This window comes from Plutella xylostella, chromosome 12 (assembly GCF_932276165.1).
Source record: "Plutella xylostella chromosome 12, ilPluXylo3.1, whole genome shotgun sequence".
Classification (NCBI taxonomy): domain Eukaryota; kingdom Metazoa; phylum Arthropoda; class Insecta; order Lepidoptera; family Plutellidae; genus Plutella; species Plutella xylostella.
The window spans coordinates 4,659,239-4,803,417 of NC_063992.1; the positions used below are offsets into that span (position 1 = coordinate 4,659,239).

At 37.4% G+C, this 144,179-nt stretch overlaps 2 protein-coding genes and 1 long non-coding RNA gene across 3 annotated transcripts; 1 reads left to right on the forward strand and 2 right to left on the reverse strand.

The window, feature by feature from the left end:
• The first annotated feature begins 24,731 nt into the window (after positions 1 to 24,731).
• On the forward strand, positions 24,732 to 26,199 carry LOC125489305. The gene is made up of 2 exons (XR_007266872.1): positions 24,732 to 25,326; positions 26,169 to 26,199. It is a non-coding gene; the product is annotated as an uncharacterized LOC125489305 (long non-coding RNA).
• Positions 26,200 to 31,921: 5,722 nt separating this feature from the next.
• Positions 31,922 to 85,184, reverse strand: LOC119693963 (cadherin-86C). The gene is made up of 15 exons (XM_038119035.2): positions 84,903 to 85,184; positions 67,025 to 67,136; positions 43,282 to 43,472; positions 42,435 to 42,679; positions 42,106 to 42,189; positions 41,258 to 41,383; positions 40,909 to 41,173; positions 38,302 to 38,494; positions 37,482 to 37,725; positions 36,807 to 37,392; positions 36,274 to 36,628; positions 36,024 to 36,177; positions 35,794 to 35,924; positions 34,969 to 35,280; positions 31,922 to 34,765 (listed from the first exon to the last, which is right to left on the reverse strand). Exons 3-15 carry the CDS (start codon positions 43,469 to 43,471, stop codon positions 32,338 to 32,340), a joined length of 5,313 nt encoding a protein of 1,770 aa, XP_037974963.2. The 5' UTR covers position 43,472; positions 67,025 to 67,136; positions 84,903 to 85,184; the 3' UTR covers positions 31,922 to 32,337.
• A 53,794-nt stretch (positions 85,185 to 138,978) lies between these two features.
• On the reverse strand, positions 138,979 to 141,710 carry LOC125489240. Its single transcript, XM_048624447.1, has 2 exons — positions 141,622 to 141,710; positions 138,979 to 140,279 (listed from the first exon to the last, which is right to left on the reverse strand). Exon 2 carries the CDS (start codon positions 140,062 to 140,064, stop codon positions 138,979 to 138,981), a length of 1,086 nt encoding a protein of 361 aa, XP_048480404.1. The 5' UTR covers positions 140,065 to 140,279; positions 141,622 to 141,710.
• Positions 141,711 to 144,179: the final 2,469 nt, after the last annotated feature.

Sequence of the window (144,179 nt, forward strand, 5' to 3'; positions counted from 1 at the left end):
AAAACCGTTCACTTTAAGAAAAATGTTTTTTAGAAAACTTTATATGATTTTAAAAGACCTTTCCATTGATACCCCACACGGGTATGTACATCGAAAAAAAAAATTTCATCCCTCAGTTACATGTATGGGGGGCCCCACCCCCAATTCTTTTTTTTACTATTTAGTGTCATATTTTTGTAGCGGTTCATACAACACATATTCCCATCAAATTTCATCACTATAGTACTTATAGTTTCCGAGTAAATCGGCTGTGACAGACGGACAGACGGACAGACGGACAGACGGACAGACGGACATGACGAAACTATAAGGGTTCCGTTTTTGCCATTTTGGCTACGGAACCCTAAAAAGGTAGATTAGCAAAGCCGTCAGCGTCATGGATAGATAGATAGTTTTGTTTAACGAGGGGATTCACACATCTTTTTTAAAACAGAATTAAGACTGCCAATAAAACTCTAGAAAATAAGTATAATTAGAATGAACGCTGAAATCATAGCCATTACAAATAATACACCTACTCTGCAACCAAAGCCGCCAAAAAACGAAAACACTCCATTTCAACCCTCTATTAGAAACAAAGTAACAAACGTATCACTATTCGGCTCTCTTTACATAATCAAATATTCGGTGCCTCGCTTCGACGGTTTCGCCACTCAATGAAGATTCATGCTTGCGTTTTCACGTCTAGACGCCACGTATAGTTCTAATATTTCATCTACAGTAGCCCTTGTTACAATAGATTAAAGACGGAATTCGGCAGGCTGTTTTAATATGTAACGGCAGTCTGTGTTGACTTTACATATTTAAAAGGTCTGTCGTCATTATAGCTGTTTTGACGGTTTCATTTTGAATCTGCCTATTTTAGGAGTAGGTATATGAACGATATACTGTACCGAATATCTCAGAAATATTTTACCGGATTAAAGCTGCAGTATTAAACATTCTTGTAAGATAGGTATAGTATAACATTTTATGACCAGCCATCCGGACAAACCCCAGTATGAGCTCATTAATTTGTTTACGATATGCATCATTATACAAAATACCTTCAGGCAGACTACACGATATTGGGTTCGCTGAGGCATAAATATCTATTACACGACGGGAGATTAATATTTTTCATTGAAACATTTATAAAACACTTGAGGGATTGTCTGCGAACAAATATGCAGGATCTTGGCAAACAAGGGTTGAGGGTTGAGGAGCTAGTTAATGGCTGTAGACTGTGTTTAGTGTGTAAGTCTTAATAAGAAACATTTACGAGTAAGTAGGTATTTTAATTTACACTACTCGCGTGAAAAAATTCGGTGCATGTAGGGTTCAAGTTAACGAAAGAATCTTATCTGATTAGGTAAACATTACATGAGGTATAGTTCTTGTCTACGCACTTATAGAAAAAAGTTACCAACTTCAAATAAAAAGGAAGCAGATGAACCATGAACCACTAAACTTCTCAATCAACAAGACCACTCCAAAATCAAAGCCTTTTTAATTCCAAGGAATTAACTATGCAGAGGGGCTTTCTATGACGCCTTTTTAAATTTCATAGCGCGTATCGGTATATTTTACACTTTTTCCGTAGCCACCGCGCCTCGCCTAAAAGCCGGAGGAAGGAAAATGATATAGCTTCAGAGGTCCAATGTCAGACAATAGGTAGAATTCATACGACCTGCGAGCCCTGAATATAAACAACCTAATTATTGAATTCGCAAGATGGCGACGATCACTGAAATGGAAATGGGAAATGGGATACACCTTGTGATGTGCATGATATTAAAAAAGTGTTTTATTGAATATGAGGATATTGTTTCCCGACAATCAGGAATTGTTAACATTAAAACGCATACCGTTAATAAATCCTACAATCTTCAGAGACCAATTAAACTTTCTTATCTCCCTTAAACGGCGATCAATAAATTGGAAAGTACAATTTAAACATCTCTATCTGAAAGTTAAGAAGGTAAATACGCATTTCCTGGAGTTGGTAAGTTAACGGCGTTTCATTACATCTTGAGATATGCTTACACGGCCGGCTCCCTTGAATTATGGTTATTTGAATTGTGCGAAACAAAATAAATTTACTTTACGTGCTCTATGCTGTTCTGCTCTTTGCATTTTTGAGTGCTTATTTGAGAGTGGGATAAAAGTTCTCGTTATTTATGGGCTCCCGGTAAGATTTAATGTGAAGTCAAACGGCGATAATGTGAGTCGCAACTGAATATTTTAAGTTGCTGCCAACTGCGGGGAGAGATTTGTGTTGTTTCCAACTTTGGTAGGTAGTGGTTTATCATGATTCATGGTCATTTATAATGAAATTTATCTATTTATTTTATTATTTTATATAGAAAAAACTTCCGGAAAACTTTTGTCGCACGGAAAATGTACCTAAGTAAATCTCAAAGTACGTAATAATCAATTATTATTATAAATACTTAGCTAGCATTCCTTTTAATTCATAATCTATGATTATCATCCTACTGATGCCGATGCAACACATTCAAAATATTAGTATAAAGGAAATTGATGTTCAGCACATAACAAGACCCATTTCCTTGGCCCGAATGTTCCAGAAACATTGCTTTATCGCTTGCATATCCTTTCACATGAGGCTACTTGCTGGATTACCAACATTTCGAATACCTAGAGTGGTGGCGCTTTTGTCGATTTTTTAAAACTTTTGTCAAAAACCGCTACTTTTCCGGAAAATCGGACAGTACTGAATAATTAAATATTGTGACTTGGAAGTTGGAAGGATACACGCAGGTAGATTTTTTTTAACTTCACTTCACCGGTACGTATGATCAATCGATCCTATGTACACACGGCCAAAAAAACTAATTTTCCGTTTAACTAAACAGACTTATTTAATAGTTACAAAATTTTCCGCAGAAATAGTTTCCCACGTTTCACATTCCAGAGGCCACTATCCCGCCACTCGCTCCCTCACCAGCCGGTTAGCTCGCGCATTACCCGACCCATTTACGTTAATACGCGGTTAAAATCCGAATTGACGTAGCCGAGCTAACTATCCCACTACTAATGGCACCCGGGATGGATTCAACTGATTGACGGGGATCGGGGAATCCGTGATTGCATTTTGAATGCGTGGAGTCAACGTCACGGTTAAAGATATTAGTCTCACAAAGGACAAGATTACATTTTCTAGTAATATTTGTACAATAAAGAGTTAAATAAATAAATAATATCTTCTATGTAAATACCTTAAATAAACCTTAATTTTTATAATCCAAAATAATATCTCTTCATTATTTATTTGAGTCAAGCCAGACGCATTAATAAGCAGCAAATCTATTAATTAATTTGTAAGTTCCGGCAAAGCCCCGCTAAGCTACCCCGTAAACCTACATTTATTTTCGGATAATAACCTCATAACTGGTAACTGAGAACAAGACATGTTAGGGGCTACCAGGGGGCCATGTAGCGAAAAGGGCGGATTAACTTAGCAGTAAAATTTGTTAAAGAGGAGCATATACATACGGGTGCCTTGCGGGTACGAAGTGGCCAGCTTATTGTGAGCCTTCGTTTGGCTTTGGCTCTTCTGTTTCAACTGAAAGTACTAGGAACGCAGGGATGGTGAGAGAGCTGCTTATAGCGGAATAGTAAGATGTATTTAAAACAGACCGCGGATGGGCCAGCAACTATCTCCTGTTCGCAGACACGAACACTATAATCCCCGATAAAGCCCGCACATTTACATTCAATTCTAATTCCGCCCGCTTCTGATTGCCACCTCTTTGACAAGTAGCTTGATTAAAATGCTTTTCTAATCTTATGTTAAATTGGCATAGGCGTAGTTAGTTCATTTTCATTATTGTAAGTAGAGACAGACTGATACATTTAAATAATTGACTCGCAGTGAGGATTTACGGACTCACAGACGTACGGAAAATTTACTACAAATTCTTGGTAAGTTAATCTGTGAAACAACCCTAAAACTTTGTAAGAGAAAAACTTGCATCTGTTGTTTTCTCTAAAGAAGGAGAAGTGCAAACATAAAATTAAATATTTCACCTGCAAACGGCACTTAATTGAGTTTGTTCAGGACAAAACAAAGAGTGGAAACTTTTTAAATTGAGTGTCCGAAAAGTGTTGCCAGTATGTTGATCTTTTGCAACTGCTGTTTGGGCTCCAAGCACTTTTGTACCTGCCGACCTCCCGTATGTTTTCTTTGCCCGAAAATGCCGTAGAGTGTTTCTTTTGTATGTAGTTAGTGTTCCGAGCTGCAAAGTGAGTTTTCTTTGACACCCTTTATTTTTGTTGGAGATAATGCTTATGTTGGGACCGTTATATTAAGGATAATTTTGTTTTTGTTGAATAGTCACTATGTGTGGTGAGTTAAAATAATACTTACTATGTTTCTAGAGTCTAAAATACCTATATAAATCTATTGCAATAATATGGATCGATATTGTAATACGTGAACAACAAATAGCAACGCAAAAATAAGTTTTGACATCACGTCAAACTTTTCTTTATAGCCCTTTGATATTTCTATTACACCTATGATAAAATGTTACGATCACCACGTACAGTATGGCGAGGCACAAAGTGAGTGGCAGAAAATAGAACTACAACTTTTATATTTTAGTTTCTATTTGAATTGGGTATTTTATTATAAATTTCTACCGGCCATTAAGGTAAATGTCCCAGTAGTTGATAGCGTCCCAGTAATTGATAGTTTCAACTTTATGGTTGAATAATAATAAAACTAATTAAGTTTTTAAACGCACTCCTGTAAATATTTCAACTTTGAAGTCTCTCAAATTGAATACCAAAGTGTCAGTATTCTGCATCGATTCAATTTGACGTTTAATTTTTTTTCGCGCGTAGCCGTTTGCATCAACGAGTTTACTTGTGTTTTGTAAATTGAATAACTAAGGTCGGAGTGTTCGCCGGTACGATATTGCAGTTGATTTATGGCGTTTTACGGGTAAGTATTATTTTTATTACGTTTGAATGTAAAGTTACTTCGCTTGCTCATGCTTCTTTTACCAATTTTTATTATATTTACCTGTTTGTGTCGAGTATCATTTACTAGGACAAGAAAAAATAAAAAACCTAGTAATTGATACCCCCTATCAAATAACGTTAATGCGTAAAAAATGTTGCTCAGACATGAAAAATATTTAATGTTTTTATGTTTGAAAATTACTTTAATTTTGCTATGACAGATTTTTAATACTTTGTATTATTTTTTGTTGATGACTTCATATCAATTACTGGAACACAGAATGTAAAACTACTTTGTCAATTACTGGGCGAAGTGAAAAATTTCCTATCAATTATAGGTACATTTTGAGACTGTTTGAATTTTCTCGGAAAATAGTAAAAAACGTTTAATTAGATACATGATTGTAAGGAAATAATTTAGATAGAAGACTGATTTACCAAAATTTGTTACTTAGTTACCGCCTGATTTCGTAATAAAAGTTTTTCCCTAACAACGTTTTTATTATTGTCACTATTGTGTCAACTACTGGGACATTTACCTTAAATTAGGGGAATATTTTTTCGATGGGTAGAGGTTAGTAAGGATTATAGTAGTATTATGGATTAAACTATTATGTATATACATCTAACTTTCTATTTTTTTTTTCAGTCTTGTAAAATCATTTATTAAATAAAATACAAAATTTATCAAAATACACTTTCTATTAAATCCAAAATAGATCGCTATTGAGTAAATCCAAAATAGATGGATTCAATTTGCTTTTGTGTACATAGATTTAATTTTTTTTATTATTTAACTTTTTTTAACTTTGGCTTGATACCCTAAATCATTTTATGAGAAAATTCACATAGCGCCACCTTTGAAAGACAAAATTGCGGACCATTTATTTTTTCGATATGAAACTCACCGGAGAAAAAAATATTTTGCTTCTATTTTATTTACAAAGTTTGGTTATGCTCATAGTACATTACTATCCGAAAAGCAATCTTATTCCCCACCCCTACCAATTTATCGGTTATCGGCGATATAGTATTGATACTATTGTAGTTTATTGATAATTCTAACAATTCTGAATAACAAAGATATTCCAAAAAACAAGGGTAATCGTGTAAAGAGAAGCTGAAAAAGTTTAGAAACAGCAATCCATTTTGTTGAATTCCTACCGAAGTTTCTTTATCTACCTATACTTTATTTCAAATATTTTCGCATTTAAGCAAAGTATCAACACTTTAATTAATTGATTGCCAGAACTCTTTCATCGAAAACAAGCCGAAACAAACTTAAAGTAGCGGAGATTTATTTAACTTTCGCTAGCAATTAGTGTTGCCAGTGAAAAATCTTTCAAAACTTCCCTAGAAGCGGGGTCGGCATCGCTTAGTCCTTTTCTTTAAATTGGCACAATTTTTCTTCAACAAACTTTTTGATTCACCCCTTTCTTCTGCAATCAAGCCAGTCTCGGACGGTCACACTCTTGTCGGCACAGAGTAAGTAGATATGACTTGCGGCGTGAAATGTGATGGAAAAAGTTACAACTTTGTTAATTTAAAGTTTGACTCTAGCTCGACGAATGTTAACTTTTTTTAATATATAGTCGGGAGACGCTTTTTTAAGTATGATTCATACTTTGATTAGACCTAGAAGGTTGACTCATGTCAGACAGCGGTAACGTAGTTTGTATGTATTTTATAAATCTGTTTCAGTGTGAAGCATTGAGTAAACCGCGGACTCGCGGTGTAAGTCAAGTGACAAAGTGATCTCCTATTTTATAAAGAATCGTGGCGGAAATTCATACGAGAAAAGTGATTAAATACTAACATTCGGCCCCAGTCCGCAATAGAGTCGGATAATGTCACATCTGCGTATTTGCTTATTCTGTGACACATTTTCATAGTCTGTGGCGAAATCTTAAGAACGCAATAGCATTAGCCTATCCTTGTACCGCGGCAAATACAATTAGGTTAATTAATGAATTAAGACCCGCAGAGTTTCTTTATCTTGTTATTAATTTGTCTAAGGCACAGCCACTGGGAGCGCAGACGACTAATAAATGAGGCTTTGGCAAATGTTTGTTTGGAACGGGTTTAGATCACTTCGTGATATTGGATAAGTAACAATTTTTGTAAACTTATTCTGTAACTTCTTGAAAAATATTATTGTCTGAGCTAAGCACTTGGGTATTATATTTTTTTTTCCAAAAATATATTTTTACTTGTTCGTGAAGCAATATAATGTTTGCATTTTCTTCACACTAACACTCATCGTAATCCTTCAAAGACGGGAACAAATGGTTATAAAGAAAATGGCATTAATCAGCACCCGGACGCTATATGATTTGAATATAAAATGGCTGAAACGCCTGTAAAATACATGCCACTTCATGATGTCATGTGACGCGCCATGTGAGCCCGTCATTAGTCATAAAGAGCTTGAGAGGTGAAACGCGACTGTTTTACATTTGGACCCCAAGTTTGCACCCAGTTTGAAAAATAGTACTACCTAGGTAGCTAGTTGCCACGTCACAAGGAATTTTAGTGTGGTGATAACTGCATGTGAGCTTTACAAGTGTGAAGAGAAAATCTTTGAACTATGTAGTTTATGCGTGTTCTTTACTTGCGTTTATATTTGAATAAATTACTATTACGAAGTGCTTATTGAAATTTATGAATGGTAATAAAATATTGTTTGTGAAATTATTACCATGGAAAACCAAAACATCAACTTACATTACTAAAATATTTTTTTATATTGTATAAAAATTACTCTAGAACAAAAATATTGAAAGGTCCAAACCCCAAGTAGGTTTAAACACACTCCAAGAGGCAGCAGGCAGGGCAAGTACAGCGAAGGCCCCGCTAAGAACGTGATCGGCATGCGAGACGCGGCCAGCCTCTTATCGCAAACGATAACGGCCGAACACCTCCGCGACGCGAGGGCGGGCGGCGGCGGCACGGGCGGGCGGCGCGTTTGAATATGGAATTTTATTTTTGAAGTTTGGGTCGGAGACGTTGGTCTAATGAGACTGCAGTGTTTAAATACGTTATGTGTAAGAAGGCCGTGTAGATTCTAAAGTTTTTTTTGTAAAAGCGAGAAGTTTGGGTAGATATAATGGTGTTTGCCTTTGTTAACAAATTATATTATTTTGTTTAATCTCACTTTCACACTTTTGTTTAGCTCAAACAAATAGCTCAAATCTACATATATGGAGATGCATAATAAAGGTTGAACGATGGAAAAAACGTAACCGCAGGCATGACACAGGCTAGATATGGAATTATGGACACAATTTTAAACATTACTGTAATATATTTGTGCAATAAAGGATTAAATAAATAAATATAAAACTTTGGTCACTTTCACTACTACTTTGAAAACATAAAAATTCATAACCAAACGCACCCTAATCTAATAAGGGATTAGGAAGGGAAGAAGGCATTGACAATTGAAACATCAAATCGTACTGGACAGGATCAAATTTAAAATATACGGCACTTCCACACGAGTGGACGGGATTGCGGGTGTTATTTAGATGAGCATCAAATTTGTCGGGATTTGGTCCAAAAGTCCAATACTTTTTATGGACACGCGTGAAAAGGGAAAGAGTGGACGCTCGCAAAGTATGGAATAGCCTGGATCATTCATAATTTCATGAATTTGATAGCAGACGACCGAATGGCGTAGCGGTTAGTGACCTGACTACGGTCCCGGGTTCGATTCCCGGCTGGGGCAGATATTTGTTTAAACACAGATATTTGTTCTCGGGTCTTAGATGTGCCCGTAAAATGACAATAGGCCCGCCCCCTATTACATTGGGACTAACATAACACTCTGGCGAAAAGTGGGTGCAGCAATGCACCTCTGCCTACCCCGCAAGGGAGTACATTAGTGCAAGGCGTGAGTGCGTGTTTTTTTTTTGATAGCAACAGTATTTATCTATTGTTTTATGCTTTCTCTTAATTTTTGACAAAATTCCATTAAGATGACTCTGGAATGTGGGCATTGAAAAAAAACCTAAAAACAATAGCAACAACAATGACCGAAACCCATTCTCAATTCCACACAGTGTTTCAAATCTATATTTCAATAATCGAAAACCAAGTGGTACTGCCACATTTACGAAATGAAATATGGCCGGCTCATTGCCATTCCTTCCATGCGTTTAGCATTCCTCAGTTGAATCAGTGCGGTGGTAAAAATCAAATGGAGTGCCCGATAAACAGACCCGGCGTGGGGGACCCGGCAAATTTTGATTACAACGAAAAGTGTTACTTATTCTCGAATAAAAAATGCCTGAGGAAAAATTCGCTGATGTCGATATTGTTATGGCGGGTTTATGTCGGAAATTGGGGGTACGGTTATTGCATGTCATTAGGAATTATGGGCTCCTAGCAGAAATTCCACGGGCGGTAAGGTGTCGCTGCGAACTCGCTCGAAATTTTTCATCGGCTAATGTAATTATTGGAAATTTATTCCGCGTCGCTGTGACAAGAGCTTTATACATCTTTATTGGAAACATTAGTCGACAGTTTTTGGAGTTTTCCTTATTTATTACTGTCATCGAACTTGCGTTAGGAACAAATTCTCAGCAAACAACTCAAAAATTATGCTGCGTACGTGCCCTCATGTCCCATAAAATGGCACCGGTCCTTATTTCATATAGTTACGGGGCCATAAAGCATAAAGCGCATTCAAATGTGATGTTATTTTGCCGCCAACACGGGGTAATTTATTTTCGTGCTATTCATAATTTTCTTTTATTCACTTTATGTTGATTTTCCTTGGAGAGTAAGTACTTGGTAACGATAATATTATTTCTCCGGGCGCATGTATCAGCGTGCGTAGGGCCGCTTATTCTGTTTTATTTCTTTGTTATTATTTCAAGTACCGCTTTGTCTCGTGGCCCTTTTCATAATTTCGTTTAGAAATATAAATAATGATGTTGGATTAGGCTAATACGGTATGTTTGCTTTTTATATTTGGAATGTACACAATTAGTATGAACGGAGCTTTTCAGCTTATGTATGAAATCCAGACTATTTTCATCAATGTAACTTGACTTATTTAGATTTGTACCTTTACTTAACTAATTTCTGTATACCTATCAAAAATACCAAATAAATCAGCGCCTCATCTTCAGCACCAAAATGTACCAACATTTAAACCAAATACATAATGCTCTACTTCCCATCACGATCCGAAGTCAGCAATCAACACGGCGCATGCAAAGTGGAAGAGGTTCAATAAACGGGCGGCTAAGCCGAATATTATGAGCGCCGCGGCACAGGTGCGACCCATCGCGGCCTCGAAGCGTAAATGCGAATTCGATGCCGACATCGATGTGTCGATCACGAGATCGGTTTACATGAGTTTCGGTCAAAATTTTGGGTTTGAAGCTAAAATAGGACTTTCGTAATGTGGTTCATAGTTGGAAAATATCGTTTAGACTTTGAAATAAGGTTTTTCATGAAGGTACTGTCCGGGAGTAGGTGTTTAGGTAAATATTTTTTTTAAAGAAATCTAGCGCTTGAAGAATTTTTTTTTACTCACAGCAAGGAATACAATATATTTATGAAAACTAATGTAGAGGCCAGGTTAGAACTAAAATTTACCAATACAGGTACAGGGAAAATTATCAATTTATTCAAAATATCTCAAGAATTAACAATAAGATTACATTGTCAAACAGTCCTGTACAAAGATGATTATCTTGAATGGGAAATGTTTGTTTATCTGATTACGTCACAGTTCCGTCTGTCCCGCCCGGTGTTCAGTTGACCGTCATAATTCGCCCGTGCCCGGCCGTGCATCGGCGCATAAAATATAAACCATTGAGCACTCAATCATATTTCTAGACAACGTACAATGATATTTATATAGGGGAGTGAGAGCTGAAAATCCAGAAAAGTTACCTGAGGTGTGCAATGTTCCCAAAGTCATCCGGTCGATTGTGAATCATAAAGCCTGAAAACAGAGATGATTTTTCAAAACGTTTCCAACGCATAACTGTTGTAACAGCATTCTAAATCCGTCCGTGATTTCAGTGCTAGAAAAACGGTTTTAGCGTATCAATCAACGACCGTCCGTTGAAAAGAGCAAACGAGAAAAATTGCGAGTCATTACTTTCTTCACCTGACGCCGACTGCGACGGGTCGAGAAAAACAAAAATCTGATTTGCAAATATTTCACCTTTCGTCAAAATATTTGCGTTCGATGTTCATTCATTTGTTACAACAAAGAGAGGAGAAAACCTCAAAGATTGTAAACAGACATTTATTTGGATAGAGCAAGAACTTTGGAATCCTTTAAGACAACAACTGTATATAAGTATAACCAAACCCTCTGTTTATTCACAGAGAAACCAATAACACCTATTCCGATATCCAGCTTTGTCTGCTGATAGTTATCCCATAAATAGCCACCTCGGACATAGTAATAAAATCCCCTACGAACCAAGTTTTCCGATACACTGGCTACTGCGGACGTAGCCAACAATTATCTAAATAGCCATCTACATTTCTTACCCCTTACATTTTATTATTACCGGTCAATTTATCCGATAGCCACAGCTATGTTCGCAAATCTCTGCGGATTCATGTTTGCCTAGTAGATCGGCTGATAAAGAAATACTCCTTGCAACTGGGGAATAAAATAAGAAAACAGATCTTTTTATTTTTGGACCGACGAAATAGTTTACTGCTTAGTTTTTCCAGTAAGTAGGATGATTTTTTTTAGTAGGTCCCTGAACATTTTAATGGATTGCTCTCTGTTACAATACCAATAATATTAGCTGATTAGTTGAAATAATTATACTTACTAGCAAAATTGGCAAACATTATGGAAATATATTTCCTAATTTTCCAGTGTACGCTTGAATGAAGGGACCCACTATTTCCCAATGAATAGATTAAATTAATAGGTATCGCCAGCCGGTGACCACAAATCTCACGGGATTCAATACGATACGGTCACAAGGAACTGTTGGCGATGATTTTAAATAAAGGGACGGACTTGACAAACTGCGTCCCTCCTTCTGTACTTAATGTGCTGGACATTTGGACTTGGGACAGTTCGGTGGTAGAGCTGATGAAAAGGATAGAAATGCCAATAAAATATACAAACTTTACATAGTTATTGGTTTATTCGGTCCCGTTGTAAATGACTGAGTACTAAATAATCGCACTCTTAAAACTTAAAAGTAATAGCTATTGCTGAAACTTTTTCATTGCTCGCGAGTGTTTATCGTCGATTAGCGAGAATATCGCATGGCGCTGAAACTTTTGTTAAGTGCAGATGAAAGCAAATCAAATCAAATTTTCTATAAGTACCTACTTAAATTCACTATATTTATCATTACTCATAACGTCATCATTAAGTTCTCCTTTTATGCACTTATAGTTTTATTCGTGGAATAAAGTATTCAATAAGTAAAAAAACGTTGGAGACAAAATGGTCAATCATAAAGATTCCTAACTCTGCGCGACCGATATCATCGTTACCGTGGATTGCTGACGTGCGAGATCGGACGTCGTCCCCGCCGGCGAGACAAAGACGCCGATCACTCTTATTGACCAGCATTGTGCGATACGCTATTTATCTTGCGGATTAACTTGTGTAGCAATGACTGCTGGGGGTTTCGATAAAAAACTCTAAGTAGTAACTCGGACTAGGCTGTTGTTTGAAAAAAAGTATTGTCTTTTTTATTTGAGCATGTTTTTTGAGCAGATAGCACCAATGTCCACCTTGAATTTATGGATCTTGTTCTGGTATTAATAAAAAAATAATAAATCATTTTGATATTATTTCGTCTTTAATTTACACTCTTTCTTTTGGAGGTAATTTCTTTGTCTAAATAATAATATAAAGAAAATTATTTATGAACTTAAACTCTAAAACATATGGCACAAACAATAGTCGATTAAGAGGTCCAATTATGCTGACGACAGGCCTGGGGTGGTTCTCTAATGTCCCTCTTAGCACTTTAATAGGGGCCCTGGGCACTGGACGGTTTGGAGGCGGGGACTCACTATTAAACGCTACCAGGGGACCAGAAATGTAAAGATCCTCCTCTTGAATGTACCCGCAAATTGAACTACTTCTTTGGAGTTTAGTTTATGAATTCTTACTGTGAGGACTGTAATGAGATTGATACTTGGTACATATTCAGTAGTACAAGTTGAATTGAAATGTATACGAGATTCGTAAATCGTGAATTATTAAAACACTCAGCTCCGTTTAAAGCAGTTACATAAAGAGAACATTAAAGTTAAATCACTTTCTCGTTCCACCTGCTTTATTAAACCAATCGGGCCAACTTGACACTCGGTACTCAGAACAATGTCTCCAACCAAAATATTAATATTGGCTACAGCGCGCAGGGGGTGAATTCTAAATTAACATACCGCTACCTTTCGCAAACATTGCCAAGACACCGTAATACAATGTTTGCTTCTATGTAAGGGCCTTTCGATGAATCTTAATCTTCCTGACTCAGGTTTACCCTCTAACCCGCATGTGTATAACTTAATCGGCACCCCCGTCCCTTGGAACTTAACATGCCTCTAATTGTTTGCCTCCGATATTGTCGACGTCCTCTTGTTACGGCAAATATTGTATTCATAGTGTGTTTGATGTTCAAATGTTATCGCAATGAGGTCGGTTATCAGACTTATCAGACAGTGTGCGCTGCAAAGCCAGAAGCTTTGTAGCTGTCTATGCACGTTTCTTTAATTTTTCAACTGATGGCAATACCTTGCACAATCAACATCTTATATTACCTCTACATAAAAGCAAAGGGGACGCGTTCAGTCATCAAGGTAAGGTTTTCTCACCCTTTCTCAGACCTTTCTCATTAGACGGTAGATCCCAGCCCACGTGCTCAATTGTCGTGACGAATCGTACTCATAAAGTGGAATACACTCGTTTACCTTATAAACTTCTCTTCTTAACGCGCTCTGGTATTTGACTTGGAACTTCCCAAATTAAACATGTTACTTTTAAGCGTGCAAGCGTGTGCGACTATTAAGAAACATTGAAGCGACTGATGTTTTGCTAAAGTTGGTAGATACTGAATACAGGTAAATAAATACGGAACAATGATCGAAAAAGTCATTGCTATAATATTGATGTCGATATATAGGTGCTGATATGGCTACAAAACCGCAGGTGGAAACGGAATTCAGAATACAGAACAAACAGTCCAATGTAAAGGGCTTTAGAAAATGAAAATTGAGAGTCTAGAAATTGGAATTGTGGGAAATTTTCTATTCGCGGTGCAATTAAAAAGTAAACGGCGCTTCCTCGCCGGAGTTCGTCGTCGACCGAAAATAAACAGGAAACCTGCCCCGTATGTTTTCCTTTAATTAGCATATCACTGTTGTCTTGTACGCTCCACTCGCTACATTATTTCCATATGGAAAAATTATATCTCCGCCCTCCTTCTGGTACCCTAGTACATTGCAATATGTCGGTCGGGCCGCGCAAGAAGCACACCCTCGCCCGTACGTGAAAATTATACGGTTACAAAACGCATTAATTTGCCATATTAATTTGGCTGTAAAACTCTGCTAGCGACAAGCCAGTGGGGAATTTTCGAAGTTTGTCGTCCCAAGCGGCCGATTGTGCGAACAATTGCTTGTAACACACAAGGTTTTATGGCCCTGCAAGTATTGTACGGAATACCGTGACGAAAATCGTGACGTACGTGTAATTGTATGTTATAAAGGAGATGTTGGCTGTTTTAATTTATAGTACCTCCGTTAAACGTGTAGGCTTTCATAAACAATTTAGTTTTAGTACATAAATTACTTGGTTCTTTCATATCTTACTCCCGACGCTATAGTAACATTTCGTACCTCCGTCTATCACAAATCTCGCCAACTCAGCAAAGATCTATCTATTAGCAAAGTGCGATAAAGCGATACATTGGAGCTGACAGTGGGATTCGGACCTCATTTTTAACGCCATTGTTGTACTGTCCATCTCGACCGCATTCCCGCCAACCCCTGCGCGGTCCGGTTAATCGAACTATAATTTATGATCTCAAATATCTTTTGCTCAGCGGTTCGATTGACTGATTTATAGTAATTTTTAAAAGGCTAATGTTTAGGAAATAAATATTACATCTGCTGAAATAAATGTTTAGCTAGAGAGAAAATAAACACTGAAAGACTTTCCAACTTTTCTGTATGGATACAAAATCGCAAGGCAGGGAAAAATCGGAACGTATTCATGCAAAAAGGTTACTGTTATCGAAACTGCAATTTCCTTTTGCGACGTTTTTCATCTATCCATATAGCAACGTTAGTCCTTTTCCCTTTATTTTATATTAAAGCGATAAACATGTCGATTGGCATACATACGCGCGAGTGGGCTCCCTTCTTATTCTTTACATGTGAATATATTCAGATATTATTATCGCAGTATGAAATTTCCATCTATGAGTTTGTAAACTTTTTAAGTGTCAACTTTTAAACTGTAGGATTTATGTGTAAAGGTCTGTCAGTATAGATTAACTGCCAGTTTCTATAACTCTATCTATCCATAACTGGTAGTTACTTTCATACGATTTTGACAGATTGTTACTTTTGATTACGTCAAAATCGTATGAAAGTAACTACCAGTGGTTCCCCTCATCTCGCCTAATCTTTATTGCCCAAAACTCGTTTCGCATAACTCGTAAGGTCTAAACTTTTTTGGTCGAATCATCACTTTGCCAAGTCTTACGTGGCATAAGACTCGTTTCGCCTAAAACTCTTTTGGCATAATCTTGAAACACGTAAGTCTCGTTTGCTCAAATTGTTCGTATATAGTTAGAATCTTGTTTCTCCTAATATTATCTTAATAAATAATATATTAAGTATGTTGTAAATGTACAAATTGTGGTATTTTTCTCCTACATCCCAAAAGATCGAAATTTAATGACCATTATAAATTAAAACGCCATTAAACCCATGGGATCAAAACCTAAAGATAGGTGCGACGACGAGCAAAGCGAGGAGGATCGTGTTAGGTGCACATTTTCGTCTAAAGCAAAGCGGAGCGAAGCGGAGCGGAGCGTTTCCTACATACAAGGAAACAATACAAGGCGCCAGTTGCGCTAAGACCAAGTTACAGCCCGAATATTATTACATACTTTATATAACCTATGTCATAGCATTATTAGACTATTCAAGATTTGGCCATACCATTATTAGGCTAACTAATCAATACTATGCGAAATAACTTTTTACTAAACGAGATTTATGCCATACGATTTTCGGCGAAACGAGACTTTGACCAAACGTTACTATGCAATACGAGATTAGGCAAATAAATCTTATGGCAAAAAAGGTAGAACCAACTACCAGTTATGGATAGATAGAGTTATAGAAACTGGCAGTAAATAGTATAGTAATAAAATTATTACTGACTTTTAAACTATTATTATAATCCTATCGTTGAGCAATTTTTACTAATTTAGGGAATATTATTATACCTACCGATTTTATTTCCATAGATGAATTTACTAGAAAAACCGCGTCGGAAAAACATGCAAGTCACGAGAAAACGCTTATCGCGAGGGCTGCGATATTAATACGATATCAGAAGATGGGTATTGAGTTATGTGGTAACGTAATATTGGGGATTAGATCACCATTAATTGTGTCTAATTGTATAGTATAACATTCGGTACTAAATCTCTAAGTGTTAAGTGCTACGCAGTGCCGTAGCAACAGTTTTATTTGCTACGAGAGGTATGACAAGTAACCGATAATTTAATTTGCCGATATAATAGCAACAATTTATCGCCGAAAAAATATATATTGATTCTTATTAACTATTTAGGTATCAAACTACACAAGATTATGCAAAAATAATTATATTCTTTGATCTTCTAAGTTCTAAGTCATTGAAAATCTACCTAACCCAGACATACATTGCTAAAATTATAACAATCACTCTCTTTCAAAATCTCTAAGTTATTACCATTCACATACATATATTCACACAATAGCTACATTCGCAATAAACGGAGCTTCTCTGGTATAATTTTATTTGTTTATAATTTTAATAACTCCCCAACGTAGCTCCCTCGTACTTGGAGGGTGTGAAGGGTGTGCATACATTTTTCACCGCGAGTGTACAATAAGGAATATTGTCACTTCCGAATTTAGAATACGGCCCGAAATGTCAAGGGCTATATTTATAGATTACCCTGGATTTTCTTCTTGATGTATTTTCATGTAAGCTCTGCTCGGGCACATTTTTTGCAGCATCAGACAGTTTTTGTCACTTTTGATGGAGTTGTTATATTGTTACTGGATTTCAGGATAAGTAATATTTATAGGTTAAGTATAAAAATAAGTACAAGTAAGAATAAAAAAAACTAAAATAGTTACATTATTGTTATGACTGCCAAATTATCACCTTTTTCTATAAATATATTCAATCAATACTTTGTTCAGGAGTAGCTGCGTGTTTATCTACCCCCACTTGTTTGGCTTCGTATTTTTCATTGCGGTTCGGTGCGAGATTTGAATCCCAAATTTCCAGTCACGATTGTTTTCGATTTCCACCTTTCTGTTTTTCTTCATATTGTTTATCTTCTTTCTTTTGTTTTCTTATGTCAAGTAGCGGTACCAAGATTTAGGAAACTGCAAAACTTAGAAAGTAGAATCTCAATATACAAAACTGGTAAACGGGTAAAACTGAATACACTACGAGTGTACCAGGGTTTCATGAGAAGAGAGCGGTCACCCCTGTGTTGTCTTAGTAAGCACTAAGGTCAAGCAAACAATGCCTCTAATGGATTCTGCCGAGACGGTGAATTATCATCTGCGGATATTGAATATATTAGGTACGTTATTGCTCTTCGCTCTGTCAAAGATGCAAAGCGGGTCCTGATATATTCCTGTAATTGCTGGCCTGTGAATCCTAGGAGGGCGAATGTTTTGCTTATGGAAATCCGAGTTGATTTAGCGATGCCATTTAGTTATGATATTGGCTGGGACGGTGAAGTAATCAGCTGGAGGGGGATAATTAGTTTGTTGAAATCAAAGAGGAAGACAAGGCAAGGAGGGGGGGGGTCCAAGCAATAATGGCGTAGGAGATGAACCAGACCGGCCGAGTCGTGAATATTAATCGTCTTCGGGAAATGGATTAAAAATTCCGTGTCTGAACATCGGTCCCATCGCGATCTCTTGTGTTTTCAAGATTTTTTTAAACATTCCTCGGTAACTCATTTGCATATTTTTTCGGTCCCCTATGAATAATTTAATGAGTTTTAAGAAACACAGTTTTGATTGCAGCGGTCTTGGTGGTTTTATTCGAAAAGAATTTAATTGATGTTGTTTGAATTATAAAGTAACCTATTCTATATTAATGCTATTGTAAATTTCCAGAAATTAATTTTCGTCTTACGCAAAAAAATACCATGCAAACATTTTATCCCATAACAATCTTAAAACCTGAATTACACAACGGCGACGTAGCGAAATTTAACGGATATTAAAAAGTTTAACTCGATGTCGCGGAGTTAATATTGACGGGCGTAGCAGATGGGAGGAAGAAAGAAAGGGTTTCAAAGAATTCAAACGGTGACAAAAAGGCGTGAAGAAAGAAGGGTGAACTAACTTATGCGGCGAAGAAAGAGGTCGAGGAATTAACAAAAATGGAGGTTGACGGCCTCCTCGGTGTTTACGGGCGGGTCGCCCTTTAATTAAAAGGCTTTTCTTGGACTTTTCGCGATGCAATTTGCTTAAAAGACAAGAATTATTTTTATTGAAGTCATCACTAATTTTGAATGAAAAAGGGCGGCGGTCCCTTTGTTGTGGACAAATGGCGTTGTAATTGCGCGGTTTTGAATCGAATCCTGTGACAATAGCCGCGGCCTCACTCATTAGAAGGCCGTGCTACATTTTAAAAGTTGAATATTCTTCTTATTATATTTATAGTGAATTTTAACCATTTTACTGTATGAAAATCCATGAAGCAGAAGTTGTACATGTACATGTGACTTACATTACAATAATAGTTTGGGATATACAAGTTTCGTAATAAATCTGTAATTTAAATTTCAAAGTGTAGTAGCCAGTGCAAGCATATAAAATATTGGATATGATAAGTTATGAGACCGGCATTCATTAATCATAATTTTTAAGTCTTTGCGATTGCATGCCTTGCAAAAAAAAGTCAGCTTTCCTAATAAGAAGAAATATTTTTCTAATTTCCACCAGCAAATCCCTAAACAGAATTTAAGTAGTATTAATTATCTTCCTTACTTATTAATAAAAGTCCAAAGTAAAAGTTAAAAATCCAAACTGGAGACAGTTGGTCGAAGGGTCCCGGATAAAATTAAAATCATAAGAATAAGAAAATAATTAAAATCCGTAAGGGATTTATTGGACAGACACAAGTCGATGTGATTTATTACTTTTTAGAAATAACTTCGCTTTAGCAAAAGCAATAAGTGTCAATTTTAGCCGCCCAAATTTGTTAGAAATATTAATGAAGAAAAAATAATTGATGATGAATGGACGCTTGCTTTTTAATTGGTGTTCATTTTGCATGAAGTTGCTGAAGTACCTACACTTAGAGAGGCTGCAATTATTTCATAGTCTCTTAATCTTAATCAAGTGTTCAGATCTCAAGTTTATGATAAAATAAGTTGACGTACTGTACTGTATGTGCGTACATACGTAGTAGGTACATATCACTCCCAATACTGTACCCGTGTACAGTATTGGGAGTGATATGAAAATAATAAAAATACCTAGTCTATAAATAACTAACCCATCCAGTAATCACCTGTGTATCATGTACTTACATGAGAGCCACCCCTAAATTTAGATGATGAGCCCTAAATTTAAAAAAAAACTATTAAGTTATTTTAGAATCAGCATAGAAAATAGAATAAATATTATAAATATACAATCGGCATTAAATACATTTTCACGGAAGCAATTAGAGTGTACTACTCCGAGAAACAATTGTAATGTTTGGGGTGTTATGCATAAATGTATATGTTTTGTTTGAAAATGAATAAACGATTATTTTTTTTACCATATACCTAAATATTATTTTTCCCACTTACTCTCCAGAAACAGAGCCTACAGCTTGCAAATAATGTCCCTAATAAATAGCCGTCTCTTGCAACGGGTTAAAATTTCATCTTCGCTCAACTTGACCATTAATAAATGGCAATGATACTTGAAAGTTAACCCTCTCGGTGGCAGCTTGGAAACGCCTGAATAATGAGCGAAATCGAGTAACACTTGTGAGACGTGAGCAGCGCCAGTTGAAGGGTTAACCCAGATTTTGAACAGAATAAAATGAAATTAAACAAATTGGATTGACCTTTTATTATTTCGTTTCGGACAGTTACTGTAGGTACCTAAATATTTGTCCTTAATAGGACTAAAAAAACCAAAAAGACGGTAGGTCTTTTTACATAAAAATAACTACCGACATTGAGGACCTCCTCCATCTTTTTAAGTTGGTTGAAGTTTTTTTTTCATACCTGCAATTGATGATGGGGGGAGAATTAAAAACCTCGAGAGCACAAAATGTCAATAAATTAAAGTGGTTCATTGTCTCTGCGCCCCACTTTAACTTTTTATCTTCTTAAAGACTCTAGCCAAGAGCTTTCGACCTTAGTGGCCTGAGTTTTTTAAATATTCATAATGGAATTCGTTTATTTTATTCCCTGTTTATTGTGCTTGGTGGAGGAAAAAGTACTTGTCTTAGCTAACTATTACTAATTAACAAATAATAATAAATGATGTATGAGTACCTAGTACTTAGGTGTTGTAACGAATCTAAACGATAATAACGAATGTTAATGAATATCATTAATTTACTTAGTAACATCATGGAAATGCTATGAATAGCTTTAAAGTTTAGTCCTCTCTTCCGTATGTATGTAACTAATCAAGTAACTAACTGTAAGTACTTTTTTGCTATTTTTTCCATCTGTAATCTTAATAGCAAGTCCGTCTGTACATATTTTAAATAAATTTGTCACAAAAATAAACTAGTTGCCTGTATTCATAATCTAGGTATTTAGCAATAAAAACTGACATTACAGCAGTTACACACTTAAAATCACATAAAATATCCGCCCTAACCTTTTTAATGGCTGCTACCCTCCCTCAGGGAAAACAAAGAAACGGTAAAAGTCCATGCAGAAGTGTAGTGTGAAAGATACTAAATATTTTTAAGAATTTCTCAGTAGGTACTTAGGTACTAGGGAAACGGAATCTTAGACGATGGCATCTAACTTTGTACCAGCAGTTGCATATTTTAAGTATTGCTTGCTTAGATTCTAGATGGTGAAACAGGTGGAAATTTTCATTTCAGGTTATATACGTCCCGGTATGTATGTATCGGTACATAAGTTATGCCTATTCCACTATTGCTGGATATAATAATATTATAATAAAAAGGTTTTTCTAAATAAAAGAGACTTAAAACTTTACGATTAATACAAAAAAAACTTGTACAAAAGAAAAAAAAAACTTACTTTTACTAAATGATTAGGCGCAGCTACCAGGTCACCATAGAACAAAGCCAGTGGCGAGCGGCAGGCTATTACAGCAGGCCCGCGAATTTATGGTCAAACTTCGGTAAGAAGCGAGGCGGCGGCGGCGGGCGCGAGTTTTTATTATGATCAGCCCAGTGGACCGTGAAAGCAAGTCGGCGCGGGGAAATGTAATTTCCATACCTCATGTCTCTCTGTTGCCCTGGTAGTTTGTGAGCAGTGATGTAACCTTACTATGTAATGGAAGAACGAAAATAAGTAACAGTTGTTTCACAGGGGCATTATCTGTTTACTTGGTTTTTAACCCCCGACGCCATAAGTTGACACATAATTATTTGAAGCTAGTTCCCGTGGTAATTTTTATTGTAAAATAAGTAGGTAGAAGTATAACAATAGGTATACAGAAATACCAACCTACCATTGACACGTCATCGATGACAATGCCCTTCGTTGGACCACCTCCATAAAAATTCGGCTGTCTTGCCCTTTGTATTGATTTGTGTCTTTTTGAAGTCTCAAGAATCAAGAAGAATCAAGGCTAGCCTTGAGCACTAAGTTATCATCACTTCACTGTCACATCTCCATCAATATCACTAATAACTGTGCAACTTTTGCATTGCCCGTGAGTGTATTATGTTCACTTGTGTGATAATTTGAGTGGTCATGGCCCTTTATTAAGGTTAATTTATTGACTGCTTTATTATTATCCCGTATAAAAAGAACACCTTAAACTTCGACCGTCTCGTCTACCAGCCGAAGGAAGAAAAATAAATAGACGAGATGCAACAAACTCCGTCTGAACAAAACTTTAAATAAGACGCGAAAAAATGGGAATATAAAGAAGAAATAATTTTTCGCTCGAGTACCTGTGCAAATGAGCTGAATAAGACCAGCTCAGGCGAATGATTGAGTGCTGCCATGGCTTATCAAAATAATAGAATATGGTTTTTAAAATATTGTTCTGTTTTAGATTAAGTATCAATTGGGTACACTACAGAATTCCGAATTACTTTTTTACGAATATGAAAATAACGATTTTCTTAATTACGAATTTCATAGTTCCGAATAATTCACAAACCCGAATTTTAAGTTTCCGAATAATTAGCGAAAATCACGAATAGTATAATAAACGAAATTTCAAATATCAGATTTATTAAAATGACGAAAGACAATTTTCCGAATATTATTATTTCGATGCTTCAAAAGTACGATTTTTTATTATATCGAATTGTTTGTTTGTTTGTTCATTGCTGCACCCACTTTTCGCCAGAGTGTTATGTTAGTCCCAATGTAATAGGGGGCGGGCCTATTGCCATTTTACGGGCACATCCAAGACCCGAGAACAAATATCTGTGTTTAAACAAATATCTGCCCCAGCCGGGAATCGAACCCGGGACCATCGGCTCAGTAGTCAGGGTCACTAACCACTACGCCATTCGGTCGTCGAATTGTTAAAATTACGAATTCCGAAGTTTTAATATTCACATACAAATTCCCGAACGTTTCTTAGTGAACAAGAAATGGTCATCTATTAGGAATAGTGTGTTTATTATCATCATCATCATCATGTCCTCCACACCGTATCCGGCGACGGCGACTCCTGTATGTTCAATCCGGGTTGTTGTTTTGGTGGGCTCTGATGTGACTTGCAAAGCCAAACTTCGTCTTGAAAACACGACTACAAGGCGTACAGTACAGTTGGCCAGACGAGTTGTACGTGTAGTTGTAGGAGGGCTTCGGTCTGGTTTTCCGTGCCTGGCGTTTTGCATCAAGGTCTTCCAGACGCTTCTGTTCGAAACGGTCCACATTTGTGTGGACGGTATGACGCCATTCTGGTCTACTACGCGCACGCTCCTCCCAACTCTTTGTCGGAATGTTGCAAGCCACAAGATTACGTTTAAGTACGTCTTTGTAGCGCAGATATTGTCCACCCTGCTTGCGCTTCCCGCACGAGAGTTCGGAGTAGTAAACTGCCTTTGGCAATCTACTATCGTCCATGCGTAAGACGTGTCCGCTCCATCTTAATTGTTGCTTTGCAATGAGAGACTCAACTCCAGACAGTTTGGATCGACGTAGGACTTCAGTGTTCGGTATACGATCCTGCCATTTAATTCGCAGAATGGATCTTAAACACTTAAGGTGGAAGGTGTCAAGCTGCTTGATGTCTGCTTTGTAACAGCACCACGTCTCGGCGGCGTACAATAAGATAGGCAGTATTATGGCCTTGTATACTACTAACTTAGTCTGAAGTTTCAGGTCACGTGAGTTCCAGACGCGTGATTTTAGTTTTCCGAAGGCATTTGCAGCACCTGCTATTCGGGCTGGTATCTCAGATGCAAGGGTGTTATCATTCCTTAACCGACTGCCTAAGTATTTAAATACTGAAACTTCTTCTAGTGCTGTGCTGTCCAAGGTGATATCAGAATGATCCTTGCCATTGCCACATCCTCTGGCGGGCTGCTTTAGCACTTGAAGAATACCTTCGGTACGGCGTCTACTGGCGTCTGGTCTGGCGTCGGGATGTGACGACCCCATCGCCCACTGGTAGTTACTATACTAGTGCAGAGAGTCTAAGGGTGATCCTCCTTTTAGCGCAAAAGTCCTTACTCGGTTGCGATACGTGTTCTTCATAAACGATTGCATACAGCGATAAGGCAAGGCACGTGGGGTGGTGCCTTAAAGGGCACATGTCGGGATCCTTCTAGCGATATGTGGCCATTCTCCTGCAACCCTACCTCCTGCTGGTCGTATCGGCCATCCGATCCACCGGCACAGGGAGGTCGAGGTCGAGGGAGTGGACTTGCACCCGCGCAACTGCTTGTCCACTATAATATATTCACGCGCAGATGACTCCTGCATGTTTTGAGGATAATGTGCAAGCCCTGCGGCGATGGAGAGCCGGCGGTGGGGGGAGGATAGGTGATTCTGAACCTTAGTTGGCATCTGCACGTAGGCGGTCTTCTGGTGATGGTCGCTTTGTGTTCCGATTGAGACAGGGAACCAGTTCGGCAGCTCAGTTGACGACAAAGCAGCCCTATTTAGGGAGCGCTCTGCTTTCCCCAATCCGGGGAGGGGCCTAGAAAAGGTGGCCTAAACATAGCCTGTCTCTTCTTTAAAATGGGTGTCAAACCGCGGTCACCTATTCACCATCTTAATGCGGTCGCAAAAAGAAGCAGTTTACCCAAAACATAATCGCAGCAACATGGAATGTTCGCACACTCTTGGACAGTGATTCGAGCTTGTGTCCTGTACCCTTAGCACGAACATTTCATCGTTTCCGTATTTCATTACTACACGTTAACTTTGAACGTATTGAAATGGCAGCATAAGCCTTCGTCGTGTGCCGGTCGTTACAACGTTACCAGAGTTAAAATAAGGTTGTACCACACTGAGATTGTTAAGTTCAAAACCTTCATAATAATTTCAAAGTAAGCAGCGATTCCTTATAAACGCACTTTAACAATTGTCTATGGATGATAACTATGATTTGAACGCACATCCTAACTTTTTTTTTTTGACATTTGTCATCCGTCATCTGTCAAATTATCAATCTATTGACACTGACAGGTCGGCTTTCATAATTATTTGTTAAATTTATTTATTGTTTTATTGAATTCAACGCAGTGATATTTGCCTACGGATACCAACGCCAAGGCCCACGGATGGAGAGGTCGCCAGTGGTGCCTTAATAAGTGGAAGGAACTAGCCAAGCTCAATAGCGAAGGGACGGGACAAGGAGTGATAAGCAAAGGAGAAAATTAAACATGAAACATAACATTAAACATAAAAGGTTGTCATGACAGATTATCCCCTCGTCTCTCAATGATTTCCTAATACCTAGGTACTCTTTAAAAAGCATTACCTTGAGATAAAGCATCGGCAGTACTCATGTTTCTTTGAAATAGTTAGTAGTTATATTCTTATTCTTAATGATGCAATGGACAACATTTCAAAAAACTAAAGCGGCTATAAATCGAAAACCATTTCGAGATTTAGCTCTAAAGGCCACAAAAAAAATGTTTTTGTATTTTTTGGATGTATCGTTTTCGAGAAAATCATAAAATAGTAAAAAAGTGCTGATGACGTCATGCATCAGGTGCGATGCATTTTGATGATCAAAGCATATAGATTTAAAAACAAAGTAACTGTCACTTTCATTTTTGATTGACGTTGACGTTTTATCGTGACGTTGTTGTTTATTTGGGTCATTTTCACAAATTCTGTTCTGACACTTTCTGACTATTTTTTAAATTTATTATTAAGAGATGACCTCTATATAATATGTCCCAGAGCATGCCACCGCCTACACAGCTGAAAAAATGCTTCTGCTTATTTTTTTACATCATAAGTACCTACTTTCCATCATCAGAAATATCAAGGTCATTTGAAAATGACCCATTTGTTGGTTGGCATGTAAACAAAGTTTAAATGTCACTTGTCAGTGTCATTTATGTTTTTTTTCGAGACTCAGGCAATAGACAAAAATAAAAATTGAGTCTAATATGTGATGTCACTTCCGGCTTTAAAATAATTAACTTTAAAGTTAAAAATAACATGCAAAAATTTATGTATATACAAAATAAAAAAATACGGGTCCACTAATTTTCTATAAACTTTCCGAATAACTAATAAAAATATAGGGTAAAGAAAATGAAATGTTGTCCATTATCATTTGTTTTGCAGGTATGGAGTGATTATAAGAATAATACAAAGAGAAAATGCTCCAAAATTGCCTAAGGGGGCACAGTGAATGGTTGATAGTTCAGCCCTAAAATGGATATGTCAGATTGAAAGCTGCCGGTGATTGCTATATAATTGATGTGATGAGATATAGAATAAGCATGGAACATGTGCCTGGTACGAGGAGCCAGCCCAATCCAGCTATACCAGCGTATCCTGTACCCAGCATCACGGACCAGGCCACCGCCTGCAAGTGCACCCCCGTGAAGGCATAAATTATAAGTGTGCATTTTGATTGCCCGGTGAAGAATACATTTAGGAGAAAAGATAAATCATACATTTTGTTATACTATGCTGATGTTTGCAAATGTTACATGATACTACCTACTAAGTTAAATATGTTTTTTTTGTAAAATAAAGAATAAAAAACTGTTAAACAGAATGTAGATATTTTATTTATTTTGTGGTAATTTCATTTATCCAGAACTTTATACCCATTAGTAAGTGGGCCCAGAAAGATGATGATTTATCATTAATTAAGTCTATTAATCCTGCCTACCAAGAGACTTATTACCTTTAGTTAGGTTAAGTGCCAATTTCTCCGTAGTCGCTTTGAGCATAACCAGGGAGTAGTGGTTGATTTTTGACACATCTTTCGTGAATTTTATATGGATATGACTTATAATTAATAAATCAATCCCTGTCAGTTAGATAACCGACTATGGAGAAATTGGCACTAAAGTTTATAGTCAATAACTAACTGTCCTTAACTATTCTAGAGAGGGTACAGTTCAAACACATCTAGACAGTAGCAATAATGGTATTTATTAATACAATTACACATAACTACAGTTAGGTACATTAGAATTTTACGAATTATAGCTTACAAAGCAAAACGTGAGTAAGTATAGGTGTTTGTGTACTGTGTTGCTACTTCTTACTGCTATTGGTGCCATGGATGCCATGGATCTCATCCGTCACGATGGATTCTCGGCAATTCCAGTCTAGTAGGTATTCATCACGAGCTTCAATCACCACGTCATCACGGTCAGACACGCCAAAATCGAGGGCCACGTAATGCAATATACGGCACGCTGTACTTAATAGATTTTGCACACTGAACAGTTGTATAATGGTCTTGCTCCAAACAGCGCCATCGATTTTCAATCACACACATCACAACCCTACATTTCCCATGAATTTTTGTAAATTTTGCCTCTGGGCTACCCTCCTCATCTACGTCTCTTGCTGCGTGTAATAAATACTAGTTTAGTTTAGTAGGGTATCTACGTGGTCGTAGCATATTGGTAATGAATAAAAAATACGAAAACCAAAAGAAATAAATGCTCTAACTTCCATTTTAAATAGTTGTCACTGAATAATTTGCAGTGAGAAAATCTTCGAGTAAACTCACGATACGATATGTCAAAATCAAATTCATGCTACCATTTCCTATACAAACCGCAAAATACTTCACGTTACCATACACGTTACTACACGACGAAAAGTTCCTGCTGCCGATTTTAGTTCTGCTACTGCCCGCCAGGGGCGCTGTTCATATTTCCCTACAAAATTCATCGTGTCAGATTTACTTCACGTCCTCGACGAAAGTTCGTGCTAAGGGCTCTGAAAGAAAGACGGCCTTAATTGCGATGGAGCTGGCCAGATACAATGTAGACATTGCGGCAATTAGTGAGACCCACCTTAGTGACTCAGGAGAGCTTTGCGAGCAGCGTGGAGGGTACACTTACTACTGGCGCGGAAAATCAAGGTCTGAGAGGGCAGCTAGTGGAGTTGGTTTCGCTGTGCGAAACCGGTTGGCGCAAAAACTCCAAGAATTACCAAAAGGCATTAATGACAGAATAATTACGCTTAGACTTCCTTTGTCATCTAACAAGTATATCCACCTGATTAGCGTATATGCCCCTACACTGCCTTCTCCAGACGAAGAAAAAACCAAGTTCTATTATGAACTAAATCAAGTCCTCAGCAAAATACCTGCTGCTGATAAGATCCTATTGCTGGGTGATTTCAACGCTCGCGTTGGCAGGGATCATGGTGCTTGGAACGGCGTACTTGGGCGTCATGGAGTCGGAAAATGTAATTCCAATGGTCTTGACCTCCTTACAGTCTGTGCCGAACATGATCTCACTATTACAAACACCAACTTTCGTCTGCCTGAAAAGTTTAAAACCACGTGGATGCATCCGAGATCTAAGCATTGGCACCTCTTAGACTATGTGATTGTTCGCAAGAGAGATCTCGGTGAAGTACAATCACCCGTGTGATGAGGGGAGCCCAGGGCTGGACCGACCATCGAATGGTTCGATCAAAGTTGCGATTACAACTGAAAAATCCACGTCGAGCTTCACACAAGAACCCAGCAAAGATAGACTGTGAAAAATTAATCAGCAACCGTTCACTAGCAGATGACCTGGATGTTGCCTTTGTTGCCAATATGCCAGAGACTGGGGAAGGTGCATCTGTTGATGATATATGGCGTTCTTATGCCGAAAATCTCCATAACTGTGCCACCGAAGTATTAGGAAAACCAGAGCGGAAAAACCAAGACTGGTTCGATGAATCCGAAGTGGAAATCCGAAAGTTGGTAGTGGACTACAGACGCTCTCTTCTTTCTAAAGATGTCTCTGAGCGGAGAAAGGCACATTACAGTCTTAAACTGAAAGTGCGTGCCCTCAAGGACAAATGGTGGTTGGAAAAAGCCACTGAAATCCAGCGCTACGCTGACACGAATCAGTCCGGTAGATTTTTTGAAAGCTTGTTGACTGTCTTTGGCCCTAAACCTAAAAAGGTAGCACCAATTCTCAGCAAGGACAAGACGCAACGGCTAACTGAGCAGAAAGATGTTTTAGCTCGGTGGGCTGAACATTTTCAGGATGTTCTGAATCCAAATGCCCAGACGACTGACCTGCTGTACATAGACGCTCTTCAAAGTTTACCGACTGTGGAAGATCTGGCGGAACCCCCATCTTTTGAAGAATATATGGCTGCGCTAAAGAGAATGAAGAATGCTAAGACACCTGGAACAGACAGTTTACCGTCCGAAATATACAAATATGGCGGCCCACACATAAATAACTGGTTATTTGAACTGATCCTGAAAATATGGGAATGTGAAGTCGTCCCGCAAGATTGGAGAGATGCTTCCATCTGTAAATTGTACAAAGGCAAAGGTGATATAGCTGATTGCGGATCGTACAGAGGCATCTCTCTTCTCTCAGCAGCTGGGAAGATCTTGGCCCACATCATTAACACCCGTCTATCCCAACACGCCGAAAGTATGCTCCCAGAAACACAATGTGGTTTTCGTCCAGGAAGAGGTACAGTTGACGCCATATTTGTCGTTAGACAAATCCAAGAAAAATGCCTCGAACAATACCGTCCTCTTTACATGTGTTTTGTTGACTTGGAAAAGGCATTCGACAGAGTGCCGCGTGAAGCCTTGTGGATCGTGTTAAAGAAAGCTGGTTGTCCTGAAAAGTTGTTAAACATAATCCGTCAGTTCCACGAAAATATGATGGTGAGAGTTCGACACGAAAATAACTTTTCAGACCATTTCCCAGTAACCAGTGGCGTAAAGCAGGGCTGTGTCTTAGCCCCCACTTTATTCAGTATATACTTTGCTTCGGTAATGCGTGATGCGGCTAGGACTTGTAATGGTTTTATCCAGATCAGCTCGAGAACTGACAGGAGTATTTTTGACCTGTCACGGTTTAGAGCTAAACAGAAGGTTACCCAAACAGCTATAATGGACATTTTATACGCCGACGACGTGTGCCTAATGGCTGATGCTGCTGAGTCTCTTCAGACGTATGTGGACAATTTACACTCATCGTGCCGCAAATTTGGTCTGGTTATAAGTACCAGTGTTTATTAACAGCATAATCCGTATACAAACATTTTTTTTAAGCTATATTATATGAAACGCTCCGCTCCGCTTCGCTCCGCTTCGCTGCGCTCCGCTTTGTTTTCGATATCTATGTGCACCTAACACGCTCCTCCTCGCTTTGCTCGTCGTCGCACCTATCTTTAGGTTTAGGTCCTAAGGTTTTTAAGGTTAGTAAAAATCCGAGCAATTGTTTTGCTTTGTTCTGTGACTTAACAACAAATACTACAAATAGTTTACTATTTAACAAAAAATTTACTCTATATTTGAAACGCTCCGCTCCGCTACGCTGCGCTCCGCTTTGTTTTTCGATATCTATGTGCACCTACCATGCTCCTCCTCGCTTTGCTCGTCGTCGCACCTATTTTTAGGTTTAGGTTCCAGGGTTTTTAAAGCGTATGCTTTGATTTGTTGTGTAACTTAACAATAAATAGTTTTCTATTTAACAAAATGTATTTTAAGCCGTATGTTAAACGCTCCGGTCCGCTCCGCTTTGTTTTTAGACATCTATGTACACCTAACACGCTCCTCCTCGCTTTGCTCGTCGTCGCACCTATCTTTTGGTTTTGGTTCTAAAGTTTTAAAGACGTTTATTTTTTTTTTGTCAAAATCACGAATCATCATATTTCCGATTGGGATTTTAATTTTTCGTGATTATAATAAATCGGCATTTTATTTTTCGTATATTAAAGTAATCGGATTTTTTAACGTTCGTATATTTAACAATCGGAATTTTTCGGAATATTTGGGTGTTCCCGTATCAATTATATATTTTATTTATGTCTACTTTGAGGTAGTGTGCATAGGTATTTCTAAATTTAATACTTAAATTAATTAAATACTAACATTTAATTTTGTCGGCAGAATCAGCCACAAACTATTTTCAATGAAAATATACTTACTTATTATTTTATCAGTGACTACCAAATTCTCTTTATTCTTATAACTATACAATCTCTAAAAATACAGTAGTGCCATCTATTGGCGAGTAGTTTTACTAGCGTACATGAAGTTGTATTTACAAACTTTAGCGCCATCTAGTAGTGAGTAGCAAGAAGACTGCGTTACTCTGTTCTTTTCGTCACACACTTCACTTTTTACGTAAAAATTACATTACTTCGTAATACTTCATGTTCATTGTAGTAGGTACCTACTAAAAAAAAAAAACACGCACTCACGCCTTGTACTAATGTACTCCCTTGCGGGGTAGGCAGAGGTGCATTGCTGCACTCACTTTTCGCCAGAGTGTTATGTTAGTCCCAATGTAATAGGGGGCGGGCCTATTGCCATTTTACGGGCACATCCAAGACCCGAGAATAAATATCTGTATTTAAACAAATATCTGCCCCAGCCGGGAATCGAACCCGGGACCATCGGCTCAGTATTCAGGGTCACTAACTACTGTAATTCATCATCATCATCAGCCTTCTATCGCCCATTGTTGGGTATAGGCCTCCTTATTTGTACGCCAATTCTTCCGGTCCTGTGCCGCTCTGTTCCACTGCTTCCCTGCAACCTTGCAGATGTCAACTACTGTAATTATTAAACCTAATTACTATAAAAGTGCTAAGTGTAAAAAATGGCCTGTGTTATTATTAAATACTAGCTTATGGATTAATTTCAGTTTTTTTTATTTATAAACCTAAGATACATTTTATTCAATGAACACAGCATTTATTTATGTATTAGTTACGTACTATGTTTAATATTACGTGGTATTGGTCTCGCAAAGTCGTACCTAACTACAAAAGAAAAAAGGTATTTATCCTTATTTTACTATAGTTATTATATATTTTACTATACCTACTTAGCTTAATCCTAAAATTTAAATAAAATAAAACAGCATGTAGTTATTTAACTTTGTATTTTATCTTTGTAACAAATATAATTATGACAGAAGTCAGAATATGAATACAATATCTTAAAAACAAAACTATTTACAATGGAATACTTTTTCTTACGTGCCTAATTATTTAAATACTTATTAAACTTCAGTAACTATTTATGTATGAGGCATATTTACAAATCTTAATTTAAATAACTAGTTTACAGAGTTTCCTTTAATCTTATTACGTAAGAAACGGCAGTTTAGAAAATACTTAATATAATTTATCGCAGCTAATAAAATTTACACGATTTAGGTATATTGATCACTGATTAGGACGGCACATTGCTCAAGGAAGTCTTTTATAATACTGGTGTCTATATATAAATTTTAACTGCAATCATAACGGACATAAGGCACATTTTTGCTTGAACTATCATTTAGTAGGACGTAGAACTGCTATCAGGTCTTAGTCTTTTAGTTTGGACATCATCGTAGGCAATTGTGAAAACACTTTTCTTTTCAGTTATCGGCAATCGCTTAATGTTACCAGTCTGGTGTATAAGCGAGTTCATAGCAATTCCGGAATCGTTATCGTCGATTTTGGTCGGTCTATGAGGAATATCAGGCACTGGGTCACCTCCAATATTAATTTTTGAGACGTGAACCTCAGTCGGCTTATGGTCCTCTTCGTAATTAGCAGAAATAGAAATGCTATGCGTTAATGCACTCTCAGATAGTTCGTGCTCTTTCTTTTTAGCTTCATCTTGATTCACATAGATAGGTTGTTGCTGTCGACGTGGTAAAGGCACATTTGCTTGGCCCAAGTACTTCGGGATATGAGTTGGTTGGATGTAACATAAGGGATTTTGGTTTTCGTACTGATGTTCATATCGATGTTCGGAATGCTGTAGCAAAGGATGCACTTCTGGCAGAGTCATATCGGGCACAGGTGTCACTTTACCCTCTTTCAGTATTCGTGGGTGAATAAATTCACTTTCGTTGGTTTTGGAGTTTTTTTTTACCTCCATATCATCACTTTTGTTATTTTTACTAACTATTTTACCGTAGCGGGACATTTCCTTGGCTCTATCCACTGCTTCAGTTTTGGTTTTAGAAGGTCTTTTTGGCTTGCTAGGGACGGTTTTTTCTGGAGCTGGTGGTTTTGCTGCACTTGGAGCTCCTTTCTTACCATACCATTGCATGTATCGTGGAACACTTTTTTGAGTCTTTGCATTATCTCCAGATTTTGACCCAGTTTCTGTATCAGATTTCTTATTACTCGGTTCAGGTATTTCACTGGCCTTCTTTGTTAGAGACTGATCTATATCTGGTGTGTGTTGTCGAGAGATATGCTCTTCAGCTATTTCTCTAGCTTCTGTTGATGATCCTTGGCGAGAAAATACTAAGTTTCGGTTATCGGCTGAACTGCCTCTGCTTTTACTTTCTTTGCTACTTTCATGTTCTATGGCAAGTGGCTCTTTAGTAGCTTCTAATATTTCTTCTTCATCTTCAATTGAAGATTGTTTTTGTAAACGCATTCTTCGTTCTTGGCTAGAGTCTACTTTTTCATCTAAAGAATCGGATATTTCCATGAGAACTTCCCTTCGTAGCCCAGATTTTCTATCATCATCGGTCAGTTTAATTTTAGTTGATGATACGGTTTCATTTTTTGATGTAGTGATTGTACTCTTTGTAACATCCCCATATTTTCGTATTAACTCTTCCCTTTCATTAGTTTTGCTTACTTTTACGTGCTTTTCACTTTCTAGTGTGGGTGACATTTCTCCTTCTTCTATTATTGGTGTTTTAATTTTTCTTTTTAATTCATACACTCTGATACTTCTTCTTGGGTCTTTGTATTTAATTTTCTTTTTAGATTTTTTTCTTTTTACCCATGCAACTTTGTTTGGTTCATTTTCCGTTGTCATTTGAGTCTCATCTTCGCTATATGAATCATTATCACTCCTAGCTTTCCTTCTTGTTGGCTTTAGTTCTTGTGGTTCGGGCTCAGTTTGAGTTCCTATATGACATTCTGTTTGTGTAGCCATTGCAGATTGTCCAGGCAAGCTTTGAGTTTCAAGCTTACTTTCAACTTGAGAAGCGGTTTCATGATTATGCATAATTCGTTCTCGCTCTAAAAGTATCTGATGTAGAAGCTCATTTTGTTTTCTTAGAGACGATTCTAAAAGTTCCTGATGTATTGTTGACTTATTTTGCATTTCAAGTAAAGCTGTTTGCAAATATTCCGATTTCAACGGAACTGTTCCAGGCACTTCAGGGTGTAAATTTATATACTCATGGAGCTTATTGACGGCGTCACTACCCACATTCGATCTTTGTTCCAAGTTTTTCATGTCCTTCTCATCGTCTAAATTTGTTACTATTTCCATTTTATCTCTCATATTCTTTGCCTCCTCACCCTGTTCTCTTATAAACCTTTCCATCAAAAGATTTTTGCCACTGTCAACAACTACGTATTGCGTGCGAGGAATGAGGGTTACTGGTCGTTGTTGCTGGTTTGTTGGTAAATTAACATACCTCTCTTCTTCATTATTACCTCTAGTTACTAGACGTAAAATTTCAGTATTCCCTTCTTTTATAAAATATTGATCTCTTCCCAAGGAAGACCGGGCCCGATGTTCTTTGTCTTCTACAATTTTATCATGTTCTGATTTGATAAAGATCTCAGAGCCCCTGTCTATTTCATGTCTACGGATAGAATCATTATCTTGATCTCGTCGATGATAGTGTAAAGTTGCAATCCTATCATACCCATTTTCTAAGTCGTCAATATATTCTTTATTTTTGTTGTTAAATGACTCGTTGAGCTGCATTTCTTTAGTATATATTATGTTTGGACCATCCCTGTAAAAAAATGTGGATTAGTAAAATGTAAATGATATTAAAAAATCATTCATTAATAATAAAATACATTATAAAATAAATTATCATCATCAGCCAAATAAAGCCATTTCTCTACTTTTATGCAGGCCACTTTTACTTTCCACAGCTTGTCCTTGGCTTTCCATGTTAAGCAACTACCTTATTTAGCATTCAAATAAAATTACCTTAGTCTAAAAGACTGTCTAGCATCATTGTAATCATTAGCAGCAGCAGCAGGAACGTGGTCTTGTCTTAGATCTCCAGGAGTAGAGGCAGCTTCTTTAGGTCTGTAATTTCTTTTATTAAACTTCCATTGAGTGGGTTTCGTTCTTAAATCAGCTTGTTCAGCACTCCACGCTTCCCTTCTCCTCCATTCAGTAGCTTGAATAGACTTATTTTGTGAATTTTGCGTTGATTTGTTTTCCCTCCCAAGGCCCTTGTCTCGAACTACTAAATGCACGTCGTCTTCTGTGGAGTTGACACGTATGACTCTTTTCCTAGAATTTATTAATGGTTTTCTATACCTAGCTGTTCTGTTATAGGTACAATTAATTTTAACAAAAGCAGCCAAAGTATCAATAGTTTGCGGAGTTTGTATGTAAATTGATGTTTGGATCTTTGGATCATGTTTAAAATACTTATTGTGTATGTTCTTTACAGTTTCCACAAAACAGTGATACTTGACTTAAAATAAAACGAGCAAAACCAAAACAATATTTACCTACAAAACGCAGTAAAACTGAAGAGAAAAGGCATGCACTAGTTAATGTGTGCACTTAAATCTGTTAATAGAAAGAAAATAAACAATATTAGTAGGTAGGTGAGTAGACAAACGTTACAAAAATATTTAAAATGTGAGTAGACCAAAAACTGTTTGTTACATAAACCATATTACATGAAAAAAGCGTGCCGATGATACCGAGTGATTATTATTTCATGATTTTATATGATAGAAGCGAATCAATGAGCGTCGAAAATATAACATTATGAATTAATATGACATAAATTACCTCGGTGGCATGTAAAGAGGACATCCTTCACATATACAGCAACAAATTAAAAGTAATAAAACTAAAGCTACTATTATTGCTAATAGTATTAGAAGCCAGAACAGTAATCGGCTCTCCGCTTTGTAAAGTGTCTGAAAAAAGAATAAAGTTTATGTTAGGTAGGTACTTTTAAGTTTAAACTGCACATGATTTTCAGAGCAGAGAATAGCAATAAATAAATAGGTCCTTACATTATCCGAGGAATCATGATGATGAATTGTGTTGTCCACATGGCCCGAATCTGTGTTGTATATTATTGTTTTATTTTTGGCCAGTTGTTCTTGTAATTTTGCTACATTAATGGCAGTATTTCCTGTCATTCTTACCACTGCTATAACTTCACTCCTGAAAAATACACATAATTTTATACTATGATAAATGCTAATTATACCTACATATAAATAATGGTGTCTGCAGTGACTTTGAACAAAATTAACTTACTTTTCTTGACTAGTCTCTTGTCCACTTAAGTCGGTAGCGCTGCCATCATTACCTTTATAAGGTTTTATTTCAACAATAGTGACTTTGCCACCAGAAAGAGTACTTAAAACTTCCTCCAACTTTTTCCTATCCGGATTAGCACCAGGAACTATGAAAGACATAGTTTTTGTCTTACTTTCTGGAGGATATATCTTGACCATCGCAGATGAGTAAAGTCGTGGAACACCCATATCATACGCTTTTACGGTCAATACGTAGACTTCACTTTCTTGCTCGTTGCCATCAAATTGCCTTTTTTGTCGGTGTACGTTTTGCTTCTTTGACCTTTTCAATGTTTCTAAAAGGTACAGTTCTCCTGGAAAATAACAATTACAACCTAGTTAATTCGAAAATGCTTATCTAAATAAAGAAAGTTATATAATTATTATTAAAATAGGGACATGCGGGAACATGTAATTGGCTAGTAGCTTTTAAGTTAGATTTTCAATACTTATAAGTTGTTCAAATATTATACAAAGATAGATGATATTCACCTGTTTCCTCGTTTATTGAAAATTTCCCTTCCTTATTTCCTTCAGTTATTTCATATCTTACAACATTGTTTGGGGCTTCCGCATCTTTATCAATGGCTTTTACAAAAGCTGACGATGTGAAGTTGTTCAAACTTGGTGAGAGAACAAACTCATACAGTGATCTCTCAAACTCTGGTGGGTTATCATTTACATCTAGCAACTTAATAATTAATGGCACTGTTACTCTTAAACCTACTCCTTCATTATCTCTAGCTTCAACTAAAAAATGCAGGTCTGGCATCGCTTCACGGTCAAATCCGTGATTATTGGTAGCGACGGTTATCATTCCTGATATAGGGTCTAAATGTAAAGAAGTATTTAAATATCCTAATATGGCAGTGAATTGTATTTTGCCAAAGGCCCCGGTGTCTACGTCATCGGCGGCGACTTGGACTACTCTAGCACCAGCAGTTATGTTTTCTAGAAGTTCAGCTTCGTACGACTGATCCAAGAATATTGGAGGGTTGTCGTTTACATCGTTGAGGTAAACTGTGACGTTTGCTGTTGCCGTCAAATTTGTTGCTGGACCTAGCTCTTGCGCTACAATCTGTAAAATAGGAACACCGTTAACCCAATCACATTAGTTTAATAAATTACTAAATATATATTCAGATTTCAATATCATATAATAAATACCTGAAATATTACAGACTTCCGAGCTTCATAATCCAGCATGACGTTATCCCTTACTTTTATCATGAACTGCGCATGTCTCTCAGCAACTGTTGGGGTTATTTCGAAGGTTCCATTGTTCCCGAGCAAGGATAACGAGAACACTCCATTCTTTCCCGAATCATTGTCGTTGACTTGAGGGATGTATGGGTCGTTGAAGGTGAGCGCTGTGCCTTGAGGAGCATTCTCATCCAGGTAGGTTATGTAACTGAAATTTTATAAAAAATATGTGTTAATGTTATGTGCAATGCACGTGCTGCAGGGCTGACTCAATTCCTGTTGCAATATTAAGTATAGTCTAAGTATACCTATCTAGTCCTGCATTGCATGACAATTGGTAACAAATTCAAAGTTACCAACATTGTTGTATACATTACCACTAAACAGAGGCAGCGGTCACTGATTAACATTTAAAGCGTTTCTCATAACGTTATATTTGAATAAAACGCTATTGATAGTTGATTTAGCATCTAGCGTAGTTCATAATACGGTTTAAGACTGGGTGTGTTGTTCTTTGTTAAGACAATGCTGACAGTATGGAGGTAAGTTTATTAGTTACTTAGGTAATAGTTAAGTACCTAGCTACATATTATAACTTGCAAATTACTTAAGACCGCATTATACCTACAGTTCAATATGATTCACAAAGTCTACCTTAGACCGAGGAAAAATAGATAGTAAAATTGTGTGCTTTAAGAAAATAAAGTTTGATTATCCTTTTTATTCATCCGTATCGCCTTAGTCTACTACACTCTACGATACTATAAACAAAAAAAATACTCACAACTGGTTCTCAAAGTACGGGGGCGAGTTGTCCCTCTCCGGCAGTATGAAGGCGAGTTGTACCGTGGACGACATGGCCTCCGGCTCCTCCCTGGACACCCGCACCTCTTCCGCCACCACGGTAAGCAGAATCGGCGCCCCGGCGTGCGATATCGCCGCGATCTCTTCTACCGGCCGCTCAAGCGTCACCTCGCCTGGGACACAAGGGGGTTATTACGTTAGCTGCTATCGTTATCTAGTTACAGTGTACAAAAATAAAGTCTAATGGTTATTTTTGATCGTATTCAGGGCGCATGGGGTTGGGCCTGCGCACTGCGTTTTTTTGTAGGGTGACTTTTTAAGTTAAGACCCGCTATGTCGATTACGATGAAAACAAAACGTATATACAAAACTAAACTCAATGGTTTTTCTTATCTTTTCCTATAAATAAATAAATAAATAAATAACAAGTACCTATGTAAAACTACTGTTTTCGTATAATTATGCTGGTAAGAGTTAACAAAGAAAAGTAAATGGAAACTCTGGTTAGTGTTATCTGTAGCAAGGTGGTAGAACTAAATCATAAATGACTAAGCTTTTGACGCCGCGACCCTTTACGTGGAAGCGAATCCCCTTTTAGGAGTCCTGTTGAAATGATTCCACAATAGAATCACAGAGGGCGCCACATGTTACAATAGAATAAAAAAAACCTTTATAAAGGCTGACCTTCCGAAAGCATGCATTTTATGCAAAGTATTTTTTTTAGTAACCATATCTTACATTGTCTAGTTTATTGCCTACTTCCTGAACACTTGTTACATTTTTCTTTTTCAAATGCTCTAAGAAGGTCAGCCGTGCATCTAATTATATTAAAGACCACAAACGCTATTTCTGTAAAAGTACTAGGCACTTAGTATTCTTATGAATGCCGACCCACGATGGACTTACGACAAAATTCAAATCAGCTTATTGTGGTGTAGCTGCTGCATAAATAGGTGGCGTCAAAGGCGGGCGGGCGGCTCACGGGCACCGCCTACGTATAAATATCACAATGTTTATTACAAAGCTCATAACTTTCATTATTTCAACTATGTGTCAACGGGACGAATAAATGCGGCCCTCACTTAGCATACGAAAATGGAGCTCTCTCTTTATACGACTGGCGAAGATACCTCCGGTATTCATTTGTACCGACGACGGGCTGAAAAGGACTGTCTCATTACGAATTTCTAACAAGATTTTGTACACCCACCACCGTATAGTTCCCTAGTCCTTTAGAATCTTAATAGAATTAAACCATGAATCAAAAGCCGTCGTCGGGAACTGAAATCGAATCAGAACTTCCTCGTACGAATCCAAATAAGGTGTCTGGTGATTCAAAGCTATAAATTTCGAACTATTCTCGCTCTTCCAATAACGTGGGGTAAGTTTGAACGGTTCTTTCTTAGTGTAGCCTCAGTTTGTTCTAGCGGAGCATATAGTTAGGGAAGCGAGCTAATGTCGGAACAAGGGAATAGTTGGTGTCGCAATGTCAGCGTATCGGGAGAGGAACGACAGCGGACGCACAGCTCCTTAGCCCTTTATTATGAAGTAAAGCAACTTAACAAACAATGGCCCGGGCCGCGACGTCGACTATGGTCTAATGAGCCATTATGCGGCCTTAACTCAGCACAAGACCGCATGAAACGGTCCTGTTAGTGCCTTAACATGCGTTTGTTGCTATGTAAATTGACATTATTTAACTGTTTATTATGACGCCTTCATTTACTCAATTAACAACGCAAAGCTTAGACATGTTAAATAAGGGTAAACGCGGGGAACACGTAATTTACACGGGCCGTTTCGTAAATTACTTAGAAAATAGTTCTATTCGAGGCTGTTATTTTAACTGGCGAATTTTAATTATGAAAGTTTGTTTTAATGCGAAGTTTTGGTGGAATGTTGAGGGGTAAACGTGTTGATGTTTAATGAAGAAAGTAGGTGGGTCACGCGAGGCCGGGTTGGTCAGTGGGGCCGCCACAGATAAGCGCCGAGGATATCCTACGGAAGTCCTCGCGTCGCAAGACGAATGCTGCGATGCTATCGGGAAAAAAACATCAGCGTTGTCCGTCCATCCTTCCGCTTCTACTGACCTTCTAGGCTCACCGACCAGCAACATTTTTACCGGCCTGACCCACAAACTTGGTACTTAACTACCTTTTATAGACCACTTCTTTGTTATTTAAAGCCAGTAAAGTTTAGCTCTACTCGAATCACATTTGTGAGGCATAACCTGTGTGGTCGTTAAAAAGCCACTGACCTCAACTCGCACGTAAGGTAAATTAATAATTTTTGCGGAAAATTGCCTTCGGTCGAGGGGGAAATGCACTAAGCACTTGCTTTCCACTTGAACTCGAGTCACCTCGCGCTGCGGTAACCTCCTCACTGACCAGTGAGAGTTCATTGCTATGTATTATTGTTCAAATTTATTTTCAAGCTTCAATGAATCTAAATGTCACCGTCTGTAGGTACGTAAATATCTACTATTCATACTTTCACACACACAACAGCGTTCGCTATCGTATAAAAATAATGTCTTGTTATGATAATTACATACACACATAACCATAATATGTAAATGTAATCTTACCTGTTGTCTCATTAATATTGAAGAAAGGCGTAAACGGATTTCCCTCTGACACGAGTCCATATCGGATGTGTCTGGGCGCGCCCTTGTCGCCGTCTTCAGCGCGCACCTTCACGATGACGTCACCGGGCACCACTTGCTTCGGAAGGTGCGTGATTGGAGGAGCGAAGGTGAACACCGGAGGCATGTCCTGCACATCCTGCACCACAACCACCACCTCCAACGCAGCTATGTTCCTGGTATCTTTTCCTATCTCAACATACGGATCCTGAAACACGAACACCCTTTTAGAACACTTCTCATTCATTATGAATGTAAATAGCCTATTATTCTTTCGAAACGGGTAACTCACCACAGCTAAGAGGGTTAAGTGATACATGGACTGCGCCTCAAAGTCTAATGGACCCACGAGGAAAATGGTGCCCTCAGTGTTTTCCGTTGAGACCCGCCGCTGACGAATCGCGAACAAAGGCGAACCCTGCAAAAAAGGTTTAAATTGCGTAAAAAAATATACCTACTTACAAACTTTTAACGTGTATCGCCGATACGAAATTACAGAGCGTGTAAGGACATGCTCTTCATTATTATAGCGTTTAAGTGGACTGAGTTACGGTACGGGTGCCTAGCCATTCTCCGCAGACTGTGAGAAATTTAACACGCCTCAAGACTCCTTAATGCCTGGTAATTGTGGAACATCATCGGGTAGTCTCCCGCGAATTATCTTGTCCTGCTAATTCCATTTTACAACGCTCGAGATTTGGAAGGCGCTTCAGGAATGTAGAGTTAAATATTAACACTAAAGTGACGTGACTGAACCGGAGGAATTAAGTTGTTGCATAATAAAATTTCTGCAATATGATCCGCGATGAGATCTACCCATATTTGCAAGTAATCTCTAAAAGGGCATCGGATACGTGTTTAAAATGCATACTGTTGCATGAATTTCCCCTTTCTGCACATTGCGAAGGCCGGCCACATAAATTACAAAATGAATTTCACATGAGGCGGAGGGCAGGATACGTATACGTCAACGATATCTCGGTGAAAATGAGGTCTATTAGTGGAGTTGGCGAAACTTCATTATGCGGTTACCACAAAATGCGTGTCGATCACGACGCGCGCTTAGCGAGCTAACGTCATTACATTACACCCGTATTTTTATCACCCTCCACTCGTTTAACATGTAAATGAAGTTATTACCCAAAGTTCCAGTTCCAAAGGCTTCGGCGACACGGGGTTCTTCCTGGCAATTACAATCTCCAGATCGGTGCCTCTCTTAGCGTCCTGCGAAAGAATTTTAAAAAGCTCAATTATTAAGCGATTTAGTATTAGGTATGAGGCACTTAATAGAGTGAGTTAATTTTGGTATTTCATGTTCGTTGGGAAGTGTAACGGGTGTGTGCGTCATCATCATCAATCACGCCACATCGTGTTCAGACGCACGCTTCCTTATTTATTATACCGCTCAGCGTTTAAGGACAGGTGGCATTATCCCGTGCATTAGAGGAATACATGCCCTTGTGGATTACCTCGGGTGCCAGTATGATGCTCGGCTGGTGCGGGAAGATGGTGTCCCGGGGCGTGGTGGCGTTGGTCCCCGTGATGGAGCACCCGATGCGGCTACTGCGGCCCCTGGTGTTCCTCACCGACAGGCGAAAGTCCACGTATCTTCCTGGCTCCAGCCTACGCAGAAGGATCACATTCGCTTGACACACCGAGTTGTAGCGGGTGCACGGCAATGTCTCAATCCCGACGTCTAGACGACCCATTTGACCTGTGAGCAAAGTTAAAATGTTTTATGAATAAGTAGAATAAGTTAAGGTAGTAGAATGCAAATTTGGTTTCCGGTTGTATTTCTTGAAAGCAACGTACAACACACGAGCTTGTCTGTAATAATTGTGCATGTACCTGCACATTACAGCACACACCACTGAAGTTCAATCGATAGCGAAGTCGGAAGCACTGACGTGTTGCGGGTAGATAATTCTTGAAATTCACAGCGATGTCGTAGTCTGGCGCCAAAACTAATCATATCAAGGTGCCAGTATTGACAAGCACACATTAATCTCTCTGATACATGGGTTTTATATGTATAGCAGAGCACAAATAGACATGGATACTTAAAGCAGCATGAGAAATGTGCTAGAGATCGCATGGTCTGCCACACGAAGATTTATCATGCCCTTGTATAGCTTATAATTCTTGTTACGCTCTATATGGACATGAGTCACTTGAGGTACTTACAGATATTAATTATTCTATCGTGTTAACGTGTCAGAATATCTAATGACGATAATTATATTAACCATCCAGGTCAAGGTCACACACATTAGGCCAGTTTGGGTACCAGGCTAACATGACTAGTGAAGAGCTTACCGATGAGTTCGAACTGTAGTGGGTAGTCGAAGTCGGGGTCGGAGGCTCGCACGCGGTAGATGACGGAGCCGACGGCGGCGTCCGCTGGTACTAGCACGAGCCTCATGAGGGTACTAGGGTCGAAGACCGGCTCGCCGGCGCGCGCCACCGCCGCCAGGCCCACCACCAGCAGCCACGCCACGTACGTCATCCTGAGGACAAGGAGAGCATAGCACTGTTAGATTTGTGGGAATTGTTGCAATGGAGTGCCAGAATGTTTAGTAGTCGTAATAAATTATGATTTTTGGTAAAGTAATAATAATCAATATATATAAAGTAATAATAATCATTACTTACCTAAACCTTTGGTAATGTCGTATGTACATAATATACATAACTTATATGTACTATAATATAAAAATATGTATAATATAATAACTATAAAAATATTAATTTCGTGGTAATATTCCCTACCTTGAAGAAGACTAAATGCAAACTAACTATGTTGTAAGTATGTACTTTACTTTTTAGAATATTTTAATGATCCTTTATCCATTCAGTAGATTTAACTAAGTAAGTATAATACACCAACAATACATAACTGTAAAATATTTTAAGGTTGCTTTATCCTTTTCCGAGCATTTAAAATATGCACATTTCGCATTGTTTTTAATTTTAAGGTAATGAACGTCATTCATTACGAAAACACCAAATTCTTGATGCCATCAACTTGGTCAAAAACGTATTTACATAAGATTTACTAGATAAGTGCAATATATTTCACTACTAAAATAGCTCTATGCTTTTTTATCTAAGGATTAATGAAATACGATATTTTATTTCGCTTCGAAACCAATTCAATTTATTATCCAATGAAAAAGTTTAATACAAAAGATAAGTTACACGGATTGATGAAAGATCTAGCACGTAATTGAATTAGGTCTGTGCCTTCTTCCATTGACGAGCAGCTTTCAACATTTTGTTTAGATGACCGAAATCAATCAAATTATTAGAGTGGCCTGAATTTTGAGAGGCAAACAAGATTGCTTTGTTCGCAATAATGTGGATAATAAAGTTGATTGGCTGAAATCAAGACACAGTCTGTGATGCGCTGAGAACTTGTGATATTATTAGATTACATTTTCACAGAGTATCATCGGCATTATCGAGGGTCTGACCGCAGAACTGGCTCGGTTTGCGAAAGGGTAACCGTTATTATTATGAAATCACTCGGCCGCCAGCAATAAGCACCAGAGAGCTTTGTTAGTCGCCCGCTTCAATTGAATTTCAAATGATCATTTAAAGCAACTATAGCCGTACACCCGACCGCAAATGTGTGAGATGAAGCCCTAGTAGAAATTGTTCTAATCCCTTTGATTTTAACCAAACAATTCGTCTTCGTAGCAATCCCGAGCAGAGTTCGCGTTATCGGCAGTGTGCAGTTAAGTATTTGTGTACCGACTCCAGACCGCTCTCGGAAGTGCTACATAACACATGCAATTCGAGAAACAGCCTTCAATGCGCACCGTTTTCCGATTTGTATTTACAGCTTCAAATAAATAGCTTCTGCCTTAAACGAGAAAGTAATTATTCAGTAGCTGAACAAATTTATCGGCCATTTAAATCTTCGTACGTATTTCTTAGAGACGAGCGTGATTTATCGATAGTTCTTCGTCGCGAGTTGCATTGGTCTTTGAGTCTGTACCTAAATTTTCTAGTTGGCGCCGAGAACCACCTCCAAGGTGAAATATTTGTCTGGTTCAAGCGACTGCGGCTTGTGACTCTAAATCTTGTCGCGTGCTCTGGGGTCCTGGTACTATGAGCTAACATGCAACAAGTGCTATTAGATATCTGCAACACCCAGTCATTCACTTCTATTAAGCCCTATTCTGGGTGCGTATATATACAAAGTACCTAGTTACACTTTTCTTCCCCACTACTTCATTATCTTGATCTAATGGCTCGGTTAGCATTTAATTCTACCAACGCAAAGATGCAAAGAATTATAAATGGTGCTTACAACTACGAGTGTCATAATTTAGTTTGGCTCAATAAATAATAATGGCTAGTCTTTTAAGGCAATATGCGCCCACATTACCATCTACGATGCCAATTAAACCCGCTTTTGGTCCGACAGAAAAGCTATTACTGCCATTCGATCATTCGGGAAAGCACAGGAACGTAATTAAGGGATTATTATCCCGAAGTCCCCACGAAGCGAGTCCCGGCTCTAAATCATCTCGGACTATTCGTTATTTATTTGACGTTAACTTAAGCGGGCTCTCAGGCTCGTATACGATTTCCAATAAATATCTTATTGTCGAATAAAAATATGCCGCGGGCGCTAGACGCTACATTCTCTCCACTTCAAACAAATCTTGAATACGGATAAGGGCTAAAACGTGCGAAATTGTATCACATCACGTCCTCGTAAAAAGTAACGGGCGAGGGAAGTGTTCGAGGAACGGCGGAGAGAGGTATGATCTTAGTGGAGTATCATTTGTCATTGTTATTTATTGGGTTCGTTTCTCGCGTTGTCAGAGCGTCGGGCCCGGGGGCAGCATGAGCGGGACCAGCGGGAGATACTGCGGAATGGCGAGCGCACGATGTCGCCTGACCCCTGCTCCCGCCACCAGCGAGCGCACCACCACATAATAAAGCGTACTTCGCTTTCGGTCACGGCACCCCATTATCATAACACTAAGTGTGTGAGCACTGAGCGGACGTGAGGCGCTGATAGCCTCGCCACTCGCCACTCGCGCCCATTATAAATTCTAATGCACCATCTCATAACAACACAGCTATGAGCCGCGATCGATTCGGAAAGATACCGGGTCAGGGTTCTTTGAGGAGAGCATCCCATCTATTCCCAGCCCATCTTCCTACACCGGCCGCCCATAAAACTTTATTGCTAATTTAATATTAATTTATGCCCTTCGTAACATTATTTATGTTGGAATATCGAGTTTCTGGAAGTATACTTTTTTTCTTTTAATAATTTTATGGTGCGGTGACCCCGGCTACTGCTCTAATTACTGAAAGCTGTTAAACTGTTTCATTCTATTTCACAATCTCATGATTGTTGATATAATTTTGGTAAACGGACCCTAAGTTCGTAAATATACAGAATAAAAGGGTGTGTATATTTATGTACTAAATCAAATTTACCTACTCGACTGGTTTCTTACTGAGACGAACAAATTGAAATACATAATGTATCGATGTCTAATACGCTAAAAGATTCAGGGAAAATACATAATGCTGTTGATCGAGCACTTCAATGCCGGGTGTCTGCTGTCCTATTGATTTTCTTTCATTCTATTGTAATGTATTAGTAATTCTAAGTAGCGATATATACCCATTTATACTATTTCTAATTAACTTTTAAAGTTTTAAGTGTAATTAGATACGATCCTACATCATGTATATAGGTATATACAAAATACATAATGTATCTTTCTAAGACCCCCACAGTCTTACACAATGGCCACTATAATATTTTAGAAAACCCAAAGCAATTACGTATGACAAACGCTTTAGATCGTGCGATACTATTCTATAATTTCCTACAGTTAATGAAGATGGCTGGCAAGATAGGTCCGTTTAAATAGAGTAACAGTATCTGCAAATTGGATCAATATCTAAGAAGCTCCTCCAGTTATTAAGGGGCTTATTAATAGTGTACGTATTTGAGCATCGTGACCCCCGGGCCGCAGAACGGTAAAGGAGGTAAATCTGGACAAAAACGTACAGCGTTTATGGCGAGTATCACGCGAGGCCCTTTGACCCCATTACCGCTGGCCCACATGGCCACACCGTACCTCGGTGGCCACTCAACAGCTACAAGCAGTTTACTTATTTCTAAAATAAAATTTCGTGAGAACTAGGCTGCCATAAATGAATCATAGGCGTTAAGTTGCTCAGAGAATTTAGGTTCATAGTTGTCCCACTCCTCAAGGCTTACAAGATTTCCGAGACTGTTTACCTAAGCTTAAGTACTTACTTGATAGTATCTGCATAACTAAGCAGACCAGTTTCAAGATAGTGCGACGTAGATTACGATCGTCTTCTTGGTTTCAGACGGGAAATATAATTTCTCCACTTAGCAGAGCCATTTCATGAATACAAAAATTCTGGATTCGCTACCCTAATTAATATAACAAGAGCCTTTCGGAGCATCCTCATGAATTTTTGAACACGCTATTTGCATATTCTTGTTAGACTGGTTTTACAAATATGACGATTTCAATCAAAATTTTGTATTTTATGCATATTTTACGATTAAAAAGATTAGCCGCTGCGACGACGGCGCGACGTTGGGCTATCTGCAGTGAACAATCTTATAGATATAGCAGCGGCGATTGCAGCTAAAACTGGTTCTCTAACAAACATAAAATGGTAACAGGAACTTTTATATAGAATATAAAATAAATAATTACGTAATTTAACACTAACGAAGCGTCAATAAAACGGCCCAGAAGATTTTATATTGATTCATGGCTTATTGGGTTACTGTGTTGTATTGTGGTGAGTGTGATTTGTCACGAGCGGCGGATAGCATCGGCTCTGAAGCAATGAGCTACTTGGAGGTTGCATAATGCTGAAGCAGTGGGCAAAGGCATCCTTATACAGCCGCAGTTGTTGATAAATTTGCGCCCCATGAACCACTTTCTCCGGTCGTGAGCTTGCTTGTATAATACCCTTAACTTTAAGACCTAGGATGCAAATTCGCGTAACAAACATAATTAAAACGTCCACTTAAGCAAAGCAGCAGTTTGTAACAAAGGCGAACTACTACGTAACCCACTAGTATACACCGTGTTTGTGTATATGCAACTCTAGCTGTTCAAATATAACACTAACGATGCACGAATTAGAGGTACAGAGTGTTACTAGTGACGAGCGAACGATGTTTCAAAACTTCGTTAAACAAATCCAATATATTCGATCTAGTATTTGTTAGTTGATTGTGTTCGAGCACAATGGACCAGTAGGTGTAGAGCCTTGTCGGTCGATCTACTTGAGGCAAATGGTCACTTCCATCGACGATGTGCGAAGGTAGGGCAGGTCAGATTATGTTGGCAATTGCAGCACAGCTCCATCGAATGAGTCCATCTCGATTGTTGCTCAATGTGAGCATTTTTGCTCAACAACGCCCACTTGATCTTTGTGTACTTAGAATCGAAGAGGAACAATGAGGATTCAGACAGTTTGTGTTTGAGTTTGCATCTGAACAAAGTGATAAAATTATCGAGTTTCTGTGTAGGTAGGCTTTAACCTATATTTGTAATGTAAATAATGTCGGCCGTTCGGACTTTGTTAACAGTCTCGTTAATTGTATATTCACGTAAACATATTGATCGTCCAAAGTTGCCCAAACTACAATAATAAGTTTTTAACCTAAACTGGAATAAGGAATAAGATTTACGTAGAACCCGGGACCAAGGAAATACATTAAATCTTACGCCGTTGAAGCCTATAAACGTCGACACAGAGTGAAATATATCTCTGACGTACATTTCATCGCAGGACAGCTCCCCCATTCCCACGCAACATGACAAAGTGTTAAAAACGCATTTTGTTTTAATCAACGTCCCAGACGTCTTAATTGGTGACTGTGATTTATGTGCCGAAGTAAACCGCGCTTAGGAAATAATAAGTGAAGTATGAACGGATTGATTGTGAAGTAGGTTAGAAAAACTCGCGGTCACTTACCAAATATCCAGCGACCAAATATTGCTCTACTTTGATACAATCATTTTCTTGTACCCGTATAGGTAGGTACGTGTTTTACTTATAACGGTAGTATCGTAAATTAGACCGCATCACACAAGGTACCTATCTAAAAATAACTTTAAGTACTATTTTCCAAAAAAAACTATACGTATCAATGCCATTTGAAAATGAACTTAGTGCACCATTATGTACCGGGTGGGTTGTGAAGTCTTGTTAGTGATAATAATTGAATACGTGAAGTGAACGAAACGATCTGATTTTCAACTAATAATGTATGTAGTTTACTGGTGAATAGCGTTATATACTGACACAGCCATGTAATGAAGAATAACGGCTCTTGCATTATGTTCCTAGGTCGATGTGAGATGTGAAATTAAGTGCCAATTTCTCCATAGTCGGTTATCTAACCGACAGGGATTGATTTATTAATTAAACGTCATCTTCAGATAAAATTCATGACAGATGTGTCAAAAGTCAACCACTACTCCCTGGTTATGCTCCAACCGACTATGGAGAAATTGGCATTAAGTGTATTATTTTGACAGTTCAGCAGTGGCTACATACTTATTTACAATGTGTTTCATAAATCAAGAAGGGAATTTGAAATATCGCTCTCTTAAGGATAATAAGATACTTAAAAGTTACCAACTACGGATTATCAGTTGGTTAGTAAGTAAGTGTACGTACCTAAAATGGATGACCAACTTATTTTAAGTAGCTGTGTCACTAGAGCGTAACTCTGTCCTATGATTAACAATTTCACGGCTAATTATATGCCATTGAAATATAATTCCATGGTGATTTTATAGCGTACAGAAGATTTATGTATTAAAAGAATCGGCTCATGAAATAAGAAGAAATCTATCCTAGTTTTTTTTCTAATTTTGAGACTTGTAAATGATTGTTTCATAAGACAATAATAATGAATCACTTTCAAGTTAACACTATGAATATCATATACCCTTACACAACGTTTATTATTTGTGCAACCACACTGTACAGGAAATGTGATATAGGTACCTATGAATACTCAGAAATAACATACGCACCCAGTCAAGATAAACTTTAGGGCTTTTGTGTCGTCCCACGCCTTCTCACAAAGCCATATTGTCCCCGCGGACTAAGGTATAGTACCAGGGTAACAGAGAAGTTAAGAATAAAATTACTGCACAATAAATAATGTTAATAACAGAGTGGGGCGTGCGAAGCTAATGTCACTGTCGCAGTCCTAACCGATCACAATAGCATTTTTTACTTACAAAGAAAAAACCTACTTGTACAGTAGACACAACTTTAGTAAGTGTCAAAACTGATAATAATGTTGAAGATATCGAAAAGTGAGTTTTTATAAACAGGTTTCGAGTCAATAGTTTATGTCTTAACTTTAACCTGATCTGATCAATCAATTCGTCGTATCAGCTTGGAATATAGCTGGCAGTGTTTACAATTCTGAAATGGGCTGTCACCGGATGTTGAGGATGAGAGCTGTCATTATCATAATTATACCCTTGCTGTATTAATAATTGATTCCATGCTTAAATTTGGAATTTCAAAATAAATTCAGTACTAATACTAAGTAGTTATATTTTTTAATAGTTATCTTAGCTTAATAGCTTTTAGTGTGGCGTTGACAATAGCGTCATTAAAATTATATGCTGCTGGAATCTAGTAAATAATAACGTCGCAGCAATATGCTAATTTTGTATCATAATAGCAGGGGTCCTACAGTTCAAAACTCCGCTAAATGCCGTCATTGTGCCTGTCTAAAACGGTAATGCACATTTTCATAGTGTTGGCATTTTAATGTGATAAAATAGGAATTTGTATGATTTCGTTGTGCTGGTACTGTATTATTTCCTCTAGAGGCATGTAAGTACACCAGGATATAATGACCAGCAGCAGTACAGAATCCGCGGATATTTAATGAACGTGCGCGAGGGATCGTTACTGCGGACTCATGTGTATTATTATGCCAAAGAAGGAATGCAGCGGGCAAGCCGAGGTCACCGACAGAAGTATATCGTTCCTCAGTAGCAGTAGCTACCAAGTACTAGGAACGCTGGGGTTATAAGGAGTCATGCTGACCCGAAGCAACAATTACGCTCCTAGGATTCCGGCGAGCTTTATGTTGATGCTACACGCATGCGCGTCGTGTGCCCACAGCTTATTGGTCATTTAAGTCTATGGTCATTGCCGCATCCGGAGTATCTACCTACTAAACTTGTCAATTAGTCTGTGTGAAAACGGACACATTATAAATAATAAACTGGTAGATTTTTCTGTGAGGTTTACATGTTGTTGGTACCGCACAGGTTTTATGTAGTTATATTCATTTTCTTTTATAGTTTTTTAAACCTAATTTTATTTATACCTAATTAATTTTAAATAATAATTAACCAATTATTTATGTCTTGTTTTTGTCACAGAGAGTATATTTGTAATTTAAATTTCCCGAGAACTGCCTCAGTCACCCAGCACTGTGGTTATCATCATTAAAGTTTGTAAAATCAAGATCACGACTGCGACCATTTTAGGCATTGTTCTTTATAGAGCATGTAATATTTAACCTGTCTGTACACCCTAGTACTTATAACAAAAGCTATTATAATAATTTCAGCTTGAACTTCGCCGGTGAGATTGGTGCGGTAAGCGATCGGTATCTTTGACCTCTTCACTCGCCTAATAATCGTGTTGAATGGATATCGTGTAATTCTTCCTTGGAATCTCTTTGTTGGTAAAAACGTTATCATTGAGTAACGCATTGTATAACTATGTTTTTTTACGATTCACCACTCTGACGATGATGTGATATGAGATAAGTAAGGTGCTTATGAGTTGAAGATTTAAGATTCGATTATAGGTACCTTCCTCTATATATACAATTTATAAAAAGTTTTCTATACTACATCTCTTGAATTTTTACGATGCGACGAAGCGGTGAGACGTAAACTGATTTCATTAATTTAGTTTCGTATTTAATCGATAACTAATAGCTCTATCCACCTAGGTATTGTTTAAATTATTCATTTCATACGAGATAAATGATTTCGGATAGTAATCCGGCAGGAGGTCGACCGGTTCCTGTACCAGGACGTCATAGACAAAGGATCATATCACAGCGCTTCAGGCTGTAAACAAGCCTATGCGGCTGCAATAAATACTTATTTGCGATAGCGTGAGCTTGTCATCGTAAGGTACAATCAACGTGCGATGCGAGGCGGCCGGTCAGCGTAGATCGCTAAGGGCATTGTTCTGAGACTATTTGCTTTCGAGTCCTATCTTGTGCAATGTTACCTAAGATAAATGCGCTCCATATGATTGTAAATTGTATTGCTTACGAGCAGACGCGGGCCATTAGAGAATGATGTGACACGGCATCAATAGTAATGTACCGTCTTGGGGCTGCGTAAGATTTATAGAGAAGATGCGTGATGTGGATCGTTTATGACAAAGTTCCGTTGTCAATAGAACATACATAGCTATTGTAATGAAAAGTAATGCTAGTTTTATTAATTACAAAATATGAAAATAATAACTCGTCTAGTTATTATATAAATTAACTAATACCAATAAATGTAGTTATGAATGATTTACAGTGCTAAAAGTCAATTAATGTTTTTGGTTTCGGGTCGGTCACTCGATTTATGGGCCCCAACTACAACTGCTTGCTAGATTTTGCTGTACACAGACTGGTTGCACCGTTCGTTATGAAACGCATGCCTTACAACACGTCTCTACATGACAAGTTTTAAAATTATAATTTATGCTTTATTGAGTGTCGAAAGAGTGGATTTGTGTGGGCGGGACTAGTTACAGAATATCATGACGGTGATTGTCTGGTAAAGTATTGAGCCTCCGTCTTAGATAATTGTTCACGTTAGCACGCAAGCAGTTAATCAAAATGTACGGACACTGACTAACTACAGTACAGTTACAAACTCGTAAAGTAAATTGGATTTACTCATTGAAAAGAGACATAGATAATAGGTAAGTTTGTAAGTTTTACTATGAATCCTTTTTAGTGAAAAAAAATGTGAGTAAACAGCTGGGCAACATAATGTTTACTATGAAGGTGTTTATCGTTGTCATTCTATCTGTAAACAATTTTCTTAGATATACGGTGTGGCTAGGTACTAAGGTGGTAGGAAACAGCAGGAGGTAGCTGTGATGGCATCTACAGTCGATAACATTGTAATAATATAACGCGTAGGTAGAGGTACCGAATATTACTATAATTTCTATCTATCAATCTTTTTGGATGAGCCAGGTAGAGAGATTAATATTATATCCTCAGATTTCAGGTTCATGTTCTCTATGTATCTTCCTGAGTCTGATCGATTTCAATCACGATGGTAAACTGAATATAAATTCGTATTTTGTGCAATAAAAAATTTAAAATAATAATAAGATACAAGTACACAATTTACTACAAGATGAAAGAAAGCTGATAAATAAGCGCACGACAAGTAAAAGAAGTTCAACTAAACAGTGTGTCATTCTTCGCGCTTCATTGGACTCACGATCTAGCAGAGTAGATAGAGATACCGAACTATCAGCCATTGTTGTACAAAAACTGTGATATAATCAATACACCTGCCGACGAGATGAAAACGGTACTAACAAAATACAATGCAAGAGGTTAACTGTTTAGTGTCAGGCTGATTATATTGGGCAAAGAAGCCGCGTCGGCGGAATGAAGCGTCGCGTCCCAAGTCACGCTGCCTCGTGGGCCGCAGCTCGTCCCATCTGATAAGAGTACAAAAATATCGAGTCGATAGTTCGATGGCGCAGCGATCGCGCGTCGTGATCGATAGAGGATCGAAGTGTCACGCGCCGGGTCGACGACCTCGGGTCAGGGTCGCGGTCGCTGCACTGAACTGCAGCGCGAATATCATTTCCTATCGCACCCGGTGAAATATCCACACGTGGAATACAGATGTGCATACTCATTGTTTATTCCATTTTCGATTCGGTATCTGGCATCGATAATCAACCGCCAGCGGATAGGACGGAATCAGTGAACAATGGAACATCCGATCAATCTGAAATACTCGGAATAATAGCTAAGGGCGATGGCTGAGGCTACATGGCACATGTGGCTGCAATAATGTTGCATAGTTTGGATACATTATCTGATAACAGCGGAGCCCTTTCCAGCGATTCGTTCCATGGCTCGCGGTCGAGGCCAGATCGCATAAGAAGTGCACTTGTGAGTGCTAAATGCCAATTTCTCAGTGAATGGTATCAAATCACCATAAAACGATCAGAGTTATGGCTCTATGACTCAATATGGACTGCACGGAATAACGGTCGACCACTCTTGACTTCTGAGAATGATGAACGTTCTTACACTTTGAACTCAAACAAAACAAAATTATTGACAGAAACATAAAGATTTTTTGTGATAGTATCTCATAGCTGAAGTGAACAATAGAAAAAATGTAACGTTAAAACTTCCATCAGATTTTTGATGTGGTTTTGCAAGAAATGAAGTAAAAAGTACCTACTTCGGTGGGTAAGCAGAGTTTTTTGAAACTTGGCAGAACCATCTTCAAAAGCTGTAGATAAATGCATATAAAATATTAATAATTTGTAATCTGTACATACTGTATGTATAAATTATGACTGTATACCTGGAATAACTGCATTTACTATTAAGTATTATTATTTATAAACCTTTTCTCGGATCCAACAAACCAGAAACCCAGAAATTTTAATTATCTTTTTTCCAAGTTTCCTATTGACAAGACCGATAAACAATACTTATCTGATCGAATTGTTGGTTTAACTTCTTCAGACATTTATAGGTTGATCAAATTATTTGTTTTGTTTGCTACCCACAAAGACCACACAGCCAAACTAAAAACTTACAGATAAAAATTCCAAACAAGCGCAAACATCCAATCAAGATTCCAACATAATTCTTAACGAAGCTAAGTATGTAGCAATGCAATCTGCTTATGCCCCCAAACAATGTAAGTAGAACACAGAACAAGAATATCGTATCAAGCTGTGCTAGTAGGTAGATCAATCAGGGGTCATTGTGCAACGTGGCTGTGGGGTAAAAATTAAATAAGCAAGGGTCAGTGAGCGAGTGCATGAGGTGATCACCGACCATAGAGCAGAGGTTAATCGAGTGGGGGTATGCTCTAACAGAGGGAGGACAGCGAAGCTTATTTGAGCGAAAATATCGGTTTACAGAGATTCTAATTCCTATGGTACCCTGGTAACGATGTAGATGTGACAAATGCTTTCTCTAATTCAAAGTATAGTTAAGAAGTAAAATGAAACTTGCCACAACAAAAACAAGTCAATGATGATAATTATAGGCCATATATAAAGATTTAAATACTATGTGGGTAACTAACGACTTTTTAAAGAAACATTAAAAACTGTCGCAGTCTCTTATATTTTAAGGCAAGTCCTAATTGTAAGAGACGCGGAAGCGTTTTATGCGCTTGCACCGAGCTAGATAACAGGGGACCACAATAAAACAATAAGCCCTGCTATGATGGAAGAGGGGCTAACTACGTGCCCGCTGTCCATGCATGGAAGTGTACTACAGTTTTTTTTTTTAACTTCTCGAAGGCCGGTTAATGTATTTACTGATTGTTTTTTATGATGTGACCAGGGCCCGAAGTCTGCTAAATTTTATATGTGTCAAAGGTGATAAAATTCACCTATATGTCATGGGCCTTGTAGACCAGAAATTAACACAGTTTTTAAAATAGACCTGTATTTAAAAACCTCCATAACGATCGAAGATTCACATTGATATAGATTATTAAAAAAGTAACATCTTTAATTAAAGTTGCCCTGGTCAGATTCCGATATAGAAAAACTAGTGTGAACTATAGAAATTTTAATGAGCTCATAAATAACATAGCTCCATCGATTATTCCATTCCAATACTGGACAAATTGGAGATGCGCCCGTAGCCGGCCGCTGACAATGGCCCGACGAGTCGAGAAGGGTCAAAACATTTTTTTACCTCTCGCCCAAATAAACAAGTTTGAATGGGGCCTTGATTTTATGATTTATAGGCCCCTTTATCCCGCAGCTCCTCCGTATTCTGTTTTGATTGAGGCTTCTTTCAGGGCCCGTAAGATTGATTGTTCTCTACGTTGCTTGTGGGAGTTTTTTGTTGATTGCGTTCGAGTGTAAATATTTTTATCCCTCTTTTTAAATTTCAATAAACGACCCAAGTATTCCGAGGAGTACGAGGGAGGCATCATTCATACTTGTGTTTTCTTGCCGATGGTAACAAAGAGGAATAATTTTGAAAGCAACACTATAAATGGATGGCGGTAAATGCATATTAATAAATCATGCTGGAGAATTCTCGCTGAGATATGGCCGTTCTCAGGGTATCTATCACCAATCCGCAATCTTCGGCAAGACAGTTCGAGACAATTGAGCAATCGCACCTCGAGTTGCCTCCGGCTTTCCAGATTATTCCTCCAACCCGGGAGATTTGCGTTAAGCCTACGGGAAAAGATCTGCTTTCAAATGAACTGACTAATACACCCATTTCCTGCAATGATTAGAAATAAAAAAACCTACCTGTGTTGGCAAATTGGCTTTTCCAGGACTGTTCATATAAGTCTCGTCGTAATTTCAGCCGAGGATGGAGCGAAAAGACGGGGAACTTGTTAGTTACGCTCGAATTCCCACTCGATGGCATTTCTCATTAGGAAGCTCGTAAACAATGTTACCGGCGCTCTAATACCCTCGTGTCGCGTGAGTTTTACGAGTATTGGCCGCCGTTTCATCTGCGCGTTGGAATATCTTACCGGAGACAGTTATTTCAACGTTCATAACATGTTTGTCTCTGAAATTCTACAGTTAATTGGTGTCGCCCTATTACTGCAGGACGATTCCATTCCATTAAACGTTTGCCCATCGGCTTGGGAGGCAGCAATTGAAATGTCCCGCTAGCGGAGTGAGAGAGTTTCCATTTCCGCAATTTGAAGAGGTACACGCTGCGATCGTGTACCGACAATGGGCGCTATCGTGTGGCGTCTAATCACGCGGCTCGCCGTTGTGTACTCCGGCCAAATCACCGATCCTGTTCACGCAGAGCAAAACAAACTCTATGCCCGATCGCCTAGGACTTTCAACTGTGCGGTTTGCATCTGGTCAGTACTGTTAGGTAGATGTATCGCTGGAGGGCAGCGCATGTAATATGCGTGCGAACGCGATACCGTCGCCGCGGCCGCGCAGGATCGAGAGGGCAAGAGGCTGCCAGGAGCACCGTCTACTTCGGCAACAGCCGTAGCGAACCGAAGAGCTCTGTGACCAATGCGTTCGAGACGGCTCGCGTTTGCATATCACTTGTGACTAACAGCTGCATAAAACACCCTAGATATTTCCAAATCGGCAACCTTAAACGCTATTTAATTTAGCGTAAACGTTAGCACTGGATATTGATCTTGGGGTAATAATGTCGAATTACTTGACAGTTAATTAGGGCCTGCCATTCAAATGACCGAGCCTGACCGTGTATAGTGGGGCCGGGCTTGTTGCAGCTCGTTGTTTCGCAATGTCTGCTGTGTGTCGGCGCCACAACTGCAGTTATGATTTATGCGGCTCCCCGTACAGCCATTGTAAAATCTTATTGTAATCATTGACAAATTATGCGGCTACCATTTACAAAGCAAGAATGTTGTCGAATACAATCGATTCGATTTTCAATATTGTCGTATTTGGAAACTTGGTACGGCTTTGTTTCCGTATTTACGCTAATTCGCTCAGTATTCACGTCATTCATCAAATATTTTTACACTTTTCAATATGTCGCAATACTTGCAACCTCAATTGATGTAAAAACTTCATTAACATAATGCACTTTTATGCAGTCTGTCTAAAGTGTTTAAGCCCCACATATGAACTTATTTTGTTCTCCAGACTAGAACTGGCTGCTCTAAAACGATTGCATATGATGGTGGGCCCGTCCCCATAATATATTTTTCATGCAATTGCGTTTTGCTTACACCGGCGACTACGACAAACATTTATATTATACCATTTTCCAGAACCAATGCTATGGGTGACACTTTAAAATTTTCCATTTAACGCATGAATACTATTGCAAAATCTGTCATTTTATTGACAACGACCACAGATAATATATATTTCTTGAGTACACACTTTGGTAAAATGGAACGTACTAGAGACGGGACACATCAAAGTCGACGTTCTGAAATCGATAAAATATTAGAATTTTTTACATTGTATTATAGTAAGTAGGTATATAGTATTTCTTACTTACTTTCTCATCAACAGCTTTAAAACAAACTATGATGTTTTTAATCAGAGTGCATATCTCTCTCATGCTGCCTCTCAGAATAATAACAATTTTAATATATTTTATTAATAATCTACCTTCATGTAGTTCATCGATATCCTTCGTATAATTTGAGTAAAGTTTAATTTATGGTTTTATTATCCTATTGTTGTTGGAAAATTTCGGTCTGATTTTGACATTTTGTTTGTTATTTTTGTCAAAATGCCGAGAAAGGCTGTTTTAAACTCGGAATGTCGTGAGTTTGTAATTCATTTGAGTTTGGTTGATAGAACAAAAATAATTATATTACAGGACTGTGACTATTTGGCTCGGATAGATTGTTTGCAAGATGAACTGATCATCAATGTCGGTGTTTAATCTGACACATACAAATTGACCCGTACAAATATCGATAGGTACAAGTCGATAGAATTTTACTCTCGGACATCTCTAAAACTGCCAAACTCAAAACGTCATGAAAACGTCCCCCATATCATTGGTTCTGGAAAATGGTATACAAGCACTAAGCCGAAGTTCACGCAGGATAGCCTCTGCTAGAAATAAACACTTATAAATCTCCCGGGGTTATATTTAATCACTGGTGGGTCTGAGTTGAAGTCTGAATTATTTTAATCCACCATGCAGAGGGCATCTTTGCAGTGCTTTGTTGGGGCCCAGTAAATCAGCTTAGTAGATGGATGGTGCGGCTGTATCAGCCGGGTTCGTGCTGCCATCTGTCACGAACTCTATGTACTTAGGGAACAATGTTGGAGATTCCCATGATCTATCTGGTTATTATGCTCGTGCCATTGTGGGTACATAGAGGTTGGTCCGAACCGTGATTTCAATGTTATTGTTTTCTAATTAAATCCCAAGCTTATAGCACTTTTGATTGAACCAAAATGGCATTTAAATATTGAGTTTGCCTTGTGTTTATGTCTTGAAACGATACAATTATAGGTTCAGATTTCAGATACATTGTCAGATTAAGTGGCATTTGGCCGCGGGGCCGAAACCCCCACAACTTTGTCCATAATCCGCAAGTATCCATTACAGCGAACTAGAAAGAAGTTATTTTAATCAAAGCGGTTTAGCAAGCGACGCAAAGCTGAAACCTTTTTGTAAAATCCTTGTTAATGCTGTTAGTGAAGTATCTTTACGTTGAGGAATAACCTGACGTGTGTTTGTCGACCTACACATTACGTATTAAACATATTTAAGGGTAGCTATAACATCACATTATGATTAAGTAGGTAGGTATATCGAAAATAACACCTTACAATACATAGCTTTATTTACATTATATAGGTAATTATGATTAGGTATAGTATTTTCCAATTAATCGAACAGAATTGATAGCCTCAATGACTGCACTGATTTTTATATTTTAATCGTAATGTGTTATGCTTATGCCTGACTATCCCTCTTGGCCCTTGCCATAAGTATACATTATATAAAACCGTGTGCTTTACTGGGTATTTGTAGTGTATTAACCTCCCCACATGTTGTGTAATAATGGCGGTCAAGTGGCCGAGCAAGTAAGTAGCTTAGCCGGCCCTGTGCTGCTAAATACTCAAATCAGATTATACGACCCATTTCTTGCCGCTTCTTTGGTCAAGTAAACATACAGAATAAGAAATATGACCGAGGTATAATATTTGTTTTAGTTGACTTGAGTTATCCTAGAAGTGGTTACAGTTAAATGTTATTGGAATGCAGACGAGCACCTATTTGTGCCTTAGTTTTTAAGAAATTGCATATATATATGTTATGTGACAATAAATAAAATAAATGTAAGTCATGTGAGCAGCTTGGCATGGTAAATTTTCATAGTAATATTTGTTAACATTTTACCAAAACTAACTAAACTTTGTGGAAAATACAGAAAAAAAGAAATGCGCGCAGGACGAAATAAAAATATTATGAACAAAACTTTATTAGAAAGATCTTGCGTAGCTTTTCAAGAAGTAGGTCGATTAAATAAAGCTGCTTACACACCGGCCCAACGAAGGCCAACGAACGGGTTTCGTTGGTCTTCGTTTCTGCAATCTGCCCTGTATTATGTATGTTAAATATCCATCGTTGGGATAACCGTTGGCGTTCGTTGGGCGTTCGTTGGCCCGGTGTGTACGCAGCTTTAGGATGGGGCATGGTTTTTAATTTGCTGCGCTTGAATTTAGCCAGAGGCATTTCGACCCTTTCCTAAAAATATCATAAATCAAAATAATACTGAAATATCGTTTCGCAAACGAGAATTTAATCCTTTGGAAAAATATTTTGTGTGTTTTAATCTCTTTGTTTGCCTTGTTTTGATTAGTAAATAATGGCTTGAATTCGTTATGTAGAGTTGGCTAATCGTAGCAAATGATCGCGTGTACCTATGACCGTCCTATTGTTCAACCAGGCATCCATTGATCGCTGTGACCGATTTACGTCAGTAACCTAATCATTTAGACCCGTCAATGGTTAATGAAAGAGGCCGGTATTGTGCCGACGTGAACATCTCGTAACATGAACTTGTGCAATCGTTTTCGTAACGTAAACTTTCGCATTATTAATTACGCCTTAGGTTTTCCCCTTTAAACGATGCTGTCCGTTTTAATGTTGATCAAATCTTGGGTACCTATCGGTTAAGTGGCCTACTTATAATGCTTGGGCTTGTCAATTAATGTGGTTTTAGTAAAGGTCAGCACACTGCGAATAGGTACTAGGAACTCATAAGTATAGAAGGTATCGATATTGATTAAATGCGCGCTCTGTGGGCTCGGTAAACAATTTTGTTTGCAGCGATGTCAACGCTGACACACGGGGTTGTTATTCGAGCCGCGTATACTTTTATGATGACGTGTGTTCTGAAAAAGAATGGTAATATGCTCTGAATTCATATTCAGATTTAAGCCTCATACTCATATGAGTCACATTTGGCGAAATCACACAATTTCGGCACGCGTTGGCTTGTTTCGAGCGTGCAGGTAACGTAATGCCCTCAAATTGTCCGCGTAATGGCCGCACACCTTTTAAACACAATATGCCATGCGTGGAAGCTGCTGTGTTATAAAAATGCGTCGTTAAATAAAATTTTAGCCATAATCAAGATGAGTTATTGAATATTATAGAGCCAGATAAGGCGCGAGTGTCATTTAACACAGTATTCTCATTCGTATGCGAATAAATTATGATAACCGTGGAGATGCTTCACGGGGAGCGCTAGGTATGGTAATAAATACTCGACTAGGAGACAACTTGCTGAGTTTCGGTGTGTGATGCTGGGATTTACTGAGAGAAGACATAAATAGAGATTTATGGCGAATGTTGCAGAGTCCACACCTTCCGCCATTGCGACGCTGGCGCCGCTTCCTACGCAACTGTATCACCATCAACCTATATCGACATCGTGCTTACGGAATTAAGCACACGTAAATGCTAATGTATTAATGGCATTACATAACCGGACTATATGGCATACGGTTTTTAACCTTTAAACAATCTAAATTTTGTTTTCAAAAGCAGTCACACGGGACTCCTAAGGGTCTTCAAATACGAAAAAATAAATATTATCTATGTCCAAGTGACTTCCCGGAAACCAGTTTGAAGGGCCTATTACGGCACCGGGCGACAGCGAGACGTATAGAGAAAACTTATGTCTTATGGGAAAAACATATAGCGAGTGAGCTTACAGTTATCATTCGGCCTGCGTGCGCTGCCGCGGTATCGCGCGCCTATCGCGCTCCACTGCCTTTGTTAGCAACGTGCCCGGAATAACAAGTCTATCGACCATTAGCAAATATGAAACCTTCAATTAGCCCTTATTTATTGTAAAACTCAAGCTAAAAGCGCCAGCGAGGCGGGCCCGCGCAACCGGCAATTTATGTACAATTACTAACTTGCGTACCAACATTAAATCTTAAAATCTTCTTATAAGGAAGTTGAATTTTAAATCGGATATACAACTTGAGCAATCGCAGCTCGGATCCAGCAGACGTTTTCAAACGGTAGCTAATTTTATTTATGTTTTATCTTGTTAGCGATAGTCCCCGGAGGATGTCGGGGTTCACGTGAGAAACATGACCATCAGTCCGCTCGTTATTGCATACCCTGCCTTAATGTGCAGACAAATGTTCCTTTAAACATACACCCGCGTGAATTACTGCCGTACGCAGCATTGCCGGTGCATTCTGCATCACACGCGCAAACATCTGGCCCGAGTCAATCAAGTCTACAATTACGACTACATTATAAGTATTTCGACAGACATTTTTTTCTAAAGAATTCCACATGTTGCCTATTTCTCAGAAGCCCGCCGACAGGATCATGAAGTCTCAAGGAGATTTACAATAAAAAAATATCGGCGGCGGCGTCGTAAAGCATCGGTCAGTTGTAGGAATAGGGCACGCTGGCGTAGATTTGTGGCGAGCGCCGACAAATGTTTAATTAATCGCTGTATTGTGCCGCCACAGTTGGCAAGAGCGCGCGCCGCGGCCATACTTGTTGCTCCCATTAGGTCGGGAGGCTGTATGGATGTGACAGCGTGCATAATATGCTCAGACTCCGCGTAACGGGAAGCCACCGCTCCCAAAGGAAAACCAGCTTAATCCGATTCAGGAACCTTCGTAAATCCACTGATTATTCCCAACAATTTCATTAAATAATCAACGTAATAACATCTTGCCTTACGTAATGGCTCCTTATTGATTCGGCGAATGTGAAATCGACTTGATCTATACCGGAGTCATCACTCATACCCATTACTCGCAATTACGTTCTTATCAGTAAGTTTAAGTTGAGGTCCGTTAGGAGTTGTGTCACCGGCGGGTTATTGTCATAAGCCGCGGTCGGACCGGTCCCAGCTGGTGACAGTTAGACAATGCAGATGGCGACGAGGTGCCCCGAGTGACGCAATCCTTTTTATGGGATCCCAAATACCACCGGCCACTTACATAATAAAAGAAATGAGTCCGTTCGAGCATTTAAATTTCGAAACAAAAAACTAACGAAAATTAAGTCTGATAAGAAGACAGTTGATCCGTTCATAATAAATCATGAGTGGTTTGCTTTCCATTGTTGTTTGGGAATGCCTGAATATATTTCATCAGCAACACTTGGCTTCCCTCCGCCCACAATGCCAATACAGATCCGTTCACCGGATGTAATGTAACTGTTATAATGCAAAGCGCATGTAAAATGCATTATTCTTATCAGTATGTTATTTATGCATCCGTGTTCGGAGCTCTTAAAATTGCGCCAAGATGTAAGCCAGATGGATCTAACAGATCGTGACGACTAGAAGCATGGTTTTGAAATCAATCCAGTTGAGTTTTATAACCGACTACCTACTTAAACTGGGTGGTCTTTGAAAATTAAGTAGACGTTCTAATACTACTTAATTTGCAAGCTCTTTATGAGAGCTGTCCGTCTGAAGAGCATAATGCCGTCTGCAAACAAGCCTTTTAACACACTTTTTAATAGTTGAAAGCTCACGATTCTCTTGCTGATTACTTGATGTAATTTGAGGAAGGAATAATTAACGAAGTTGCAACAAAAAACGATTTAACGTAACTACCGATGTAGGAGCTATTATCGCTTTGCTTATTGGGACGAGTTTAACTGGCTGCAGCGGCCACATCCATTGATCCGTCATTACGAGGATGATCCTGTCGTGATAAACTCAGTGCTAATTAGCCCCCCTATGTACATGTAATTACGGTCGAGTCTCCAGCCGACATGTTTGTTGAGTAAGCGTGGCTCCATTACCCCGCCGCCGTCCTTGCCGACGCGCGGACTAAAAAGGGATATGACGTAACAGAGTGACAAATTAAGGCACTTGAATGCAGGCTTTATAGGCTTAATGTGAAACAGACTTTCACCTATGCGCTATGTATAAGATTTTATCGCAGCCACAGAAAATAAACTCCACATCGTCGTTAAGCAAGTAATGGACATAAATCGGGGCTAGGTTTTACTTTCAATACAAACTAGTAGTGCTTAGTACTCTGTTAGTGTGTACGCACGATGGGCGGTTAGTTTTTTCTTATAATTGCTGCCATGCCAGAAAGGTAAACGCCTTGGAACGTGTATCTACGGTGGATTAGCGGAGTTATCCGGAAGGACGTTTTAGGCAGTGCGCGGCGGCTTTACGCGGAAAATCAATGTGACAAGCGCGCCTTCGATGCGTCTTGTTCCGCACGAGCTGCAAGCCTGGTATTCACTTAGCAGGCGTGGCCAGAATACCGAATAACATGGCAAAAACACTACCTCAGAAAAACAGCCAAACTTAACCGACCAAAGCGCTGAGTTTGATGTCCCACAAAAATGTTGAAAGTAAAGATCAGAGAGCATCGGGAAGGATGTGTTCCATTACAGGCGTCGTTGGCGAGGCGAGGCCGCCGGCCGCAGATCAAGCCCACGGCGATTTATTGCTCAACCCTGATCACCTTTAATTGCTCCGAGCCAGAGCCTTCTTTTATTTCTATTCTTCGCAAATAGTTATCTAATAACAGAGATGCTGGACTATTTACTGAGCACGACTGTAATGACAGCGAGTCGGAGCACTCAGCTACAAAGTAAGGGAATTACTTTAATAACCGCCATAGAAACAAACTTCACTAAAATCACTTGCTATCTCAACTTTAACGCTTTAGTAGATATTCGCCGTCAAACAAAATGTTGCGGTGAATTTAAATTGGAAAAGTTCGTCAACCGAAATTAATTTCTAAAAGGTTTTAAACCTTATAGCATTAGGTATTATGCTTTCAATAAAGTGATTTTTTCGAGTAATCTCTAGTCAAGGATACCAGTTTTTATTTCATGCCATTCACTATTTCTATAAAATAACCGTTAAGTACTTATACAAAATAAGCTTAGCTTAAGCAACCTAATCGCTGTTTGTTCAACTAAGTATACTTATTTGTCGTTTACAAGTTGTAAAGTTGTTTCAATGAATAAAGCATTCAGCTACGGGACTGAGTTACGAAATATTTTTCTCCTCGCGGACTCGTGTGAGTTGTGTGACACGCGAGTGACACGACCACAAAGAGGGAGGGAGGAGGTTCTGATTGTAGACATCGTACTTGCCCCGCAGACAACACTCGTATTGTACAATGCTAATGGCAGCACTCTCACTTGGCAGTAAACACTCCTTCAACAACACTATATTCGAAGCTACAATGCGTAAGGTCGTGCGTATGAAAGTATTTGTAACACACAACGGCCTTGCCTCTTACCGCAAGCGTAATGACCGGAAAACGGGCGGTGAACTGTGTATACCTTTAATTTAACTCGACTTGGCAAGAATCGTGTGAGTACCTACTTAGGGAAATTAGGCGACACGGTTTCACTTCAACCCCCCGGTGGGCTTATTTACAAGCGAAATAGCATTTCATTTCATTCAAATTCAGAACAGCCAGTCGCCGGCTCAGCCACATCTGTCGTGATAATAACTCAGTCGCAAAGTTACTAAACAACGTTACCAGGCTTTCATGTTAAATGGGAGGTGGTCGGGTGCAGCGCGCGCTCAAATTTGATTGGCGACGGCTGCCGGTAATCGGATAGTAGAACTAAGTAAATCAGTAATTCATTTACGAGTGAGAAGTTTATCCTGCAGCTTACGTCGCCGAGATCTTGAATAAAGCATGCACGGAGTGTCGGTGCTGGGAACTGGTCGGAGAGTGCTTATGGCCTGACGTCGTAAGAGTGGGACCGTCGCCGGGTCACTCCATATTCAACAAGCCTTCCACAACAATTCTGAAGCATGCAAATGTCACCTAGCACGTGTTAGCTGGCGCGAATGGAGTAATTTGTCAGTTATTTATCGTCGCAGTCGGCTGGATGTATTTCGAAAGGGAGAACATTTAAATCGTGAAATTATGCGCAAGTTGACGTGGGTGTTAGGTATATGACAATGTGCAAATGTGACTTGTCCTGTGCCGTGCGTTCCAGGTAAGCGGTATCTAGTATATGTATCGCTATTTTGAGGTAGTCCGTACAGTGATTTTATAATGGCTAGGTTATACTCGTCGTATAACTGTTACTGATATTATTATGACTCAAATCATTAATGTTCCTAGTGTTTGTAACAGATGTAGGCATAACCTAACTTAAATACTTAGCTATGCTGTAAGATTATAAATAAATGTATGTAGGTAATAACGAGTACACGTATAGTAAAGTAAATTAATGATATCTAATGATACTGTTAGCGTAATAGATAGATATACCTAACCAGTTTAATAATGTTCGCAAATTAAATGTTTAGAAATACTCAGCAATATCAAATAATTATACAAGATACTCTACAATCCTTGAGATAAAAACATTTGTAAAGGGTTTAAAATGAATGTCTACATCGAAGATGGCATTGAATTAAGATGCGAAAAAGATATCAACTCTATGAATACCATTGTCCAATATTTGAATGGTCTGTTGAGTACATTCAAATATCATTTGTATTTCTTTCGTACCACGAATAACAATAAAAGGTTAAAGTTCACTTTGATAAAGCTTTAAAGCTTATTATTATTTGTTTATAATGTGGTCCTCTGAAGTGTATGAAAGGAGCCTCTCCGATTACCACATCACCATTGTCTAAATGATTATCCGTGTTTTTACAATATCCCCAGTATTTTCGCGAAAACTCGATTTATAAAATCCTCCTACTACAACATGTAGGTGTAGGTACCTATAAGTTAAATGGAATTTTATTAATGTGATTATGTAGATTATGTAACTGGTAAAAAGATGACTGACCTCTCAGTGCAAGTATATATGTGCCGAAGTAGCGCTGCAAGCGAGGCTGCTTATCCCTCATCCTTTGTAAGCACTCTATTTGATCTCTTCACACTGCTGTCTGATCACGATCCTGCAACAAGAATGCATTTAATTACAATAACAATCTACTGTGTCATAAAGAGAAATTAGTGTAATAAAAGCGATTATGACTGCCCATTTGCATTTGTATCATGCAGATGTTGGGACCAGGGCACCAGAAGTTACATGGCATAATGATAGCACAATCCGTCCGTGTTTCACACGCTTTCCTTTGCTTATTTGAAGTTCAAAAGAAAACATTTTGAGATTCAGACGGGCCAATTTTGTTCATACTCCATTCACCGCCCTTCGTGCTCCGAGTATTATAGATTTCGCTCCATTTACGATACATAATACGTAAAATTTATGCTAAGCACAACGGCAAATGTTGGGAATTCAGTTCAATTATTGAGTCTGCTGGTAACTTCCTGCTTTCGTGCGATTGTTATTCCTTCTTCAATTAGCACATTGCTGGAGAAGTGGAACAGCGCTCCTCATTAAGAGAGCAGAGTGTAGTAAGAGGTAGATCTGAGATAACGCCGTACGCATGCGCGGCCATTGTCTTAGCGCCCAGATGCCTAGATAATGCCGCGAGAGCTTGCACTGTAATATGCACAGCTTTCAGATGTTACGTCGCCTTATGAATGACTCATCGCTGAAGTTAATCCTAAACTCAAAGATAAAACATAATAGCTACATAACTATTTTGTCATACATCATAATTTATATGTATAACAGATACATTACATGCATAAAAAATACTTAAGTAATAAATAAGGCAGTATGAACAATATTCGTAAGTCGGAGATTGATTTTACTGAAGCGAAGGTATTCGGTTTCATTGCCTATAAGGTAAACAGGGCTGTTATAATAACTGTAAAATAAAGTTTCATTACCTGGCCCGGGAGTGTTAAGATCAATTAGACATAAATTTAATTACAGAATACGCCCGTATCGTAACTGGATTTACTGTTAGAAATTTAACTGAAGTTGACACATACTCGTAAAATGAAACATCGGCAATGCAACCGACGATAGAAATGTGATAATGAGTACCTAAAACTAGAAAATTTTACAACTTAATATCTCATTTTATCTCTTTTATATTATCCCATAAGAAGTGGAATGATATTGTTTATCTCATATAGGACTGGTTTGATGTTGAAATTTTGCGTATTCTGTCTAATTGTGAGTGTTTAAGTAAGCGGGCGCACGTGCCAGCCAGCCGGCTTGTGGCAAGCCCTCGGAAAACCTTTACTTGCCAAACTAAGATATTAAAATTCTTGCTAGAACCCCCGTAGGTAAATGCATTTAACACTGTAGCATATCAAAGCAACCACTTATCGTTTCACTCAATAAGATTTACGGAACAATACAAGTTTCAATTTTGCAACGCCGATATGTTTATTACGGTTCCATTACCGTATAACCGATTCTGGTAATGGTAGTGTTTGTTTCTCTAAATGTCTCGAGTGTAGGTGTGTGTTACTAGGATAACATGGCCGCATTATGTTGTAGAAACTACTGACAGTATTATATCACGGCACGCGTCTTCCATTGTTAGATTGAGTAGATTGTCTACATTTCACACGCCGTATGACAAAACAATGTGTTTCGTATATGTAACAGAATGTCAGGAGTGAGTGGGTGCGTCTCATATTCGGCGAATTTGAGTTCTATCACACGTGTAGATATGATCATGTATGTTAATACTTATTTAAGTTGATTTTCCCTTGTTGGTCTGTTACGGATGTGCTGTTTGCACAACTCTGTACCCAAAATGAAGGTAAACGTAACGGTTCGAGCTCAGAACAAAAGAAGGCCTTATCTATATTTGTACGCTTTGTAAGAGGTAAACTTCTAATTTCCTTTTAGACGTAGTAGGTAGGTATGTTATTTGTTGTTCTGCTTACATGTTTTTTTTTGGATTGCTGTTACAGTTTTATTAACAATTAAAAATAACCTAAAAGTACAGCTATGTATGGACCGACAGGACTGGCGGTTTGTGATTAAGGTTTTGACAATAAGCGATATACTCAACGTCAAATACTAACTGAAGTGACTGTATCTACGTACTAATAAAAATGACGTATATATTTTATAAATATACAGTTACTTGAGTCAACGAACCTTTCAATTGAATTCACTAAAGATAACAACACATTTAAAAAACGCTACGTTTAAAACTTTCTTGATACGGCTGTAATATCGTTTGATTACAATTCCCACAAGACGGCTACGGATATTAATTTTCATGGATATTTTACGACTAGACGGTCGATAGTCAAATAAACACCACGGCTTAATCCGAAGTTACACAATTGATTTGTCACGGTACAAATGTATACTTCGTTACTAATTGTAGCACTCACTTTACGTACACTATACGAGTAGACAAAGTTTTGCAACTCTCGCCTTTCGTTAGGATTCGAATACTAATGCAGGCTGCTCGACTCGTTTTTGTTTATAATAATAGCGTAACCATTGTTGTTGGGTGGTAGCAAATTTACCTGTGCTTTTGCAACAACCAGTTTTTGCTGCGGTTTCTGCTGATGAAGATATGAAAAGGCGCGTGCTGCGTTCGGCACACCATTGCGCAATCCTGAACGCCTGGTAATTAAGTCGTGATCTGATATACAGGTACCGATTTCGTCTTTATCTGACACCTAAGATTAAAACGGAAACCAGTTTTAATTTGATCTATTAATCGAAGCAATGAAATATTTAAACAATTTCTTAATGAGTCGATAGCGAAAAATTAAACCCTAGTGCATAATTAACATGAATAGATTGATTACCGTTTCCAAGAAAGCCGGCGATAATTTGTATTAATCAAGTCTAGAGTTAAGTTTGAAGAAAATAAATAATAAAAAAGGTTGGGTGGGGCGCGTTCATGCAATTCAATGAACTCAAGCGGATACCACGCGGCCTTGAGCGTCTGCAACAAAACAAAAAGCAAAATATTCGAAACGGAGTGTGTATTTATTTGTCCGTTCAGAAATCGGCGCAGCGGCCGGTTGAAGGCAAGCAGCTTTCTGCGCCGCGCCGCACTAGGTACTTCGACCTTCTCATTGCGTTTCTTCCTAAACCGATACGCTTTCGCAGTATACACCTACATAAATATACGCACAGAGGTAACATAAATTACGTGATAAAATAGTAGAGAAGTAAATACATGTAAAGATAAAACTATTTTTAAGTACGTATTTTTTGATATGGTAAAGTCGAATGGTCTACGAATTTAAAATGAGAATTAAAATGAGGTACGAATAACAATAAATAAGTGCAATATTTCATGTAAGTGTTATCTGATTTCACATAAATCTATAATTAATAATTAGTCGACTATGTGCGACAAAGAGGCTAACTATCAAACTACCCAAATAATAATTTTCTAAATCTTTCAGCACATTTACAAAATCAAGGTTTCTTTAGGCGATCTATAGTAAGAGAGAAATTGTTAGTAAGTTAACTTGGCACTTAGTTAATGCAGTCAGTCTTATATCCGGTGTGAGGTGGTTCTGTCGATCCGTCACCTGGCACCAGCGGCGTGGCTAAACATTATTAATTATCCTCAATCCGACAGTTATAGGTAGGTTAGTAGTAGGCTTCTGGTTAGTGAATTATTTGAACCAATCTAGATAATCTGGATTCCAGGTATTTCATGTTGTATAGAGTGAAGGAGGAAATTGGTTGCATTTCCCAAAGTACCTATAATTTATTTATAAAAACTTTATTACATACTTAGAAAACACAGTTACAAAAATGGGACTTAAAAGTAGTGTATACAAAGGCGGGCTTATTGCCAAGAAGCAATTTCTTCAATTACTATGGAAAGTACTTAGACTTAGTTTTAATTGCACCGAAAAAAATACGTTTTTTGTATAGGAATAGATATGACTGCCATGCAAAGAACAGAACATTTGTACACCACCAAGTTAATTTACTTTTATAATTTGGAAACAAGCTTAGTACCTACATAGGTTTAAGAAATCTTAATAATATTATAAATGCAAAATATTGTGAATATGTGTGTACTTATGTATTTATTTACCTATGTAGTTATTTCTTCACATCAAAACGGTTGACCCGATTTTAATGAAATTTGGTATGGAGTTAGCTGGCACCCTGGATTAACACATGGGCTACTTGTTATCGCGGAATTCCCACGGGAAAACTTTTTAAGGCGAAACGAAGCTTGCGGTAAAAGCTAGTATGATAATAAAATAGATCTTTACCTAACTAACACAGCACTAATCTAGAGAGCAAGTCTATCAAATAGCTATAAAATAGCGGTTTACACCCGCCCCCCTGGAAAATGAAAGTCATAAGGAAGTGCAAACAAATATTACCTTAGATATTGCTGGCGGAAAGTTATAGGCAAACTCTTGCAATCGAACGATTCTATATACAACCGTACAGAGCACCAGTTATGACTAGACAGTCATGTAACTGTTGTCTTCAATCTTTTATTTATCATCACGTATTTCTAAAACGGCTTTGCGCAAAAAAAGCGGTTGTAATAACTGCCGCACATGCCACATGATACTTAGAGAGTTACATCAAAATTCGCAACGGGCTTGAACAAAAATATAAGTGCGTCCTTTTATGGGGAATCCGCGTAACCGGCTATCGTTGAACTCCTTTAAAGTCAGTGCGCCTAGTATGAAATGTTAGTACCCGGCTGGCGTGGCACCAACTTTTCTCATCGTCAATAACTCGCGATGGATGCCACTAAATTGCAGTCCAGACGTTCCCACAACTCAACCACCTCTTACATTGCATTTTTCCCTAGTACCTACACTACATACATCTACGCAGCAAAACGAACCCAACTTCCGGGTATTGTGCTTTATTACCAGGGAAAATACACGAAGAACAGCGCCTATAAATTACAGGTTTTGTTGTCTACGAAACTCTAGCTGAACTGCGTAATTCAACGCAAAAAGATGTTTCTGCTCCACCACACAGGCAAACTAAACCTTTCTAGGGGTTAAGAGTTAAGTTAAACCAACAATCGTCCGAAGTTGTAATGTTTTTGGAAAGCGTAAGTTCAAAATCAAGGTACAGAACAAAGTGAACTAGTTCACTTTCGACGTTGTACAGCATTCGCCAGCGTCCAGGAAGTGACCTTTCCCGACTCACCTTTAGCCGATATTATTACTCTGATATGACCCCGGTAGTAGATACGAGTACGTGAAATTCGTTACCATTTCTACGATAGCGCACCGTCGTGGATAACAGAGAGAATAATGGCGCATGTGAGTGTGGGCGTGAGCATCGGTCACGTATTGTCCTGAGTTATGGACTCCGGATGAAATAGATTCGGCCGAACTAATAGTCTTTGCTGTTTTATAGCGTAAGCATCGATCGCCTACGCTGCTCGCTAACGTATGTATTACTTGTCAGCCCTTTATTCTCGGACGGTTGACTCCGACAAAATTTCCCGGTATCGTTGGATTTATTCGTAGAAAATTGTGTTCATACTTTAGAGGTTTCTCTTTACTTTTTTTTTCAATAAAGTATGCCTTTGATATTCCGGTCCAATAAAAACGAAAAGTTAGACTTACGGGCTACCACAAACTAAATCGGTTCCTATATTTACATAATAAGCAGGTGTTTATGTCTTTTTGTAAATCCAATATCGTTAAATGGTAATGCGGATTTATGGTGGTGGTTTCAGAAAATGGTGTGGTTGTGGTTAGTTCAATGATCAGTAAATGCAAGACATTTTATAGAAAATCGATGTACCTATATACTTTCGTTTTATTATGTATTGAAAGCTGGAAATCTGTGAGCTTCGCATCATCTAAAAAGATTTTATCCATTTATTTATTTACATATTCAAATGAATATGTAAATTAGTTAGTTATTCTGATAAATATCAGATTAACTTACTACTGAATATAGGAGGTGGTTTCAGCGTATTGCTACTAGGTCACTCGTTGATTTGTCTGCCGTGCGTGAAAAGCTATTTTAAAATGAATCAAAACACCGTGACAAGATTGGGTATTAACAAACAGCTACTTTTTTCCTATATTTGCAACACCTTAAGTACTTAGTTTTATCTGAGTGTTTTTTTGTAATAGTACGAGTAAGTCGTAAACCTTCTAGGTTTTGTGTCACAAAATATTAATTCGAATTTAAGATTATTTATGTTAATAATGTAAGTAAATGCTCATGAACTGACATACATAATACATAATACGTAAATAAGGAGAAATGCCACTACTTACCTAGACAATGATATCTAATTAAGTTTCTGAAGATATATACACCTTTATTGCCATAGTATTATCATAAGTGTCAAAAGCAGCATCAAGAAAATTACTTCAGGGTATTGTGTAGAAAGGATTAACAATATATATCATATTATTATAGGTATATAGGTAGTTAAACATATAGATATCTTAGATTGATGATATCTCGTAAAGTTTCCAGCCAAAGTGGGCGCGATATGATCCTTATATCAACTATGATATGATCGTTTTACGAGCAACACGTAATAATAGACAGGACCACACGCGGTTCTCACTTCCAGGTAGATAGTAAAATTAAGAATAGACCAATCAATATCAGTAATAAGCTAGTAGGTAGGTGTAGGCAAGTTCACGGTACTCACTCATGCCACATTTCCTGTACACACATGACTGTCACTAACTGATGAATACCAAAAATATATAACGCTGCATGTATAAAAACACACACATCCTAATTGTCTTTTTTCAGTATATTGAAGACTTATTTCTCGAAACACAATTATTTAGTTAGGTATAAACTAAAACATTTTCGTGTTAACAACCACATTTATTTCTTACCAAAGCTCAATCTCAATTTGCGTTGCGATGAGAGCGAGCAAATGAATTTAAATAAAACATTTGTAGCTTACCGCGCTCCAATCAAGATTGGGAATCCAAAGAAAGAATGCCAAAGGCAATTGTTAGTATGTAAATTCCTGCGGCAGCCTAAGTCGAGATTAAAACTTCTGCGTTCCTAGTAACTAGATAGCGACATTGCATGTTAATTAACTAGCAGCTTTGTTTTAACAATGACCGTTGTAACAATTTATAAACTCAAGTAAGGAAAGCTACAAATGATCTTTGCAAAGTCGAAGCCAGTTGAAAGTTCCGACTGGTGTTGTAAAAGCTCTGATTCAGGTAACTTTGTTTCGAGGAAATTTCATAAATTAAATTAGGTACTCATTATTCTTCCAATAAACTCTACAATGAGAATTTCTCATATTACATTTTGTTAACGATTATTGTTTTAGTTTTCTGCCTATTTTCGGTACTGTTAATAGGTAGAATCAATTTATGAATTAATGAAGCTATCTCCAATGCTCGATGAGTTTCTTTCGCCATTTCTTTCCTCCTCAATGCCGTGGGGCCATTGTAAAATGGTGGAGGATGACTATCGACAGATAGTTGTTAAATTTCACGTGGATTAAACAATTTTTCTTTCTTTCTTTTTTTTCTATCGCCTACTGGTGGTCGGTGGTCTCTTAGACCGAAAAATAGACGAGTCGGTACCTAATAAGGAAGTAGGTAATATGATCTTAATTTGATTAACTATTGGCGACTTCTAATTGGTCACTGGTTCACATATTTTATATTGATTTGAGTTCTTTGTACGTCCTTGCTTGTCAGTCGATATTGAAGTCTCAAGGTTATAATTTCAACTGAGAATCAATATTTTTTAAGTTACTTACTAAAAATATAATTGTACGGTTGTGTTACAACACTTGTCCTTATTTTTGTATACAATGTTTTTAACATTTAATAATGTTAAGTCTTTGTTAGTCATGTTAACAATATAATAAATATTATTCAATTTCATATAAAACTCATAGTAAGTAAACAAGTTTTGCGTGAAAAAATAAATGAAATGACTATGAAATTATTAATTAGGTACTTACCTAGGTATACTGACCTAAATAACTATTTTCCTTTTATGAGCGATTTATGCAGGCTATATGTTTGTACGTTTAATTTAAATATTTAATTGTTTTCCCTCATGCATGTTTAAATATTCCGTGTGAAATGTGTAATGTTTAATCTACGCTCATTATGGGTTGCTGTTTTTATGTCTTATTATTTATCATGATTAAATTCGCTTTAATGTTTGTCGAGTTACAGCTACTACTTATGATTTAAATATTTATGATTTAAATAATATGTGTACGTATTATAACATTTATATTACAGGAATAAGTAGACTGCTGGTAGATAAATATAAATAAGTGATACAAAAAATACCTACTTAATAGGCATTAATGCAGTAGCCTACATAACAGGCTGTAAAAAATATTATTATAACTTTACAGTAATGCGGTAGTTGAGTAATTATGAAAAATGCACATGGCCTAATCATTCCAACAATCTATCCTTGGGCGCTTAACAGCATTTTACGTGATCTATTCTGTACAGGCAAACGCGAAGCAAGGTTGAAGTAGACTACATTATTTTTTCCACAGCTTGTTATCATTATCACGCAACTGCACTTTTTTATACCTTTTAAAAAGAGAGATCCTTATTCCGAGCGCTAGAACAACTTAACTCCGTTATTTTACAAGCAATCTACCCCTGAAGGGGTCATGGGATCGAAGCGTGAACAGCTGACATTTACTAGGGTAACAGAGTTCAGAATCGGCGTCGGAGGCCCTGTCTTAGGCACTACAATTAGCTGTGTCCATCAGTTAAGGCTGTCGCGATAGCTTCGTAACCTTGGCAACGGAGGACCACACACGATTGTACTTACCAGGGCTGTATGGGGACGTGGGTAGAGTAGTAACAGCACTAGATAAGTCTATGCTAATTGCAAAGTTGGTCCTTCTAAATTATACTACACCCATACCTAGTTCGTCTTGCTCTGGTACTAATGTTTGATTTTCATTTCCTTTTTTATTTAGATTAATCAACTTAAGATGATTTTTTAAGTTCTGCCTGTGCAAGCTCTTTATTTAATTGGAAACTACTTTATCTAGGTACGTTCTTATATTTTGAAATGAATTAAATACCTACCTTCATCTATTTAAATTTTAATTGTTAAAGCCGAATAACGAATCTCTTCTATTGAAATACACATAAAGTGTTTGTTATCTGCAATAAGTGCAAGAGCTAGTGGGCCCGCTGTAAAGTTTATGACGTATAGCAATGGTTTGTATGGGACAATTGCAAATCACGGTCCCTTCGGTCAGCGGCCCATGAATATTTTACGGGTTCGTTGTGTTCCATTAATTAAATTACGAGACTACCCATTTGTAACAGCCGCAAACTCACAATTGATTCGGACATTCGAAATTTAAAAGTATTTAATGCGAATGAAATAAAAAGAAAATAATTCAATTAGATATTTGTATAGTGTAAAATGAAAATACTCTACAAATTAGGTTCGTCCGTTTGTTGTGTAAAAGAAAAAGTCTAACTAGATAACAAGCCAGTGTAAAAGTACTCCATTAAATTTTATTTCATTTGTAAATCGAACACTATTGTCGTCTTCACTCGAGTCTCTCAACATGGACAGTTGCAATTATTTTTAAAAATCGAACAACACCGTGGACGGCGTCTCTATTTCTCGCACCCACGATCTACTTCCAGCCAGCTATTTTATACCATCAAGTGTTATACCTTAAGCTGCGGACGCTAGGGTCTATATCGCTGTGATTGTGAGGTATCGTGAAAACAATTATCTGGCTCGGTTCCGCGATAAATCGCGTCTCCTGAAGTGACCGTTACCGCCATCTACACCGCAACACTCTGTTGCTATCTGATCTCCTGGTCGAAGGCTATTCTGTACGATGTTGCAAAAAACTTTATTTAGCTGAAAAATGTAATAGATTGATTATTTTTAGCTCACTAAGTAGGTATAAAACCGTTAAAACTCATATTTTCAAATTCGAAGTTCAAAGGTTCTCAGAAAGCTACATTGCTGTATTATACCTGCATGTCTACCACTAAATGTAGAGATTCTAAATTTTCATCATGGGAAGCACAAGGCGTCTAGTAGGTATAATAGTATAATATTATTTGATAAACCTATGTTGTAATGATATAAACTCTTATATTTATGATTTTATTAGTAGAATCGCCCCCTAGACCTTGTACCACAGCTCGACATATTGCTCCAAACTTTCAGATAGATACCCACTATCTGTGTTCATGTTCAAATTTATTCCCTGTGAATTTCAAGTGACTATGTTAGACTTAGGTAGTCTATGTTACGATAAGAAATACAATTATTCAAAAGGTTACAACAATTTAATCTTTTTTACTTTCAGATATACCTGCCTATGTGGATAAAAAATGACTTAGTGCCCTAATAAAATAACACCCCTCTTTTGCGTCTAGGGTCGTCAAAACATTAAATCACCTAAATACAGGTACAGAATAAACCCAAAACAAGTCATAAAGATTCATTTACGATGGACTATAAAATGATCGAATTCTAATGTTAACTGACCATAGACACCAAAACGTCCTTAAAAGGGTCATGCTTATCAATTTATTTTATACCCTAACTTACCCTTTATGGGCCAATAAATGTCGATAAGGCTGTTCTTGTGCTTTACCTTTGCGGGTCGAGGGACTATCTTAAAACTAATTCGAGATTACTGGGTGCCCTTTCAGGCCTGTCATTTTGCTCTCACGAGTAACATATAAAATTGTATTTATTGAAACGAGATTGGTAAGGTTTTGTTCACATTTTGAAATACTGTATCGCATCTTGGTTACCAGTTATATTTTGTTGAAGCCGTGAAGTATTAGTATCATTATTAATCTTTAAATTCGTTGTAATAGCAACATAGTTGTGTAAACTAGATGGAGTCCGAATTTGCACTGGGTTATATAGAGAAGTGTTTTTTTTTGTTTAACCCCTAAACGATTGAAGACAATCGATGTTATGGCAAAAATTACATCAACAAAAACTGTAACCTACTTCGTTGTCATTAATTGCAAGAAAAAAACAGTAGTTACTTCTTGTTTTGGCGCTTGTTTCTGTTGCAAAGTTAACGTTGTCTGACTCTGCCTTTCCTCCTATGGAACACAGATCCTGGAGCTGCATTGAACGGTACTAAGCGTTATCGCAGCCGCCTGTAGCTTCACATCGGACCATTCGTTGTCAATAAATAAGCTATCAGGCTCAGATCCGATCACATACACTTAACTGACGGCAACTAATTGAACGTAGTTTGATGCTCGACTGTGAGTGAATATAGTGGTCGCTGGGAATAAACCCGGTGAAAAGCATTTCAGAAGTTTCATTTACAGTATTTCAGGACTTCTGGTTCACAAAAAATCTACTTATGAAAGGGTCATTGTTTATCTTTCGTAACTCATGGCTGGCTGGATCAATTTAGTAAAAGTTAGTGTAAAAAACTCGATAAAAGTATAAGATGCTTTCATCGGTCATTTAACACAGCAAAACCTGTTTTTATGTGGCTGTTTTTACATCCGTCGCAAGTACATAAGTATATCATATTTTGCGCTAATCAAAAACAAAACTCACTGAATTTTCCTTACTCTGCACGTAGACTTCGGCCTAGCATGCGGTCTTTTTCCCTATGAAACTCTGCTACGGCTATCGGCCTTGCCTTTACTTAATAAATTCAATTTAATCGGTACGGATAATTTATATAACTTATTATTTAATCTGTAAGGAAACGCGGTCTGGTGCCGACAGAGCATTTCAAACTCGCACAAATGACATACGCGATGTATTAAATGCAAAATGCGTATAATTTATAACAGGAATTGTTGGATAATAACTGTTTTATGTTATAGGATGGTTAGGTTTGACCTATCCTAACTGTGTCCTGTAATAGTAGAAAAAACATTACTAGATTACACGATGAACACAATTACATGTGTGGTATATTTAATTAGTTGGTTGTGATGAATCTTTTTTGTAGTCTCGTTAAGCATTTATTATAGGCATAAAGTACATACCCAACTCTAATAATCGATATAATTAACAGTAACAAAATGTATATTTTAATAGGAACTAAAATAACGAAAAACTATTATTACTCTAATATCCTGTTCACGTTAAGAATGTGTTTGTGTTTTTTTATGTAATGACAGACCTAGATTTGTTGATAAAATAGTATACCTAGACTTTGTAAAGGTCATTTCGCCTATTCACATTTCGGTGACGTAAAGCCTGAGTCAGTGATTGATAATGGTTTACAACACGATAACAATTTTTATATCTATACAATGCTGACCTTTGGAGTAGGTATACAAGTTCTTGGCATTTGCCAATTTTGATTCTAATTATTATGAATTCATTAGAATAAAATTAGTCCGTACAAGTCTCTGAAAGGGTTTTAGTATGTACTATGTTTATTAAATGCCCTTTAAAGTGATAAGTTTATTATTAACTTGGTTGATTGATGAATAAGCACGAAACACTCCTAAATAGTTGCATAGTTTTGAATGCAGATTAAAATTAAAACATGTTAACAAGAGAGCTTTTTACTACCTACGCATTTAATTTGATATTCACTGGGTATGTGTAAGAGTGTGGTAATATTTAAGACGGCCTCAATTGTGTTACTTAGATCTTTCAAAAGTTACGATGTTCCTATAACACAGTCAACCCTAAAACGGCGGTGGTAATAGGTCAAATATACCGTCACACTGACATCGCGTGTCGACCACACTCAACGCCGCTGCAAGGTTAAAACCGATGTTATCAATACATTGGATTGGTCCTTCCTGAGCGAGATAGGATATGAGGTAGTTGTATAAGTATTTACAATTAAAAAAATACACTGGACACGGGCCTACTTCAATATTCAGAGCTTTTGCCATATCTGGAGTAAAATTATTTATTCATTAAATATTTTGTTGTAGTCGTTTTAGGACTGAGCCTGCCACTGATCAATTGACCGTTTATTTGTAACTACCCAAATTTTATTGTTCTACTCAGTGGTTATAAAAATTTAGTAGATATAGTAATGATTATGTAAATTAGTAACACCTACTTAAACTTATTTAATCAAAACGTAAAACATACCGATAAAATAAGAATATCAAAACTTACGCAATATCAATTTGTCATCATTCAAAGTTTTATGACCTTATTTATTTTTATGGCCAGGCTAGTCTATTAAAGAAAAAAAAACATATCAATTATTTTGTTTTTACTATCAGAAGGCCTAGTGTAGGTTTTTCTTAACCGATCGAGCAGTGAAAATCGACTCTAATTTGTATGGCGCTAGGTGGCGACTCTCCCATACATCATACGCGTTTACTCGCCACTCAAACGTTGTAAAACTCGCAGTCCCCACACCGTTCTATTTTCCTTGAAATATTGTAGGCAATCGCCCACGTTTTATCGACCGTAAGAACTTTAACGTATGTCAAGTACTTTTACACTAACTAGGAAAAATAATTGATACGCTCAATAAAGAAGAGCTGTCATTCAAATATTAACTCAAGGTTAACGTAATAGGGTCGAGGTTTCGGATATATTTGGTTCATGTATTGTTATTATTTTGGAATGATTTCATAATAAGGCCTAAATAATATATCTATGTTCCTACTCAAATTATATTTGTTTGATGTGATGTCAACAATACAATATTTAATATACAAGATGAATATCCTTTATTGCACAGAAAACTACCTATATTAGAGAAAAAAAATATACAGAGCCTGTTTACCGTGTATCGTATACTCATATAAAAAGTAACCGTTATATTATTTTTATATCCATTGACATAATATAATAAGCCAAATAACGAAAGAGTGTCAAACTATTTATATACTCTATAAAATACATGACTGCAAACAATCATGAATCTACATTAATGTAAATAATTGAATAAAACAAAACTGATTAATTAAGAGAACCATTGTACAGTTTAGTAACAAAATTCCTTAGTTGCCATTATCAGATCAAGCAAAGGCCGAGATCGGACCCGCAGATTTGAACCCGGCTAAATTTCTTCAATGAGTCATGGTGCTAACGACTGTATGTCGACGACACAATCGTATGAATAATGGAAAACACGTACGTATCTTAGCACAAACTATAGAGAAGGTACACATCTGTAACTACGAATAAAACAGCTTAGAGGTTCACATTTTTAAACTCGAATGAAAAAGTTTCTTATAATATTGGCGTGTGCTGTGTGTGGTAATGGTAATGTGTTATTCTTGAAAGGAGAATTCATCGTGTATTTTTTGTCGAAAATGAGTTCAAACTATCCAAAAGTGATGGGTATAGGCTCTTTTACACGAGCCTTTATGTTACCTCGAGTCCTCACCCTCACACGATGAAGTATCTAGACTTTGAATAAATCATATGGAAGAATCATTACAATTAACAATACAATTGACAATGATGTCATTTTCTTAAGTTTGAACTTACTTTTACAACTTAAAACTCTAAAACAAGCATGGCACTCAAATACTGTACCTTCTAATATCAGATACAGCTTGTGCTTACCTTCGACCTAGATCTGGCTACTGGTTGTGATAAGTCAGAACAAATAAACCGACCAATGGCTACTGAAACTAGATTTTGGTTTGATTACGGAAGTAAATTCTTACCCGTTTATTAATAGTTTTCCACCGTAGGAAAACAAAGCTAATCAAAAACAAAAACCTATATTCAATTCAATACTTATAATAAAACGTGTTTTTTTTTCATTAGTAAATTAGGGCAAACATTATAATTTTATTATAATGAGTACCTACTTATTTAATTTTGTTACACTCTCTGGCCCGTCGTTAGACCCCACCTCGGGATGAAGTTAAATAATCATCTTGGCCTTGTTGGCATTGATGGTATTTAAACCATCAAAGTTACAAAACGTATCATGTTAATACCGTTGACAAAGATCCTTAAACAAAAAAACTCCACAAAACTCGTATTTAAATCGAATAAAAATACCGCAAAAGAGGAACAGGGCACTACTGGGGTGTGAAATAACCCCAACTCGAAAGCATGCCATCGGAGTATATCACGTCAATCTTTATGGCGGCGAATCACGTTTTTTTTTTCACACAAAACGTAATAGATCTAGAACACAGAAAATAGGACACAATCAGTAAACTACTTTACACAATTAACTTGCTACAAAGTAATATGATCTTCAATAAATTGTACTAAGGTTACATAATACTGAGAACTGGAACTGTATTTTTGAGTTATTTATGTTCTTTTACGAAAGTCTGGGTTAATACAAAGACTAAATCCATTTTGTTTCTAGTTTAATTACGTACAGTGGCTTTGTTGCGTATAATTAATTACTTTGAAACAAAGTAATTGGATCGACCCAAAGCTGTGTCGCAACAAGAAACTCGAATTAAAACTTTTATGCAAATATAGTGTGTTACCCTTTACCTTATTTTTTATAAACTAAAACCTTAAGTACTATGAATATTTCAGCGTATTTCTGACCGAATAATAATTTTAAATTAGCTTTGCTTTGAGTATGTATTCGTAAGTACCACATTAAGTAATAAGAAGTAAAAGATAGTTGATATTAACTAAGATTATCAATAAACCATTCGTTACGATAACGGAGAAGCTAATAAACTATTACAATACATTCCGCTGTGTCGAAAAATATCCAGTTTTTATTTATTTTAGGATCTTAAAAACTTTCATCGATCGATAAGTATGGCCGCTTGGTTAGAAGGAGATGAAAACCTCGATTAAAATGTTATTTGATATGTACCGGCTAAGGCTTATGATATTTTATGTTATTAAGTATGAAGAGAAGATTTTGGGACAGATTGGTGTAAATGGGATTTATATGATGCCGTAGTACAAATGTTTTAATAGTAGGCAGAATGACTTTAATGATTTTGAAAAAAAAAACTTTATTCATAAAACTGCAATTCATAAAATAAAACATTAAAGATACATTAACTTACATACCTACATTATTTATAAAATATGTTAAGTGTGTGGATCAAAAGTTAGTCTGAGAATATTTAATCTCATCGAGTTACCAGGGGCGCAGGACCCACGACCTGTGCTATCTAACGGGAAACTACAGAAAGACACGTTGCATGGAGCTTTTGTTGTATGTAATACTATTATTATTTATTATTCAACCTTTGTTGAGATGTGAAGAGCCATCGTATGCTAGCGTTCTTTGCATGAGATATTATAGAGTACGTCCTAGGCCGTTCAGCCATGTCACATTAATATTCAAAGTGTTTTGTTTATGTATGCAAAGTGGTAATAAGTTGTATGATATTAATAATTCAATGTCTGTGAAGCGCTACGGCGCTACGCGCTCTCGTAGCATAAAGAGGAGTTCGCGGAACATTAGAGTTCAACGCGCTGCGCAGGCGCAGCCCTCGCTACTGCATTGATAATATATTATTATAATAAACAGTAGGGATAATAAAAAAAAACTTAATTGGCAAACGTATTTTATGGTTGTAAGTTAGATTTTATCATTTGCTGTGAAAATATATATTTTTTCATATTGCTAGTTAATGTTTTTGGTTGTAAAATTAAAAATTGTACCTTCAGTACCGCTACCAATATCCTGCATAGGAGAATTATAAGTAACTATAAATAACTCTTACAACCGTTCACAATTTTTTTGATCCAAGTCTTGACTGACACATACTTAAAAGCTTAATTTATGCAGTCAGAAAAGCGTTATATTAAATGCTAACAGAGTCTTATAACTACCCAAGTTACAGCCCATAGGAACCCAAATAGGCAATCTGGAGGCAGTAATTCCTAAATTGGACTAACGAGGGGCAAGGAGCCAACGACTCTATTGTGGTGATAAGTAGACAATGATCCGTCGTTAAGATACGAAAGCGCGGGATCTCACGATCTTTGCTGCTATGCTATCCTAGTAGATTGCTGGCGGGAAGTGCAAGGTTATATTGTTATTATTATTATAGTTTTTAGTAAACTCAAAACTTAGTGGATAAAATTTATGTTTTTTGAATAATCCAATTTATAAGTAACTATGACTCACATATTTCCGGATAATACTTACACGGAGGTAGGTATTAATTTCACTAGTAACCAAACCATAATATTTAAGTCCCATAAGTTATCTCCAAATCATCAAAAAGGCTTTAAAAAAACATCAACCCACAAAAACCGGTCAATGGAAACCGGCTTCCTCGGTTAAGCCCATACCTAATTATTATGAGAATAAACCCTTTTCAATCGCACAGTAAACATACGTACACACTCGTCTTCTCACAAATACATAATTGTGTAAACACACACATAAACTTCTCACTGCCAGCGTCAAAGGGCGCAGGAAGTACGCACAAAGGGTTTATCTCGAATCAAAGTCTTAGAGAATCTTATGATAAAATACGTTTGCGATCAAGCTTTGTATAGTTTCTTTGTAGATCTTTACGAGCGGTAGGATTTAAGTATGTCTTTTTTCTTTTGATGTTCCTCAGTAAAGGATTTTGCTTTTAGTCCCCGGGTACGATACTCTTTGAGAAGGCTTCTATGGGAGTCTGCAAGTCTAACAAATAGTGTTGCGTTTTTATTTATTTGCGGTCTGTAATCTGCGACATCCCTTAAAACTTGTTTTTGAGTCGATCGCGTTGAAAGCTCTACACTGTCATTCCCCATGCATATTTTATACAAAAAAACCTAATATGAATAAAAAAATCTACTTGCGGATGTTAGTTTCTATAATGCTTACATTGTATTAGAATCCAATAAGAAGAGCGATAAACAAAACAAAAAAATCTAATCAAACATACAAAAAATATTCAGCGCAAAAAACAAAGTTCACTGTCCAATTAAACGAACAACAGGCCAAACAGCCAACAAAAAAGGGTAAAAAGCTGAACAGTGTACTTACTGTTATCACGTAACAATAGGAAGCATTTGATAACAATTGCAGGCTACTTGTGGCGCGCTCTATCGGCCATTCCTGTCACTCGCGAATCCCGCCAAAAACTTTTTCGTCCCACTTTTGCACACACCACTGTTCCAGTTCACAACACAGTCTTGAGCACTTTGGAAAAGTTTTTAATTTTAAGGTTATGAGTTTGTTTATGTTATGTTGGCGCATGGAGCGTGCGGTCGTGCCGGTTGGAGCAGGCGTCCGCCTGGTGGGCTGGCCCGTGCAGTACTAGGCGGCGCGGCCCGGTCGCCGGGCTGACCGGTCGACGGTCGGCTACCGGCCGGCCCTACAGTACCTACCTATTTGGCGCCTCCACGTACACTTGGGCGACTAGTTGTTACCTACGTACCTACCGACACACACCCTAGATTATGGTAGCTTGTGCTTGTGGTAGCACATTTTGTGGAATAAACCTTTTACATGAACATGAGAATTCGAAAGTTCGTGTTCGCCACAATAGAATGTGTCAAGGTTTAATAAAATACGTGTTTTATCGTTTCCAATTATTACTCAGTACCGTATCTATCAAGCTCGGTAATTTTTAGTTAAAAATAGAAATTTTAAATGAGTCGATTTATCTTCGTGGGTACCTTACCATACCTACTTGGCTTCTTGACTTCTTGTTTTATTGAGTCCTTCTTTTGTTCAGTGATTTATTGGTCTAGAGACTGGCTGAATTAAAATTTAAGAAAAAACTACCTTTTGACGTAATTTATATTGTCTGGCTGGAAACTTAACTATACTTAATAATTCTCTTTGAGATAAAATATTTCATTGAGAATGATAAAAAGAATCTGTCGTGGTTTCTAGATTTGTCGGTTGGCCAGCATCTTACTAGGAGAACATACATTTATGCAGCTATATCAAGTGCGTTCTTATTGCACGTTTTATCGCTAGCCCTCACGAGCCAACTTTTTGTACTTCCATACCAGTATAATGCGCCTCTAAATCTTTGGAGTAGTCTAAAGAAAAAACTATTTTTACACTTACAAGTGCAAGTACAATTACTAAAGAAACAATCAGTACAAAGAAGTATAATCTTTTATTTGTCTATTAATTTGAGTGGAAGGCTTCAATAATGCAACTCTAAACATAGGTAATTTTGCCTGCAAATAATAATCTTGGGAAACCAATAGAAACTTCTAAAAATCGATTATTTATAAGTGTAAATATAGGGAGGCATTCAGGAAATCTTGAGAAATGTGAAAGTTTAATATTGCGTGTTGTTTCTAGCGGGGGGCGGCGGCAGCTCGCTTGTAATTACCTAGGAAAGGAAGTTTGCTACTTTTTGGGGCCACCGCGTGACTTACGAACCCTTCGGGCTAAATGTAAAATCAGACGGCAATAAAAGGGAGTGTAACCTTGGAAATACCGAGACGTAATCAACCGAACGACGCAACCTGTCGGCAGACATCAAAAACTTTATTGACTCGTCACTGACAAATGGGAGGCAAAATTTAATTCACAATAACATGAGTGCGTCAACAAAAGAAGATCGCATAAATATGTATGAATTATGTAAATGGTCTGTCTGTGGACAGAGGCGACTCCACGAATGTGAGTTCCACAATGGTTAATCAAAAGGCCGTATCTCATTCCGCGGCCGGCTCGCGAGAAGTTTCGTTATTTCGATTTCATTTGCGTGCTCGTGCGCATGTTTTTTTTTGTTCGTGTCGGGAGCGACGGCACGGAGCCAGCGCGGCCCGGCGAGCCCCGAGCGGGCCCGGGGTCACGCCGCGATCCTGCCTTTGTTATTCCCGGAGAAATATGAAGGGAAGTCGGCAGGCCGCTCCCTCGATAAATGGGATTCTTTCGACGAATATTGAAATATCTCTAGGCTTTACAAGATTAATTCTCCTATGATGAATGACCGGTATGAATCTCGTTTGTAATTTACAGCTTGTTACTTCGTTATAGGCTTTGTTTCGTTCGGATCAACATACTGTTATTGTCCGATGTAACAATCGCGTTTGAGCCTGGATCGGCTGTGAGCTGTGATAGATTATTTATGATCGCGACTCGAGTTTACGATCTTCGGGCAAGGTGATTGTAAGGGCGTTGAACTTCCTAGTTACTAGTTGCATCTGTTCTAATACATTTGCATCTTATTTAAGGGAGCAACAATAGCTGATAGATGACAATGCATTCTCGTATCCGTGGCTTGTCAATTGTCGTTTTATTTGCATGTAAACAGTCCGGTGTAGATAAGGTTCGGGTGTTTTTTTAACAAAAAGTTTATAGCCGCTGCGAGGCCGCGTCGACAGGCCCGTAGAGATTAATTGAATTCTTAGGTGTGAAAAGAGGATACCATGTTGGGCGTGCGTTTTGGGAAGTGCCCGAGCCACAGGCAGTAGCGATTTTTATATTATTTAAAATTAAAAGCTGATGAAAATGACGTTTGTTTGTACTGTACTTGGGGCTTTTAAGTTTGCAAATAAATCTACCATTATTATAATGTATTTTTTTATGAGTTTACTCGTCTCTTAAAATGTTTTCATATAAAAATAAACAACGAACAGAACATCATATTTGTAATTGTATTCATTTATGTAAGAAATACTTCAACAAAATTATCCCGTAAACATTTATTTTATTTATTTTAATTTTATTTATTTAATAGTTTACATTATTGTTCTATTAAATAATGTGACTTAAACCTAGTAAAAGTTTATCTGCACATCAGATTACATTGGTGTTACTTATAAATGTATAGGTACTTAAAATATGTGTACCTAATATGCTTCATTAAGTTTTCATTAAGTTTCTTCTTGTCCAATAGACCACGCTTTTGTATCAAATTTAAAAGCTTTATCGTGCTTGTCGATGGGCGTTTCATATAAATCTTCCGAGGATCCCCGACCATCACCATCCATTCTGATGTTTAGGCGATATTTCATAATACTCCTTTGATTAACTATAACAATTTCGGTTAGTTTGCAAGTTATTTTTAATAATAATTCAGTCGTCAGCAAATTGCAGCAAAACGAAATTTAAGGGAAAGTACTATTAGATTACGTAAAAAAATACTCAGCAATGCAAAGGCATTATACAGTTCTTTTTACAGCAATCATATCCGAAAACCGAAAGTATTATTGTCTAGTACTTGATTACATAAAGTATAGGAAAAAAAGGTTCTTACGAAGTTCAAAGTCCACATCGACAAATGTTGAGTGTCGGAAAGCGTGCAAATCATGCAATCCGTGTCAAATATTTGATCCGAACTGAAATTGGATAAGCTCTCCTACTACAGCTGTTCAAATGTGTATATATTTATTGTTTAGATTATTCTGAATATTCTAACCTACCGTTCTTATTTTCTTTCCTTTTTAGAAAACTCAACAATAACTACCTACTTACCTAAATTCATCATCATCATCACGACCCATTACGTCCCCACTGCTGGGGCACGGGTCTCCTTCCAATGAAGGAAGGGTTTAGGCCTAGTCCACCACGCTGGCCAAGTGCGGGTTGGTTACCTAAATTAATATTGAAAAACACACGTATTCTTAGAGTGATTTTTTACGGAAGTCTGCAAAATAAATTACCTATAATTAGGTTTATTTTTTCCAAGGAGAAGCACCAATATAATTTGATGTGAGAGCTTTGGGTATTTTTGTGTACTAAAATTTCTATTGGCCAACTTTATTTAGCATTAAAATGTGTTCAGTGGCATTTTCAATTCAGTTTAAGAATATTTTGGGGAACAATTAAATACAGAGTGGGATTTTGCAATGCTACCTCAAGGCAAAAAGAATTCTTAATGATGTGGATAGAAATTTTTACGTCAACAAACAAGTAAATAAAGTCTAAAATTTCTCATTACATTTCCTTATTTTTAAGCTCCACTTAAGAAGGTTATAATGCAAGTAATAAATAACATTATGAAGCTGCTACGTATAATATAATATTGTACTGTGGAACCCTGAATAGGTACCTATGTTAGCAACCGACAGTTCTAGCGGTAAACTCAAGTTGCAGTTTGGAAGTCTTGAATGAAAGCGTATAAATTAGGACTTGGCATGACGAATTGTTACTTCTCACTGTTAGAACGATATACCGGCGTATTCGGAGCTAAAAGCATACATTAATTTAATTATGTAAATGCTAGTAGGTTATAGTTCTGACTGACTTAAAGCAAAAGTTTGAAATTGATTGATATTAAAAGTAGTGAACTTTTTGATACCAGCAACCACTAGCATGCACCAAGCATCGGAAAATAAAGCCACATTTTCGTCGTACTGCAATACCACAAAACTTTTAATATAACACATAGTGTACAGGATATTACAAAAAAAGGTATACTAAGCCGAAACCTACCCGTGCAGCATGGTATATCTAGGCCCGAAAATAAAATCAGTTTCGGCTTAGTATATAACCCTTTTTGCAACATCCTGTATATTAGACCAACTGAAATCGGGACATGTTACCTTGTTCTTAATTCAGATAAATTTTACCTGGACCACCGACGGTCAACATTAAACCAAAAATCTATTGCATTAATTTTGTGACTAATAAAGTTCAACATTAAAGCTGCCAAATTCAAATATGAATCTTCGTAGTTATGGTTTTATTTTATTTCATTTTGCATCCACTGGTCACAATGTTGCCAGCAATACCTCAACTTTTTTTTTTGTGAGCGACTTCTTTGAAACCAAACACACCTAAAAAAATGGCGACCAAAAAGATACTCCAAAGATCAAGTTTAGAGTACAAAATGCCGACCCAGATTCCTTTATTGCTTAAATCCCGATAAAGGATTTGAATATTTATTGGATTTTAATAGTGAACGTCTCATCCCGGACTTGTTAAAAGGCCGCGATAGCTTAAACCGCTTTCTGGTTCCCGGTATATGGATTTTTAACAGCGATTTTAAGCTTAAACGGCCCTCTCTATTCCCTTTACCTAATTTTTTTAGTGCCTGAAGCGACGTGGATTCCATTAAGATTAAACGATACGGTTTCGGAATGCAGCCCTCTCGTTCCAACGCTGTTTATCTCGTTCACCCGCTAATGGACCAACATTCGTCCATTCCCAAGGTGAATTAAAAAAATACGGGGAACGAAAATAGTAACCGACATTATAGAAGTGACGGCGCAATTAAATTTGTAAGAACTTAATGTGCACTTGGAAATTAAACGTGTATTTTTCCAGCTATTCGATACTTGTTGATATAGCTGATAGGTTTGGTAAATGTTAATACAATTCAAATTAAAAAAAATCACAGTGAAAACTTCGCTACTATTTGCATTTACATGGGTATGCTTTCAACTGCCTTATTATGCTAATTCAAAACAGTATATTTACTTAAATATAGGCCATATAAGTACAGATGGATTTGAGGGAAATGTGATCAAAATTATACTAATTATCTTCGTAAAATATCTATACATTTTAAAGAGTATCATGTTTAGTAGACCTCTCGTAGGTCTTATCATTTTACTACTATCTTAATACGAGAAAAAGTTTGTCAATAACCATTAGTTGGGAGGAAATGTACCGTTAAAATGCTTTTAAGGCTGTCGCTTTGAACAGTTTTAAAGAAAGAATAGAGCACTGCATTACGACTCTTTCCGTAACTGTATTACTCTTTTAAATCACCACTTAAGGGTATACTTACAATCGTGTATTACAACTCTTTAAAATTTATATTCCGAGCATTCCGAAAGTATCGTTTTATCATTACAAAAACGTAACTTAAGAGGGAACATATACGTGAAGATGTAGTTTATTGGGTAATAAAACGTTGGTCACTGGGCTGAGTTCCAGGGATTATGTGTGTGGATGTTTCAGAGGACCACAATATGGCAGTGACCATGGGCGGTGATGTCTCAATTATTTGCGGTCGCGCCAGTCGCGCGGTCACCGCGGCCCGCCAGGAATCCGCCACCTACACGGCGCGCCACAATGCTGATAATAATAACCAACATTACCCTCACACAGTGCAATATATTTCACCCAACAAATATTCCCCGTAAAATGACGCCCGTAAATCGCTGCAATACGACTTATTTGTGTAAATGAATCTAAATGGGACTGGGGACAATTGTTTTAATTATACAAATGAATGTAGTGGAGGCTGCGCCGTTGTTCGCGGTATCTCCCCGCAAATACACTCGCGAGCAACCAAATCGACTCAAGCCTTGACGGCGCAAACATACATTAATACAAGTAAAATTATGAATAGAAATAATAAAAATGATATGTCATTTAAAAGCTTAAGATGTCAGCTTTAATTTGATATCATTATTATTGAAATCCATTCATCATTTTTGAAATAAATGATGTCTGAACGCAATTGTAGGAAAAACGGGAATTTAGGAAAAAAGGGTATGGGTATCGTATTATACAAATTAAACAAAAAATGTTAAGATAAAAATTTATTTATTTAAATCAATACTTTGTATTGCCCCCTCTTGCCCTAATTACAGCCTGCAGCCTGTTTCTCATAGACCTTATCAACTTTTTGACAGTTTCCTGAGGAATGCCGTCCCACTCCTCTAATAAAGCTGTCTTCAGCTCGTCCACGCTTGCAGGGACTGGATTCCTGGCCCGAACTCTTCTTTTGAGCTCGTCCCATAAGTGTTCGATGGGATTCAGGTCAGGACTGAGCGCAGGCCAGTCCATCGTGCGCAATTCCTTCTCTCTCAGAAACTGCCGACTGACTCGTGCCGTGTGGCAGCGGGCATTGTCGTGCATTAGCACGAAGTCTTCACCGACAAATTCTGCATAGGGCACAACATGACCGAGTAGAATGTCGGTGATGTACCGATCAGCTGTTAACCCGCCTCCTCGGCCGCCTCCAGGCACGAAAACAAGTGCGGTTTTTCCCTCTAGAGAAATACCAGCCCACATCATGCAGGAACCGCCGCCATATGCTACTGTTTCAGCGAAACAACATTGGGCAAATCGTTCCCCCGGACGCCGGTAGACCCGGCCTCTCCTGTCACTGCCATGCAGACACACTCTGCACTCATCAGTAAACAGGACCGACCGCCATTGCGCAATGCTCCAATCGAGATGCTCTCGAGCAAACTGAAGACGCGCTTGTCGGTGGCCTGCAGTCAATTTGGGGCCTGATGCAGGTCTTTTTGGTGTCAAGTTGGCTTCCTTCAAGCGTCTTCTCACTGTCCACTCGCTGACAGCCACTTGTCGTACACGTCTCAGTTCTTGCTGCACATCAACGCCCGTAAGGTGTCGATTGCGCAGCGAGGTTGAGACAATGAAGCGGTCGTCTCTCTCTGAAGTGCAGCGGTGGCGGCCCGTTCTTGGTCTTCGATTGAAGGCACCAGTCTCTTGGAACCGTCTGTATACTCGGGATACAGCAGACTGGCTCAAGTGGAGCTGGGCAGCGACTGCTCGCTGACTTAACCCTTGTTGCAGCAAGGCAACAACTTGAGCAGCTTCTTCTGGTGTGGTATCCATGGGTTTGCGAAAACAAGGAATACAATGCAACGAGATGTGTACCGGTCAACTTGCAACAAGCGACTGATAAGGTACACCGGATGTGGAAAGGTTTTATAGCGGGATCAGGTAGCGCAAGGCGTGGATTCCTAATGAGGTAATTAACACTGACGGGCAATTAAAATGCGTCATTAAATCTGCGCTTAGTTTTTTTTTATGGTATTGATCTTAATTGAAAGCCTAATTCTTCAGCTTTCGAATGACATATCACTTTTATATTTACCATTTATCGTTTTAGGAAAATCAATGTATATGTGCGCCGTGAAGGCTTGAGTCGATTTGGTTGCTCGCGAGTGTAGTTCTAAGTGCTCGAACAAATGTGGCGAGTCACGCAACGGAACCCATGCCGGTCGATTACTGGGATAAGCCACCTCTCCACGGCAACTTTATTACTGTAATTGGGTTATTTATTCATTATAAGGGAGTCTAGACATCTAAACTAGAATTTAATTTGACAAACGCCAAAGGTGCAGTTGTAATTAAATCGGCTATAGGTTTCGCCGGCCGGCGTCCCCCGTCCACCCTGCAACGAAACTACTTTCACTTTAATGAACTCAAATTACGTGACTAGCATTTTCTGTGCGATAAAACCTCATTTTTACTCATTAGACAGATATAATTGTTACTTGTACTGACCGAAAGGAAAACTTAAATAGGCACTTATTTAACACCCATTATATTTATTGGTTTGAATACCAGTAGCAAGAGGTAGAGATCGAATAATAACCGGTCATTTGTAATGGCTTATTACTTTTCGTTTTGCATCGGAGCTGTAGGTCTATGTCTACATGACGCTCGTAAAATATTAATGAAGTAGTTTCATACGCTACTGTGGGAAACTGGGTAATGTTACTTTACTATGAAAATTAATTTCCTGGGGCTTTTTACTTGGAGGTCAGGACTAGCTGACTCCCAATGAGGCGAATCGTGGTGTGTCTGTCTGTCTCTGATGTTTGTGCTATTGTTTTGTATTTTTGTACCCTCCTGGTGAATTTAAAGTTCTTTATCATCACAGGGTTGATTTTTGCATGGCTGTTCAAACAAAAGCCGTCCTTAAAGATCTGAGATCAGAGATGAGTTTGGTGGTTGAGACAAGACACTTTATAGCCTCTATGGATAAGGACAAAGGGCGTTTGGATTCATCGAGGCTTGGTCTCGCCGTGGGCGGTGCAGCGCTGGACATGTAATATGAAGAGTACCACCGCTAGAGCCGAGCACATCCCTAGCTAACATGTCGATGTAAACGTCTCTTATTAAAACCCCACATTTCCATATTCCATTGCTAGCTGTGGGAATTGGTCGACACAATTTAATATGACAACTACGAGCTGTAATGGCTTCCTAGCATACAAGTGGTGGCATTTGGGAGGCGCATAGATAGATATATAATATTTTCATTACAGTTTGAATAGGTTGTTACAGTGTAACAATGGCCAAAATAACTACGATGCGATCAGTAATATTCTATTATCTTAATAGGAACATCCCTAGGGCAGCCGTTGAGACGTACAGTGTGGGGTGCAAAGAGTAAGTGATAATACGGAGAATTGTACCTGGTCTACCTCTAATTAATTTACAGATAATTTTATAAATGTATTTGCATATTTTAGTATATAATGAGAAAACTACATAATACACTCACGACTCACGAGCAAACCAAAAAGCACCAAATTACTCCTAAACGGAAAAGGCTACCTTAATGAAGCCATCTGCAATATTGAAGTACATTATTTTATTAGCGCATTAGAATATTGCCAGCCAGAAACGTAAATATTTTGATCAAATTATAAATTAAATGTTTTAAAAAAAGGGCTCATAAGTATGGTGTCAATATTTCGTAATGAAACTTTTTCATTGCTCGTGAGTGTAATAATAATAAGTTATCCATACCTGCTGTCACGTCTGATCATAGGTGCATTCTAATCTTTGCCTCAACCCGATACGATAATGGTTGTGTCCCGACACTCGGCGCCAACGTGCGTTTTATATTATTTATCGAAACCTTACTGGAACTGACACTGCGTATATTTACTTTACGTTTCCAATCATTTGTCAGTCTTTCGCAGCGAGCAGAAACTGCACAATTCCTTCGTTATATCTGACTTTGGACCTCGGAATACCTTCAAGTATTCAACTAGTACTTACTATCTGTAGAATATGTGTGTGTAGGAAGGTGGATAATGTTGTATGCTTCTACTGATGTATCATTTAATATCTAACCAAGTAAATAATTATCTGTTGTTCCTCTAACACTACGGTGAAAACTACGATGTGTTTCGTATTTACCTCCATATTATTATAATTTAAAAAATAATAATTTGATATTTCCTCGCCTTATAGAAAGTCCCGTTCCCGTGGGAATACCGGGCTAAATACTAGCCTATCTGTTTAATACATGTCATAGTGTCAGCTTCCTGTACCAATCTGTAATTGTTATTTTCACGCGTAAAAGCAAACATCGAAACAAACTTTTGCGTTAATAAAACGTAGCATAAAACACAAATACAAGTTCGATTTCCGTTCGATTTTCGACCATCGATAACAAGCGAAAGGTCACAAAAATATCAAGAGTTTTCCTTCCAGTCTACACAACTACACATACCTCAGATGCCCGCGAATTCCCATTCGTCTGCTAAGTACCGTCACACGCGGGACCAAATAGGGCGAGTATTGAATAGCATTAGTTCGTTGTTATCCCCCCAGCTCTGCGGCGCCGGGGTGACAGCTGACAGACTGGGAACCGAGTTGGGTCCTCGCACGGTAGTGGACACGACAGCGACAACAAATCTGGGGCTCTTTGCCAAGTCAATAAGAAGTAACATTTACGACGACATTAGTGTCAAATACAATTGTTGAAGATGAAAAAGTTTTATCAATTTACAAGCAATCTCACCACACCGGCCTTTATCATAATGATATTTTGAAGCCAGTCCTAAAGCTGCGTAGGACCATCATTTAGCTTTAAAAGCTCTATAAACAGTAAGCAGAGTGCGACAGAATTTAAATCATAATCATTACAGTTTACCAATTAAACCAACTGTCGACCTAAACAGTTTGTAGAGTCTGAGACTTAAAAATGGACTCCTTTTCAGCTGACGTGATGACGCCTACGCGTAAAGTGTACACAAAACTGTTCATAATCCTCTTTATTGTTGTAAAATGCTATTTTAATTTTTTATTGTAGGTATGTTGTGTATTGTAAAAGTGCATAAATCTATCTATCATATGTATTAAATTGCAGTGGCATCGCTGCCGTATCCTTGCTGCCTGTCACAGACATTTCAGGAAGTTCTTCAACGTCCGTCCGTATGTTTGTTTATCGCACCGTCGACGCGTCCCTTTGATTCCTCCACTGAAGATATGTCTGTCCTCCACTCAAGATGGGTCAACCAAGTTCACATCTAATTGCGCATGCAAACGGTCACACAACTGCCTACGGTTATTAATTGATCGTTATTTGAATTGCGTTCGAACATCGAATGGTGCTTCGTTGGTGCATTTTAAATGGCGTCTCCAGGTTGAATGCTGGTTTGTGATTGGTTGAGCGGTTTGGCAGATTGGAATTTAATTATACCGTCTACGACGTGCTGTTAAGCAATCTTAATTCGTATGTAAATGGTATGAATCATATTTATAACACTACAACATTTCGCAAATGGATTTTTGTTGTCACTGTTTATTTTTCTTTTGTTGTTACTTTCAAAATTATCTCGAGAATTCATAGCCCAAAACATTTCAATTATGGAAAGAAACTAATGCTGTGCCACGACTTGCCTAAAGTATGAAACTGCCTAATGACTTTTGAAATGATACAAATAAATACATAAAAAATATAAATTTGAAAATAGTTTTTTTCTGTTAGTTTTTCCGTAACATGATGTATTTTTATTGGATACATATTATGGATTAGGGATCGGCAATGGCAGGCGGAACTTTTTCATTGCTCCTAAGAGTATATCACTTTAAAAAATCTAATTAAGTAACACACGAGTACATACGTAAAATATAAAACAGAAGCATTAATAAAATAGAAGTAACTAACTGTACGTAATTTAATAAAATTACAGATCTCATCTTATGTCACAAGACATCATGTCAACTCAGGGCTAATGAAAAGTTATGTGATGTGATAACGATCTTAACACGTAGCATTGAAAGGCTTTCATCGAAACGAGAATAAGTAGGTACTTTCTGTTAGGTATCAGACTTTTTAGTTAAGTAAATAAAGAAAAACAACATTAAGTATAACATTTTTTACAGTGGGTTCTCTCTGAATATCTCCCGAACGAACGAAGAGAATTGACACGGAATCGGTACGGTTAAATACATTCATATTGTTGTTCCTAAGCTTCCTGCGCGAACTTTGGTTCTACATATAATATATCTCGTTGTGTTGAGCTTGCCGATTGCGCGTGACAATTTTAGTTCGTTGATTTAGAGAGTGACCCGACGACCTGACGTATGGACAAGCATGAGGAGGCCTTTGCCCAGCAGTGGGACACAGAATTAACTACATAAATAATATTTACCCTTAAACTAAATCATCATCATCATCCGACCTGACACTGCTGCGGCACGGGTCTCCTTCCATTGAAGGAAAGGTTTTAAAACTAAATATTCATCCAATAAATGAAAAACACATTTTTGAATCAGAAAACCATCTAAAAATTTACTTCAATAGCCGTAATCAGTTCTCCCGAAGCCGTTAAACGAAGAAAATAATGTAATCATTAGCGCTACCTTACTTTGTATGTGGACCGTTTGCTCTCACGCAAAAGCGATTTTCGTGATCAGGAACAAGTTTCCTTAATGTCGTAAGTACCAGGAGATAAGGATCTTTGAAGAGGATGTTTTACTCGGGCCCATTTGCTAACCGTTAGTTTAGTGCGTACACCCACCCTAAAGTAAATCAACCTGAATTAAAAACATTGACTTAATTTATATTTTTATTATTATGTCATGTGGACGACTCAACTACTTATGTGAGTACTTATATACTAAAACGACTCCATCTTAATTTATAGTTGTTATGAAGATAGCGGTTTAATTACTTTTGAAGAAGACAGTCATCATGCTTACATATCTCTCATCTTAATATGGTAGGTATGGGGCTTTAGACATAACTTCTCTTGCTTAGTACTGCATAGCCAAATTAAATAATGTTCTTTATAATTCAATTCGCAAAATCAGTTATGAAAATTTCCCGCCTTATGTAGGAGGTCTAAATCTAAAAAAAATATACCTAATTTTATTTGGCTATTCTAAGCTTACTTTTTGATGCAACTTTTATTTAAACAAATAATAAATTAAAATACTAAACTCTAAAACTAATTAACATCCTAAACTAAAAGAGAACCTATAAATATAATACTATTATAAAACTGCCTATCTTAATAAATAATAAATATTTTCTAGGTCACCGCCGTCGTTTGGCAGGGTTCCCAAGAGGCTGGCCGCATTGCCCCGCTGGATGGCAGACTTGCTTGACATTTAAAATCAGCAGTTTACATTTAAATTCATTCATAATATTATAGGTAGGTACTAAAGAATAGACAAAATATCTTTGTGACTATTTACTTTAATTTTACAAGCATACATTCTCTACAAGCTTTTCCGTTTCACCATAATTATTTCCACATATGTAGGTACTTACATAGTTTTAAATTTTCGTGCAATTTTCATTGAAAGTTGATCCAATTTTGTTTTCACGTGTGAAACATAGTGAGACAGCTGCACTCTCGCTTTCCCTTGCAGCGACAAATGAATGGCGACTGGTGACACGTGAGTGCGACCAAATATTGCGTAATATACAGGTAGAGGATTACAGTTACTAAATTACAGACAAAATAAAAAAAAAACCCTTTGACAGTATTTTACTGTACGTAAAAGTTCTCGAAAAAGTTACATTTTGTTTTATGTGCAAAGTTACCCATAATCAATTACATACCACTTTTAAATTTCTCCCTAGTCGTTTCAGGACATAATGTACCTATATACCTAATGCTAGCCAGCCTCTACGACTGGTAAATACGAAGGGAGACCACCAACAGGCAAACGCAACGTGGGACGTCCTCTGGCCCTCTGGACCGACGACCTTAGGCGGGTTGCCGGTAGTGGATCGATGAAAAAGGCCGAGGACCGAGTGTTGTTGCGCTCCTTGGAAGAGGCCTATGTCCAGCAGTGGATGATTATTGGCTGATGATGATGATAAGAGCGATGGTATACATTGTACTTTAGTTCATTCCAGTCTTCAGTTCCGGTACTTAAGTTAGGTCAGCGCCGGGATCCGAACCCACATCTCTGGCGTAAGAAGCGGGCGCTTACCGGTCTGAGCTACCACCGTTCCTCTAAGTATAGCTACTGTGAAGGCTGTTTTTAAAAGAATACGGATATCACGCACGCGGGATTACACGCTATTTTCCCGCGTCTCGCGTGCATATTCACAATAAATATTTGTATGAACGCGTGCGGGGCAATCCCGCGTGCGTAATAAAATCCGCATGCTGTTAAAAACAGCCTAATACTGTACCTCCGCACTGCGTTATCCCGGCGACGCCGTCGTCACGGCGACACTTGGTAATTGGCGTCAAGCTGTTACCAGCCACTGTCGCGTTGTAACCGACCAAAAGGCCCTTTGAATGGCTGTTGTAGGCCAGTGGCTTGATGTGCTGTGTGCCCATTACACGGAAATGATACCCTGTGCGACATAGAGTGAGATTTTAATTGTCCTTTGAAAGATAGAATCGTTATTTGGTAGATTGATGTTGATGATGAAATCATGGGGCGTATTTAAACAGTATTATATATATATATATATATATATATATATAATACTATTTAAATACAATACAATGCATCTATGTTGCAACCGATTAAAAAAGTCTAATCGGTTGCAGCATAGATGCATTGTGGTAAACTCAACTAAAATAAATAACACTTCATTTCATTGTATAAATTGGAATTGTCTATGTAGGTAGGCGCTTAACTAAACCAACTTAAATCCTTTATAGGCATTTTAGTGAGCTACCAATTATTGATTTTATTCAATAGAACCGACTTCAAATGGCATTCGATCGCCACACCTGGGCGCCAGGGACAGTTGTAATCTACTCTTAATTATTATGGAATTCAAAGTTTGACTAAATTGTAAGTGAACTTTGTGATTGAGCTTACTAGATGGAAAATTATTTATTAGACAGGAATTGGTGAAGATTTACAGTCAGGCGCTTAGAGAGTTTATAATTTTATTTTACTGTCGGGATTTCTTTGGAATGTGTGATTTGATAAAAAAATTATAACTGGCCCACTGCCTCTGTAGCTTGCAGGATTTAAAAACTAATCATCGTTGTTGTAAACTCGTTTTCACTAACACTTGGTTATTTTTATCTGTGAAGCCCTATATTATTGAGAGCAGACTCTGTATGAAAATTAAGTGATTACCTACGTAGTAGTAACATTTAGGGTGAGGCCACACGAGCGTAATTTTGTGAGGTGTGCGCGGCAGAAAAGTGTGCGCGGGAACGAGGGGAGCGAGTAACTTCCCCGCCTCGTGTGGCCTCAGCCTTACTAAATACAACGCAACAGTTAAGTACGTAAGTGAAAAGTAAACTATCGATAGCGATTGGATCAAGGAAGTGATTGGCCGAGGCGCGGAGACAAAAGTTAACCGGATCGATGACGACATGTGTACTCGTATCACTTTCCTTAAAGTGTACTCAAAGTGGTGTAGTATGGACTACAATAATACCACGGATGTTAGTTGAGACTTTGGTAAAACTAATCTTGTTAGCCGCAAGGATGACGTAGCCCTCTGCCTGATATATGTGGAAAACATAATATTTGGAACCCAATTAAAAAGTCATATCATATGCAACCACTTCTCATAATAGAAACAGAAAAAAAACTTAATCTTTGGTCTTTCGAATATGAAATCTGAAACAATGACTTCATCTGAAATGATCAATGGCTAATCACTGTTTTGGGGAAAGTAGGTAATTTCTTCTTGAGCCTTTTCTTCTTCAAAGTATTCGGATAAATTGCCTGCTCTACTACTTTTTCCTTTCCAACATAATGAGATCCGACGCAACAGGCGTCAACGCCATTATCCGTAGTTTCGCTCACATAATGTCAAAGTAGGACACATTATTGTGTAGGAACCGTGAAAGTCCGTTACCTAACGCACGTGCCTTACTAATTAACTATTTAGCCAACAGGCTAAGCCTTAATAGATTTTGTCACAATAAACTTTATTGTCATGCCATTATTTACATGCTATTCGATTGCGAGTGGTATGAGAGTTCCGAAGGCAAAGGTAATTCTGTCTGTCATTTTGGTAGTTTGTTTCGTATGTCTTTATAATTTTATGCAAATATTTAATATTGAGTTATAAGTTATTATATTACTAATCATAATCACATAATATCGTTAATGCTAGACCGGCTGATCAATCAATTAGTCTATTAATAATTAATGCTATGTTACTTTAACGATGTAAGCTTACTAAGCTTAGTAGTAGTAGCTTAGTGGTAATTTGGCTTTTGATTAATTTATTTCCTGGCCTCCCATATAATTATACTTACCGGGTCAGTAACGACCCATCGCATCATTTCCATCCCACCTGTAATGTTGGGATGCATTATAATTATAAATTATAACAACCCAATGTTAATTAAGTATTTATAATTTTATTATTCGATTCCTATATCGAACCATATTGAATTCACTGTCCAAAAACAGTTGTAATCGCAATCACGTACGTTGACCAAATAGTCAATCTCTTGTGTTTGTCACCCCCATGATAAGAATAATACCTACTATAATATATATAGGTAAATTCACACAACTCTATTTCACATAATTTCTACGAACTGGTTATAGGAATCACTGAAACATAATTACATAAATAACAAGTGACAATTAACCCACGAATCTACAAGCTCCGCATTCCATTCACTGAATCAGAAATTCAACAGAAGGCAAACAAGTAGCCACATCTGTCGGCGACAGTACATGAATAATTCCTGCACGTCCTCCGTCCACTCCAATGCACTGACGTAAAGTCGCGTACACAAGTACTTAATTGCGAAAAACGAAAAAAACCCAACAATAACCCCTCAGTAAAAAATGACCTCATTAAATGTGAACATTTCTCGCAAAAAGCAGTCTTTGCAAACTTTGCACAACTGGACGTGATCTTGTAGAGTTTCAGACTACGCTATCGTAAACTGTGAATTAGCTGTGTGCATCTAGGGTTTCATTAAGAAAATTGTTTTATTGATGTAGTATATTATTAGGGGGGGATTCTGCTGAGCTCATAGTGCGGTATTGGGGGCAATTACTGGTCCATCTCGTTCTTCGAATCGTGCGCTTTCACTCTCACCGCGCACGCAGCTACGCCTTTAATCGCGTAACTTTGACTTGTATGTATTAAATCTATACCTGTGTTACTACATACATATAACACAGAACAGAATAAACCTATTCAGAACATCAAGGCGTTTCATAGCGAGACAACTTACTGTAGCGCTTGCTTTTAATCCGCCAGGAGTTATCATGTAATCCTAATCCTAACTATATAATAATATAAATGCGAAAGTAACTGTGTCTGTCTGTCTGTCTGTCTCTCTGTCTGTCTTTTACTCTTTCACGCCAAAGCTACTGAACGAATTTGAATGAAATTTGGTATACACATGGTCTAGACCTTGAGAAAAAACATAGGCTACTTTTTATCCCGCAATACCCACGGGTAAACTTTTTAAGGCGAAGCGAAGCTCGCGGGACCAGCTAGTTCACTATAATAACTCCTGCAAATATAAAATTGAGGGTATAGATCTTATAATAAGGCAACAGAAATTATACTTGCGAATTCCTTGACTATCAATTATCGAAAATGATACAGATTCAGAGCGATCTTTTAGCTAATAGTAGTACATAGTATTATGATTACCATAGCGGTATCTTACACTAGTTGCGTAGGGGTCAATATCGATTGTGATGCCTGCTTTAAGCGGACTATATCTCACCTTATAAGCATAATACGAGTAGTACCGCGCATTTATTATAGTTATGGAGAGCGATGTAACACTATGATAGTATAACATGTTTATTGTATGTTATGGGATCCAGCGATTAGGATCAATATGTTGCGTAATTATTGTTAGACGCATGTTATAATCGGTTGGTGTACCTACTAGTTGTGTTGTGATATAGCGGGCACTGATCGGTACTCTAATGTAATTAATATACATAATAGTATTATTATAAGTTAGCAACTTTTTTGGGTAGTTGGCAGCACGATATCTGTGGCAGTCTAATGCCTAATTTCACCATAGTCTGTGAGATCATTAACAACCCTGTTACATTGTAATGGCATCAATTATAACTCATTTCCATATTCAATAATTCTTGACAGATGTGTCAAAAGTCAACGACTAATCCCTTATTATGATCTAACAGAGTATGATGAAACGGGACTGAAGCTGTTGTGGCGATGTCCACAAGCTAAACTTACTCTTTAGTAACAGCACGCATTTTAATAAATGTGCCTTTCTTTCTTTCTAAACGCAAATCTGTATAGAGACTAGCAGTATGTCCGATGCAAACCTCAACGTCATATAAACTCTTGTTTGTGTTTCACTGCCCCTACGAAGAAACCTCCAACTAGGCCCTCTGTTGTAAATAAGTATACTTATTATAATACTGTAAACATTGCGCTTATCAAAATTAACCAACATTTCAATTAATTATAATTAAATAACAACAAATTAAATGGCAGTAATTAACATCTAAGTTGTATTTCTTAACGCTAAGTTGAATTTAAACATAAGACGAATCGCGATCATTCGCTTGTGGCATAATTATTATCCGTACTTAAGTACTTACTAGTGCTTAAGTTTGAGAAGTAGGGTAATTTGTTACCCAAGAGTGCTGCACCGAGATAAAGTTGTGCAAATAACAAATAATGTAATAATCATAAATAACTTAGTGCTTGTCTGTTTTCTAAGTCGATATAAAATGAGAGCTGCACAGTGGTTGTGGTTTGTAGTTCTCTAGACTAACACAAAGTAGAAAATGAAACTTTAAACGGTTAAAAATTTAAATGAGAAAATTGACAAACTACCAGGGTGGCAGAGATTGCAGGAGAGCTTATTTATCGACTCGGCCGCCCCTCGAACTCTCCGATAACATAGTTTGACAGCCACTCGCTACCTTTATCACCAGGTGGAGTGGACGGAAGTTTGTTGCCAAGCGGCAACTTGTGATGTGATCCGATTGCGAAGAAGGGGAGGAAAAGCAGAAAAGTTAATAATACTACATCTAGACTTCTTATATACCTACTAGTGATGTAACGAATGTGTGTTTTTGGACATTCGCGAATGCGAATGCGAATGCGAATATTCAGTTTGTGTTCAAATTTGGCGTCATTTGTATGATTTGATGGCAGTCTCGTACTGAACGAGGTACGTTCCGTTCTAGTCGCATTCCGAATCAGATTAGCCAATACCAGTTGCAGTTTTTTTTTAAAGTAGTTACCCTTTATTTATCTCGACTCATTGCGACTGTGAGCGGTTTCTGAGGGTGACTTAAACACGAAACATTTGAACGTAAGGTACGTGCTCCTTTTAATGCCCATTTTTTGCAATAATTAAATAAATAAAAAATGAGAAAAAAATATTAAAATGAGAAACAATTTAAGAATATAAACATGATTACCTACTATATTCTGCATTTATTTTTGAATATAAATCAACAAATAAATCATCAGATTAAATCAAGCTTCTTTACGGAAACAATCATTTTCGAACACCTTTAATGTGGGCCTTCTTAGGAACATAGGCACTTATCATGGCCCGATATTAATCAAGTAATTTATAAATGCTATCAAAACAAAAACCATGTTTTACCTAAAACTTAAACTTGTAATATTTGTGCAATAAAGAGTTAAATAAATAAATAAACAAAAATATGAACTTCTTTGTTAATTAGTCAATTACTATCGTTTTTTGGACGTAATAGTACGGTGGTCTATCTTAGGCTTAGCAAAACTAAATCTAACTTCATTACAAAAGTCTGTAATGATATTAAAATAATAAAAATGTTCTTCTGTTATTCTAACAATTTTTTAAAGTAAAAACAGTTTTTTTACTAATTCACAAAAATAAAAACAATGCTTAAATATTGGCTTTATTAGGTTTATAAAAAAATATGTTTGAATTTTTATTAATTTTATAATTACTTAAATTGGAAAGAAGATACTTAAGAGACTGTAACTACGCTTAAAGTTTAGTTTCTGTGTTTGAATATAACATAATAATAAAAATATAGCCGAAATCACTCATTGTCTCTTTCATGTTCCAAAGAAACTATGATATTGTATAGTCCTGTAAGGCCCGGGCCATCTTGGCAACGCGTGTGGTGGGCCTTCATAGGAACAAGGCGACAAGAACTAATTAAATAAAATAAAAATCAACAAAGAATACAAACAACGCTTAGCTTCTTCAGAATGCCATTGTACCTACGAAAGTCTGAATAAAAAAACGAAAATAGTTTTTTTATTTTAAAGAAATACTAATAAGTTTGTAAAAATGAGGATGTAAATCGTAGGCTATTTTTTCTATGGCACTAACCAAACATTAGAGCGAAATTACAACTTATCCGGGCATCTAAAAGATTGAAATTTTGAAATTGGCCATCTTAGGAATAGTGCCATCTTTGGCGCACGTACCTTATTTAAATATATGGCTCTCTTGCTCTGACACTATATTGTCAAAATACGCTTTTTGATTGTTTAAACAGCTTATTTATGTTTAGGTCTTATGAAACTACTAGCTGTTCCCGCGCTTTTCGCTTCGCCTTAAAAAGTTTTCCCGTGGAATTTCCGGGATAAAAAGTAGCCTATGTTCTTTCCCAGGGTCTCGACCGTATGTATACCAAATTTCATTCAAATCCGTTCAGTAGTTTTGGCGTGAAAGAGTAACAGACAGACAGACAGACAGACACAGTTACTTTCGCATTTATAATATTAGTTAGGATTAACTAAATCTATAGTTTCATTTTCCAAAGTAAATAAATATCATAAATAAGACTAGTAATTAAGAGGGTCACTTGTAATGAAAAAAGTTATAGACGAATGGATTTTGACTTTGTTAACCTACCATTATTTTCAAATAGTTTTTTTTCTAAAAAGTTCCTACTGATATTCGCAAAACATTCGCACAAAATTTTGCGAATGCGAATGCGAATATCCAAAAAAGTGCGAATATTCGCGAATGCGAATGCGAATGCGAATATTCGTTACATCACTAATACCTACTCTGTATAGGAAGAATTTCAAGTGATTGTAACGATTTTGATTTCGTATTCTATATGAAAGTTTGGATGTGTTCATCTTCAAAGATGGTATGCAGGCAATTTTATTTAACTTATCAATATGTTTCGTCATGGAGAATCATGTTATATCACCAACAAAAACATTTAATAAGACATTACTCATTTACTCACAATGAAACATTATTTAACGCATGCCAACCCATCATGTCCATAGATGCATCGTGTCCTACAAAAACGAATTTACAAAAAATTTAAGCGTGCAGTTACTTATTACCAGGATACCATAAAAGCCAAGAATTGGCATTCATTACGGGCGATTACCGAACAGACACCACGGACATCCATCAAACCGGATCTTGACGCGTTAATGAAATTAAAAATGTTTTTTTCGATTTTTTTTAAGCTGTGACCGAAGCGATTGTTCAATAATATCCATTACCAGTTTAGTACGTGTGCTCCATGTTTTTGGCAGAAACTGGTCTTACGCTTTTCGTTGTAAATTTTTATTGCTCAAATTAAAGTTAATGGACAAATTACATCAATTGTTCACACACACACACGCACTCACGCCTTGTACTAATGTACTCCCTTGCGGGGTAGGCAGAGGTGCATTGCTGCACCCACTTTTCGCCAGAGTGTATGTTAGTCCCAATGTAATAGGGGGCGGGCCTATTGCCATTTTACGGGCACATCCAAGACCCGAGAACAAATATTTGTGTTTAAACAAATATCTGCCCCGGCCGGGAATCGAACCCGGGACCATCGGCTCAGTAGTCAGGGTCACTAACCACTACGCCATTCGGTCGTCTTTTGTTCAATCATCTTTTAATCATCTTTACATTATTTTAAAAGTATGGTGAACTTTACTTATATTTTAAAGAAAGCACTCGTTAAACTCCTAATAGGATGCAACTCTCTCTTGGATCCCACTTTATAATCATATTTCAAAGGAAATGTAGGCGTAGGTAATCCGAAGACCGAAGACCTTTTATCCCCATTATTTAACTCCATTAGCGACTGTTATTCCCAGAGGGATTAAATTATTTATATAAAAGTCACAAAAATCGGTGATTAGGTAAATAATTAACATAATTTAAATAAATATAAAATCTATAACTGTAATCTTTAATCACCGATACTAACATAAACAATCAATAAGGAATGAGGGGCCTAAATAAATGCTCCACCGTCGTACATTACCAAGTAAATAACCTCTTTGAAACGCCTACAAAAAGCGTTCTGATTTCAAATCACCAGTCCCTATTTACCCGCAGGCATATTCTGTCATCGAGGCTTCTGGTACAAGGTTCTAATATTCTGCAGTGCCATCTAGGGGCCTCTCCGCGGGGCCACCATCCTTGCACGGACCGAGCTTAATGTAGTCATGTTTTGGTAACTAGTGCCTTAGTAGCATCTGTATTGCATCCGGCTCTAATCGGTGAATGATCCAATCGATGTCGGTGTATCACCTAAATGCTGCTTGTAAGTTGGAACTCGGAATTGGGGTTCATTCCGAAGTCTCTTTAATTTTTTCCTACAACAAGTCGTATAGAACAAAATAAAATGTTTTACAGAATGATGAGCAGGGTCATCCCCTTTTGGCTAGCCCCTTTTGCTATACCACTTTTACGACACCCTGTGGTAACGGATATTCCTTGAACATGATGACCGACAGAATACATGGTTCTTTCATTTGTTCTTCTTCTTCGATCGTGTGAATGCACTAAGCTAACTTCCTCCAGTGTTTTGCTACTCTTGTTGCGAGATCATTGGCCTTCATCAGATCTCCTTGACTGCACTTTGGGGCATTAGGACACTCTAAAAGATGTGACGTGGAGGCTTCCGCAACTGCATAGAGTGCTGGCATTGGCTGGGAGAATATCCCATTGCCTCAAATTGTCCTTCGTCCGGGCAACGCCAGCCCGGAGGCGGTTTAGTGTTTTCCATACAGACCACTCTTCACCCCCTCCAGCAGGCATTCATTTGTTTAGAGCGTGAGTGTGACGTTGGTATAATAGGTTACCTTATTTTTTACCTTTAGGTAGAGAGAGAAGAGCTACCTATCTATTGTGCAACAATAAAGGATAGAAATTAATGGCACACTACCCAGAAGCACTAGGGAAGAATGAAACATAACTAGGTAGTATGTAGCCCCGAGAAATGTAGTTGGATTAAAGTTCAGCTTCATTACCGTCGTGTTATGAAACGTCGCGCGTATCGCTCTGTTTACGGTTAGTAAATGGACTCTCGCCGCGCCTGCCCCCGTAGTACTTGCTAATGTTGCCAACATTATATCTCTAACAGTTAAATCCTTTTTTTTACTTCTACACTTCGTGATTTCAGAATTAGTTTCATATTGAAAAGTACTCATTATATCAAGTGGATATAAAACATTGACCGATTGATCTGCCGTCGGAAAGATCGCTAGTTCAATTTTACTCATTTATCTGTAATTAATTTAATTTAAATCTATGAATTATAAGGTCCCAGCTTCCATTCGTCAGGCCGGGGGTTGAAATCCTGGTGTGTACCAATGAATTCTTTAGAAATAAGGAATTTAATATACAATTATAACTATATATTCCTATATTATATATTCCTATTCCACAATGTGACTTGCAATAAATGAATTTGAATTTATATATAACTCTTACGGTGACGAAGAACATCGTGAGGAAACCTGCACATCTAGATTCTAAAGGTGTACCCTAAGTGCTACCTCTGACTAACCCTTCGGGGATGACAGTAGTTAGCATATTATGTATTAACATATTTTAAAGCAATGAACTCGTTACTCGAAAGTAAAATAATTATGTTATACTTCTCTTTTAAAGTAAATATTGCAATGCAAAGTATATCATATAATGTTACTGTGATACTGCCACTAGCGAAAGCCGGCAACACTGGACTATGGTTCTTATTTATGACTGTCTGATTACTTGCAATGGTTACTCGTAACACCCACATTGAAGATTGCAAGCCGCGAGAGTATACTGATCTTTGCATACAGTGAGGAAGTGTGGCTGGATTACATTTGTATTCCATGCTTGCCTGGTACTCATGGGTGCCGATGCAAAACGATTGTTTACTTTTATAAAAATGTAGAGTAGAAATGTATATTCTTGGATATAGGAGATACGTGTAAGCATGCATAAGAGGTATTGATGTAAAGTACAATTAGACACCACTACTGCCTAGGATGAAAACTACCTAACATGAAAACGTCAATAGATTTTTGTTGAATTAATAACCACTTATTTCTATAATAACGTCTTCGATCGAAAGACTGACAGAATATGTCGAGGGAATCTGAACCTAAGCATGCAAGACATCAGCGATATATCTGTATCTGTCTCGTGTCCACTTTACGACTCGCTTGTGGATCGTGTCTTTGACAGTGCTGTCCGATTCATTAGTTCACACCAGTGATCCGAAGGGTTAGTCTAGCAACAAACGTATAAATGAGAGCTGCCATGGTAAGTTTAAGGCCTGTGTCTCCTATTTACGCCGTAGGTCGTGTCCAGCGTCACACCGTAGGCCGCGTCACGATGCTCACTATAGAAATGTACTGATGCGGTCTCCCTCACACGCCGACGTTGGCGCGTAGACGCCGTAGGTAGGCCGTAGGACGTTGATCGAAACGTTTACGTCAAAGTCGGACGCCGCATATAGCATAAAATAGGAGACCCAGGCCTAATACAACAAGATAGAGTCCTTGCTACTGCTACCGTGGTAGCGCTCAGAAACATCATGTGTAAGCTGGAGTACCCTCAGCCTCCCTCCTCCCCGCTGTCTAGCGCAGATAAAAAAATCTGAGAATGTAAATGGTGTTACTAACGAAAACCAGAACAATATATAGTACAAATTAAATAAAAATCAAACAGATTGCAACATAAATCATCAGTGGTCCAATCTACATTTATCTGTCGTTGATTAAATTAAATTTTAATCAACGATCATTCTGTCTGATGCAATGGTTGAAGCAAATTAAATTAATCTCAGCGATATTTATTCGCTTTTGTGTAACTTTAAGCATCTCCTATTTCTGTGTAATTAATTACTACAAGGGCTTTCCCTATACATAAGTACTAGGAATACATGACAACTCAGCAACCCATCTCAATTCCAAACTGAAAGCTTTTATTATTATTGCTACACACGCACTACCGTATAAAAAGAAAAGGGAAAATGGAAATAGAACAAGATATAATCTCGAAATCAGAAAAAGAACGATGGAACCTTGTCATCTGAAGTAGGCACATTATATGATGGAGAGTCTTGTAAATGAAAAGGATATTGATTAAAGATTACATCCAGCCGATTTGATGTGATTTGATTAAACTGCGCCTTGCAAATACTGTTTTAATAATGTATGAAAGATTAATACTTTGTAAGTACCAAATACCTTATACCAAATAAGTATAAATCTTTTTTTACTCTACAGTTCACGGAAACGGATTAAAACGTACCTAAGGGCGAGGCCCTATTGCTGCGGTGCGTCGTCGCCGCGCTTCGTTGTTTCTTGTGAACATAATTATGTATACCTACGTATTTTTTTCAGATTCAGTAGAAAATAAAGTATAAGTATAAAACATTATGTAGGTACTTACGTATAAGTACTCAATATACGATCTACTGAATCCTAAATTTTTCACTTGATATAAAAGTTGGTAAGTACTCGTATAGGTGTGCGATACGAAAAAACTTTTCAGAACTTATTCGAACACGAAGTATCCTGAAACTTTCCAGAGTGCTCGAGCCTTCATACTTTAAAAGCTGCAGTTTCAGATGAAAGTTACATGTTTATAATTATTGATATTCGTGGAAGCTTTAATTTATGTTTTCAGCTATAATTTAATATTGTAAATAAACTTTAATATCAGAAAAAGTAAGCTACTGAAGTGGTTCCACGAATCTCAATAATTATAAACATAGTAGTAGTAGTAGTGTAGCCGTAGCCGTAGATTTTTGTCACATAATTATGTCGTAATTTTTTGAAAAAAATCGTAAAAACCTTTTTCATCACGAGTAAGATAAAAAATTGTTTTGCAGCAAAATTAGTTCCGGTTTTTTTTAAACACTCTTTATCACACAATAGTACATTGCCATACTAGAGCTGAAAGTGCAGACACTAATCTCTAATCTTTTATCTCACGGAATTCTGACAGTTATCAATTTTTGACATGTCAGAGATCACAAACCTTTTTTGGCTGGGTACTTTTTTCAATACGAGTCTGAATATCAGTTGTATCCGGACAATTTTCTATATTATACACACACACACACACACACACGCACTCACGTCTTGTACTAATGTACTCCCTTGCGGGGTAGGCAGAGGTGCATTGCTGCACCCACTTTTCGCCAGAGTGTTATGTTAGTCCCAATGTAATAGGGGGCGGGCCTATTGCCATTTTACGGGCACACCCAAGACCCGAGAACAAATATCTGCCCCAGCCGGGAATCGAACCCGGGACCATCGGCTCAGTAGTCAGGGTCACTAACCACTACGCCATTCGGTCGTCTAAATTATATTTTTAAATATTTAGAATGATGGTCTTTACGTTAGGCGCTAAAGGACCACGAGGACGCTTCTTACTGGGAGAGAGAAGTCTGACTCTTGTGCTCTGTCAGATGGGGCCGCTTCCTGGGAAGGGCCAGGTTGTACGTGCCTCCAGCTACAATCCTCCAAAATTTAAACTCAATAGAAACAATTTCTGATGATGCCAAAAAATAGTCGTGAAATAGTCATAAATAGTCGTGTTTTCCAAAAAAATAGTCGTATCATACTTTCGGAGTTAGAGCTATACTTTATGGAGGATTATAGCTGGAGGTCTCCAGCTATAATCCTCCAGCCTCTGCAGAACAAACGGTAAGGCCTATCGACTTGGTTAAGGTCTCAAAAAATAGTCGTGAAATAGTCGTAATGACATGCCAAATTTCAGAAATAGTCGTCAAAAGATAGCAGAGATATAAAGGTACTTTGCTGCAGCCCTGGTGGAGGATTATAGCTGGAGGTTTTGAAAATATCGAATATCTTTGGAACTACTATGACTATCGGTTTGAATTATGTCTCAAAAAATAGTCGTGAAATAGTCGCTTCTATTTATTATAATTTTAAGCTTGATAAAAGCTGTTAAATAATGATATCAAATTCTTCATACAAATCAAAGTGGACGAGAATGCCAAAGCGAGCCAGTACACAAAAATAATAGCACCGTAGCATTGAACTCATGTCGAATTTATCTATAAATCATTTATTTCGTCATACTTTGCATCAATAGTGTCTAAACGAATCTTTGGTATGACATTTTATTGCTTTTGCTCTTAGCCTTTACCTTACTGTGTACAGAGAAAACGTATGCCTATACACGCATATATCTCGTATGCATATATCTCTGTTATGTAGTACCTACCGCGATGTAGTACCTAGGTCAGTTATTGTCATCCCTTACTATCCCGTAATCAGACAAATATTGCTATCCTTGTCTCCTTTCTAACCGGCATGCATCGCACGCATAGGACGCGTGATCGAACGTGTCACCGGTTGCATCTTGACAAGCGATAGCAAAGCGGTATTTATTACGTCCCTTACTATCCCGGGATCACACAAATAGTGCTGTTCTTGTTTTATTAGTGTTGATGTGGCCGCCACCTCCGCCGGTGAAATTGGGATTCGTTTTATTGAAGACGCAGTACAGGGTAGCACTCAAGCGATAAGAATAAAATACGGTGTTTGAAATATAACTTATTTAATTACAATCACAGGCCGAAAGTACTTTTATTTATACTTAAGTTATTCAATTATCTCAGTATTATTTCACTATTACCTATAAACATATTTAGTTTAATTTAAAATAATCACAGTTGGTTTATTGCTAAGTATTAATATAAAATTGACGTAGTTCAATAAAAAAACATGGTATGAACTTAAATATGTAGTTATTTCACTATTAAAAAAATATTCTTTTCTAGCCTTATATCATAATAAGCTTAATTTAAAGTAATCACAGATCACACGCACTCACGCCTTGTACTGATGTACTCCCTTGCGGGGTAGGCAGAGGTACATTGCTGCACCCACTTTTCGCCAGAGTGTATGTTAGTATCTACTAAGATAATATATGTACATGAATGCCTTGATTGCATGTTTGCACAATTTACTCGCTCGTAGTGTAAAATTGCTAACTGAATAACAATCCCCATACATATTAAGCATAGATATTAAAAAATAATTTGGCTACGTTACTTCAGTAAAATATCATGTTAATAAATCAGCTGAGCATAACAAAATGGGATGGCTTGCTTTGATATTGAGTATTAAAAAGGATACTTACTTGCAATATTCAAACATAGCACTCACTAAACACTCTTATCTGCATCCACTAATATCTTTTACAATATAACATCTTGAATATTCATTTGTGTATAGAGCACTCACAATATTTTAACAACAAACAATAACACCGATCGTGAACATAGTTTGCACTAAACTGTAAACATATTATCAAACAAAACATGCAAAATACTAATTCCAACTTCACCGGTGGTGGCGCGCGGCGGCGCGCGGTGGCGGTCACATAAGGGACGTAATAAATACCGGTTTGCTATAGCTTGTCAAGATGTTACCGGTGACGCGGTCGCTCACGCGTTCTATGCGTGCGATGCATGCCGGTTAGAAAGGAGACAAGGATAGCAATATTTGTCTGATTACGGGATAGTAAGGGATGACAATAACTGACCTAGGTACTACATCGCGGTAGGTACTACATAACAGAGATATATGCATACGAGATATATGCGTGTATAGGCATACGTTTTCTCTGTACACAGTAAGGTAAAGGCTAAGAGCAAAAGCAATAAAATGTCATACCAAAGATTCGTTTAGACACTATTGATGCAAAGTATGACGAAATAAATGATTTATAGATAAATTCGACATGAGTTCAATGCTACGGTGCTATTATTTTTGTGTACTGTCTCGCTTTGGCATTCTCGTCCACTTTGATTTGTATGAAGAATTTGATATCATTATTTAACAGCTTTTATCAAGCTTAAAATTATAATAAATAGAAGCGACTATTTCACGACTATTTTTTGAGACATAATTCAAACCGATAGTCATAGTAGTTCCAAAGATATTCGATATTTTCAAAACCTCCAGCTATAATCCTCCACCAGGGCTGCAGCAAAGTACCTTTATATCTATGCTATCTTTTGACGACTATTTCTGAAATTTGGCATGTCATTACGACTATTTCACGACTATTTTTTGAGACCTTAACCAAGTCGATAGGCCTTACCGTTTGTTCTGCAGAGGCTGGAGGATTATAGCTGGAGACCTCCAGCTATAATCCTCCATAAAGTATAGCTCTAACTCCGAAAGTATGATACGACTATTTTTTTGGAAAACACGACTATTTATGACTATTTCACGACTATTTTTTGGCATCATCAGAAATTGTTTCTATTGAGTTTAAATTTTGGAGGATTGTAGCTGGAGGCACGTCAGGTTGTGGCTCCATAACGTTTATAAAATCAACAAACTATCACAACGCTTAAGGTCAACGATAAGAAACCGGCCAAGTGCCAGTTGGACTCGCGCACTGAGGGTTTCATACAAGTCTACTTACCTGAGATATTTTTCCTTTTAATTTCATAATTATGTACATCTATATGAAATATTAGCTTGATATCTTTAACCGTTTCTGAGAAAAAGGGTGATGACAGACATACGGACAACAACAAGGGTTCCTTTTTTCCTTTTCAGGTACGGAACTCTAAAAAAGAATAGTAACAATCGGATCAATCGTTTCCGAGATATTCGTGGAAAAACATACATACCAACAAACATATAAACATACTTCCCAGGTAGCACACTGGCTGATTAGATGTCGAACCTGCCTCTTATTTAAGTGTAAAAACGTTATATAAGATGTTTAATGGTTTTCGTACCTTCCATAGGCTGTTATAACGCTTTGAAATAAGTTAGTTAAAAAATGGTTGGTAAAAGGTACATCTAAAATACGTAATTAAGCTACTGGCTGTATACGAGTTCATATTTAGTGTTTTATAACGTTTTTTGCTGTTGAATGGCTGAAAAATATTATTTTATAACGCCAACTGGTTAACAGTACGGGCCAGTGGTGTTCTAACGCTAAAAGCTGGTGTATCATCTTGAGTGCATCTTCTATCAAGCCTTTACACTACTTGTGGTTTATTTTAAAACCAATAGCCAGACGTCTGGTTAAAACTGTAAAAGAAATACTTTAAACAACCTGCAGCTGCTTAAAATACGTCAAAATATAATCTTATTACTCTTGAAGCTGTAAACGTGTATCGAATCGTTTATTTTAACAGCTTGGGTTGCAAAGCTGTTTTGTGTAATTTTACAAGTGGCTTATAATTCTTATAGAAACTTAGTGTCATTTATGCGTACTATTATAAAGATTTTGACATCCCGGTAAACCCCCATGAAACTTGTTGCTCTTGATGACTCCCTTTTACAGCTTTTCTTCCCAACATTACTATAATCTTTTTTTAAGACTGTATATTAGGTCAAGCACGAGCAGAAAATATTAATAACGGGTGTTCCGTAGAAATAGTTTTTAAAGTTTCTCTTTTACCTCTTCTCCATACCTACCTATTTAAATTAAATTATTTTAAAATAAAACAAAATTATACTTTGATGAACACTTTTATTATTAATTAACGACATTTCAAAAATGATGTAATTAGGGTACTTAAGCGGTAATTATTCAAAGCATTTCACAGGATATTTTAAAAGTCCTTTGTTCTCTCACTGGTTGGGGACAGTACACAGTTTAGCTTTACTATCTTCAAAAGCTTTCAGAATTTTGATCGGCATCGCATGAGTGAGCTGAAAAAAATAGGCAATTAGTAAGGTAATGTATTATTCCGTTAACGTCATACTAGGCATGAAAGTTACACTTATTTAAATAATAATAAAAATAGTAAATTAATTTGTATTCTTTTAACGAGTACATCATTATCACTGCTTTATAGAAATTAAAAAAGTTTTATTTAAAATGCGAGTTGTGCTTTTTGTTATAAGTAACACTATTCTTAATTAAAATTAAGGCGGTTTCTGTGTTCAATCAAACATTTCTTTATAGGTTATATTTTAGTAAAGCTAGTTTTCTTTATATTTAATAATACCGGGTAAACGGATTTTATTATTTGCCAGAGGAGCCCCAATATGCTGCATAAAGTAATTGCTGAAATACGATATACCTCCTTAGTCATAAGAACTGCGTATCCCAAAACCTTGTAAAAACTAAAAGTGTAAATGAAAGTATCTTATGCAGAACATAAGCAGCCTGTGGCTGATTATTGGTATTCTTTTCGGCAAATAGAATCACAAGATCTTTTTTCAACGAATTAAGCTGAAAACCTTATGGACGCCATAACTAACCTAAAAAATATAGTTTGTATCAAATTTCAAAGCCTAAATTCTGCAAAAATACACATTTATTTCAAATAATAACTATGTCTCAACTTAAAATACGTTCGTAAAAGAGTATTTTATATGATTACAAGTAAAAAAATACCAAATAATTTTTCACTCGAAATTTATTTACACATTTCTTTCAATATATTTAAATACTTCTAAGGGTGCATCAATTATTTGTTATAAATTAGTATAAACTACACGATAAATTTGCACTCGCAATCAGAATCTGAACTTATTATTATATTTCACTGGTTCAACTTACCGTAACTCCAAACACAATATTTTATTCAAAATGGATGCACTGTTAAATAATATCAACTTCTTTCTTTTTCTTGTTATGACGTGACGTCTTTGGAAATATTTTAAAAATAATAAATATTTTCATATGGAAAGCTGCAAAAAAAGTTGTAATTGGATACCGCGTACGTCAAAAGCTGCACAAGGGCTGGATATGATAATTTTAAGCAGAATGAAACGTTTAGGAAGAGTTTATTGCAGCTTTAATTAAGCCTTTTTTAACGTAAACCACAGCCAATTTTCAGCCATTATAATACCAAAGGCTGGTTAATTTGGGGCCCTTTTTGGCTGAAACAGAGCCACTACAGCTATAATACAGCCAATTTAAATACTATATTGCAGCATTGGTATTCTTATACAGCACTTGTTCAGCACTTAAGCAGCAATTTTGTGCTACCTGGGTTAAACAATAAAAAAATCATATTTGTTTATTAGGCTTATGGATTGTCATATGTTAATATGGTGCAGTTCCAATAATTTTACATAGGTACCTATATACCGAACATATTATGTACTTACCGAATTGAGAATCTTTTATTTGAAATCGATTAAAAAGGTTTGTTATCCCTGAATTTAGTAGCAAGTGATGCCATGCTAAAGAATAAAATAAAGTAATTAAAATTAATTCGATACAATGGTCGTGAGTCGTGATTTTACTTAATATTATAAATGCGAAAGTTGGTGAGTATGTGTGTATGTATGTATGTGTGTACCTTTGTTACTTCTTCACGTCAAAACAACTGAACCGATTTTAATGAAATTTGGAATGGAGTTAGCTGACACCCTGGATTAACACATAATAGCTTATGTGTTAATCCAGGGAATTCCGCGATAAAAAGTAGCCTATTTATCGCGGAATTCCCACGGGAAAACTAATTAAGGTGAAGCGAAGCTCGTGGCAACAGCTAGTATTGAAATATTTGTTATTTTTGTATTACCTACTTCACTTGAGCAAGTAAATATTTAGATTTATGTTTTTCTATGAAAACATTAAAAAAAATATTGCCCTTAAATGGATCCAAAATTTACCTTTTTTCGGTGAAGAGCTTTTTTAGTGGTATCACTAATGAAATGTCAGAATTCCGCGGAATTAAAAATTAGAGTATAGCGTATTATTTCTTCACAAGCAGATAAAATGGGATACTCTAACGGGAAATAATTAAGTAATACCTAGATGGCGTTACCGTCATTGTGATAGATGGTCGGTATTCCCCGTAATACCGGCTTCCCGATCGCCGTTATTATAGAGAAAATTATTTAATCAGGCTCAATACAGAGTTTTCATCACAGGAACACGGATTGCAGATTGCATACCCCCGCAGCGATATGTTACCTGTTAGTTAGGCTGACTAACTCTTAGCCTTAGCCAATAATTGATACTTTTGATAATATAAACTCTAGTGTAGAATAATTAAGTCAGTTACAGACAGAAATAAACATGAAAGTTATTTTTTCATTGTTTTAAACACGGTCTACCTATCTTTGCACAAAATCCCTGTCCGACATTGTGTTGGGCGCTCACCATTATTTTGCCGTCAAAGTGATTTAATAAATAGACCCTGTGCTAGAGCACGCTTCAAGTATTTTGTAATTATGAAACTGTATGGATGGACGCTGTTTTTGACTGTTCCTTCCTAGAATCTATAGCAGATTCCAGAGTGAATATTGAGACTAGTGTAGAATCAAATTTGAAGGAGGGAAACGAAGTGGGAGGTATCGGCACTTAACAGGAACCAAGACAACGACTCTGAAAGGATATGGTTTTTAAGATTTTTTTACCTAAAAAATGACATATATAGAGACTTATATATTTTACGATTACGGGCTGAGGATAATGACGGATTTATATTTTTTCTAAGAATTATCCGGTACAGCCACAGTGTCATATATTTTTTTTTTTTTTTTTTATGCAGCCTGTGTCGTGTCCCACTGCTGGGCAAAGGCCTCCTTATAAACTGACCACCGTTCCCGATCATGTGCTTCCTTCGGCCATTGAGGCAAAAACCTGTCGAGGTCGTCCCGCCATCTCCGCCTGGGTCTTCCGCGTCGCCGACGTCCATCACTGGGCACCCACTCGGTGACAATTCTGGCCCACCGGTCCGGGTGCATGCGACAGACGTGGCCTGCCCAGGCCCACTTCAGCTTCGCAGTCTGTGCGCCCACATCAGTGATACGAGTCGAGGAGCGTAGCGTGGTGTTCCGGATTCGGTCTATCCTTCGTACACCAAGTATAGTACGCTCCATCGCTCTTTGGCAAACCTTGAGTTTGGACTTCTGATGTTCGGTCAGAGACCAAGTCTGTGCGCCGTAGGTTAGGACAGGCAGTATACACATGTCGATGAGTCGGCGTTTGAGTGTGAGAGGGAGAGTGCCCTTCATTAGATCTTTCATGGACCAGAAGCTCTTCCAGGCGTTGTTAATGCGTCTTTCGACTTCTTTGTCTTGCCTGTTCTCGAAGGATGCTATCTGGCCCAAGTAGATATACTCATCGACATATCCTATTTCCTGCCCGTCTACCACGACCCTACTTTTGGCGCTATTGGTCATGACTTGAGTCTTAGACCTATTCATCTTCATATCATCGTCATATTTATGATCCTAAAATTACCGTGTAAATTTAGTTTTTTTAAGCATTTGTTTTAGGACTTGACCACAAAGGATATCTAAATAGTAATTTGAAACATTGTGAATAATCTGAGCTTGTGATAAAATATAGGAATATTGGTTTATTATTAACCACTAATTTAATGTTGTTAACGCGCGAATGCAATTAAATAATTTAACTAATAAATGTAATTTAATTTGTCTACCCGTGTATTTATATTGGTATTTCGTAAGTGTTACTAGCTTCAGCGCTCCCGGTGTAATAAAATGTGGTAGTGATTTTGCTTGTATTAACCTAACGTTACTAGGCGACCAAACCTTGTACACAGACTTTAGTGAAGGGTGTAAGATTTCCTAGAGGTATTTTATCGAAAAAAGTAATTTAAATTGAAGTCGTAGATTAATTATGGTAATAATTTGAATATTGAATTATAAATACCTAATAGCATTTTCATGAGAGATCCGAATAGATTTTAACGAATTTTAAATTTTTCACCTCCGTGGGAGATTTGGGTTAGGTAGGTACATAAATAATATCGTTTAGCACTCACTATATTCAATGGAAATCCAATTTACTTAGGCTTACTTTATTCATAAAGCTTTTTCAGTAGAAATATTATTTAAAAATAATTTACACCCCCAAGGGTGGGAAAAGAAGTGAAAATAGGGTATGAATATCCATATATTATTAATTGTAATGACATTTAATTTTAGAACCTAAATATTATAAGTAGTTTATTTATTTATTTAATTCTTTATTGCACAAATATAAAATAAATGTACAAAAGGTGGGCTTAATGCTAAGAGCATTTTCTACCAGCCAACCTACAGGAGGTACAGGAAAACTGGTACAAATATGTGCAAAAAAATAAATAAACATGAAAGATGAAAGAACTAAAAACTTCACGTAGTTCTTATAACAAAACAATGGGATGGTTATCTGGAGCTGATAAAGCAACTAGGTACCTAACCTCGTGTTTAGGCTTGAATGCTCCGTCAGAATATTAGGACTTATTGATATTATTTGTAGCTTGACGTTCGGTTGTCAATGATTGCGAATAAACCAAATAAATAAAAATAAAACTGCGATTCTTTTTAACCATCATCAGAATCTGATGATGATTATAAACAGCAAGATACCTAACATTCTGAGATTCAGAAACTAAAATGCTGAATTAAATCGCACTTTTCAGCACTTCAGCAGTAAGCTACAGTCGATAATCTGACTAGCCAATCCTATCACCACGGTCACGGACAAGAAAGATGAAACCCTAAGTATTTATAGTGTTTGTGATCGACCCGCTAAGCAGAATGGTTTAAGATCTGATGAAACATGATTGTGAGCCTTTAATTAGGGTGAGTACTCACTTCATATACTTTAGGGATAGGCTATTCTATATAATATTGAAACAAAAACATCGAGTAACAGACATCCCTATGTCTGCGCGCCGGGTCAGCGGTAGTCGCGTTGACCCGCGCGCCGCCATGTTAGATCGCAATCGCAGCCGCCCCATAACTCCGCTCCGGCTTTTCTTGAATTGTGTTCTAATTTCAATTAATTGGCCCAAATTTAATTACGAGGTGCCACTGCGATATTTCGTGGGCTTGGCCTGGAAAATTGTCGGTTTAAGATTTGGTTGGTGTTGTTAATATTGCCAACCACCAACAATAACTGTTATTTACGGGTGATGAAATGTTTATGTGGGATTAATATGTTGTATAAATAAGTATAAGATCATCATTAGACCTGAATCGTCTTCTTCTGGGCTTATAGGGCTCTCCCGACGAGCACTACAGCACTGCACTCTGTCTTCTGACCTACAGATCCAGCCATCACCAGCTGTCTGTGACCATTGATCCAGCGGATATTATGGCGTACCACGCTACGCCTGCTGTTCACCTTTTCATTATTTGTTATAAACTACCTACCATATCTGGAAAACTGAATACCTACACTTACTTAATTTTGTACTTTCGGTAAAATTTCTTATAAAACCCCAAAGGGTGAAAGCAAAACACAATGTTAATAAAATTAAATGTCGATACATTATTAAAATAAAACGACAATAAAATGAACAAGGAAAAAACGCAATATCGAACATTCAAAGCGCCCGTTCTTAATAAAATAGCAAGCCGACGCACGGATATGTAATCAGTTTGTTAATACCAGGCGTTTACTTTCTTTACACTGGAGATAGCTGTTCCATGCGGGCCGGCTATATAAAATGTTTTTTCTTGTGTGAATTTCGGACTAAATCTAGAGTTTTAAACATTACACACCTACTGCTACCTACCTACGCACAAAATAAATTAAATCAATTTATGACTTGAAGCTAGCTGTACTTAGAATAAACAGGGAAGGCAAAATCTCATTATTGCCCAGAGATATCTCATTGTCCTAATCTATGGTGCCTAGTTTACTAGCGGGCTAATGATGAATGCTACTTGTACAATAGTCTCATTAGTAAGTGCACCCACACATTTTGTGAACATTATGCATAGTTGCGTCTGCATAGTTCGCCCGCAATTTCTCTCTTTACTCGCCTCGGGTACCAGGCTGGCATACCGACTGAGAGTTGGAACTGATTGCTACATCTCTTTCCTAATTAGCTACCTACAGCTTTTTAGCGTCAACTTACCTATTTAACTGTACTCTCAATGACTATAGATATACGTGGGTGGCCTCTACTCTCAACCCAAAATACTGCAATTTTATTATTCAGTAGGATTTACAAACAAAACAGATTGTGTTCAGAGGGGATGTTTTGACATCTGATAAAAAACCCCAAAGCACATTGCTGCTGGTAGAGTAGATATGACTTTTAATAAAACACACAAAGTAGGAAAGCTGAGTTGCTGGCTTAACGTCGGGCCGCCGCTACGCCGCTCCGAGCCTACGCTTTCAACCTACTTGCGTTACGCCGCTCCTCGCTTATGAAGTACTTTCGTTATGCCGCGCGTAACATTTTCAAGTTAAGGGGATGCCCTCCTATAAACATTTATTTTTTTTACTAATATTAGATACATAGATAGATAGAATATTCTTCGTTTGTACACACACATATGAAACATAACTTAACATATGTACAAAACTGGCAGTCTTATCGCTTAAAGCGATTTTTCAAGAAAACCATAGGGATGAAATATATTTATGATCAAAGAAGTGTACTAAATAATCAATAAATAAATGATGCAGGTATACATGACATAATAATATATACTGATATGGTTTAGTATAGCTACAATTTTGAAATGTACTTCAATATTGTAACTTTTCATTACTTGTATGTATTTAAAAAAATCACGTATATACTATGCATATAATGCACAAGTTCATAGATATTTACAGGTAGATTTAAATTTCCAATTGTCTATCAGTATTTTTCACAAAAATATACATCTGCCCTCATACAAAAACATACCTAAAACAACTCCCCCTAAACAACTCCCCAAAACACCTTACGATTGCCGAGATATTTACAGATTTAAATTTACAAAAATTAATTGTCTACCAGTATATTTCACAAAAATATACCTCTGACTTCTGACCTCATACAAAAACATACCAAAAACAACTCCCCCTAAATAACTCCCCAAAACACCTTACGATTGCTGAGATATTTACAGATTTAAATTTACAAAAATTAATTGTCTACCAGTATATTTCACAAAAATATACCTCTGACTTCTGACCTCATACAAAAACATACCAAAAACAACTCCCCCTAAATAACTCCCCAAAACACCTTACGATTGCCGAGATATTTACAGATTTAAATTTCCAAATTAAAATGTCTACCAGTATTTTTCACAAAAATATACCTCTGCCCTCATACAAAAACATACCTTAAACAACTCCCCCTAAACAACTCCCCAAAACACCTTACGATTGCCGAGATATTTACAGATTTAAATTTACAAATTAAAATGTCTACCAGTATTTTTCACAAAAATATACCTCTGCCCTCATACAAAAACATACCTAAAACAACTCCCCCTAAACAACTCCCCAAAACACCTTACGATTGCCGAGATATTTACAGATTTAAATTTCCAAATCTTAAATTGTCTACCAGTATTTTTCACAAAAATATACCTCTGCTCTCATACAAAAATATACCTAAAACAACTCCCCAAAACACCTTACACTTTTTTTTATATATAAAGATTTTTCCCAAAATAGTAGCATTTTTTCATAGTTGTCTATGAAAAAATGCAGTAGATAGAGCAATACAACATAGGTATATGAAATGTACTTACATATATCTATACCTAACCTATATACTATATAAATCATATTATACTATATGTATGTATCTAATACAATAGATATATTAAACATAATGTATAATACTACGTATATAATATAATACAATGTTTACCTACTAATACATAGTAACTTAAAGTCAAAACATACAGTTTAAACCTTTAATACAATGTTAGGAATTAAATATTTCGACATAGCATGCCCTTAAGTGAATAAAATTGCGGAGCGGCGTAGTGAAAGTCCTCTGCAGGCGGGAGCGGCGTGCCGAAAGTAGCTTGTAGGCGTGGAGCGGCGTAGCGACGGCCCGACGTAAAGCCACTAAGCCGAAAGCTACAGATTCACGGCATAATCATAGTAAAAGCATTCCTCCCTCATTCTTCCTTGTCGCATCGAAGCGTGGCTGTATTTGTTCGTGAGTTATGGGTGCTTAGTAGTACGTATCTTGTAGGTTTTTTGTCCATAATATTTCTTTTCCTTAGACTTTTACTTGAAAATGTCTTATGAACAGAAATACTATGATGGAGGCTGTTGTAAACTGAATATTATAATTGTTGCCTTATTTTTAGTGCCATGATTTTGTCCAGATTGGCCATAGTGCATTGGCATAGTGGTACATAAACCTAGAATGCATTTTAAGTAAGTATCTTAATTTGTTTTTTATAAGGCCTACAGTATGTAAATAATTCGGTTTCGATAACATAAATCATCTAGGAATTCCGAGGAATCGTCGAGGAAGGCCGAGGGCCGAGTGTTGTGGCGCTCCTTGGGAGAGGACTATGTCCAGCTGTGAATGATTATTGGCTGATGATGATGATGATGATGAAATCGTCTGCCATCTACACGGTAACACCAAAATTTTACAAAAATATATTAAGAATATACCTATCAAATAAAAACGGCCTACAAATTTTCGCACCGGCTTCCAGTTTAAGCAATCTACCTTTTCCCTTACAGACACGTTTCTGAAGCCCATAATAGTGTGAACAATAACACGTATAATATGTACCTAGGCAACTTAACTTATACTTACCGATACAAATACGATGATATTATTATTACTATGTGTAGTCACTGTATGACCTTTTTAATCGACGTGCCGTAACTTTCACAGGAATGCGAGTCATTACTGTCACATATTTTCTACGGCTATACGTGGGGTAATGGGCAGCACTCCCATGTTAAATTAAAATATTCTATACGATCTACGTTCCTATGGGTAGGTAGGATATGGGAGGCTGAAGATTTGATGAAGAAAAAAAAAGTGTTAATTTATCCGCAATTTTATAAATAGCTAATTTTATATAAAATAAGACATTAGCCAAATAAAAACGGCCGATAACATCATACAAAAACTCCAATGAAGCTCAGGTTTTTAATGTTTTTTATAGATCATAATTATTATTATACATAAAGTTAGTAGACAGGTCGTCAATCCATTGCCAATTGTTAATTAAATTAGATTTTTACCTAAAAATCATTTGTTTTCACTGAATAGCCTTTATACTAGTGACCTACTTACTTTCATACACGCACATATTTATTTATATACAATAACATAATTTAAATTAACACGTAACATGCGGAGAGCACTTAAATTTATTATGTAGGTAATCATCAATTCATCGGATCAACCACTATTTTCCGAAATTTCTGGTTAAATGAATCATTAAGTATCTACTTTAAAAAATGTGTATTTACAGATAAAATATGGTATTTAGTACCTAATGATTTCACGCTAAATTAATCTGAAAATCGATTATTATAAGTAAATATGATTTCATTTGACGCTGTAAATTAGTACACCTTACTTCGTCATCTATAGTAGTTAATTTGTCATCTAGGAAGTTAGTCCTTATTTCCTTAGTCTTAGTTCCGAGTTTTATAAAAATTTAATCCTTAAATTCATTGCAGATTGCAGCTATGTTTTACTTAAATTACGGAAATCTAGACTGTAAATCCTAAATGAAGGTATACTTAAAAGGGGAATTGGTGTTCTCGATTTCGAAAAAAAGTAAATCCGTTCAATATGAAATGGAGCTCGAGAATGGAACTCCACCCGATCAGATATCACAATAAGTGCAGGTTGTACACAAACAAAATAACGCGGTGCTATTGTGAGCATAAACGAAAATATCGATTTTATCCAACTTCTTTTGTGACGCGTCTATACTGAAGGGCCGACCTATTTGTGAACCAGGCAAACAGCACGTCCCTGGGGGGTCACTACAGAAGTCGAACGAACGAGAGCTGTAATGCCATCGGTGCGCTTAGAAAATTAGATAGAGTCGTTGTTAGCCAAGCACACTGAAGTGCTGAGCTAACTAAGACTGTATCTCGTGGTGTGACCCATGACAATTGCGTGAGAAATCTCGATCGTTGGTTTTTCGAGTTCTGTAGTGACCCCCCTGGACGACCGATTTGAAGATCATAGAGCAAGGGGCTCTGCGCTCCTAGTAATGAATCACGCTTTGTTTAGAGATTTGAGTAATTAAGGATTTCCCGCTGAGGCCGACAATTTGAAAGGCCCTCTGTCAGTTGTCACCAGCTCGGCTGGTGTGATATTATAACCTCGAATAGTGACCCGGGATCGCTAGGGTTATTCACAGTGTATGCGTCAGCTTTGATAGGTAAACCCTCCGTTATATAGTAACTTTATTTAAGTAGGTTGCATAAGTAATAACCGTGTTTGTATTTTTGTATACATACTTCACTGTTGGAGAGTATTTTTTGTCAATCACTTTAGTAAATATGTTTTTACTTAAATTCTTTTTATAAGTTTTTTTTTTTATTTGTTGGGCAAGTTCTAAAATTTATTACAAGTTATTAAGTACTTAACTTAGCTTGATAAAATTTAATTTAATTAAGTAGGTAAGTATAATAAAAAATCACGGTTAGTAAATATTTTTAATCATAAGTATATAATTAGAAGGAAGTTTCAAAGTTGTTTAATTGCAGGCTAACTTTGAGAAGCCTCCTGGAAATTTACCATAATTAACAGTTGATGAAGGTAAGTTAAGTATCCCAAATAACAAGTACCCTCAGTAAAAAATAACTATAGACAGAATTCTCCAAATGTTGATACGTGCCGTAGATTTTTTCAGTGAAGGCAGATTTTTTGCTTATAGCAGTGCACGCTTGTTCAGCGTGGTTTTTTGACCACGTAGTTAAATATTTTGAGGGTGTAATTTACCGTCAAGCTCTGTTGATAGCAGTTTCTTTTTTCAATATACGTACACATGGATTCACGTAAAATTTAAGGTAAATGTCCCAGTAGTTGACACAATAGTGGCAATAACAAAAACGTTGTTAGGGAAAAACTTTTTTTACGAAATCAGGCGGTAACTAAGTAATAAAATTTGGTAAATCAGTCTTCTATCTAAATTATCTCCTTACAATCAAGTATCTAATTAAACGTTTTTTACTATTTTCCGAGAAAATTCAAACAGTCTCAAAATGTACCTATAATTGATAGGAAATTTTTCACTTCGCTCAGTAATTGACAAAGCAGTTTTACATTCTGTGTACCAGTAATTGATATGAAGTCATCAACAAAAAAAAAATAAAAAAATACAAAGTACCTATTAACAATGTGCCATAGCAAAAATAAAGTAATTTTCATACATAAAAACACTGAACATTTTACACGTCTTCGCAACATATTTTACGCATTAACGTTGTTATTATAATGAGACCTTATGAAATTCACCATACAAAATAAGCATTATATAACAGTTTAAATGTTTATTAGGAAAAAACAATCATTTAAACTTCTTATACAAATCAATAAATTCTAGAAAATATATTATAGTATAGTCATCACTCTCGAGATCATCCGTACTATCATGAGGAGGCACCCACTTTTCGGCTTCACTTTCACTTGTAGAATATAATTAAACTTTTTTCTTATTTCCGAAAATATCTGTTTTCTTTTTCACTGTAGTTTCCTTGGCTTTAGATTTATCCATTTCTCGTTTCTTCTTTCGTCTTAATCGTTCTTATTCGTCCGTCTTTCTCCATTATCATTCTTATTATTTTCTTCCTGTATTTCCACATCATCTTCGCTTGAAGAATCAAACAATACTTTTTTGGTCATTTGCAAGGCGTCTAGATTCTGTTGTGCTGCAGTTTTATTTGCTAAATTCTTTTCTTGTTTAATCTTCATGGCTTCATCTTCTTCTCTTTTTTCTTTGTCTTTCTTCAGCTGGTTTTTCTTTCGGTTCTATTTTTTTTTTCCTTTGCCATGCTTAATATCTCCTTAACTATGGTGTTTTCTTGCGCTGGCGATAAAAAAGTTTTTGGACCCATACGCCAGTCAAGTGGAGTCTTACCGTTCACTTTATAAGCATAATATAAAGTACATTGTATTTAAGGGCTGCAGCAGCTATTGGTAAACCAGATTTTACCTCTTCATAAGCTCGTAGCATTGAATCCTCACTATAAGCAAGCATTTTAACTTTAATTGGTGGCATCTTATCAAATTATAGTACCAGCAACGAAAATTTTATTGTAATTAATAATGTGTATAACCAATAGTTGATAGCTAGATGACCAGTACTTGATACCCTATCAAGTACTCGACCCGTGCAATATTTTCAACCCAGAAATAAACATAGACAAATTTTATTGTATTGTGACCCTTACACCTTTGATATTACGAGCAAATTAAAAAAATAGTTTTGACCTATTACTTGATAGGGGGTATCAATTACTAGGTATTTGGGTTTTTCTTGTTCTAATAGATGATACTCGTCACAAACAAGTAAATATAATAAAAATTGCTAAAATAAGCATGAACCAGCGAAGTTACTTTACATGCAAAGGTAATAAAAACAATACTTACCCGTAAAACGCCATAAATCAACTGCAATATCGTACTGGCGAACACTCCTAGCTTAGTTATTCAATTAACGAAACACAAGTAAACGCGTTGATGCAAACGGCTGCACGGGAAAAAAATTGTAACTTGAAATTGAATCGATGCAGGATACTCACACTTTGGTTTTCAATTTAACAGACTTCAAAGTTCAAATATTGATAGGAGTGCGTTTAAAAACTGAATTAGTTTTCTTATTGTTCAACCATAAAGTTGAAACTATCAATTACTGGGACCCTATCAACTACAGGGACATTTACCTTAAATATCGCCAAACTGAAATGCTAAAATCACTGACAAAAGGAAACAACGGTCATTTATGTTTTAGATGGTGTCATTTACGTGACATATACTTACAACAAATAACATTGTACAGACCTATATCCCCATTTAGGACGTGTTACATTTCTGAGTAGAATGATTGTGTTGTGTTACTTGTGTTATGATTTAACATGAATAGTTTTGTATCCATTCGTCAACCCTAATAAAACCAAAGGTTTTCATGTTTACAGTTTCAACTTGGTTTATTTACATTTAATAAAACGAAACGCGTGTACTGAAACAATATGATAGAAAAATTAGAGCAACGAACAGACCTACAAATAACAATTTATATACATCATCATCATCAGCCAATAATCATCCACTGCTGGACATAGGCCTCTCCCAAGGAGCGCCACAACACTCGGTCCTCGGCCTTCCTCATCCAACCACTGCCGGCTACCCACCTAAGGTCGTCAGTCCAGCGGGCAGGAGGGCATTAATACACATAGGTATACATAATAATATACACGATTGTTACACATTCAACCTTCCCCCTTTTCGTCTTCTAGTGGTAAAATAAGCGTAGAATTAAGACACTGTACGCTACGAATTATGCTCATTGTTCTTACAAAATCAAACTGGCATAAATTTTAGGTGAGTCAAATAAATTTTCATCTCATCGTTATGGTATCACGAATGCTGTGCTTGTGGTGAATGTTGTCGTAATTAAATTATTTTGAGTGGATGTTGCCACTAGAGGGAGTTCTCATAATGCCTTATTTACCTACGAGAAATGCTGTGGGGGGATCATGTAAAGCTAACTTCTGCGAGCTTTTATATTTTATAATTAAACAAGCAACTTCTAAAAGGGTTTCACTAAAAGCTTAAGTGTCTTCTGTATGTTTTATGACATCGTCTTAGCGTAAAACATAAAATATATTTATAATTACCTCGTTGGTGGAATATAAATATGGGTAAGTACTGTATTTTATTATTAAAATTGTCCGTTCCTTGCCTTGGGTTTAAATTTTTTCGTTCGGTAAATAATAATTTATAATAGTTCTAACATTTTGCATGTTATGATGCATGATTTTATAATACTCTCTCTCTGAGCATGTTTGTTTGTTTATTGGTTTGACTTTTTTTACTTAACAACCGCCGCTCTACTCTACTCTTTTTATTTGGGAGAAGATAGTAGCAGAGCTGAAGTTAAGGTAAGAGTGGTAATATGCTAAGTTCGCGTGAAAAAGTCCGTTCAAAACATAATAATATCTACAGTTCCTATCCATAACATTACGTATTCGGGCCGCAGAGTAAGCAACTCGCGAAATGCAAATTAAACGCTAAGCTTAATTGCTTCTTTTTAAAACGCATTCTGAATGAAATACCAAAGCGTTTGAAGTACTCGCTAAACACGAGAGGAAAAATGATCACTGAAACACAACTATAGCTTTATAGATCGACAGAAAACTCTGAAGGACCCTAATAAACTCGGTAAGAAAGGGGACATTAATGAACGCCCATCTTTTTTCAGCACTTGTTGCGTCATGTCTTTTCTCTTTCCCTTACAAGTATTTTTCGGTCCTTATTGCAGTAATAAAAGGTCACGAGGGACTTAAACTGAAAAAGGTTACGCGTTAAACGTGTTTACGTTTAGGATGGCCGGGATCGCCGCGAGAAGGATGAGCTGGTAATGTTGCATTAAGATGTCATATAAAACGCCATTTGCAGTAAAACTTTGTTGCGGTTAGTTATCGTGGTCATAGAATAAATTATTCTAAATTTATGTATTGTAAGTAGGAAATCCTTTTCTATTTAATCTGTAGTGGGCTGTAAGTAGCTACATGCACCTAGTTCATTCGAAGGTAAGCAGTGTGCATATTCGTATCTCTTAAACTGCCGACGTAAGATTAGACCACTTCCAACCAACCAGTGGTCCTCTGCGGGTTGGTGTTATATCATTTATTTCCAATGTACTAGGATGAAGTGAGTGTTCATACTTTATATGTATCTAAGATTAAGGCCGTGTTTCACAATGTCCGGTTAGTAACTACCCGTGAGATAAAAGACATGCTGTCACTCTGTTATTATTTTTTTGACGGTGACAGCATGTATTTTATTCCACAGGTACAGGTAGCCACTAACCAGACATTGTGAAACAGGCCCTAAGTATAATTAAAAAAACTTTGACGTTTCAAACAACATGTTAAATTCAAACCGATGAGATCGAAGTCAAACAAAGAGAGCGACTAAGTAATAGGTGTTCGGAATCAGAGGTTTATCTCGTATACAGCGCTGGCACCAATATCCACGGTGTTTGATCTGAGTCGTATAAATTACGGCCAGTTTCTCCTATAACTGCGAGTTTACTTAGGATTGTAGTTGGAGCCAGTGGAACGTAGATTAAACCTGCAATTCTAGCTTTTATATAATTAAAAATAGAAAAGAATGGATTTATTTGAAATCACAAACAAGACAAACAGATTTACAAACAGTAACAATATACATTCAGATGTACACCTAAAGTCGTATTTAATATTATTTATTCTTTCCGCTTTGATATTATATAATTTAATAGTTCCAAGCGAAACAGGGAAATTTAGGATTATCATTATCAGCATTATTCTACAATATTACGCCTTTGTACCGTACATACGCAACACCTAGCAACAGCTAAACATAAAATTAAATATTAAGTACTTGCCTAATGTTATACTAAAACGGAAACTCACTCATGGATACTATTTTAATGTAAAATCTATGGAGTAAAATTTCTTGACGACCGAATGGCGTAGTGGTTAGTGACCCTGACTACTGAGCCGATGGTCCCGGGTTCAATTCCCGGCTAGGGCAGATATTTGTTTAAACACAGATATTTGTTCTCGGGTCTTGGATGTGCCCGTAAAATAGCAATAGGCCCGCGCCCCCTATTACATTGGGACTAACATAACACTCTGGCGAAAAGTGGGTGCAGCAATGCACCTCTGCCTACCCCGCAAGGGAGTACATTAGTACAAGGCGTGAGTGCGTGTTTTTGTGTTTTTTTAAATTTCTTGGGAGAATTTCCTTCACGGGAAAACGTCTGAAGGCGAATGGTAGCTCGTCGGGACAGTTAGTAGAACCAAATTTAAATCCTTTGGATGCAATCAATGATTGAGTATTGAGTACCTATGTATACAATATACCAATATCAAGGTACAGTCAGCTGCATAAGTAGCTATACACTTTTGTACCGTATCAAATTACCTACTAAACAAAACGTCAATGTTTGAATGAATGAATAGGCAGTAGGCAGTTAGTGAGTTTGACAAGGTTCAAAAGTGTATAGCTTCTTATGCAGATGACTGTACAACTACTGCTTCCTGCTTTTCATTTGCTCTTCCCTTATCAGACCTGCATCTCCTCCAGTCAGAGTCAATTTGCCCAGCTCCTAAACCTCTTAAAGTATAGTGGATCCACCCGACCGAAGGTGCGAGGGTGTTCGTGGAATAATTGATGCAGTGAAGGAAATCGACTCTGATATTGTTTGCACCCACGCGATACCATTTCAGGACCCGTGAATGAAACGGTGGGTTACCAGTGTGTACCTAGTTGGTGGACCTAATGTTTTAGGATTTTTATTTTAATTGTTTGAGGTTTATGTACTCTTTTGCAGGAAATATAAGATTAAGTTAACATGTTATTCATGGTGTCAGTGAATTCACACGCACATTTTTTTTTATTAGCGCTGCCTAAAAGCAGCGTACCTTACAATTATTTCTCCAAATATCCTGCATATTTACACTAACACACTTTTTCTCCAGGAAAAGCGCGAACTTTCCTCCCTCCAGTCCAACTTTATTAGCCTGAATCTTATTTTAACCTAATAATAAACAGAAAAGGTGATCGGAGCCCAATACACGGGGTCGTATTTAGAAGTGGGCGGGGAACGGCGGGGGTTCAGTCTGCCGCCACTCGCCGGCCGGCGCGGTCTGCGCTCCGAACAAGCGATCAACTTGACGCGATCCTCGGAACACGGATAACGCACGAAAGTTTCACGTGACCAGTGCAAGAAAAAAGAAACAAATGAAATGGCGGCTGCGTCGGGATTTGAGTGTCGGAGTTGAGGTATTTTTTTAATGATTAATGATTTTATTATTTGAATAAGTGCCAATTTCTCCATTCTCAGTTAGAGCGTAACCAGGGAGTAGTGGTTAACTATTGACACATCTGTCATATGGAGATGACGTTTAATTTATAAATCAATCCCTGTCGGTTAGATAACCGACAATAGAGAAATTGGCACTAAGTGTCTATTTATTTTAAAATGCGAATTGACGCTAGGTTTATGCTTGTTCGAATTTGCTTACTGTACAAAATATACCTATAACAATAAATATCTACTTTACCAATAGTTAATAATACAATATGAAATAATACATAGGTACTCGTAGTATTATCCATCACCACCCCTGCCATCTTAAGGTAAAAAAATACAATCCACTAAGAAATAAATTGAATAAGAATCAATTTCCAAAGCTTCCATTTTACCCTTTTTTCTGCAACTTTGCCCGAGCAACCACCGGAATTTACATAAATCGCTTACCGTATTATAAAGAGCGGATGAAAAGTGAAAGAAACTTACGCCAACTAGACTTCCGATTGTGATAAAGGTAATAGCTAGTTTGCAATCATTTTTATACCTTTCGCAAGTATAATTATGTCCCAGGCAGCTGTACTACTCAATACTCATATCTGAATTAAACCATACACGATCATCATCAGCCAATGAATTCCCGTTATGAATTCAAAATCAAATATCACAGTATCAAAATTAATTGCAAATGGTCACTATTAATGTTATAGTATGAAAAACCACGGCGGAGGCGTTGTGGGTGAGATGTTAAATTGTCTTCCTGATATAATAATAGAATATGTGGAGACATCTCACACACGGATATCCGATCCCAAACTAGACAGAGCCAGTAATATGGATATTGGACTCCTGATATATCCTTCATAGTCATCTCTACACTCTACATTCAGCCCCTCAAGTTAGTTTTATTTATTTGGGAACAGCTTAGAATACTACTAATTAATATAAAGATTACTTTTAACACTCACGCCTACAAAGTAAGCATCAGATTATCCTATAAGTAATCGTCCACTGCCATACATAAACTACTCATTCAATCCTTCACCGTTAAAGTATCAACTAAAATAGGCAAGTGCACCTTTGTTTGTGTTTGTTATGGTGCCCGTGCCCGAATCTAGGGAGTCTAAGAGACTATAGTATAGGGAATTTATCGAGCCTTCTCGAGTGACGTATAAGTATAAACTATGCATACCTTATACCATAGAATAACAAGTACAGTAGTACTAGTACTCGTTATTCACACACCTACTCTCGACTCACTCTGTGCAGTTAGCGGTTAAAGTTAAACAGAATTAAGTTAATGTGTATGCAATATGTATGTATTATTGTTAGTATAACCAAGCGTGTTTTAGCCACACCAACACAATTACAATTCTTAGAGAGTTGGTGACAAAGAGTAGAGCTGGACTAAGGTAAGTCACTGTGGTGAAAGAGTTAACCAATTAGTGTACTTTCTATTCTATTCTATTCTATTCTCTGTGGGGGTGTAAGTACCTGCACCTGGCTCTCTCGAGTGGAACCTTTGTGCATATCCCCAAGGTCTAAACTGCCTTCCTAAGCTTGGACCATTTCCCACCACGCTGTTCCACTGCGGGTTGGTGGGTTCACATATCTAGATGTGCTAAATCTAGATATGCAGGTTTCCTCACGATGTTTTCCTTCACCGTAAGAGCGATGGTATACATTGTACTTAAGTTAAAAGAACTCATTGGTACATGTCAGCGCCGGGATTCGAACCCGCATCTCTTGATTGAGAAGCGGGCGCTTACCCGACTGAGCTACCACCGCACCCGACTGAGCTACCACCGCAATTAATAATTAGTGTACTTATAAAATATTAGATATTGAACAGTAACATAAATACCTTCAGGTAAAATGAGGCTTGAGGCCAAGAGTTATAAAATCGAACATAAAATGTAAGCAATGTCATATCTAAATATAATACGCACACCTACCAATCAAAAACATGATTGATCGATGACCTAGGCTATCCTCGAGCCTTGGTGATTTCCTAGAAATCATAGCCCTGCCACTCACGTGCCTAGCTATTGACATTTAAATGTGACTGCCACAAACTGACTATAACATGCAATCAGTAGGTCAGTATTTAGGTCACTTGAGGTTACCTGTGTAAGGAGCAATTTTGAGAAATAAGATACCTCAGGTCTTGAGTTCCATGGACTTAATAGACTAACATACTAAGGTAGCTACTGCTGCCCAGGTTAGGTTTGCACTTTAATGATAGAGCCATTTGCTTTGCATATTATGTGTTCGTTAACCATTAGGTAAATTGTGGTGTGGCGTGTGTTTCTTGATAATAACAAAGATCCCACCTTATTTTTCAGCAGCAATATTAAATTGATTCCCATACATATGTCCGAGAGACCCCTTTTAAATAAACAGTAGCCAATGCCAAGCAAAAAAAAGGTCCTAAATCCGACCTGAAATAATGAAGAAAGGTAGCGAATCACGTGTTGTAAGGCAATATAACTATTACATGGCAATAAACCAGTCGTATCCCCATGGCGCCCCGTACATTCTCATTTCCTCAAATCCCAGTCAGCAAATCCAGGCCCGACCCGCGACATCCCATTGGGACTGCAAATAGTATTAATGTGAAATATTAGAGCTGTGCCAAACTACAACGATGTTAGGGTGAAGTCAAAACCATATAAAAATTATCAATTTTCCTGTAATGTACTGTCAGCTGCATAAGTTGTAAATACACTTGTGAACCTTGTCAAATTAAAAGCGCCTATCAATTCATTGAAACATTGACGGTTTGTCAGTTTTACAAGGTACATACGTGTATAGCTACTTATGCAGCTGGTCGTACGTTTATTGTTGTCATTTTGTTATCAGGTGTAATTAATTTCACAAAAACAAAAATTTATGAACGAAATGACAGTATCACTCTTTTGTTTTAAGGACTAAACACAATAAAACGATTGAAAGGTTATTTTTGTGGGTTTTCGATGTTATTCATGTACAAAAGCAGGCTTTACTGAGGATTCTGGGAAACAAGCTCGCACGCAAACACAATGCCGAAAATGCGAATTTGATGCATTTTTATAATAAGGTACACACGGCAACGTCAAATGGTCGGCAGGGCACACTAACGTAGTTTATATGTGCACACTAACGTTGTCTATGTGTGCATAAACGCAGAAATCGGTTTACACACCAGTAACAAACCACACACACACACACACAACAGCACAAACGAGTTTGCGCGTAGGCAAACGCCCGTATACCAGCTGTGACATAAAAATATCAACCGGTAGTGTTAGTGAAATAGTTATAAAATTGATGTGAAGCAAAATTTCACTACCTGTGTCTATACACTTCGTAGCTCATTGGTAGAATGTTGGACTAATGAAACATAGGTCGTGAGTTCGAGTCCACGGATGGTTATTTTTATTTAACTTAATTCAAATTTTGCGTTAATTTAAACACTGTTGAGTATAAAATTAATATATTTGAAACTAACAAATGACTACAAGCTGCATAGCTGTCGACTATTTCTCTTCGCCAAAAATATATGATTCGTTCTTCATTTGAGAATTAAAACCATTCTACCCTCATACAATATGAATAAACGAAATTTGTTTTTAGTTTCAATTCACCTCTGCGTCTGCAAAGTGATTCACTTTGTGATTTGTCAATTTAATTAATTACTCTTCGCAGTCAGTATGGAAAGTCACTTAACCATGTTCAAAAAGGCGGAGATAATCGTATTTATATGAACAAAACATTACAAAGTGAAATCGCAAGACGTTTAACGGTAAGTAACATAGAATTGTAAATATTTTATTTGACTGTTAGAATATTTGTATTTGTATAAGCTAAGTATTTGTTTTTTTTTGTTTGCAGAGGAGAACTGTTCAATTATGGGTTCACCGATACGCAGATTCGGGACATGTAGACAGTAGTCGTCTATACGGATGCATCACCACGCCATCGAGATATCGTAGCTGCACATAGCGCTGATCCGTTCTGCAGCACCCGTTCTACGGCCACAACACATAATCTATCCCTACAAACCGTACGGGTTCACTTGCGTGCTGCTGGGTTGCGGTGTCGGAAGCCGACGAAGAAAATTGCTCTAACCGATCAGATCCGACGATGTCAAAACAGAGTGCGTTTTGCGACTGACTATTTTAAACTTTGATTGGTGCAACAATGTGGTGATATTTAGTGATGAAAAGTCCTTTAAGTCAGACAAGGATGGATGGTAAGATATTATGGCGAAAAAGTGGTGAAAATTATAGTTATTGGGGTTAGCTCAGTAATTTTTATTTTTTCATTTGTATAAGATTTTAGTTATTTTGTTAAATACTTATTATTATTTACAATTATGGGTAAGCCATGTGTTAATGATGTTATTGTTACTGAGGTTGGAATAAGTTATCTTATTTCTAGCTAATTAACATGTTGATTCATATAACTAATGACTTGCCTATTTACTTTAGTAAAACAGCCAGTCCATCCTTTTCTGTAGTTTATTATGATTTAAAACTGCTAATTGAAAATTTTCCTTATTAATATAAACTACAACTATGTTTTAAAACGAAAAACAACAAAAACGTAACATCCTTACCCCCTTATTCATAGAGAAGTTACAAAACGTTTTAACTAATAAACTGTTTTGTCCTTCTCCAACAAAGAACAATTTGTTCTTTGACAGAGAGGGACAAAACAGTTTATTAGTTAAAACGTTTTGTAACTTCTCTATGAATAAGGGGGTTAATGTTTATGTTACGGCAAGAATAAATTTTGTAATTTTAACACTTAATAACTTGTTTCATTTACTTTCTGTGTTGCTTTTATTCGTATATACTACAATACTATTATTAGCCATATTAAAAAATAAATTAAATCTATAAAAAAAAACAAAAAAGGAATTTTGTAAGTTCAGAGGGATTTGAACCACCATACCGATTATTGTAAGTCTTGTATCATACCAACTGAGCCATTCAATCTATTACAATGCAATGCAAAATTTTGCTTCATATCATAAAAACAATGAATCATTGTCACTGGCACAACTACATGCTTACAATATCCGTGTGTGGGTTGCCCAGAACTAAATAATTACGTCGACGTCGCTGACACACACATACACTACCTGCGTTAGTGTGCCCTGCCAACCATTTAACGTTACCGTGTGTACTTTCATATTGTTTCCGAAAATACGTTTATCTTTCTCTCTGCTTCTACAAATTTGCCAGATTATTTTCTTACAAATTTGCAAGTGTAGATTATAAAAAACTTAGGTAATTAATTACAAAGCATTTTATTATTTTATCTCCGATACTAATAAATACAAATTTATACAATAAAAAAAATGTTAAGGCACCAATGGTACGAATGGAAATCAAGACTACTTATCCGTTTGTGTATGAAGGCAGCATACTTCAGTAAGCCCCTTAACCTAGTGGTGGCCGTGGACTTTTAAAAGGCTCTAGTCAAACCGACTTGGAAGCGGCTGCTTGTTGAGACACATTTGAAAATCATACAAATATTCATAAAAAAACCGGTGGTATTTATGTGACTTTCTATTGTAATGTAGACCTCCAGAGAAAATAATTCTATATGCAGATAGCAAAATCACAGCTGATTAAAAAAAAATATTTCTGTACAATTTTTGTAAACATCAAAGGTTGAATGGAAGAAATAGCAATAATTTCAAATGTTTTTGTACCTATACACTAAGGACTCATTTTTCAACACCTAGTCATATAAAAGTTATCTGAGGAATAATTCCGATGCTGTCGCGACTGAATGTTTGTATTAGACAGCGTCAGCTACAATTTTATTCCTCAGATAACACCAAGATAACACTTATCTGACTATTGAAAAAGCCCTAAATAAATCAAAATCAAAAATATTTATTTAAACACCTTAGAATAATTTAAATTAGTAACTACAATTATTATTCGTTTGGCAGTGGCGCGTCAACTTGGTGTGAATGGAGCCTAAGGTTGGCTTTCTACCACTCATTTGACATAGACTCCGTTTATAGATGTTTAGCCTTGAACTTAAGCTGAGCCAGACCGGTCATAGCCTAGATTCAGACCGCCTTTGTCTGTTTAAAAAAAAACCTTTGGTGATCTCCCGAGGTATGTCTATATGGTATTGTAATCGAGTTTAATAAGTATTTAATGTTTATTGTTCATTTGTACACACACGTAAAATAAATTTAACTACTTAACTTATACCTACTAAACTATCTATATATTTTACAAATAAAAAAGATAATAATATAAAATACTTATAATAATATCCTGGCCTGGAAATATTCTACCCTTAATAAACAGGAGTTTATCAAAGGTAGAATATTTCTTTTAGTTCGCTGCCGTCGCCTGGGATGGTTCCGAGGAGGCTGGCAGCGTTCCCTCTCTGTATAGCCAGGCTGATGCGCTGGCTGAGATAGCTGCCAGCCCTCTGGTCCCTTGATACCTCGACCAGGCGCGACGAAAGTTCTTTTACTAGTCGTCGCGCTTCGGGTCCCCAGGGCCCCAGGGTCTCAACCCCAAACGGCACAAATATGTAGCTGTCAGACAGACCGTTGTATTTGCGCCGTTTGAGGTTTTCTGCAGCAGCCGCCGCCGTGCCCGCCGCCGCGGCACTACCCTGGATGTGGGAGGGGGCCACTGTGTCGGTGCATGTGGCGTCCCAGACTAGGCATTTCCCGTACTTCCAGGGCATTACGGTCATACCGTCGGGCCTCTTCCCGTCGTCTCTCGCCAGGCCGGTTGGCTCCAGAATGGCGGGGATTCCGGCGCTCGCAAAGGCCCGACGTATGACGTCGTTAAGGGCCGCATGGCGGGGTAATCGGCCGGCACTCCGCTGACAGGAGAGGCCGTGGTGGCCTAGCTGGTCGACGGGGTCCCCGCAACGGCAGCGATGTGGCTCGTTGGTCTTACAGCCTAGTCTCAAACAGACAGAAAGGTTAAAAGTGTTGCGGTCCAGCAGTGTGCCCACACTCGCAGATGGAAGGGCCCTCAACCAATGTCCCGACTCCGGTTCGGCAGAAGCCATGAGGCGGGCGCGGTCTGCAGGGCTGGTGGCAGTTTCTAAGAGATTTTCCTGAACCTGCCTGCAGATCGGCTCGTCCCACAGTCTCTGGGATTCCGGTAGTCGAGGGACATCTTGTTGTGGGCCGGCGATATCTGACCAGGCGCTCCTGGCCTCGGCCAAGTAGGTGACCTCTGCATCGCCAAGCGATGGGTAAATTATCTTTCCGTAGAGGCCAGCCGTACTGTGTGCCGAGGACAGGAACGCCGGGAGGGCCACACTGGACGCCGAGCGGATGCCCAGGCCGCCGAACCGTATCGGCAGCGATGCCTGGGCCCAGCTGCGGTTATCCAGTTGGCAATTTAGGATTTCGGTTAATATGTTTCTGATCATCGCATCCAAATTATTAAGTAAATTTTGGTGTCTCCAAATAGGTGAACATCGCAGTACATATGTAAATTTTGGAACGAAAAGACAGTATCTGATGATTACCAGGGCGATTTGCGGATTAATTTGTACCAGCCGATGCGATGATTCCTGGAATTTTGTGATTTCATCGTCAATATATTTGGGAATCGATTCGTCAAGAACTGGGGATCCGAGGAGACCCCAACAAACATTATACCCTCAGTTACAGCTATTTTTATAACTTTAACCTGTATAACTGTGTTATAATTATCTCAGTTCTAACATAAAGCGATAAAGATGAGTTAAAAAATGAAATTAGTGTTAACAGCAGGTTTAAGTGTTAAAATGGTATTAGTCAAAGCAATTATAATTAAGATGTTATAGGTTTAAACTGTTTCTAGTACCTAAAGCTATACAAGAGTGCTCACTGACACCTGTTAACACTTATGGTTGTTAAGTGGTTTCCTTTAATACTCATATAAATATTTAGGTGTCATATTGACTTTAGGCTGCAGGAATTGGTTATAAAAGAGATTTTGTCAAGAGTGCAGTAAGACAAGATTCTTACAGTGTTGGAAAACTCAACAATGCAGTTTTAATCTTTAAGGTTAACTTAACTTACGCTTATTGCGTTAGGCAAGTAGACTGTAAAAGTAACGGTGTTAAGCAAGACTGTGCGGATCGACTAAGACTGCATAATACCCTTGGCTAAGGGTGTTCTATTTCAAAAAGTGTAATAGATTACTTAGGTGAGTCTATATGTCTTAAATGAAAGTTCGCCATTTGCATTGGCGACCTAACCAATAAATTGCTGGGATAAACAATATTTTGCTTTAAAATACTTACTTATTTATGTGATTTTTGTTATTCCAGTCATGCCAATCGATTTATGAAACTAATGGACATACAGCAAGGATACAAAAAAATACAAAATTGATTTGTCTATTTTATATTTACTTATGTTTCATTTGAAATCCTTAATAAATTCGGAGCGCATAAAAATTGAGGTGGAAAATATGGTATACATTACAGTAAAATTACAATGGCATATTATTTTCAATTCACAAAACATGTAAAGTCATGTTAATATATTATATTTACTGTTATTTAGTATTAATCAATACTGTCACTCTAATACTGTCGCGTATGATTACTGTTGACACTATTATTTTCAAAGACATACAACTTGTATGGTAAAAGTGTATTCGAAAAACGGTAACATACTCACTTAACCCTTTTTTACCAAACAAATAAGAGTCAGGGAGTCAAATAACCATTCTACAACTACAACTATACCGGCAAAAGTTCTAGCTGAGAGTGATTAAACGCTCTTCAATAGTAACTTTAGCACTTCAATGACACCGTTTTACAGACTTTCTAAAGCCTTTACTCTCAAAATCGTGGGCCTCTTTCGTGGTTATAAGTGAGTTAGAGCACTCTCCTACACCCTTATACAGCTATGTCTTAACACTTTAATTTTCGAATGGAACCATTATACAAGTTATATGAGAGTTTTTTTAACGCTACGGTGTTAGTTGGGACGAAGCGAGCTTTTATTTAAGATTTTGATACCGGGTGCCAGAGAGTTAAATTTGCTATGGATGTCTGTTTGTTTGTCTGTCGGTAGGTTGGGGTTAGGGTTTCGTTTTTCCCGACCTTTTTCTGTTCCCGGGAAACGGGAATTTTTTTCAAGATTTCCCGGGAATTCCCGGGAAACGGGAATTTCTTTTAAATGCTTGGTTTTGCTATTTTCGGGTATTAAAAGTCTATTAAAACACTTACAATTAAATCCAATATACTTTTATCACTCGTATAGGCAGAAAAAAGCAACAGTCATAAAAATAAATTAACAACCAAAATTATAATGATTTGTTTAACATGCCAAATCATTGTTTTTTCTTAATTGTAAGTTAAACAATAACAAAGGTATTATAATTAACAGTTTCAAAATAATATTATTATGACATATAATTAAAATAGAAAATTAATTACACTTGAGGTAATGTTCTAGAAAAAATAATTAATTCAACGATATATCGCTCAACCTACTTCTTATTTTGGTTTTTTATATTCGTTAGTAATTTTATAAAAAATAAACGTGGACACAAAATGGGGACATAAAAAAAATATGACAGGCGTCACATTAGCGTTAGCTTTTACATACTCTTTGCTCTCTTTGGTCACATATGTAAAAGCAACAGATAAATACTTAAAGATGAGTCATTTATCTTTGCAATGCAGCTGCGCGAAAACAATAACGTATGATTTTCCAATAATTTACAACAAAACCTGATCGTAGACGACAGATCCTGATCGTAGACGACAAGCCTGCCGATAATTTTTTTTGGTTTAAGGTAGGAGAAACAGATAAATAAAGATGAAAAAAATATATAATTATAAACAAACAAAAAACCCGACTGCTCGCTAAATAGATGAAAACAAGCCCCAATGTTAATGGAAAGTATCGCAGGCGGGAACCAACTTGACCGCCACACTTGTGACCTTGGTCTACCTATCTAAGTAAATTCAGCTATATGGTGAACCCTCTGCTGGTCCCCGCCTGCGATACTTTCCATTAACATTGGGGATTGTTTTCATCTATTTAGCGGGCAGTCGGGTTTTTTGTTTGTTTATAATTATATTTTTTTATTTGTAACTTTTTCGTTATTTTATATTTTATGAAATATTATGTCAGTAGTCGGGTTTTAGTTTATTAACATATTTTATTTCAATAATTTTGGTGTTGTGATTTAAATACTTACCTACAATATTCATATTTTTGTAATGTGCTAATCAAGCGCTTTCATTTGATACCCCACACGGCATAGTTGGAAAAGTATTATTTTTTCGATCATCACTTTATGTCCTCTAGAGGGCGCTTTATACATTTTAATGTAACGTCACATAGCCTATAACCATCGCGCAAGTAAGACGCTTTTAACGATACCTTATACATCAAAATCTATCAAGCCGTTTAGGCTACAGGAGGGGACAAAGAAACATACAAACATACAATCGAAAAACATTACCCTCCTCCTTCGGCAGTCGGGTAAAAATATAGCATAGAATCGATTAAAAACCAAACCCGGGAATTCCCGGGAATGCTATTTTTTTCCCGGTTTCGGGAAGGACAAATTTCCCGGGAATTCCCGGGAACGGGAATTCCCGGGAACACGGGAACGAAACCCTAGTTGGGGTTGATAAAAAGTTCACATTTAGAGAAATTTAATTCTAGTCCGATGTTTTGGAATTCTTTGATCATGGAGTCAAGGTCTTGAAGAGCAGTGCTTGCTTCATCTCCTATGGATCCATCATCGAGATACCACACGTTAAATTTAGATTTAATTTTGGTTATCATCGGATGAATAGCCAGACTGAATATCGCTGGACCGAGTGGGTCTCCCTGCTGACACCCAGCCGCAGAGTAAAGGAGGTGGTTCCTGTATACTAATTTTGTTTTTTCTCCGTAACATTGCCACATGTAGTGGTATATTTCAGGAACCACCTCCTTGATCTGAGTCAGCAGAGCTTCCCTCTCAACCGAGTTGAAGGCGTTCCTTACATCCACTTTCAGCAGCACCTCGCCCGCGCCGCTTGTGAGGAATGCGCGCGCCGCGTGGACCGCCGCCTCGCACCCTCCTTTACTGCCGAAACCTAACTGGGTGGGCTGGAACTTATCCGACAGTATTGGAGCGATGTGTTTGCAGCATATTTTGGATACCACGCGGCGGATTGCGTTTCCCACAGCGATAGGTCTTATCCCACCGTCCCTTTTTTTTAGAGCGCATAGGTTTGCACCGTATAAAATATCAGTTATCTCAGTGCAAACCTTTCCCGACAGCATGAGGTTCACTAGCTGTGTCACGCTCTCCAGCACGACTCGGCCAGTGTCTCCCGTTGTGCCAAAGATAAGATCTTTATAATGTTGGGGCGAGAGTCCGTCGAGGCCACCGGCCGAGCCGCCCCGGAAGGACGCGACTGCAGCCTGCACGTCTTCAACCGTGGCTGTCGGGGTGCGCTCGGTGGGGTCGGGCGGTGGTGGAAGCTGCGAGGATGGTGATGAAAGCGGGTGTTTTGACTCCAGGGCGGACAGAGTCTCT

Excerpts from the sequence above, each read along its gene's own strand:
- LOC119693963 (XM_038119035.2), bottom strand. The coding sequence starts at position 43,471 with ATGACGTACGTGGCGTGGCTGCTGGTGGTGGGCCTGGCGGCGGTGGCG. Across the intron at positions 42,680-43,281 it reads ACTACAGTTCGAACTCATCG|GTCAAATGGGTCGTCTAGAC; the intron begins GTAAGCTCTTCA and ends CTTTGCTCACAG. Across the intron at positions 38,495-40,908 it reads CAATATTAATGAGACAACAG|GCGAGGTGACGCTTGAGCGG; the intron begins GTAAGATTACAT and ends CTTGTGTCCCAG.
- LOC125489240 (XM_048624447.1), bottom strand. The coding sequence starts at position 140,064 with ATGATCAGAAACATATTAACCGAAATCCTAAATTGCCAACTGGATAAC.